This window comes from Bombina bombina, chromosome 6 (assembly GCF_027579735.1).
Source record: "Bombina bombina isolate aBomBom1 chromosome 6, aBomBom1.pri, whole genome shotgun sequence".
NCBI lineage: Eukaryota > Metazoa > Chordata > Amphibia > Anura > Bombinatoridae > Bombina > Bombina bombina.
In genome coordinates this window covers 193,643,682-193,786,675 of record NC_069504.1, presented here as the reverse complement: position 1 = coordinate 193,786,675, position 142,994 = coordinate 193,643,682, and the positions used below count along the sequence as shown (strand labels likewise).

At 38.3% G+C, this 142,994-nt stretch overlaps 1 protein-coding gene across 2 annotated transcripts; it reads left to right on the top strand.

The window, feature by feature from the left end:
- Nucleotides 1–37,230: 37,230 nt before the first annotated feature.
- On the top strand, nt 37,231–123,424 carry LSMEM1 (leucine rich single-pass membrane protein 1). 2 transcript variants are annotated; one of them, XM_053719775.1, is made up of 5 exons: nt 37,231–37,383; nt 55,765–55,893; nt 100,394–100,522; nt 101,584–101,724; nt 123,011–123,424. In XM_053719775.1, the coding sequence occupies exons 2-5, from the start codon at nt 55,878–55,880 to the stop codon at nt 123,121–123,123; spliced, it is 399 nt and encodes a 132-aa protein (XP_053575750.1). In that variant the 5' UTR covers nt 37,231–37,383; nt 55,765–55,877; the 3' UTR covers nt 123,124–123,424. The 2 variants fall into 2 exon arrangements, with proteins under 2 accessions (XP_053575750.1, XP_053575751.1); XM_053719776.1 differs by lacking the exon at nt 55,765–55,893.
- The last annotated feature ends 19,570 nt before the right edge of the window (nt 123,425–142,994 follow it).

Genomic DNA, 142,994 nt, shown 5'->3' with positions numbered 1-142,994 from the left:
TATTTTTTAAGTTATACTCCAGTCACCACTTCACCCTTGGCTTCTCCTTTCTCGTTGGTCCTTGGTCGAATGACTGGGAGTGACGTAGAGGGGAGGAGCTATATGCAGCTCTGCTGGGTGAATCCTCTTGCACTTCCTGTTGGGGAGGAGTAATATCCCAGAAGTAATGATGACCCGTGGACTGATCACACTACAGAAGAAAGGAATTTATCAGGTAAGCATAAATTATGTTTCTTTCATGTAATTAACAAGAGTCCATGAGCTAGTGACGTATGGGATATACATTCCTACCAGGAGTGGCAAAGTTTCCCAAACCTTAAAATGCCTATAAATACACCCCTCACCACACCCACAAATCAGTTTTACAAACTTTGCCTCCAAGGGAGGTGGTGAAGTAAGTTTGTGCTAGATTCTACGTTGATATGCGCTCCGCAGCAAGTTGGAGCCCGGTTTTCCTCTCAGCGTGCAGTGAATGTCAGAGGGATGTGAAGAGAGTATTGCCTATTGGATGCAGTGATCTCCTTCTACGGGGTCTATTTCATAAGGTTCTCTGTTATCGGTCGTAGAGATTCATCTCTTACCTCCCTTTTCAGATCGACGATATACTCTTATATTTACCATTACCTCTACTGATTCTCGTTTCAGTACTGGTTTGGCTTTCTACAAACATGTAGATGAGTGTCCTGGGGTAAGTAAGTCTTATTTTCTGTGACACTCTAAGCTATGGTTGGGCACTTTATTTATAAAGTTCTAAATATATGTATTCAAACATTTATTTGCCTTGACTCAGAATGTTCAACTTTCCTTATTTTCAGACAGTCAGTTTCATATTTGGGATTATGCATTGAATTATCATATTTTTCTTACCTCAAAAATTTGACTTTTTTCCCTGTGGGCTGTTAGGCTCGCGGGGGCTGAAAATGCTTCATTTTATTGCGTCATTCTTGGCGCGGACTTTTTGGGCGCAAAAATTCTTTTCCGTTTCCGGCGTCATACGTGTCGCCGGAAGTTGCGTCATTTTTTGACGTTATTTTGCACCAAAAATGTCGGCGTTCCGGATGTGGCGTCATTTTTGGCGCCAAAAGCATTTAGGCGCCAAATAATGTGGGCGTCTTATTTGGCACTAAAAAATATGGGCGTCGCTTTTGTCTCCACATTATTTCAGTCTCATTTTTCATTTGTTTCTGGTTGCTAGAAGCTTGATATTTGGCATTCTTTCCCATTCCTGAAACTGTCTTATAAGGAATTTGATCTATTTTGCTTTATATGTTGTTTTTTCTCTTACATATTGCAAGATGTCTCACGTTGCATCTGAGCCAGAAGATACTACAGGAAAATCACTGCCTGCTGGATCTACCAAAGCTAAGTGTATCTGCTGTAAACTTTTGGTAGCTATTCCTCCAGCTGTTGTTTGTAATAATTGTCATGACAAACTTGTTAAAGCAGATAATATTTCCTTTAGTAATGTACCATTGCCTGTTGCAGTTCCCTCAACATCTAAGGTGCAGAATGTTCCTGATAACATAAGAGATTTTGTTTCTGAATCCATAAAGAAGGCTTTGTCTGTTATTTCTCCTTCTAGTAAACGTAAAAAGTCTTTTAAATCTTCTCTCTCTACAGATGAATTTTTAAATGAACACCATCATTCTGATTCTTTGGACTCTTCTGGTTCAGAGGATTCTATCTCAGAGATTGATGCTGATAAATCTTCATATTTATTTAAGATGGAATTTATTCGCTCTTTACTTAAAGAAGTACTAATTGCTTTAGAAATAGAGGATTCTAGTCCTCTTGATACTAATTCTATACGTTTGGATAAGGTTTTTAAAGCTCCTGCGGTTATTCCAGAAGTTTTTCCTGTTCCTAATGCTATTTCTGCAGTAATTTCCAAAGAATGGGATAAATTGGGTAATTCATTTACTCCTTCTAAACGTTTTAAGCAATTATATCCTGTTCCGCCTGACAGGTTAGAATTTTGGGACAAAATCCCTAAAGTTGATGGGGCTATTTCTACCCTTGCTAAACGTACTACCATTCCTACGTCAGATGGTACCTCGTTTAAGGATCCTTTAGATAGAAAAATTGAATCTTTTCTAAGAAAAGCTTATCTGTGTTCAGGTAATCTTCTTAGACCTGCTATATCATTGGCTGATGTTGCTGCAGCTTCAACTTTTTGGTTGGAAACTCTAGCGCAACAAGTAACAAATCGTGATTCTCATGATATTATTATTCTTCTCCAGCATGCTAATAATTATATCTGTGATGCCATTTTTGATATTATTAGAGTTGATGTTAGGTTTATGTCTCTGGCTATCTTAGCCAGAAGAGCTTTATGGCTTAAGACTTGGAATGCTGATATGGCTTCTAAATCAACTCTACTTTCCATTTCTTTCCAGGGAAACAAATTATTTGGTTCTCAGTTGGATTCTATTATTTCAACTGTTACTGGTGGGAAAGGAACTTTTTTACCACAGGATAAAAGATCTAAAGGTAAAAACAGGGCTAACAATCGTTTTCGTTCCTTTCGTTTCAACAAAGAACAAAAGCCTGATCCTTCGTCCTCAGGAGCAGTTTCAGTTTGGAAACCATCTCCAGTCTGGAATAAATCCAAGCCTGCTAGAAAGGCAAAGCCTGCTTCTAAGTTCACATGAAGGTACGGCCCTCATTCCAGTTCAGCTGGTAGGGGGCAGGTTACGTTTTTTCAAAGAAATTTGGATCAATTCTGTTCACAATCTTTGGATTCAGAACATTGTTTCAGAAGGGTACAGAATTGGTTTCAAGATGAGACCTCCTGCAAAGAGATTTTTTCTTTCCCGTGTCCCAGTAAATCCAGTGAAAGCTCAAGCATTTCTGAATTGTGTTTCAGATCTAGAGTTGGCTGGAGTAATTATGCCAGTTCCAGTTCCGGAACAGGGGATGGGGTTTTATTCAAATCTCTTCATTGTACCAAAGAAGGAGAATTCCTTCAGACCAGTTCTGGATCTAAAATTATTGAATCGTTATGTAAGGATACCAACGTTCAAGATGGTAACTGTAAGGACTATATTGCCTTTTGTTCAGCAAGGGAATTATATGTCCACAATAGATTTACAGGATGCATATCTGCATATTCCGATTCATCCAGATCATTTTCAGTTCCTGAGATTCTCTTTTCTAGACAAGCATTACCAATTTGTGGCTCTACCGTTTGGCCTTGCTACAGCTCCAAGAATTTTCACAAAGATTCTCGGTGCCCTTCTGTCTGTAATCAGAGAACAGGGTATTGTGGTATTTCCTTATTTGGACGATATCTTGGTACTTGCTCAGTCTTTACATTTAGCAGAGTCTCATACGAATCGACTTGTGTTGTTTCTTCAAGATCATGGTTGGAGGATCAATTTACCAAAAAGTTCTTTGATTCCTCAAACAAGGGTAACCTTTCTGGGTTTCCAGATAGATTCAGTGTCCATGACTCTGTCTTTAACAGACAAGAGACGTCTAAAATTGATTACAGCTTGTCGAAACCTTCAGTCTCAATCATTCCCTTCGGTAGCCTTATGCATGGAAATTCTAGGTCTTATGACTGCTGCATCGGACGCGATCCCCTTTGCTCGTTTTCACATGCGACCTCTTCAGCTCTGTATGCTGAACCAATGGTGCAGGGATTACACGAAGATATATCAATTAATATCTTTAAAACCGATTGTTCGACACTCTCTAACGTGGTGGACAGATCACCATCGTTTAATTCAAGGGGCTTCTTTTGTTCTTCCGACCTGGACTGTAATTTCAACAGATGCAAGTCTCACAGGTTGGGGAGCTGTGTGGGGATCTCTGACGGCACAGGGAGTTTGGGAATCTCAGGAGGTGAGATTACCGATCAATATTTTGGAACTCCGTGCAATTTTCAGAGCTCTTCAGTTTTGGCCTCTTCTGAAGAGAGAATCGTTCATTTGTTTTCAGACAGACAATGTCACAACTGTGGCATACATCAATCATCAAGGAGGGACTCACAGTCCTCTGGCTATGAAAGAAGTATCTCGAATTTTGGTTTGGGCGGAATCCAGCTCCTGTCTAATCTCTGCGGTTCATATCCCAGGTGTAGACAATTGGGAAGCGGATTATCTCAGTCGCCAAACGTTGCATCCGGGCGAATGGTCTCTTCACCCAGAGGTATTTCTTCAGATTGTTCAAATGTGGGGGCTTCCAGAGATAGATCTGATGGCCTCTCATCTAAACAAGAAACTTCCCAGGTATCTGTCCAGATCCCGGGATCCTCAGGCGGAGGCAGTGGATGCATTATCACTTCCTTGGAAGTATCATCCTGCCTATATCTTTCCGCCTCTAGTTCTTCTTCCAAGAGTAATCTCCAAGATTCTAAGGGAATGCTCGTTTGTTCTGCTAATAGCTCCGGCATGGCCTCACAGGTTTTGGTATGCGGATCTTGTCCGGATGGCATCTTGCCAACCATGGACTCTTCCGTTAAGACCAGACCTTCTGTCACAAGGTCCTTTTTTCCATCCGGATCTAAAATCCTTAAATTTAAAGGTATGGAGATTGAACGCTTGATTCTTAGTCAAAGAGGTTTCTCTGACTCTGTGATTGATACTATGTTACAGGCTCGTAAATCTGTATCTAGAGAGATATATTATAGAGTCTGGAAGACTTATATTTCTTGGTGTCTTACTCATCATTTTTCTTGGTATTCTTTTAGAATTCCGAGAATATTACAATTTCTTCAGGATGGTTTAGATAAGGGTTTGTCCGCAAGTTCCTTGAAAGGACAAATCTCTGCTCTTTCTGTTCTTTTTCACAGAAAAATTGCTATTCTTCCTGATATTCATTGTTTTGTACAAGCTTTGGTTCGTATAAAACCTGTCATTAAGTCAATTTCTCCTCCATGGAGTTTGAATTTGGTTCTGGGAGCTCTTCAAGCTCCTCCGTTTGAACCTATGCATTCATTGGACATTAAATTGCTTTCTTGGAAAGTTTTGTTCCTTTTGGCCATCTCTTCTGCCAGAAGAGTTTCTGAATTATCTGCTCTTTCTTGTGAGTCTCCTTTTCTGATTTTTCATCAGGATAAGGCGGTGTTGCGAACTTCTTTTGAATTTTTACCTAAGGTTGTGAATTCCAACAACATTAGTAGAGAAATCGTGGTTCCTTCATTATGTCCTAATCCTAAGAATTCTAAGGAGAAATCGTTACATTCTTTGGATGTTGTTAGAGCTTTGAAATATTATGTTGAAGCTACTAAATCTTTCCGAAAGACTTCTAGTCTATTTGTCATCTTTTCTGGTTCTAGAAAAGGCCAGAAAGCTTCTGCCATTTCTTTGGCATCCTGGTTGAAATCTTTAATTCATCTTGCCTATGTTAAATCGGGTAAGACTCCGCCTCAGAGGATTACAGCTCATTCTACTAGGTCAGTTTCTACTTCCTGGGCGTTTAGGAATGAAGCTTCAGTTGATCAGATTTGCAAAGCAGCGACTTGGTCCTCTTTGCATACTTTTACTAAATTCTACCATTTTGATGTATTCTCTTCTTCTGAAGCAGTTTTTGGTAGAAAGGTACTTCAGGCAGTGGTTTCGGTTTGAATCTTCTGCTTATGTTTTTCTTTAAACTTTATTTTGGGTGTGGATTATTTTCAGCAGGAATTGGCTGTCTTTATTTTATCCCTCCCTCTCTAGTGACTCTTGTGTGGAAAGATCCACATCTTGGGTATTCATTATCCCATACGTCACTAGCTCATGGACTCTTGTTAATTACATGAAAGAAAACATAATTTATGTAAGAACTTACCTGATAAATTCATTTCTTTCATATTAACAAGAGTCCATGAGGCCCACCCTTTTTTGTGGTGGTTATGATTTTTTTGTATAAAGCACAATTATTCCAATTCCTTATTTTATATGCTTCGCACTTTTTTTCTTATCACCCCACTTCTTGGCTATTCGTTAAACTGATTTGTGGGTGTGGTGAGGGGTGTATTTATAGGCATTTTAAGGTTTGGGAAACTTTGCCCCTCCTGGTAGGAATGTATATCCCATACGTCACTAGCTCATGGACTCTTGTTAATATGAAAGAAATGAATTTATCAGGTAAGTTCTTACATAAATTATGTTTTTCTCATTTGAGGCCATGGCTTTAGTAAATACTGTTGGGAATATCACTCCTGGCCAGCAGGAGGAGGCAAAGAGCACTACAGTTGAACTGTCAAGTATTACTCACCCACAACTCAGTACAGATGTATATCTACGTGACAAATCAGCACTGATGTATATCAGTTGTCACGTAGATATACATCTGTACTGAGTTGTCACATAGATATTCATCAGTACTAAGTTGTCACGTATATATACATCAGTACTGAGTTGTCATGTAGATATACATCAGTACTGAGTTGTCACGTATATATACATCAGTACTGAGTTGTCACGTATATATACATCAGTACTGAGTTGTCATGTAGATATACATCAGTACTGAGTTGTCACGTATATATACATCAGTACTGAGTTGTCACGTAGATATACACCTGTACTTCTACGTGACAACTCAGTGCAGGTGTGTATCGCTAAGTGACAACTCAGTGCAGCAATTTAATACAGTAAATTTGTGATTCTAGATTGCATAGCACATCAGGAGTGGCTTTAAATGACATACCACGTCAGGAGTGGTTCTGGATGACACAGGAAATCAGCAGTGGCTTTAGATGACATACCTCATTAGAAGTGGTTCTGCATGACATAGTAAATCAATAGTCACTTTAATTTACATAGCTCGTCAGCAGTGGCTCTGCATGACACAGGACATCAGCAGTGGCTTTAGATGACATACCTCATTAGGAGTGGTTCTGCATGACATAATAAATCAATAGTCACTTTAATTTACATAGCTCGTCAGGAGTGGCTCTGCATGACACAGGACATCAGCAGTGGCTTTAGATGACATACCTCATCAGCAGTGGCTCTGCTTGACATAGCGCATCAGCAGTGGCTCTGCTTGACATAGCGCGTCAGCAGTGGCTCTGCTTGACATAGCGCTTCAGCAGTGGCTCTGCTTGACATAGCGCGTCAGCAGTGGCTCTGCTTGACATAGCGCGTCAGCAGTGGCTCTGCATGACATAGCGCGTCAGCAGTGGCTCTGCATGACATAGCAAATTAGTACAGTAGTGACTCTACATGAAATAGTAAACCAACACAGTAGTGACTACATGAAATAGTAAACCAACACAGTAGTGACTCTACATGAAATAGTAAACCAACACAGTAGTGACTACATGAAATAGTAAACCAACACAGTAGTGACTCTACATGAAATAGCAAACCAACACAGTAGTGACTCTACATGAAATAGTAAACCAACACAGTAGTGACTCTACATGAAATAGCAAACCAACACAGTAGTGACTCTACATGAAATAGCAAACCAACACAGTAGTGACTCTACATGAAATAGCAAACCAACATATAAATGAATGTGCGTGACATAGTAAATAAGTCGTTGTTCTGCAGGACATTGCAAATTAGTTCAATATTGGCTCTTCATAACACAGCTAATCAGTAATGGTTCTACATGACATAGCAAACCTGCACAGTAGTGTCTCTCTATGATACGGCACATCAGTAGTAGCTCTGCATAACAGCATATTAGTAGTGGCTCTGTATGATAGCAAATCGGTTCAATAGTGTCTCTCCTTGACACAGGAAATCAGTAAAGGCTCTGAATGATACAACAAATCAGTAAAACGTGTCTTTTCTTGAAATAGGAAATCAATAGTGGTTCTACATAACAGCACATCATTAGTAACTCTGCATGACATGGTATATTGGTAATGGCTCTACATAACATAGCACATCAGTAGTGACTGCGTGACATGTTATATTGGTAGTGGCTCTGCATGACATGGTATATTGGTAGTGACTCTACAAGACATAACACATCAATAGTGGCTCTGCAAGATATGATATATTGGTAGTGGCTCTACAGGACACAGAAAATCAGTAGTGGTTTTAAATGACATACCTCGTCAGGAGTGGTTCTGGATGACAGGAATTCAGTAGGAGCTCTTCATGACATAATAAATCATTAGTAGCTCTTCATGACATAGTAAATCAGCAGTGGCTCTTCATAACATTGTAAATCAGTAGAGGCTTTAAATGACATAGCTCGTCAGGAGTGGTTCTGGATGACTCAGGGAATCGGTAGTAGCTCTTCATGACATAGTAAATCAGTAGTGGCTCTTCATGACATAGTAAATAATTAGTAGCTCTTCATGAAATAGTAAATTAACAGTGGCTCTACATGGCATAGTAAATCAGTAGTGGGTCTGCATGAGATAGCAAATCAGTTTAGTGATTCTGCATGACATAATATATTAGTAGTGGTTCTTCATTACACAGCAAATCAGTGGTGACCTTCATCATATAGCAGTAGTGGCTCTCTGTGACACAGAAAATCACATTGGTATTGCATGACATAGCACATGAGTAGTCAATAGTTGCTGTACAATGACAGCAAATCAGTTTAGCAGTGGCTTTGTATGGCACATATATGATTCTTGGGTAGTGGCTCTGAGCACATCAGCAGTGGTTCTGTGTGACACAGCAAAACAGCAGTGGCTCTGCATGATATAGAAAATCATTACAGTAAAGTCTCTGCACAACAAAGCAAATCCTTAGTGACTCTGCATGACACAGCAAATCAGTATTGGTTCTGAATTACAAAGTAAATTAGAAGTGTATCTCCATAACATAGAACATCAGCACAGTTGTGTATCTCTGTGACACAGAAAATCAGTACAGTAGTTGCTCTGAGTGACAAAGGAAATCAATACAGTAGTGACTCTGCATGACATAGCGCATTAGTAGTGTCTCTAAATTAAATACCTCATCAGCAGTGAATCCCCATGATACAGGAATTTAGTAGCGGCTCTGCATGAGATAGCAAATCAGTACAGATATTGCTTTGTATGAGATAGCAAATAATTTTTGACTCCACATGAGATGGCAAATCAATACAGCAGTGACTGCATAATATAGAAAACCAGTAGAGGCTCTGGTGTAGATTTACTAAATGTCGAGCAGACATAATTCGCTGTAGCATATGCTGTCTGCATTTAGCATTGCACAAGCATTTCTGTTGAAATGCTTGTGCAATGCCGCCCCTGTCTCACTGGCGGTCAATTAGACGCTAGCAGGGCAGTCGATCATCCCGATCAGATTGAATCAGCATGATTTCAATTGTGCCGGGCAGGTTAAGGAGCATCAGTCTTATGACCACTGCTTCTTAACTTCCGTTTCAGGCAAAAACCTGAAATGATGGGCCTCCGAAGCAGCATCCGCTGCTTAATAAATAGAGCCCATTGTTTCTATTACTGCCTGACAGCAAATGAGTGTGTCTCTTATAACATTTCAAATCAGTAGTGACTCTGCATGACATAACAAATTGTACCCTTGTGGCTCACATAACATATCAAATCAATATAGCAGTGATTCTTAATGAGACAACAAATCAGCAGTGGCTCTGTATGACATAGCACATGAGTAGCAAATCAGTCTGTCTCTTCATAACATAACAAATCAGCAGTGGCTCTGTATGACATAGCACATGAGTAGCAAATCAGTCTGTCTCTTCATAACATAACAAATCAGCAGTGGCTCTGTATGACATAGCACATGAGTAGCAAATCAGTCTGTCTCTTCATAACATAACAAATCAGCAGTGGCTCTGTATGACATAGCACATGAGTAGCAAATCAGTCTGTCTCTTCATAACATAACAAATCAGCAGTGGCTCTGTATGACATAGCACATGAGTAGCAAATCAGTCTGTCTCTTCATAACATAACAAATCAGCTGTGGCTCTGTATGACATAGCACATGAGTAGCAAATCAGTCTGTCTCTTCATAACATAACAAATCAGCAGTGGCTCTGTATGACATAGCACATGAGTAGCAAATCAGTCTGTCTCTTCAGAACAATTCAGTAGTGGCTCTGTATGAAGTAACACATTAGTAGCAAATCAATCTGTCTCTTCATAACATAACAAATCAGCTGTGGCTCTGTATGACATAGCACATTAGTAGCAAATCAGTCTGTCTCTTCATAACATAACAAATCAGCAGTGGCTCTGTATGACATAGCACATGAGTAGCAAATCAGTCTGTCTCTTCATAACATAACAAATCAGCAGTGGCTCTGTATGACATAGCACATGAGTAGCAAATCAGTCTGTCTCTTCATAACATAACAAATCAGCTGTGGCTCTGTATGACATAGCACATGAGTAGCAAATCAGTCTGTCTCTTCATAACATAACAAATCAGCAGTGGCTCTGTATGACATAGCACATGAGTAGCAAATCAGTCTGTCTCTTCAGAACAATTCAGTAGTGGCTCTGTATGAAGTAACACATTAGTAGCAAATCAATCTGTCTCTTCATAACATAACAAATCAGCTGTGGCTCTGTATGACATAGCACATTAGTAGCAAATCAGTCTGTCTCTTCATAACATAACAAATCAGCAGTGGCTCTGTATGACATAGCACATGAGTAGCAAATCAGTCTGTCTCTTCATAACATAACAAATCAGCAGTGGCTCTGTATGACATAGCACATGAGTAGCAAATCAGTCTGTCTCTTCATAACATAACAAATCAGCTGTGGCTCTGTATGACATAGCACATGAGTAGCAAATCATTCTGTCTCTTCATAACATAACAAATCAGCAGTGGCTCTGTATGACATAGCACATGAGTAGCAAATCAGTCTGTCTCTTCATAACAAATCAGTAGTGGCTCTGTATGAAGTAACACATTAGTAGCAAATCAATCTGTCTCTTCATAACATAACAAATCAGCAGTGGCTCTGTATGACATAGCACATTAGTAGCAAATCAGTCTGTCTCTTCATAACAAATCAGTAGTGGCTCTGTATGAAGTAACACATTAGTAGCAAATCAATCTGTCTCTTCATAACATAACAAATCAGCAGTGGCTCTGTATGAAGTAACACATTAGTAGCAAATCAGTCTGTCTCTTCATAACATAACAAATCAGCAGTGGCTCTGTATGACATAGCACATTAGTAGCAAATCAGTCTGTCTCTTCATAACATAACAAATCAGCAGTGGCTCTGTATGACATAGCACATGAGTAGCAAATCAGTCTGTCTCTTCATAACATAACAAATCAGCAGTGGCTCTGTATGACATAGCACATGAGTAGCAAATCAGTCTGTCTCTTCATAACATAACAAATCAGCAGTGGCTCTGTATGACATAGCACATGAGTAGCAAATCAGTCTGTCTCTTCATAACAAATCAGTAGTGGCTCTGTATGAAGTAACACATTAGTAGCAAATCAATCTGTCTCTTCATAACATAACAAATCAGCAGTGGCTCTGTATGAAGTAACACATTAGTAGCAAATCAGTCTGTTTCTTCATAACATAACAAATCAGCAGTGGCTCTGTATGACATAGCACATTAGTAGCAAATCAGTCTGTCTCTTCATAACATAACAAATCAGCAGTGGCTCTGTATGACATAGCACATGAGTAGCAAATCAGTCTGTCTCTTCATAACATAACAAATCAGCAGTGGCTCTGTATGACATAGCACATGAGTAGCAAATCAGTCTGTCTCTTCATAACATAACAAATCAGCTGTGGCTCTCTATGACATAGCACATGAGTAGCAAATCAGTCTGTCTCTTCATAACATAACAAATCAGCAGTGGCTCTGTATGACATAGCACATGAGTAGCAAATCAGTCTGTCTCTTCAGAACAATTCAGTAGTGGCTCTGTATGAAGTAACACATTAGTAGCAAATCAATCTGTCTCTTCATAACATAACAAATCAGCTGTGGCTCTGTATGACATAGCACATTAGTAGCAAATCAGTCTGTCTCTTCATAACATAACAAATCAGCAGTGGCTCTGTATGACATAGCACATGAGTAGCAAATCAGTCTGTCTCTTCATAACATAACAAATCAGCAGTGGCTCTGTATGACATAGCACATGAGTAGCAAATCAGTCTGTCTCTTCATAACATAACAAATCAGCTGTGGCTCTGTATGACATAGCACATGAGTAGCAAATCATTCTGTCTCTTCATAACATAACAAATCAGCAGTGGCTCTGTATGACATAGCACATGAGTAGCAAATCAGTCTGTCTCTTCATAACAAATCAGTAGTGGCTCTGTATGAAGTAACACATTAGTAGCAAATCAATCTGTCTCTTCATAACATAACAAATCAGCAGTGGCTCTGTATGACATAGCACATTAGTAGCAAATCAGTCTGTCTCTTCATAACAAATCAGTAGTGGCTCTGTATGAAGTAACACATTAGTAGCAAATCAATCTGTCTCTTCATAACATAACAAATCAGCAGTGGCTCTGTATGAAGTAACACATTAGTAGCAAATCAGTCTGTCTCTTCATAACATAACAAATCAGCAGTGGCTCTGTATGACATAGCACATTAGTAGCAAATCAGTCTGTCTCTTCATAACATAACAAATCAGCAGTGGCTCTGTATGACATAGCACATGAGTAGCAAATCAGTCTGTCTCTTCATAACATAACAAATCAGCAGTGGCTCTGTATGACATAGCACATGAGTAGCAAATCAGTCTGTCTCTTCATAACATAACAAATCAGCAGTGGCTCTGTATGACATAGCACATGAGTAGCAAATCAGTCTGTCTCTTCATAACAAATCAGTAGTGGCTCTGTATGAAGTAACACATTAGTAGCAAATCAATCTGTCTCTTCATAACATAACAAATCAGCAGTGGCTCTGTATGAAGTAACACATTAGTAGCAAATCAGTCTGTTTCTTCATAACATAACAAATCAGCAGTGGCTCTGTATGACATAGCACATTAGTAGCAAATCAGTCTGTCTCTTCATAACATAACAAATCAGCAGTGGCTCTGTATGACATAGCACATGAGTAGCAAATCAGTCTGTCTCTTCATAACATAACAAATCAGCAGTGGCTCTGTATGACATAGCACATGAGTAGCAAATCAGTCTGTCTCTTCATAACATAACAAATCAGCTGTGGCTCTGTATGACATAGCACATGAGTAGCAAATCAGTCTGTCTCTTCATAACATAACAAATCAGCTGTGGCTCTGTATGAAGTAACACATTAGTAGCAAATCAGTCTGTCTCTTCATAACATAACAAATCAGCAGTGGCTCTGTATGACATAGCACATTAGTAGCAAATCAGTCTGTCTCTTCATAACATAACAAATCAGTAGTGGCTCTGTATGACATAGCACATTAGTAGCAAATCAGCAGTGGCTCTGTATGACATAACATATTAGTAGCAAATCAGTCTGTCTCTTCATAACATAACAAATCAGCAGTGGCTCTGTATGACATAGCACATTAGTAGCAAATCAGTCTGTCTCTTCATAACAACAAATCAGCAGTGGCTCTGTATGACATAGCACATTAGTAGCAAATCAGCAGTGGCTCTGTATGACATAACACATTAGTAGCAAATCAGTCTGTCTCTTCATAACATAACATATCAGCAGTGGCTCTGTATGACAGCACATTAGTAGCAAATCAGTCTGTCTCTTCATAACATAACAAATCAGCAGTGGCTCTGTATGACATAGCACATTAGTAGCAAATCAGTCTGTCTCTTCATAACATAACAAATCAGCAGTGGCTCTGTATGACATAGCACATTAGTAGCAAATCAGTCTGTCTCTTCATAACATAACAAATCAGCAGTGGCTCTGTATGACATAGCACATGAGTAGCAAATCAGTCTGTCTCTTCATAACATAACAAATCAGCAGTGGCTCTGTATGACATAGCACATTAGTAGCAAATCAGTCTGTCTCTTCATAACATAACAAATCAGCAGTGGCTCTGTATGACATAGCACATTAGTAGCAAAATCAGTCTGTCTCTTCATAACATAACAAATCAGCAGTGGCTCTGTATGAAGTAACACATTAGTAGCAAATCAGTCTGTCTCTTCATAACATAACAAATCAGCAGTGGCTCTGTATGACATAGCACATTAGTAGCAAATCAGTCTGTCTCTTCATAACAAATCAGTAGTGGCTCTGTATGACATAGCACATTAGTAGCAAATCAGCAGTGGCTCTGTATGACATAACATATTAGTAGCAAATCAGTCTGTCTCTTCATAACATAACAAATCAGCAGTGGCTCTGTATGACATAGCACATTAGTAGCAAATCAGTCTGTCTCTTCATAACAACAAATCAGCAGTGGCTCTGTATGACATAGCACATTAGTAGCAAATCAGCAGTGGCTCTGTATGACATAACACATTAGTAGCAAATCAGTCTGTCTCTTCATAACATAACATATCAGCAGTGGCTCTGTATGACAGCACATTAGTAGCAAATCAGTCTGTCTCTTCATAACATAACAAATCAGCAGTGGCTCTGTATGACATAGCACATTAGTAGCAAATCAGTCTGTCTCTTCATAACATAACAAATCAGCAGTGGCTCTGTATGACATAGCACATTAGTAGCAAATCAGTCTGTCTCTTCATAACATAACAAATCAGCAGTGGCTCTGTATGACATAGCACATGAGTAGCAAATCAGTCTGTCTCTTCATAACATAACAAATCAGCAGTGGCTCTGTATGACATAGCACATTAGTAGCAAATCAGTCTGTCTCTTCATAACATAACAAATCAGCAGTGGCTCTGTATGACATAGCACATTAGTAGCAAAATCAGTCTGTCTCTTCATAACATAACAAATCAGCAGTGGCTCTGTATGAAGTAACACATTAGTAGCAAATCAGTCTGTCTCTTCATAACATAACAAATCAGCAGTGGCTCTGTATGACATAGCACATTAGTAGCAAATCAGTCTGTCTCTTCATAACAAATCAGTAGTGGCTCTGTATGAAGTAACACATTAGTAGCAAATCAGTCTGTCTCTTCATAACATAACAAATCAGCAGTGGCTCTGTATGACATAGCACATTAGTAGCAAATCAGTCTGTCTCTTCATAACATAACAAATCAGCAGTGGCTCTGTATGACATAGCACATTAGTAGCAAATCAGTCTGTCTCTTCATAACATAACAAATCAGCAGTGGCTCTGTATGACATAGCACATTAGTAGCAAATCAGTCTGTCTCTTCATAACATAACAAATCAGTAGTGGCTTTGCTTGACAGCACATCAGTTCAAAGAAGTCCTGTGAAAACATAGAGCAGTATCGTCTGTAAAGAGTAAACACAAACCACAAGAGAAACCACGAATGGGTGGCTACTAACAAAAGTAGAGGCACAGAATGGTGCCAAACACAGCAGGCCGGAACCTCTAGTGTTGCCCGACAGACTCACTTCCGGAACATGGGACAAGTCACGTGATTGTATCTCGCCAATCCGACAAAAAAAGAAGCCTCAAGATGTACAAAGTGTCAACACCAATCCGCAAAGGCAGCAAGAGGTGTGTAGGACAGGAAAGTTTCTTCCGTATACTAGAGAAAATCTCCACAGGAAACAAAAGAAATATACTGCTCTGTGTTTCTGTGCTTTCCTAAGGAAGAGGAATGACCTGACTGCCTGTAAGCACAGAAACACAGAGCAGTATATTTCTTTTGTTTCCTGTGGAGATTGTCTCTAGTATACAGAAGAAAGTTTCCTGTCCTACACACCCCTTGCTGCCATTGCGGATTGGTGTTGACACTTAGTACGTCCTGAGGCTTCTTCTTTTTCGGATGGGCGAGATACCATCACGTGACTTGTCCCATGTTCCAGAAGTGAGTCTGTCGGGCGACGCTAGAGGTCCCGGCCTGCTGTGTTTGGCACCGTTCTGTGCCTCTACTTTTGTGAGTAGCCACCTGTTCTGGATTTCTCTTGTGATTTGTGTTTACTCTTTACAGACGATACTGCTCTATGTGGCACCTCTCCTTCTGTTTTCACAGGACTTCTTTGCTATCCATCAATTTGAGAGTGCTGCCGTCCCTCCTGGATATCTATATGCCTGCTAACATTGTACACTAGCGCACCTCCATAGAGCATCTTTGCTTTATAAACGTCACAGCACATAAGTTCAGTAGTGTCTCTATATGACACAGCAAATCATTACTGGATCTGTAAGACAAAGAAAATCAACAGTTGCTCTACATGACATAGCGCATCAGTGGTAGCTCTGCATGTTATAGCACACAAGTAGTAGCTGTGTATGACATGGGAAACCAGTAGATACTCTGCATGATAACAAATCACTACAGTAGTGACTGTCCATGACACAGCAAATCATTATTAGCTCTGCATTATATAGCACATTAGTAGTGGATCTCTATGACCTAGCATCAGTACAGTTGTGTATCTTTGTGACATAGAATATCAGAAGAATAGTGGCTCTGCATAACACAGTGTATCTGTAGTGGCTCTGAATGACATACCTCATCAATAGTGGTTCTGGGTGCCACAGGAAATTTGTAGTTACTCTGCATTACATAGCAAAACAGTAGAGTAGTGGTTCGGCATGACATGGTAACTAAATACAGTAATGGCTCTGTATGACATAGCAAATTAGTACAGACGTAACTCTACATGAAATAGCAAATCAATTTATTAGTGACTGTGCATGACATAGTAAATCAGTAGGTGTTCTGCAAGCAAATTAGTTCAATATTGGTTATTCATAACACAGCTAATCAGTAGTGGTTCTACATGACATAGCACCTGTACAGTAGTGTCTCTCCATGATAGGGCAAATCAGTAATGTCTCCATGATACGGCACATCAGTAGTAGTTCTGCATAACACAGCATATTAGTAGTGGCTTTGCATGACGTAGAAAATCAGTACAGTTGTGGCTCTGCATGACATAGCAAATCAATTGTAGTTCTGCAAGATATAGCAATTCAATACAGTAGTGACTCTGCATGACATAACAATTTGGTAGTGATTCTAGATGACAGCACATCAGTAGTGACTCTGCATGACATGGTATATTCGTAGTGACTCTACATGACACAGCAAATCAGTAGTGGCTTTAAATTACATACCTCATCAGGAGTGGTTCTGGATGACACAGGAAATCAGTAGTAGCTCTTCATGACATAGTAAATCAGTAGGAACTCTTCATGACATAGTAAATAAGTAGTAGCTCTTCATGACATAGTAAATCAGTAGTGGTTCTGCATGACATTATAAATCAGTAGTGGCTCTTCATGACATAGTAAATTAGTAGTAGATTTTCATGACATAGTAAATCAGCAGTGGTTCTGCATCACATAGCAGATCACTAGTGGCTTTAAATGACATAGCTCGTCAGGAGTGGTTCTGGATGGCACAGGAAATCAGTAGTAGCTCTTAATGACATAGTAAATCAGTAGTAGTTCTTCATGACATAGTAAAAAATTAGTAGCTCTTCATGACATAGTAAATCAGTAGTAGCTCTTCATGAAATAGTAAATCATTAGTGGCTTTGCATGACATAGTAAATCAGTAGTATCTCTTCATGACATAGTAAATCAGTAGTAGCTCTTCATGACATAGCAGATCAGTAATGGCTTTAAATGACATAGTAAATCAGTAGTATCTCTTCATGACATAGTAAATCAGTAGTAGCTTTTCATGACATAGCAGATCAGTAATGGCTTTAAATGACATAGCTCATCAGGAGTGGTTCTGGATGATGCAGGAAACTAGTAGTAGCTCTTCATGACATAGTAAATCAGTAGTAGTTCTTCATGACAGTAAAAAATTAGCTCTTCATGGCATAGTAAATCAGTAGTGGCTCTGCATGGCATAGTAAATAATTAGTAGCTCTTCATTAAATAGTAAATTAGCAGTGGCTCTGCATGACATAGTAAATCAGTAGTGGCTCTGCATGAGATAGCAAATCAGTACCGTAGTAACTCTGCATTACATAGCAAATCAATACAGTAGTGACTCTGCTTGAAACATCAAATCAATATAGTAGTAAATCTCCATGGCATAGTATATAAGTAATTGCTCTGCATGACATAGCTAACCTGTACAGTAGTGGCTCTCAATGAGATAGTAAATCAGTAAAAGAAGGATCTCCTTGAAGTAGCAAATCTGTAGTGGCTCTGCATTACATAGCAAATATGCACAGTAGTGGCCCTGCATGAGATAGCAAATCAGTATAGTTGTGATTCTGCATGACATAATATATTAGTTCTTCATTACATAGCAAATCAGTGGTGACCTTCATCATATTGCAATAGTGGCTCTCTGTGACACAGCATATCTCTGCGTGACATAACACTTGAGTAGCGGTTCTATATGACACAACAAATCAATAGTTGCTGTGCATGATAGAAAATCATTTTAGCAGTGGCTCGTAATGACATATCAAATCTGTAGGGTAGTGGCTCTGAGCACATCAGTAGTGGTTATGCGACACAGCAAAGAACGAGTGGCTCTGTACAACAAAGCAAATCATTAATGACTCTGCATGTCACAGAAAATCAGTATTGGTTCTAAATTACAATAGAAATAAGTAGTGGATCTGCATAACATAGAAATCAGCACAGTTGTGTATCTCTGTGACACAGAAAATCAGTACAGTAGATGCTCCGAAAGACAAAGGAAATCAATACAGTAGTGACTCTGCATGACATAGCGCATTAGTAGTGTCTCTAAATGAAATACCTCATCAGCAGTGGATCCCCATGATACAGGAAATTAGTAGTGGCTCTGCATGATAGCAGGGGGCAGAGGTAATCTAAATGCAAGTAATTGTGATTGATTACTTCTTTGTGGTCACTGATTGCTGTCCTCTCACTGGTCACTGGCTGTTTTCCTCTTACTGGTCACTTGCTGTTGTCCTCTCACTGGTCACTTGCTTTTGTCCTCTCACTGGTCACTTGCTGTTTTCCTCTTACTGGTCACTTGCTGTTTTCCTCTTACTGGTCACTTGCTGTTGTCCTCTCACTGGTCACTTGCTTTTGTCCTCTCACTGGTCACTTGCTGTTTTCCTCTCACTGGTCACTTGCTGTTTCCTCTCACTGGTCACTTGCTTTTGTCCTCTCACTGGTCACTTGCTGTTTTCCTCACTGGTCACTTGCTGTTTTTCTCTCAATGGTCACTTGCTGTTTCCTCTCACTGGAAATTGACTTTAGTATCTTCTGCTCTCAAGATCTTCTGGCTAATGATCTAAGAAAACAATGAACTACTGAAGCTATAAATTCAGAGCATTATTACATCACAAGACCCCGTTTGCATGACATAATACACACTACTGTGTGGTTGCTACAGAGCCTTTTCATTAACAAACACCCTTAAGGCAGCCAAAGTTCTTCATACATAATGATAATTAGAGAGTTTTTAATCATAAAGAAAAAAACAAAAAACTTTTAAATATATTAACAACATGTACTAAAAATATAAACAATTACAAAAAAACATTTTATTATTTCACCAGTCTTCATATGAGAATAAATAACAGAACGTGTACTAAATTCAGCAGCTCAACCACATACTATTGCAAACTAAACCTGAGAGTAACAGTAGATAATTTGATTAGTGAGACATTACTCATACATGTATGGACAAATTTAATTCCCCATAAGGGCAAACATATTACAGTTAGCATCACTCAGCATAGCAATAGTGCTTCCATTTTTGTGCTGAGAATGCAAATTTAGTTATATATTTTTTAGAGCTTGATCGTTAGACTAGGCTTGCTAACATCTGCATGCCTGATGGTGCAAGTGCGCTAAACCCTCACAAATTAGACTTCTATGGAGGCGTGCAGTAAAATGCAATGGTGCCCAAGTAGTTGATTTATTGATGTAGTTCTGTGCTAAACTATTTTAATGAAAGGGACACAAAAGTCAAAATTAAACACTTTTCCAATTTACTTCCATGATCAATTTCTTCTCAGTCTTTTTATATGCACTATTATGAGTCTATAATTGTCTGATAGCTGTCACATGATACAGTGAGCAGGGAAATTTCTTAGAAAAATCTACTAGTAATTTTAAGGGACACTGAACCCTATTTTTTTTCTTTCATGATTCAGATAGAGCATGCAATTTTAAGCAACTTTCTAATTTACTCCTATTATCAATTTTTCTTCATTCTCTTGCTATCTTTATTTGAAAAAGAAGGCATCTAAGCTTTTTTTTTTGGTTCAGACTCTGAATAGTACTTTTTTTATTGGTGGATGAATTTATTCACCAATCAGCAAGGACAACCCAGGTTGTTCACCAAAAATAGGACGACATCTAAACTTACTTTCTTGCATTTCAAATAAAGATACCAAGAGAATAAAGAAAATTTGATATTAGGAGTAAATTAGAAAATTGCTAATAATTTCATGGTCTATCTGAATGACGAAAGAAAAAATTTAGGTTCAGTGTCCCTTTAAAATTCTGAGTATGGGGCTAATTTATCATAGTGCGAGTTGACATTGATAAATGCCGAAACATACGCTGCCGGCATTTATCATTGCACAAGCATTTCTCGTGAAATGCTTGTGCAATGCTGCCACCTGCACATTCACGGCCAATCGGCCGCTTGCAAGGGGTGTCAATCAACCCGATCGTATCCGATCAGGCTGATTGCTGTCCGCCGCCTCAGAGGTGGCGGACGAGTTAAGGAACAGCGGTTTTAAGGGGGGGGGGGGTTACTGTTAGGGGGACTTTGTAATTTTTTATGGAAAAGAGCTGTTTAACTTAGGGCAATGCCCTACAAAAGTCCCTTTTAAGGGCTATTGGTAGTTTATTGTTAGATTAGGGGTGTTTTTATTTTGTGGTGGCTTTTTTGTTTTTATAGGGGTATTAGATTAGGTTTAATTTTTATGATTTTGGTAAATTTCGTTCATTATTTTTGTAATCTTAGATTTTTTTTATTTTTCATAATTTTATTGTTTTTTTTGTTAGGATTTTTTAATTTATTAACTTAGTTTTTTTACTTTTTGTTTATTTTAGTTTTTTAAAATAGTAATGTTAGGTAAATTCATAGTTTAAGCTTAGTTTTTTTTAATTTCATAGGTAAGTTTTTATTTATTTTAAGGCAGTTAGTATATTGTAACTTTAATTTAAATTTAGGGGGTGTAAGGTTTAAGGGTTAATAGTTTAATTTAGTGTGTCGTGATGTGGGAGGCCGGTGGTTTAGGGGTTAAAAGGTTTATTATAGTAATTACGATGTTGGGGGCCGGCGGTTTAGGGGTTAATAGGTTTATTAACACTCTCTGTTTACGAGGTGTACCAAGCACTTTCCAGGGTAGATGCACGCAAGGCTGCCGGTCCAGACAGTATTCCTGATCAGGTGCTAAGGACATGTGCTGGAGAATTAGCCAAGGTCTTTACTGACATTTTTTATCTGTTACTGGCTCAGGTGGTTGTTCCGGTGTGTTTTAAGATAGCAACTATTGTGCCGGTGCCAAAACTATCTGCTGCAGTGAGTCTGATTGACTACCGTCCCATCGCACTTACTCCAATCATCATAAAGTGTTTTGAAAGATTGGCCATGGCCCATCTTAAAGATTGTTTACCACGTACACTGGACCCTCATCAATATGCTTACCGCCAGAACAGGTCAACAGGAGATGCTATTTCTATGGCATTGCACTCTGCTTTGAGTCATCTGGACAATAACAATACTTATGTAAGGATGTTGTTTATTGATTTTAGTTCAGCATTCAACACTGTCATTCCTACAAAGCTGGTTGCGAAGCTTTATGATTTAGGTAGCAATACCTGGCTCTGTAATTGGACACTGGACTTCCTGACCAATAGACCTCAGTCTGTGAGGTTAGGTAATTTTACCAATTTTACCTTTGACCCTTACTACTGGAGTTCCACAAGGCTGTGCACTAAGTCCACTATTATACTCTCTTTTTACCCATGAATGCCTGCCTAAGTTAGTGTTGAATACCATCATTAAGTTTGCAGATGACACTACTGTGGTAGGCAGGGTCAGCAACAATGACGAGTCAGCTTATAGGGAGGAGGTAACGCACCTGGTAACATGGTGCACCGATAACAACTTGTCTCTTAATATTTAGAAGACCAAAGAGATTATTGTGGACTACAGGAAAATCAAACGCTGTACACACTTACCCATTTATATTAATGGGTCTGAGGTAGAATGGGTGACTAGTTTTAAATTTCTGGGAACCAACATCACTGAAAATCTGTCCTGGTCACTGAATACATCTATTTTAGTTAAAAAGGCTCAGCGGCGACTCTATTTTATAAGGAGGCTGAAGAAAGTACATCTGTCCTCTCAGATCTTGGTTAATTTCTATCGCTGCACCATTGAGAGCATTCTTATCAACTGCATTTCAGTGTGGTACGGTAACTGTACCAATCTTGACCGGAAAGCTCTACAATGGGTGGTGAAAACTGCCCAGTACATCATTGGTGTCCAGCTACCTTCTATTGAGGACCTCCAGCACAAGCGATGTCTGCAAAGGGCGCGCTGCATCATTGGAGATTCTTTCCATCCTAGCTATGGACTGTTTGTTCCCTTGCCATCTGGGAGGCGGTATAGGACTCTCAATAGCAAGAGAGTCAGGCTAAGGAAAAGTTTCTTACCAAGAGCTGTTGTTATGCTGAACACAAATAACTAATGCTGACTTTTTTAATTACATTTTTATCATATTCTCTTTTTAGATTATTCTCTTTTTAATTGCAGGCTATCTCGGATTATAATTGCTGTTATCACTCTCATTTATTAATCTGTCTTATTACCTGCACTTACTACACGGATTGCACTATGCACATATCTATATCACATTGATCATTTGTATTACATTCAGGTCTCATACATTGTTTTATACACTTGACTTGCTGTTTGATATTGATTTGCACCATGCACTTTTCTATATCACATTGACAATTTGTATTGCATTGTTACATTTTTTTTCCTGTGTCTTATACATTCTTTTTATACAACTGACTTGTTGTTTGATACTGATTTGCACCATGCACTTTTCACTATGTATTCATGGAACACTGTATATGTTATAATGTGTGTATTTAACATCTAAGTTATTCCATTTTACAATCATTTACAATTACTATTGTATTTTGCACCTTATACTATTTATTTGCAATGTCTGGGCTAGATGTTTTTTTTAATATATTTCGCTACCTTGTTTTTCCAACTTGTGCAATGACAATAAAAGGAATCTTATCTTATTATAGCAGTTGCGATGTGGGGGGTCATCGGTTTAGGGGTTAATAGCTTTATTTAGTGTTGGCAATGTGGGGGTCGGTGGTTTAGGGGTTAATAAGTTTAATAAAGTTTTTGCTATGCGAGGGGAATGGCGATTTAGGGGTTAATAGTGTAGTTTATGGGTGTTAGTGTACTTTGTAACATTATTGTTATGGGTTTTGGGAAACATTTTTGTTTTGCAAAATCCATAACTACTGGTCTCTGATCGCGCAATGAAAATTCCACACTCAAAAGCCATTTTTTTATTTCGGAATGGAGAGTTGCGGTACAGGCTAAAACGCCTGCAGTATAGCTGTACCGCTGCGACTTGTAATAGGGAGACCTGCCAAGGTTAGGGCGCAGTTGTACCCTGGTAGTACCTGCCAAAATCCAGTAATACATATACAATTTCATTTGGGTTTCATCCTGCAGGTGAATGCCTAACACACGTTTTGCCTAAGCTTTGTCAAAGGACCAAGCCGTCTGACACCAATAGGGTATTGGGATATAATAGGGTAGGGATATATATCTATCTTGTAACCAATCACAATGCTTCAAAGTAAGGTACATCTCATTAGTGGGTGGGTATTATTAACAAATATGTAAATAACGATATCTGGAGGTTTGGTCAGAGTCATTGGCATGTCTACATACGGCACGATACAAACCGATGCTTATTATTATTCCAAACTCTATAACATTATTTACTGATATTTATATGCACATGTGGTATACATATATATATATTTTTTGTGTCTGAGGAAGGGGGTGAAAGCCCAAAACGTTACACAATAAAGGTCCTGGAGAGTGTTTCCCTACATTTGTTTATTGTCTGAACCTTTTGGAAGCACCCTGGGCTGCTGTGCAGGGTGAAGGATTGTGAGTGCTGGCTTTCTCGGAATATGTTTATATCTATCTATCTATCTATCTATCTATCTATCTATCTATCTATCTATATATATATATATATATATATATATATATATATATATATATATTAACAATATTTGGACCAGCTAGCTCTGGATGTAATGGCTATGGTCAAGGACCCATAGTATTTCAATGCTAACGTGGGTACCAAGGTGCAAGGAGGTTTAGAGAATAATATATATCAAAAAAGTAAAAATAAAGTAAACCTTATCCAACAACTCCATATTAAGCCTTAATTAAAAATAGATATAAGAACCACCAATTTCTTAATTACACACAACCATGGATGCTTGATGAATAATACAGTCATTTATTGCTAAACTATACACTATGCAAAAAACAAACAAAATAAAAACCACACAATTGATGGTCTAAGATTATAGCATTGCAATTCATTCATTGTCCAAAAGTACATTCAGGGATCCACAAAAATCAAATTGGCCAGCAAGTCAACGAAATGTATGGAATATATCCAAAGTATAAGTCCTTAAATCTGGACTGCAGCTGCTAATGCAAATGCCAAACTGGTCGGTTCCTCCTGATATAAACCTTTATTCCCTATGTGGCAAAACACAATTTCTTCAAGTGGACTAGGTGATAACACTGCAAGGGACATTAGATGAATCCCATTCCACCCTGTGCTTCATCCTGTACACTCACTCAATAAATAAAGCAAGTTTGACATATGCCAAAGGTATACGTAAATCAGTCCAGCAGGGAATTGACACAAACGCTACTTATACAGCGATCTCCTCTGTGTCAAACAGGCTATAATCACACTACGCCTTCATATTCAATATCTCCTTAGTGTTACCTGTGTTCAGGATGTTGTGATGAAACAAACGCTTTCACCCCGTGTTACTCACATGCACTGGTCACCGGTATGTACTGGAAACGTCCTTGCTCACATAGGGAATTATCCAAAAAGGCTCCTGGGTGTAGAAACAATTAGAACACTGTAATGCCAAACAGCGTGGAAATCGGCATCAGCCGATACAACAACCGCTACACGTGTTTCACCCTACGTCACTTGGGGCTTCCTCAGGCACAAATCAATCGATGTCCACTACATGGATCCTTTTCTATTTACCTTGCTTCCCACAGGTGAATTGACACTTAATTGCTTATTTGCACATTGAAACAAAATTTTTTAAATAAAATTATACTTACTAACTAGAATTAATAATTAAATCAACCATGTATACATGATCAGCAGTTTCAGAAAAATATCAAATATACGCTCAAACTTTCACATATGTAATATCCTTAGAAATTCTGCATGATACATATAGGTCAGATTTGTTCTTATCACTAATGTCAGCATATATATCAAATATCTGTACATACATAAAAGACATCACTCAATAGTAGATGTATGCTTTATATACATACTGTATATTGTGTAGCAATCAATAAACAATTCTAATCGCCAGCTGTTCACAAAATGTAGTCACACCTCAGTGATCATCTTAATTTATTAGAAAGATGGCATACTTTAATACTTCATTTAACCCTTTTGGTTGAAGTGAATTCATATTATAAAGCCACTTGCATTCAGATTTAAGGAGAAGATTATCACAATCCCCCCCCCTTTTATCTATTTTTAATTAAGGCTTAATATGGAGTTGCTGGATAAGGTTTACTTTATGTTTTCATTTTTTATATATATTATATATATATATATATATATATATATACAGACATGCACACAAATACATACATATAATTATTTCCATTGTCATATACCTATCCCTTTAATTGTGCCACAAAACTTTTTTTTTTTATTAATATTCCGTTGTTTCATGTTAAATCTAAATGTGACTTAAAACAACACTTTCGGCTAGATTACGAGTTTTGTGGTACAGCTATACCGCTGAAAAATTGGCCATTGCACGTGGAATGGCCAGGAACGCATATTACGAGTCGCGGCGCTATAGCTATACCGCAAGCATTTTAGCCTGTAACACAACGTCCATTCCACACTCAAAAAAATGACGTTTGAGTGCAGGATTTTCATAGCGCCGGTATTACAGATTGTGCATTTAGGCTAAAATGCTTGAGTTACAGCCTATACTTTTAGAGTAGGAGTTTATGTTAGGGTGTTAGGTTTAAATGTAACTTTCTTTTCCCTATAGACATCGTTACGGTAATCGCCATTCCGCACTTCAGGTGTTAGTTTTTTTTCTAACACTTTCTCCCCATTGATGTCTATGGGGGAAAGCGTGCACAAACACGTAAACTCAGCCCTTGGCTTTTGTGCGGTATGGAGCTTAATGCACCATAACGCACAGCACAAGGAGGCTTTTCAGTAACTCGTAATGGCAGCGCTATGGAGAGTGAAATAACAAACATTTTTTGGCATTATTTTCACACCCTTTTTAGCGCAAAACTCGTAATCTAGGCGTATTAAAGGGACAGTCTAGTCAAAAATAAACTTTCATGATTCAGATAGGGAATGTAATTTTAAACAACTTTCCAATTCACTTTTATCACCAATTTTGCTTTGTTATCTTGGTATTCTTAGTTAAAAACTAAACCTAGGTAGAATCATATGCTAATTTCTAAGCCCTTGAAGGCCTCCTCTTACCTGAATGCATTTTGATTTTTTTTTCACTCCTAGAGGGCGTTAGTTCATGTATGCCATATAGATAAACATTATGCTCATGCCGTGGAGATACATGGGAGTCAGCACTGATTGGCTAAAATGCAAGTCTATCAAAAGAACTGAAATAAGGGGGCAGTCTGCAGAGGTAATAACAGAGGTAAAAAGTGTTTTAAAATAACAGTCGGCTAGATTACGAGTTTTGCGGTAAGAGGGGTGCGTTGCTAACTTGCACGTTATTGTCACCACTCACTTACCTACAGCACTGGTATTACAGGTTTTCAGAAACCCGGCGTTAACAGGCAAGAAGTGAGCGTAGAGCAAAATGGTGCTCCATACCGCACCCCAATACCAGCGCTGCTTAAGTCAGCAGTAAGCTGGTTGTATGTGCTCGTGCACGATTTCCCCATAGACATCAATGGGGAGAGCCGGCTGAAAAAAAGTCTAACACCTGCAAAAAAGCAGCGTAAAGCTCCGTAACGCAGCCCCATTGATTCCTATGGGGAAACACATTTTATGTTTACACCTAACACCAAACTTGAACCCCGAGTCTAAACACCCCTAATCTTACACTTATTAACCCCTAATCTGCCATCCCCGACATAGCTGACACCGACATTATATTTATTAACCCCTAATCTGCCGCTCAGGACATCGTCGCCACCTACATTATACTTATTAACCCCTAATCTGCTGCCCCCAACATCGCTGACACCTACATTATGTTTATTAACCCCTAACCTGCTGCCCACAACATCATCGCCATCTACCTACATTTATTAACCCCTAATCTGCCGCCCTCAACGTCACCGCCACTATACTATATTTATTAACCCCCTAAACCTAAGTCTAACCCTAACACCCCCTAACTTAAATATAATTAAAATAAATCTAAATAAAACCTATAATTATTACCTAAATTATTCCTATTTAAAACTAAATACTTACCTGTAAAATAAACCCTAAGCTAGCTACAATATAACTAATAATTACATTGTAGCTAGCTAAGGTTTTATTTTTATTTTACAGGCAAGTTTGTATTTATTTTAACTAGGTACAATAGTTACTAAATAGTTATTAACTATTTAATAACTACCTAGCTAAAATAAATACAAATTTACCTGTAAAATAAAACCTAACCTAAGTTACACTAACACCTAACACTACACTAAAATTAAATAAATTCCCCACACTATACCGTACTAGATTCCTGGCATGTTCCTTCCTAAGACTTAACCCCTTCAATCCTTTTAATGTTGTAGCCATATGACGCACCATGCTGAAAACAATGCTACCTCGATTTTTTTTTCAGCCGATAGATAAGTAGACCTGTTGTAGAGTTACTGACTCCCTAATTATTTCCACACCTACTAACTTTACACAAGGGTCTCATAAATGATGATACCTGTTGTCCTTTGTTATTGCTGTATTTCCCCACATGTATTCTCTACGTTTATTACCCTTTTAGATAAGAGATGTACACACAGAAAGCTGTTATATTATGATGCCTCACACAACTCTGGAGGAGCAGATTGCACCCTAGAAAACCGATACAAGCTAAGGACAAAGGAGACCAGCATAATGTGGGACATTGCCTATATGTAAACAGGCTATAAGCCTTCCAACACTGTTTAATATGTTTTAGTCATAACGTAGCCTAATCTTTAAATATATTTAAGGTATAGCTTACTACTTATTTAGAGTCCAATAGATGGTTTAATGTCATATTCTTATTCTGTTTATATTGGTACCAAGGCAGTGGGCTGTGCCTCTTACTTAAAGTGTCTACTGGTAGGTTCATTGGTTACTTGCCTAATACAATAGGTAATACATGATACTTGTAAGCAATTGGGCTTTTTCTCTATACTAATTTATATCACCTGCAAAGCTCAGATACACATTGCAGATTAGTATATTAGTTGGTTTCTGGTTATATACAGTATTCTAGGTTCTCTCAGAATCTAGTACATAATAATATGTGTGGCTTGGGAGGTACATATGTTACTAATGTTTGTTTAACTATTCTAGCATTCTTTATGCTTTTGATTACCCAGATGTATATATCCTTTTGAATGATATGGGGCCCAATAGTCAAACTTGTCTTTATATCATTACTACATATATCTTCGAGCTATCTGACATATTGGGTACACATAACTTGCTGCTTTATAAGACGTCAACGAGGGTTCTTTGTTACATACCAGAAGATAATAAACTCATTCAACAGTATGGGATGTAATCCCTAATGCAGCATGGGTTTGGCAGGCCTTTACATAGCTCTCTCAATGCTAGCTAGTAAATTTTTGAAACATCTTTATCTGCCCCTCCAGTTCACGGACCACTTTAAAGTGTATGTAGCCCTAACCAGAACACAGCTAATGACCTCTTTGTTGACACATATTGGTTTCTCCTATATTTATAACTGAAGAGGGAATATCTACCTTATGCCATACGTTCCTCTGCATCTTGTTATAAATACAGATCTATGCATGGAAGCAATCCTACACATTTTTACCTCTTGGAACAATGTATTTAACTGTTATAGAACCCCACAACTTCAAACTCTTATATAATGGTCGGGTAAGACTAGTCTGATATTTTTTTATTTTTCTGTAGGGGACTTGTTTTGTTGTAGTCTTTAATAGATGTTCATATGTAAGATATTCTCTTAATTACTTGCTTGTATATGTAAATAGGTTCCATATGCCTTATGATGATATACTATATGTAGGTTATACATGTTTCACTTTATCTCCCACAAATACTGATCCAGAGGAATGACTGTTAGCACCCCTCCACCACCAGTTAACCTTGTGACATCCATAGGTTCATATGGTATATGCTGAGTGTATTCACCCACTTTGGGATACCATATTGATATATTTCGGTATATATGTATTCTGCTCCCTTCCTCACATTGCTCTATTATTTTAGATGGTTCTGCCCCCCCTCCCCTCCCTTATTTTACATAGGGCGGCTCTGGCCCGCTGAATCCCCCCCCTTATATAATTATAAAACTGAAGTTCCACTATATTTTGTCCAAACTCTTAGTTTGAGGTTTCGTTCTTATGTTCCTTATTTCATAGTATAGATTTGCCTATCCTCACATCAATAATTATACTACATAACATTGCTTGAAAGTTTATGGGTATTGCTCCCTCATTGCTCTAGATACACATCTTTTAATTGCTTTGGCAACAACTACTTTTACATATCGTTCTTTAGGAGCACAGATTTGATGCCACGGATTCTAATCTGACTACTATTTTGTCATGTGAGAAGAGTGATATGTAATTTCTATGTGAATATTGTCAATGGACAAATCTCTGTTGTATCATTTACCTTAACTTCAATAAAAAATAGTTTTTAAAAAAAAAATAAAATAAATAAATTCCCTAATTTAAATATAATTAACTAAATTCAATAAAATTAGCTAAATTACAAAAACACTACATTACAGAAAATAAAAAACAAATTACAAGATATTTAAACTAATTACACCTAATCTAATAGCCCTGTTCCAATCAGCCAATAGAATGCGAGCTCAATCCAAATGGCTGATTGTATCAGCCAATAGGATTGAACTTCAATCCTATTGGCTGATTGCATCAGCCAATAGGATTTTTTCATCCTTAAATCCGATTGGCGATTTCTATCAGCCAATCGGAATCGAAGAGACGCCATCTTGGATGACGTCACTTAAAAGTACCTTCATTCGTTGGGTAGTCGTTGTTGGAAGAGGATGCTCCACGCTGGATGTCTTGAAGATGGGCCCACTCCGCGTCAGAAGGATGAAGATAGAAGATGCCGTCTGGATGAAGACTTCTGCCCGTCTGGAGGACCACTTCTGCCAGCTTCGTTGAGGATATCTTGCCACTTGGATGAAGACTTCTCCCAGTAAGTGGATCTTCGGGGGTTTTTGTTAGGATTTTTTAAGGGTGTATTGGGTGGGTTTTATTTTTAGGTTAGGGATTTGGGCCGCAATAGAGCTAAATTCCATTTTAAGGGCAATGCCCATCTAAATGCAATGGGGAGCTTAGGTTTTTATTAGTTAGGGTTTTATTTGGGGGGTTGGTTGTGTGGGTGGTGGGTTTTACTGTTGGGGGGGTTGTGTGTATTTTTTTTTCAGGTAAAAGAGCTGATTTCTTTGTGGCAATGCCCCGTAAAAGGCCCTTTTAAGGGCTATTGGTAGTTTTGTTTAGGCTAGGGTTTTTTTTTATTTTGGGTGGGCTTTTTTAATTTTGATAGGGCTATTAGATTAGGTGTAATTAGTTTAAATATCTTGTAATTTTTTTTATTTTCTGTAATTTAGTGTTTTTTTTGTAATTTAGCTAATTTTAATGAATTTAGTTAATTGTATTTAATTTAGGGAATTTATTTAATTGTAGTGTAGTGTTAGGTGCTAGTGTAACTTAGGTTAGGTTTTATTTTACAGGTAAATTTGTATTTATTTTAGCTAGGTAGTTATTAAATAGTTAATAACTATTTAGTAACTATTCTACCTAGGTAAAATAAATACAAAGTTGCCTGTAAAAAATAAATAAACCCTAAGCTAGCTACAATGTAACTATTAGTTATATTGTAGCTAGATTAGGGTTTATTTTATAGGTAAGTATTTAGTTTTATATAGGAATAATTTAGGTAATAATAGTAGGTTTTATTTAGATTTATTTTAATTATATTTAAGTTAGGGTTAGACTTAGGGTTAGGGGTTAACTAGTGACGGCGACGTTGGGGGCGACAGATTAGGGGTTAATAAATGTAGGTAGGTGGCGGCGATGTTAGGGATGGCAGATTAGGGGTTAATAATATTTAACTAATGTTTGCGAGGCAGGAGTGTGGCGGTTTAGGGGTTAATATGTTTATTCTAGTGGCGGCGATGTCTGGAGCGGCAGATTAGGGGTTAAAATTTTTATTATAGTGTTTGCGGTGCGGGAGGGCCTCGGTTTAGGGGTTAATAGGTAGTTTATGGGTGTTAGTGTACTTTTTAGCTTTTTAGTTATGCGTTTTATGTTACAGTTTTGTAGTGTAAAACTCATAACTACTAACTTTAAAATGCGTTACGAATCTTGCGGGATAGGCTGTACCGCTCACTTTTTGGCCTTCCAGGACAAGCTCGTAATACCGGCGCTATGGAAGTCCCATTGAAAATAGACTATACGCAAATTGCTTAAGTTGATTTGCGGGAAGGCCAAAAAAGTGTGCGGGACAGCTGTACCTACAAGACTCGTAATAGCAGCGGGCCTAAAAAAGCATCGTTAGGACCTGTTAACGCTGCTTTTTCACCTTACCACAAAACTCGTAATGTAGCCGAGTGTTAGTTATGCAATACTGGGGAATGGGTAATAAAGGGATTATCTATCTTTTTAAACAATACAAATTCTGGTGTAGACTGTCCCTTTAGGGGCGAGATTACATATGCGGTGCAGGCTTCAGCATAACTTCTGAAACCCGCGCCATACCCGTAATTTCACCTCGCACACCGGGGTATCACATATACGGCGCCGTCAGATGCTAGATTGACGTAAGTAGGACAAAGTGGCGATTTTCAGAAATGTGCGCAAATACACATTTCTGTCTTCTGCAAGTAACTTACACAAGTATTATGTCCGCCTAAAGTGTCAATAAAGAGAAGTTTTATGCAAATGAGGATAACACACATAAAAAACAAAACTGGAATTAAACTAAAAAAGCGACACGTAATTGCACTATTCAAAATCCCAATATAAACTCCTGCACAACCTCCATTTTCGTATGTGTGTTTGGATTGTTTGTTGAGTTACAACACACGGCCCAGGAGTGGAGGATTAGTGAGAGTAGACAGAGAAGCACAAACACAATAAATAGTTAGTTAGGTCGCATTGGTGGATTGAGTAAACTTGTACACTTACTTACACATATTCTGACATATTGCACACATTGCATACATACATATACACCACACTTTTTGTTCTAACAGCAAAAATGAGCACGGTTGGATGGCTTCAGTTGAGGACCCGGGAGTGATGCCACCAACATTGCCATATGACCCCTGGCAACATTCCTGTCCAGAGGAACATTCTCCCTTTGGTTTTGAGGGGGAGCCAACACAGACACAAAGGGTCCATGTATTTACACCCCCCACAACACAATCATAGCCTCATGTCAGTCATGGATATTACCCACAGACTATGTCACAGGATGTGCCTATTGTAGAGTGGTCACACACTGGTCATCAGTGGGAATACCAATCATATTCACTGGGACGAGCTCCACCATCCTCTTCCCTGGGACGAGCTCCACCATACTCTTCCCTGGGACGAGCTCCATCATCCTCTTCCCTGGGATGAGCTCCAGAATAGACCAATTAATATATGTACATCCACCAATTAACAGCTCTTGAGCCTAACTAGATATCCTTTTCAACAAAGGATACATAGAGCTCAAACCAAATTAGATAATAAAAGTAAATTGGAAAGTTGCATAAAATCACATGCTCTGAGGCCGAATTATCAAGCCGTCAACTGTGCTGCATTCGCCGGCACCAATACGCTCGCCTAACATCGCATACGATCTCCATATTTATAAAAAAAAGCCGCGCACCAAGTATGGGGCGATGAGCAGCGGACTGTTATTAACTAACAGTCATCGATCTCGCTGCTATTCGGCTTTTTCCCAACTTTATTTATATCCTGTCACTAAACACCGCCACTATACTAAAATGTTTAACCCCTATCCCGCCGCTCCCAGACCCCGCCGCAACTTTAATAAAGTTATTAACCCCTATCCTGCCTCTCCCGGACCCCGCTGCAACTAAATAAATGTATTAACCCCTTAACCGCCGCTCCCGGACACCACCGCCACTAAATAAATGTATTAACCCCTAAACCGCTACTCCCGGACCCCACCGCCATTAAATAAATGTATTAACCCCTAAACTGCCGCTCTCGGACCCCACCGCCACTAAATAAATGTATTAACCCCTTAACCGCCGCTCCCGGACCCCACCGCCACTAAATAAATGTATTAACCCCTAAACCGCTACTCCCGGACCCCACCGCCATTAAATAAATGTATTAACCCCTAAACTGCCGCTCTCGGACCCCACCGCCACTAAATAAATGTATTAACCCCTAAACCCCTGGCCTCCCACATCACTACCACTAATTAAACCTATTAACCTCTAAACCGCCAGCCCCCCACATCGCCATAAACTAAATTAAGCTATTAACCCCTAAACCTAACAACCCGCTAACTTTACATTAAATATTAACTCATCCCTATCTTATAATAAATAAACTTACCTTTAGAATTAAAATAAACTATATTAAACTATTAATTAACCTAGTACATACAAACGGATAGCAGGCACTACAAAGCAGACCAAAAATGAAAAAAAAAATGAAAAAAAATCCTTTATTGATGCAAATATAAAAATGCAGACAGACAGGCAGGACAAGGACGGACAGTCTGAAGCGTTTCGCGCCCCCTAGTGGCGCTTACTCATAGACTCTGCATCAATAAAGGATTTTTTTCATTTTTTTTAATTTTTGGTCTGCTTTGTAGTGCCTGATATCCGTTTGTATGTACCAGTGTCTTGTGGCCCCATCCACCGCTTTTTTTGCTACGGCACTCCGTATATACAGGGGTCCTTTTTTTGTTTACCCTCACTGAGGGGTCTACTTCCGGGTTACGTGGACGGACGTTTGAGCTGCGGATGCACTCTTCTCTACACATTAATTAACCTACCCTAACTATTATACTAAAATTATATTAAACTATATTAAACTATTAATTAACCTACCCTACCTATTATACTAAAATTACATTAACCTAACAATTAAATTAACTATATTACATATTTAAAAACCTAACCCTACTCAAGTTATTTAAATCTACTATTAAAAATTACTAAATTACAAAAAAATAGCAACTAAGTTACAAAAAATAAAAAACCACAGTATCAAAAATAAAAAAGAATTACACCTAATCTAAGAGCCCTATCAAAATAAAAAAGACCCCCCAAAATAAAAAATAATATAATAATAATGATGTAAACATCGATCTGTGTCAGATTGAGACCGGCGGATCATATGTTACGTCACAAATTTCAACTTTTGCCGGTCTGTAGACTTTGATAACTAGGTCGAATCAGGCTCGCCACAATTACGCTGCGGAATTCCAGCGTATTTGTGGTTGACGGCTTGATAAATATCCCTCTCTATCTGAGTCATCAAAGTAAAAAATTGGGTTTCATGTCCCTTTAAACAATTTGTTTTAACAAGTGTTTAAGGATTGTAAAGGTTTTAAAAATTGACATGTAGGAATTATAGTTTTTAAGGTAAAAAAAAAAAGAAGTTGTGGCACTTCAATATGTTTAAAACACTTTGGATTTGGCACTGAACAATGTAATATTAAGATAAACAAAATACACCAATAGAACAAAGCACGTTTGATAACAGAAGTAAAACTGGAAAGTTGATTAAAATGTTACACTCTATCTGAATCATGACATTTTAATATTGACTTTATTGTCCCTTTAACTTTCCAAATGATTCCAGTTCTAAGAAGAAATAGGTGCTTTAATTAGTATTTTATCTATTTTCAAGGTGATAAACAAAGCATGCTGGGAATTTGCCACAAATCTCACAGATGACTTATTCACAGGCTCACATGGAGACAGGACTGCTTCCAAACAACCCAGCTCTGGAACAACAGTGTCAGATATGTCATTATTTTACATTAGTCACTATTGTTCTTGCTCTGGGTGAGCATGAAAATGTAGCATTAAAGGGGTGGAAGAAAGATAGGTGGCTCTTCTGCTGCTGCTCGGAGCTTCCTCAGATATGTCCAACTATTGATCTTCTCCACTGATCAGCATGTCTGCACTGCATCCCGGTGGATATACTTCTCCCTCCAAGTTTACAGGTTCTTCTTTTTTTATTGATTCCCATAGTGTATCCAACATATACTATGGAACTGTTGTCTACTAGGTCACACAAGTGAACTCCTTCTTTAGCTTCCTGACAGGTATGATAGCGTTAGGGTCTGTATAAAACTTGCTGCTAGGTAAAGCCTCATGTTTTTCCAGAAACCAATCCAATTTTATTGACCAGGTGAGTAGGGGAATATAACCTGGCCCAGCCTGGCATTAGCTTGGCTGACATTTTTAGTGTCTTCCAATAGTTGAGTATTGTCATTATATGCAATATTGTCATACATTCCTTTCTTCTTAGTATGCATTTCAACACAATCTTATCCTCAGAAGACAATGAAGTGCTTTCTTTCTGTTCCTAGATCATCTCCATCTCCAATGAGAAGTTGTATTGTGCAACTCTATCTTTTTATAGACAGTGCTGGTGTAGCTCCGCCCTCAGAGGTTAGCTTGCCTTCACACTGAGGTAGAAGTACTCAGGAAACTTGCAGCAGAGCTTGGTTAGGCTAGCTAGCCTGCTATGGCCTTCAGATGGGAGAGCTTTCCCCACCAGTACATGAAGGACATGTGCTATGCACCACATACCAAAAGGTCACCATCTTTTAGTACTTTCTCCATGTTTGCTGCCCCATTTGTCACCATAGACCCCATTTCAATAGGTGTGTATGCTGTCCAACCTGCTGTGGCATGATAATATTAAGTGCTTCCAAAATGGAAAGGGAGGTGTGCTGCTGATCACCTCAACATTTCCATTTCCAGCCCTCGCCTCACATGATGTGCTAGCAGAAGCACCTCCCTCTTTTCGCTTTGGGTTGCCAACAGTATACTGTCTTATACATAAAGGCATGACAATGTGCTAGGGGCATGCCATATGTCAAAAGCAAATGTGGATAGATCTTTCTTCACAGTAGGCTAGATATCGCAGAGCTATGAGATTTAGATTAATGTGATCCCATTACTCCAAGCTTAGTAGACAGCCTCAAAAACATTGCTCAAAACTGAGAGCGCCCAATATACTGTAACAACTAAGTGACATGCTGTCATTGCCTAACAAGTAGCCAGCTGTTAAACAGCAGGCAGCGCAAAAGCAGCGGAGCTGAGAAAATGGAGTGACCTAGTGATCAATTTCCCCATATTGTACATATTAAGTACATCATTTTGGCCATATTTCATGCACTTTGAGTTCATTTAGCCACCCACTTATTTAATTAATTTTGCTCACTTTTCTGTAATTTACCTGAATTTATTTTTATTGCTGCCCCAGTGAGTATAGAAAAGATTCTACAGGATTTAGAACACTGATCCTACAACATTCTACTATTGGTCATATAACTGGAGATAATATAAATATACTAATTTTATACCCATGTTGCTAATCAAAAAAAAGTCATCTTTAAAATGATTTATATGCATATAATTTTGCATGTGTTTAAAGGGATATTAATTTTCTTTCATGATTCAGATAGAGCATGCAATATAAAACACATTTTTTTCCCTTTTGGTTATTATTTTATACAAAATCAGCCAGCAATTGCTTATTAAAAATAATGCCCCTGTATGATTACTGTTTGTAACCCGAGTCCTAGCTGCTGGCTAACTAAATATAGCTTTTGAGGCACACAGGGTTTCAGACTGCTTATTTGTTGAGAACTTGAAGCTAGAATAGGGAGAAAAATTAACATTAAAGTAATAGTTCTATCATTGTATTAACAACAAATCTTCACTAGACCTTTACTGCCTTATATTGGATCATTGTTAAAGGTTTACCAGAAATCTGGTGAGTATTTTTAAAGAGTTTTTTTCATTTGATTTGCATACTGCTAAAATACATACAGACGGAAAAAGAAATTTTAATTCTCTGTATTCAGTTTTGGTTTGCCTTGTTTGTGTGCAAAAATATCTTTTTATTTTATAGTCTAATTTTAGCACATATACTTGTTATAAAAATATAACAAATGTCTTTATTAAATAAGAAGCAGCATAATAACAGTTAAAGAGACATTAAACTGCTGAGCACAAATACAAAAGAATATTAACTAATCACCATTTTATTGTATTTCCTCTTGTTCCTGCAGCTCTTTTCAAATCAGTTCTCCTTTTTTAATAGCTTAAAGAGACATAAAACCCCCAAAAATTATTTCATTATTTAGGTAGAATGTTCAATTTTAAACAATTTTCCAATTTACTTCAAGTTTGCTTCATTCACTTGGTCTCATTTGTTGAAGGAGCAGCAATGCACTACTGGTTTCTAACTGAACACATGAGTGAGCCAATGACAATTGGTATACAGTATATATGCAGCCACCAATCAGCAGCTAGAACTTAGGTTCTTTACTGCTCCTGATCTTACCTAGATAAACTTTTCAGCAAAGGATAACAAGAGAAGGAAGCAAATTAAATAATAGAAGTAAAATGGAAAGTTGTTTAAAATTGTATGCTCTGTCTGAATCATGAATGTCTAATTATGACTTTACTGTCCCTTTAAAAATGCCAGATACTGAAGCTCCGCCTCTTTGTATTGGAGCTTAGGTGTTCTCACAGCCTGTGACAGAGGCACACTCACAGGTCGGTGATATTAGCTGCTTTTTGACGCAAGTATCATTTGCTTGGGGTTAGTGTGAGCTTTACATTTTTGCTTTTTTTACACAGTTTTACAGTTACAGTTAATATACTTATACAATCCCTGCTGCAAAAATGTAAAACTCCTGCTCTGCATCAAGCACACTAACCTGAAGCACATTATATTGTTGCCAAAACGTTGGCAACCTCTTTGTAAAGTTGCCACCTTGGCTATATTTTCTTGGACAGTTAGGAGTTGCACATATTGCTGGTTGTGCAGAGAGGAACATGCATTGTAGACGGAAGAAGGCAACCACTAGAAGCCTTCAGCTCTGAAAAGAGCTGGATATATTCTTGTGAAAGTGCAACACACTAAGATTTGGATTTGCACAGATCTTAGGGTGTTGCACTTTCACAAGAATAAATTTTGCTCCGAAAATAGCTGAAAACTGCTGGCGGCTGCCTTCTTCTGCATTTGTCAGCTAACAAACCTACTACAGCATTGTATCTCTGGACAGCACTATTCATGTCCCTGCATGCAAACCCTGTAAGTAGTAATTATCCAGGTACACATGGCTGAGGTGGCAACCCTACCTCATTGATCTGTAAATACACACTGCTTCTGTCACATTATGTGTATACCAATATGGCAGCCCCCATTACAACTTTTCAGGTGTTAAAACAGGAACATGGTTTTGAAGACAACTGTAGCAACAAGAGGAAAACCAATAGCATAGTGACAGTAACCATTATAAAGTACTTGTGCCCAGCAATTTAATGTCCCTTTAAAGAGAAATTGAGGAAGAAAAAATGTTCTGATTGTTTACATCAGCATCGGATTAAAGAGAAAATACCCTCAAAATGTAATTCCTTATAAAATACTTAATTATTCATAATGATAACAACTCTATAACACATTTGTATTATATATTTATTTTACCTGCTTCTTCTGTAATTTAAATCTGAAAATTGTATCTTTTCTACTGCCCCCAGAGATGCTGCAGTGTATTCTGGAATTTTGACTCTCTTACGATTGGTTGATATGTGCAGGATCTTATTTGTTTAATCTTTTATTTATATCAAAGTATTCATTACAACAAAACAATTTTCCAACAGTAATTATACTCCAATGGTCATGACATATTATATGATAGGTTCCTTAACAATCTCACAGGGTCCGAGTTCTGAAAGTCCACATGAAAAATTGTTTGTTCACATGAAGTGGTCATGTAATGGATAAGACCTGATTTTTTCTACGGCAAAAACATATTTCAACAGCATGTCCAACAGTATTTAAACTCTAACAGTCACAGTAAATTACATAAAAAGTTCTTTAGCAGGCTTGCAGGATTCATTTGATCAAAGTACACATAGAGAGATCTGTTCCCACATATCAATACCGCAATAGCAACAACCTGTATATTTCTCCTGTCCTGTCGCAGATCATGAGTTTAAGTAGGTCAGTCAAGTGGTTATGTCTGAGATGCACAGTTGGTAAGGGGTCTGTGTTAGTTTGGGTCCAGTACAATCTGCCACCCATGTTCAATGTCTCTTCAGTTCCGACTATAGCTTGTATGACTAGAGGGGTATATGTAACATCTGACAGACGAGAGTAATAATTGTCCCTATGTGTTGGGAAGTTGGGTGGTGTGTTTCGACTTGCTTGAGGGGAGCTCTCCATATATAACCCTGCAGTCTGTCAAAGTAAAAGAGTGCCGTACAGGGGGCCTAGCTCTACTTAGTATAATAATAGGATTCCCAAAAGTATAGCATTTCAGCATAAAATTCCAATCTGCCCGTTTTATAGTGAAAAAATCTCTCCAGGGATAGGTTCGTCTCCATTTGTGTTTTCCACATTAATAGAGTTGGTGTGGACTCAGATTTCCACAGCCTAGGGATTATTTGTTTGGCACTACATATGACTAACTGAAATAGGGATGTGTGCTGCTTAAACTGGAATTTAGGTAGGATATGAAATAAATATATCAAAGGATCTAAAGCGATATCGTGATTTAGTAACCTGCTCATTTCTTGGTTAATGTCTATCCAAAATTTTAAAATCTTAGGGCATTCCAACCAAATATGGTAAGGTGTACCTTCTCCTGAACACTTCCTCCAGCATCTGTCTGATGCTTCTGGGAATATATATTTTAATCTATGAGGGGTGAGATACCACCGAAGCAAGAATTTATAATTAGTTTCTAGTAAAGTGGCTGAATGTGCAGATTTACTGGTATATCGAAAGATGTCAAGCCACTCTTCCTCAGAGAGTGTGTATGGAAGTTCCTTGTGCCAAGATACTATTGTGGAGGTTTGTTTGAGATCAGAGGGCGTGAGTAGGATTTGGTATAAAGTGGATATAGCATGCATTGGAGGTGATCTGAGGCAGGATCTTATTTATATCGGTCCCAGATTGGCCACAAGAAAATAAATTAGAAACATAAAGAAGTGTTTCAATAGGTGTATTCCTGGTCTGCATGACAATGAAAACTTTGCTAAAAATATGACAGTTTTAAATGTTTTAAATTATGTAATTTATATATAGATATTTTGCAATCCAGTGGTTCATTATTATATATATATATATATATATATATATATATATATATATATATATATATATTTATTTATTTATTTACATACTTACATTAATACTTTAATGCCCCTTTTTTGTTTGAAGCATTTCTTTCCATAAGTTTAAACTATTTAGGGTTCTGTTATTCTTATGTATACTCCAATAAATATATAGCCAAAGATGATTGTAACAGCACCACCAAGTATGAAAAGTGATATATTTCATTTGGGGAACATATCTAAAAAGGCAATGTTTCAGACCTATGCGGTCCTTAATCATGCTAAGAGAAATCTTGTGAGGTTGTGAACTTTATGATATTACTAATTTTTAAAAAAAAATAATATGAAAAACAGTAGTAGATAATGATGACCTACACCAGCACTAACCTCCAACTTTGATACAGAGTTTAGGAAAACCATTTTTTAAGGTCTAGAATCAGCCCTGGTTATGTGATATAGACCTCTAGCATACTCCTGTGTGGGATATACCTAGCTTACCAGTAAAATATTTGGGTATAAAAGGGGACATCTGTTGCAATGTAATTCAGTATGTACTGTATGTGTGTATATATGTATGCATGTATGTGTGTATATATGTATGCACGTATGTGTGTATATATGTATGTATGTATATGTGTATATGTATGGGTGTATGTAATTACAGTATGTAGGCATGTATGTATGCATGTATGTATGCATGCCTGTGTGTATATATGCATGTATGTATGTGTATATATTTATGCTTGTGTGTATATATGTGTGTGTGTGTATATATGTATGTGTGTATGTATGCATGTGTGTGTGTATGTATGTATATGTATTTATGTATGTGTGTATATATGCATGTATGTATGTGTATATATTTATGCATGTGTGTATGTATGCATGTGTGTATGTATGTATGTATATATGTATGCATGTATGTGTTTATATATGCATGTATGTATGTGTATATATTTATGTATGTGTGTATATATGTATGCGTGTATATATGTATGTGTATATATATATATATATATATATATATATTTGTATGTTAGTTTGTGTATATGTATGGGTGTATATATGTGTGTATGTATGTATGTGCAGAACGCATCAGATATAATTTGTCTATCTGCCTGATACTTAAGCAACATTGCTGAATAAATTACTTGCATCCAAGCTTTTTGGCTCCGGTTTTTGCTTCTAGTTCTTTGGATTTACCTATATATACAGTGGATAGGAATACCGTTTTTCTGCATGACCAAAGCCTCAAGCCCAGCCCACAGCCGATTGGTGCATTCTACTTTTCTCTTCTGCCTACCCCATGTTCCGGCGCCTATCGTAGGCGTACACGCTTTGACATCAGAGCAAGTGGTAGTACACCGACAAGATGGACGAGTGAGTACATCGTGGACATTCCCTGCTGATGAGACCAGAGGGTTTTATTGCTCGACTGGAATCGCCAACAGAAGTTGCCCACTGCAGTTATCTACACGCACCAACCGGACATAGAGGGGATAAAATGGCTGAGATATACACGCTACTATTGCGTACTAACAGCATCCGTATCTAGCTGGAGGGATAAGATAAGTACCCATAGTACTAATATTTGAAATTTGCCTCCTTTTTAGTGACTCCTGGCTCTTGCATACTATGCATTAGATTCTTGCACATTACAAGACACATACTTATTGGCTTCAACTTATCACAAAAGACTTTCCTTGCATTGGGAACTGTATATACCTAAACCCAATTTCCATTGGCTCCACTGGAGGGGTAATACGCAAGTATTGGGGACTATATACAACAAGCATTATTACTCCCATTGGCCTAATAGGAGGCGCAGCACACAAGTGGATCTTGGAACTTTTCTTATCCTAGTCTAACTGCTATTTGTATTCCTTATTGTCCTAATATATGTATAAGTCTTTATACATCATGGTAATACTTCTTAGCAGTAATGATACAATTGTGACCAGAAACATATAAACTAGCCCTTTTACCATACTAGAATGATAATCTATAGTAACAATTAAATGGTGTTTTTAATATACAGTATAGAATAGTTTTTGATATGCAAATGTAAGATATTGGTGTTTATAGCAGACAAAGAGCTGCTAGGAGCTAGGTTATAAACCCAGTACATAAACTGGGAATTTTTAAATGAAGCGAATGATAATACTTATATTGTGGTTGCTTATGGTGAGAGTAACAAAATGAAAGTAACAGTATTACTGAGTATATCTTGGCAACCATTGCTGAATGTGGTCAAGGTAAAGGATGTGATCCAGAAGGTAAAGGCTAAACTGTAATACTGGATTATTCAATCAAGTGGCCTCTTCAGGGTTCTCCTAAGTTTTGATAGCTTCCCTCTCTATTGAATTTAGTTTTAAATTGTAGTTCACGGAGTCAGTAATAGAACCCTAGTTTAAGTAAGGTGTTTGAGAGTAGCAACCCAGTCCCATGACCAGTGTTCCCTCTAAGGACCGTTTTGTGTGCAACCCAGCAGTGAAACAGTTAACAAGAGAACCATACCTTGTCATCTGCATTGTGTAGTGTTTGCTAATTGCAGGGTGTGGTTACCTAATTAACTGTTTCACTGCTGGGCCGCACACAAAACTGGCCTTAGAGGGAACACTGCCCATGACCAAGCATCAAATAAAATAGTCACCCCCAAAACAGAAGAGCTGATTGATACACTGGGATAGTCCGTATGCATGGTTTTAAATGTAAACAGAGTTCTAAATAATGTAGTTACTTATGTTAAGTCATAAATGAAAGAGTCCCAGTTTGTACTTGGTGTTGAAAACAAGTAGTTAAGTCCCCCACTAAGATATCAGATTAGAGAGTCATCATTGCAATATGGAGAACTGCTTGTCGCAATTAGATCAGACATAGTGCTGGGTTTAGTGTTGTATGCCAGAGTGAAACTACCCCAATTCTATCCGAGCGTTGATTGTCCCTCTGCCAGCATGACAAGAACATAGAACGGAGCATAGGGTAAAAGGAAGCTGTCGGGAGTACATCCCTAGTTTAACTGGAGCTGCCCGAGGCCATAATTGAAAGTGAGTACAGTTAGTCAAAACTGCGTCTGTTCCTACAGAGAATGGCCACACAGGGAAATTTAGGTTACCGGTCGTCACCAGAGAGAAGGATATCTGTACACAGTGGGGCGGGTGACCGGCTGCATCCACCCGCACTAGTTTGAGCTTCCCCTCAGTTGTTCTCCCAATCCTGGGAGCGATGGGAACAGATGTTAGGCCCAATTCTGCAGATCTCTGGCGGCTTGAGACAAATTCCTGTTGCTTCATGTACAGGTCCTCCCGTAGAACCGGAGTGTACTGGGTGATCTCTGCTTCTCTGAGATAAGGCTGAGAGCTGTTATATTGCATATCTGGAGCCACTGTGGTCTCTCTTTGTAGCTCCTTGGTCAGCGGTTTTTGAGGGTGGGCTTTTGTGAGAGCCATAAGGTGAGCAAACTTGTCGTCCATTTTCTGTGCTAGGGCAACCAGGAGAGCTTGGATCTCTTGATAGGATGTCTCATCCATCTTTACTAGTGTCTTCACCTCCTAAGAATAATAGTCAGGCAGACCTGTTCTCACCCGGCGAACCGGGGGGTATACTGTTTAAAAAGAAAAGACTGCTGCCACGCCTGTTCAGATGTCTTGTGTAGTTATTCCTTAAATGTGATCTCCTCAAGATGGATATCATTGGGTTCAGTAATGCTTCATAAAACTAGTTCCATAGGTTAAGACTCTGGTTTTTAGAATGGGTACAGTATAATCCGTAGAATAAGCTTATGGAATCAGGAGCTCTTAGATTGTGCATCTGAACATGTCGGCTGTTAGGACACGCCCCCGTATGTGTATATATTTATGCATGTGTATATATACAGTATGTATGTATGTGTGTGTATATATATATATATATATATATATATGTGTGTGTGTGTGTGTTTATGTATATTTATGGGTGTGTATATGTATTGGTGTATATGTGTGTTTGTTTGTATGTATGTGTGTGTGGGGGTATATATATATATATATATATATATATATGTATACATGTATGTGTGTATATATGTGTGTATGCATTATTATTATTGGTTATTTGTAGAGCGCCAACAGATTCCGCAGCGTCTATATATGTGTGCATGTATGTATGTATTTATGTATCTGTATGTATATACATATGCATGTATGTGTGTATATATGCATGTGTATCTGTATATATTTATATTTATGCATGTGTGTATATATGTATGTGTATGTACATATATGTGTATGCATGCATGAATGTTTACGTAATAAACAACAAATCGCTGGGCCCCGCTTACTAAATTCTCTTACTAAAATATTACAAGTTTAGCAAAGTAGGTGACAATAGTAATAGAGTGATATGACCAAACTTAAAAAAACTGAAGATAAGTAAATAGGAGCGCCAAAGGCTCAAGTATGCATTCAGGGATGATTATGACACTGATTTACAGAGTTATAGATACGAAATTGGTAAGAGTAAACACATTTATTAAAACATAAAAATTCTGATTGGTAATTCTATCAGATAAAAAACAATGGGCTGTAGATATTGAACAATAAAATCAAATCATAAACAATAGATCATGAACAATAAAATCATGAAAAATAAAATCAATGAACAATGTATTAGCCAAGTACTATGTATAGCTAGCCTGGCTAATAATATAGATAGTGGATGTGATCACATACAAAAGAAATGAAAAAAATGGAAAAAAAATGAAAAAATAAAAAAGGGATATAACTAAATACCCTTTATATTTCCAGTACACCACTCCTCCTTATGTCTTGAAAAAGACCCTTTTACGGGTCGAAACGCATTGACTGTAATCAGGAGGCTTGTACTCTTCCCTAGGAATTGTCCACTACATTTGGTGAATTTATTTGCAATTGTATCTCACCTACCAGACGATTCTGCATATTTTGTTTCTTTTATATATTTTTTAGTCACACTTAGATCGTCACTGACCTTCCCCTATAACACGTGTTCCCACACTTGCTTCATCCATTAACCAGGATTGTTGTGACTCTCCCAGGACATCACTGGAAATGATTTTCTTTAATTCATATAACACAATCACAAGGATACATTTTGGATAATTTCTATACATTTTTTATTATTTTTGCACTTTTACATCATTTTTTCCCACTGATCCACGGGAGATTAAGGACACTTATTTGAGGACTTATACACGGATATTTAGTTATATCTCCTTTTTCATTTTTTTCAATTTTTTCAATTTTTTCCATTTTTTTTCCGTTTCTTTTGTATGTGATCACATCCACTATCTATATCATTAGCCAGGCTAGCTATATGTAGTACTTGGCTAATACATTGTTCATTAATTTTATTTTTCATTATTTTATTGTTCATGATCAATTGTTTATGGTTTGATTTTATTGTTCAATATCTACAGCCCATTGTTTTTTATCTAATAGAATTACCAATCAGAATTTTTATGTTTTAATAAATGTGTTTACTCTTACCAATTTCGTATCTATAACTCTGTAAATCAGTGTCATAATCATCCCTGAATGCATACTTAAACCTTTGGCGCTTATGTTTACTTATCTTCTGTTGTATATCATTTGGGATCTTGTTAGGAGATCTACAAATAGTGAGCTTGTATGTTTAACTAGGTGCAGTCAACTACATCATTTTTGCTTTAAACGTGAAAACTAAACTCTGTATCAAAAATCCTAAATTAGTAACCTACAATGCAAAATAAACAACTTTATATTGAAAGACAAACTAAGAGGTACTTTACATGCTCAGTGCATAACAAATAATGTTTAAAGGGCCACTAAACCCAAAATCTTTCTTTCATGATTCAGATAGAGAATAGAAATTTAAACAACATTACAATTTACTTCTATTATTTATTTTGCTTCATTTTTTTAGATATCCTTAGTTGAAGAAAAAGCAATGCACATGGTGAGCCAATCACATGAGACTTCTATGTGCAGCAACCAATCAGCAGCTACTGAGCATATCTAGATATGCTTTTCACCAAAGAATATCAAGAGAATAAAACAAATTAGATAATATAAGTAAATTAGAAAGATGTTTAAAATTGCATTCTCTTTCTAAATCATGAAAGAAAAAATGTGGGTTTCATGTCCCTTTAAGTAAATTTAGTCACGTAATCCAGATGAATGCTATACTGGTCTATGTAAATGAGGAAAATCTATTGCACATAACACAGCAAGAATACTGGAATTTAAATCCAGCAAAGCTGGAGTAACAAAACAGGGACAGAATAGGTATAGACATAACTAATAATACAGACAAGAGAGTGGAAGGTACATTGTCAAACAGGCAAGGTCAGAACAGCTCAGGGAGATACAATATAAATCCAAACTGTCAGTGTAAAGTCTCAAGTCGAACAAAGAGACAAATCCAAACCCAAGTAAATAAATATGTTTGTAGTAAATAAAATAATAAAAAGAAGGGAAGGAGATAAAATATGTTACAATTTGGCTAGAGTGTGAGGATGGCTTCTCAGGCTGCAAAATATGTCCTAGACAAAGGGAGAGAGATGCTAATAATATAATTAATAGAGATAACAGCAGTGGGGGATTTGGTATCTCTTAGTGCTAACAGCTATGAGGCAGGGTTGCTTTTATAGTTAAGGGCTGGGCAATGGGACAGGGGGTTCTCTTTAGGAGAATCAAGGGGTATATGTTTCCAATCAAGGATAACAGCAGTGGTCCATGGTCATACTTAGAGAGCAGGACACAGTCTTGTTTAGGATTAATAACTGTCTGGGAGCTGGATAGCCAGTGGTTTGCTCACACTTAAAGGGACAGTCATCTCCAAAATGTTTATTGTTTAAAAGATAGATAATCCCTTTATTACCCATTCCCCAGTTTTGCATACCCAACACAGCTATATTAATATACTTTTTACTTCTGTGACTAACTTGTATCTAAGCCTCTTCTGACAGCCCCCTGATCACATGACTTTTTATTTATTACCTATTGGCTTGCATTTTTTTGCACAATTAGTGCTGTGTTGTGCACAACGTCACGGGCGTAAGCACAATCACCTAGATTACGAGTTTTGCGTTAAAAAGGGTGCAAAACTAATGGCAAAATGTTTGCGTTATTGCACTTTCCATAGCGCTGCCATTACGAGTTACTGAAAAGCCTCCTTGTGTTATGCATTATGATGTGTTAAGCTTCATACCGCACAAAAGCCAAGGACTGAGTTTACGTGTTCGTGCACACTTTCCCCCATAGAATAGCGATCGCCGTAACGCAACCCCATTAAAGTCTATGGGGAAAAGAAAGTTACATTTAAACCTAACACCCTAACATAAACCCCTAGTCTAAACACCCCTAATCCGCCGCTCACTGACATCGCCGACACTAAATAAAGTTATTAACCCCTAATCTGCCGCCCCGACATCGCCAACACTAATAAAAGTTATTAACCCCTAATCCGCCGCTCCCCGACATCGCCAACACTAATAAAAGTTATTAACCCCTATTCTGCCGCTCCCCGACATTGTCAAAACTAATAAAAGTTATTAACCCCTATTCCGCCGCTCCCTGACACCTAAATAAACCTATTAACCCCTAAACCGCCGCCCCCACATCGCAAAACACTAAATTAAACTATTAACCTCTAAACCTAACACCCTCCTAACTTTAAATTAAAATTAAAATATAGCTATCTTAAAATAAATAAAAACTTAAGTTTAAACTATAAATTACCCTAACATAACAAATTAAAAAAAAACAATTAAAAAATCTAAATTACAAATTTAAAAAACCTAACACCACGAAAAAATTTACTAAATTACGAAAAATAAGAAACTCTAAGATTACAAAAAAAAATATGAAATTATCAAAAATAAAAACAATTGCAACTAATCTAATAGCCCTATAAAAATAAAAAAAACCCCAAATAAAAACACCCCCTAGCCTTCAATAAACTACCAATAGCCCTTAAAAGTACCTTTTGTAGGGCATTGCCCTAAGTTAAACAGCTCTTTTACCTGTAAAAAAATAAAATTTCCCCCTAACAGTAAAACCCACCACCCAACCAACCCCCCAAAATAAAAAACCTAACTCTAAAAAAAAACTAAGCTACCCATTACCCCTTAAGGGGCATTTGTATGGGCAATGCCCTTAAAAGGGCATTCAGCTCTTTTTCACTGACCTTAAAAGGGCATTCAGCTCTTTTACACTTTGCCCAAAGCCCTAATCTTAAAAAACCCACCCCAAAAAATCAGGATCAGACACCAGATAGGAGGACCCCAATAACTTGGGAAGTGGTATACGTATCACAAAAATAACAAAGAAGGTACTTGCCTCCAGTTACAGGATGAGTGTAGCAACGGTAAGTCCAGCTTCTGCAATCATAATAGTACACACAATAATATTAATGTGAGCTTGATTCTGTAACAGGATTGGCAAACACAATTTACAGCAGAATAGGGGTAATCCAAAATCAGAGTCCAGTAAACAAGCCAAGGTTGGTGCAGGCAGCAAGATTTTGAATCAGTTAAACAGGCAAAAGGTCAGGGCAGGCAGCAAAGGTTCACAATTGGTTAATGAGGCAAAGGGTCGAGGCAGGCAGCAAAGGTTCACAAGTGGTTAATCAGGCAATGGGTCAAAATCAGGATACAGAGCAACCAAAAGTAGAGTACTGTTCACAAGAAAACTCACTCAATAACTGAGTACTGAGTAGTGTGTAAGGCAGTGCTTTATAGGGGGATGATAATGACTGACATTTGGCAGGAGGTGTGTGCATATACTTCTCCCTTACTGAATATGCAGACTGACAGCTGACAGGGAGTGTTTTACTGAAGGGGGCGTGGTCATGTAATGTTGTGATGACCTCACGATCACGCCCACAACCATTGTAACAGTTGGGAAGCATGGCAGCTGCCATGTTGAGGGAGTCACACAGACCTCTGTGTGATCTTCTCCCTGAGAAATCCTTCTGCAGCGGAGTGATAGCGGTAAGACCAGTCACATCATTACAGTGCCCTCTCCTAAGGTGAGCCCTCAAGGGGCTATATAAACCAGGTTTCTCTAGGTATTTCCAATGAAAGGATCGGACACATATGGAAGCGTGAACATCATCTGCAGCCACGAAAGATCTCTCCTCAGGACCATATCCACTCCAATGAATGATATATTCTAGGCGGCCTCTGCATAGGCAAGAGTCTAGTATATCCTGTACTTCAAATTCTTCAATTCAATGCCATCAATCATGATAGGATCAGGAGGAGCTGGAGTTCTGGAAGTAAAGAAATCTGATATTGCTGTTTTCAGTAAAGAAGTATGAAATACTGGGTGTATTTTGTAACTATTTGGAAGATGTAGCTTAACAGCATTAGGTGAGATGATTCTGATTATTTCAAAAGGTCCAATGAATCAAGGGCAGAGTTGCTTAGAAGGGCATTGCATCTTTAGGTTTACAGTTGATAGCCATACCTTGTCACCTATTTTATATATAGGAGCAGGATTACGGTGACAATCTGCATAATGTTTAAAACTCTCTTGAGATTTAAGTAAAGTTTTTCTCATAACCTTGAAATTTGTGATCAGAGAATCAATTTGTTTATCAGCCTCAGGAACAGGAGTGATTAGGGGAATCCAGGTAACATCACAGGATGATATCCATAATTAGCATAGAATGGAGAAGTAGCGATGGAAGAGTGTCTGATTGTTGTAGGCAAACATTGTGTTGAAACAAAACATCGTAAATACCGCTCTAAAGTTTGATTTGTACGTTCTGTTTGTCCGTTTGTAATACTTGGCAGAATGAGGTCCAAAACCTGGAGGTAAATTGCGTACCTCTATCTGAGACAATGGATTCTGGCATCCCATGCAGTCGGAAGATTTCATTGATGAATAAAGTAGCAGTTTGACTAGCTGTAGGAAGTCCTTTAGTGGCAATTAAATGTGCCATTTTGCTAAACCGATCTACAATGATGATAATGGTATTATATCCTTGTGCCTTAGGAAGTTCTATTATAAAATCCATGGATATATCGTCCCAGGGTTTACTAGGAACAGGCAATGGTCCCCATCAGTCACTTGACTAGTTAATAAGGTGTCTTGATAGTTGTGGGAGGGGGTTTTCCACTCAGCATTTAATAATATAATTAATTCAACCCCTCACCTCCTGACTGTTTGTTAAGAATTAGTAATATGTAGATGATAATGTCTAAGCTAACACAAACCAAGAGAGGTTAGAGTAAGGTGTTATTATTATATTTATATTTTTTCACTGCTCCTCCAGGTTTGGTGCTCCCTCAATACGCAAACAGCATATGGATACGGGCTGTTGGATTGCTTGCTAGGGTCACAATGCTGTTATCATGCTAAATTGTGTAACAGTGAGCGTAGACGTGAGAAGTCCCTTCTGGTTCCAGACGGGTGATTGCTGAAGTCAGTCGGACATGCATGTATTCAATATCTAAAATGTACATAGTGTACCCCTGGCTACTTTTCATGTGATAAGATCTATATTCCATGAATACTGAATACATTGTTTTGAGCTGCTAGTTCTGAAAAATTCCCATTGGTCATACTAGAAAGGGTGTGTGAACCCGGTGTCCAATGGGGAGAGGGGTTGATAGTTTTATAGAGCACATTGTACAATTTTAACCTAGGTTAAGAGTAAGGCTATATGCTGAAATGCGTCTAACTGTCTGTTTTTAGCCCGTAAGACATATCTGTATCTTAACCCCGGGGTGTTTATCCCCTCCATGCTGTGTCTATTTTTCACTCGTGCAAATTTTTTTCACTCAGTTTGCGCTACGGCGCTACTCTGTAAATAAACATTTTACTTGCATTATAACCCTGTCTGTGCTCCTCCACTTTTGTTTGTATCAATGGTCTTAGAAGTCCTGAAGGTTTTTTGTGGGGACTCTTAGCTCTGGCACATATAGGGCAGGCAGATACATAGGAGATTACATCCTTGGGAAGTGTAGGCCACCAGAACTTACGACAAACAAGGTCTTTGGTCTTCTTGATGGTCATGATGGTATTGTAGAACGTTTAGGATAGCTTTTGGAAGAACGTATATATCTTATCCTTATAATGGTAAAGACCATGTTGTAACCACAGAGGAGGAATAGTATTTGGTTACATAGTTGTTATCATTATAGCACTTGTTTTTCTCCATAAATTAGTAGAGGTTGTAAAAAGCATTCTTTCTGTAAGATAGGTTTAGAGATTTCTGTGTTCTTGAGACTATTATCAATCATACGGGATAGTGCATCAGCCTTACCATTGTGTGAACCAGGTCTGTAAGTTATGATTAGAGAAAAATGACTAAAGAACAAAGCCTACCTTGCTTCCCTGGGTTTTAATCTTCGTGCAGACTGTAAATATTCCAGATTCCTATGATCAGTATAAATGGTTACTTGATGACTGGTACCTTCCAAAATATGTCTCCATTCTTCTAGCACCAATTTTATTGCCAATAATTCTCTATCTCCAACATCATAACTTCTTTCTGCTGAAGATAAGGAGTGAGAGAAATAAGTAGGATGTATTAAATTCTTTGGACCAGCATTTATTGCAATATTGCTCCAACAGCTGTTTCTGAAGCATCAACATCCTGGAAATAGGGTTTAATGACCATGGGTAAAATTAGTATAGGGGCAGAGGTGAATAACTTCTTTAATTCTTCAAATGCCCTTTGTGCCTGTGGTAAGCAGAAGAATTTGGTGTCTTTGTTGGTTAATACTGTAATGGGCTGAACTAATTTTGAAAAATCTCGTATGAATTTCCGGTAAAAATGACAGAAGCCTAGAAAGCACTGTACACCCTTTTTTTGTTGAAGGAACAGGCCAGGTTATTATGGCTTTAATTTTAACGGGATCTATCTCCAATTTACCAAGGGATAATACATAACCCAAGAACTTGACAGTGGTAACCTGAATAGTGCATTTTTCTAGCTTTACATATAGGCGATGTTTTTTCGGAGGAGTGACAATACTGTACGTACATGTTCTTCATGTTTGTCTGATGATGTGGAATAAATTAAAATGTTATCTAAATAAACAACAACAAAAATGGCCATAATGTCTTGTAGAATGTCATTAACAAATCTTTGGAATGTGGCAGGGGAATTGCATAACCCATAGGGCATCACAAGGTATTCAAAATGTCCATACCTGGAACAAAAGACTGTCTTCCACTCATCATCTGTCTGGACTCTGACTAGGTTATATGCCCCACATAGGTCCTAGTTTGCTAAATACAGTTGCTTTGTGTAGTCTTTCCAATAACTTAGGGATCAGAGGTAATGGGTATCTGTTTTTTTATAGTGATATCATTTAATGCTCTATAATCAACACAGGGATCTGCTCCAGCAGGAGAGGTTGATGGACGGATAAAGGCTTTAGCTAGATTTTCTTCTATATATTCCTTTAATATTTTAGATTCTGGTTCTGATAAGAGATATATGCGCCCAAAAGGTACTGTAGATCCAGGTAATACATCAATGGAACAGTCATATTCTCTATGAGGGAGCAATACATCTGCTCCTTTTTTTCTGGAATACATCATAGAAATCTTTATATGATGGAGGAATGATCGTTTGTTCTTTATCTATGTTGTTTTTTTCTAAGGTGGAATGGATAAATGAATCAGGGATGCAGTGTGACCAACAAAAGGAGGAAATAAAACTTAATTTGCCAGTCTCCCAGTCTATGGTAGGATTATGTCTCTTTAGCTAGTTTAACCTCAATACAAGAGGAAATATAGGGGAGTGTACCAAATCAAAGGACATTTTTTATTTATGTTTGTCTCCAATTAATATAGTTAATGAAACAGTCTCTTCTATTATAGAGCCATCGATGAGTTGGATATAAGTGAGTATGGATTTTTGTGTTGTACGGATAGATAAAGTTCTGGCTAGGGTGATGTCTATGTAGCATCCACTGGCTCCAGAATCCACCATGGCAGCAAGAATCATCGGTTGACTTTAATGAAACAGTCTCTTCTATTATAGAGCCATCGATGAGTTGGATATAAGTGAGTATGGATTTTTGTGTTGTACGGATAGATAAAGTTCTGGCTAGGGTGATGTCTATGTAGCATCCACTGGCTCCAGAATCCACCATGGCAGCAAGAATCATCGGTTTATTATTCAGCTGTATAGAGAGGGAGATAGACAGATGAGAGGCAGAACTATGAAACATGTTTTTACTGCTGAGAAGAGGGGAACGTTCCTTTCCTCCCAAAGATTTAGGTTTAACCTTGCATTCTCGGACCTAGCGTCCTGACTTTCTACAATACAAACATAAACCTTGGGAGCGTCTCTGAGCTTTTTCTGTCTAAATTTTATTAGAATAGTAATGTTAGGTTAATTTATAGTTTAATGTTAGGTTTATTTTTATTTCACAGGTAAGTTTTTATGCGATGTGTGGGGCCAGAGGTTTAGGGGTTAATAGGTTTATTTAGTGTGGGTGATGTTGGGTAGTGGCAGTTTAGGGTTAATAGGTTTAAGATAGTGTTTGCGATGCGGGAGGGTGGTGGTTTAAGGGTTAATAGGTAGTTTATGGGTGTTAGTGTACTTTGTAACATTTTAGTTATGAGTTTTGTGAAACTTTTTTTGTTACACAAAATCCATAACTACTGGTCTTAGATGGTGGTATGGATCGTGTCGGTATTGACTGTAACGCAAACTTTTTAACTTGAATGCACAAAACGTCATATTTTTGAGTGCGGAATGGACGTTGAGTTACAGGCTAAAATGCTTGCAGTATAGCTATACTGACGTGACTCGTAATATGCATTCCTGGCCATTCCAGCGTAATGGCCAATTTTTCAGAGTTAAAAGTTGTACTGCAAAACTTGTAATCTAGCCGAATGTTATATATATAGCCCACATGAACTAGCAGTCTCCTGTTATGAAAAGCTAATAAAAAAGCATGTGATAAGAGGCTGTATGTAGTGGCTTAGAAACAGGCAGAAATCTAGAGGTTTAAATATGATATGTTAATATAACAATGTTTGTAATGCAAAGCTGGGGAATGGGTAGTAAAGGCATTATATATCTTTTTAAACAATAAAAAATTTGGTGTTGACTGTCCCTTTTGGCTAATAGCAGTATGAGAGTCAAATTAGTGGAGGTTAGGGTTAATTGAGGCAGTAGAATGCTTAGTGTATATAGGATGCAGAGGTTGGCAGGAGGTTGCATTAACAAATATAGCAAACATATAGTATTAGTAAAAGTTCTACTACTTACCTCCTGAGTTCAGGCACATCATTTGTGGAAGTGGATAACCAGATTAAAAGCGTCTAGGGTTAAAAGCTACTAGCCCAGAGGGAAAAAATTACTAGTCAATGTTAAAGATAGGTAAAATTCAAATTCCTAAATTGTCTGCTACAATTTCTAAGTCCGTCTGGATCACTGAAAATTTCAAGCCCTGTAAGAATTTACAGGTACAGTATATATATATATATATATTACGTCTAGTTTAACCGAATTTTAGTAACAACCATCAGATAACCCTGTGACACACAATATATATATATATATATATATATATATATATATATATATATATATATATATATATATTATGTCTAGTTTAACAGAATTTTAGTAACAACCATCAGATAACCTTGTCACTTTTCACTATTTATTTTAGTATGAAAGTCACTCAAGCACAAGGTTTTTTAAATTGCTTTCGATCAAAAATCAATGTGTGGCTATACATCACATATATTTTAAGGCAATTTTCCCAAATTATATTTATATATAAAAAAAAAAATGATTACGCCATCATTGTAAATAAAAAATAATAATTCAGCTTTAAATAAAATGTGTAGTCGCATTATGTGGTGCGCTCATATTTATGATTAATACAGTGTTATTGTGCAGAAGGATATACCATTTACATTTAATTTTTTTGTAGGCTAGCAATATATTATGGAGGCTGTCATTTGCACACATTGCTATATAGCAAAATAAATAACGATTATTGCCATTATCTCAACGCTCATTTTTCTTTTTGCATGACATTTAGATCTATTCATCAATCAAGCAAATTTCTATCCTACTTCAAAACTGTACTCACAGCTCCCAGGAAAAGCCAATACTTTAATTTATCATCAGTGTGTACACTTCACTGTTTTCAGCATGAGCTGTAGAGCAGGTTCGTTTAAATACAATTATTTCAAAGAAAGAAAATGTATTACTACATTTGTAAAAAAAAAAAAAAAAAAAAATCTACTAGATAGAACTTTGCATTTACTTAAAGGGATTGGAAAGTCAAAATTAAATTTGCGTGATTCAGATAGAGCATGTCATTTTAAGACATTTTTAAATTCACTTCTATTTCCAAATGTGCTTCATTCTCCTGGTATCCCTAGTTGAAAAAGAATATGCACATAACCTACACTAGTGGGAGCTAGCTGCTGATTGGTGCCAGAACATATTTGTCTCTTGTGATTGGCTAACTAGATGTACTCAGCTAGCTGTCAGTAGTGCAAAGCTGTTAGGTCAGCAAAGGTTAACAAGATAATGAAGAAAATATGATAATAGAGGTAAATTGGAAAGTATGTTCTATCCAAATCACAAAAGAAAATGTTGGGGTTTCCTGTCTCTGTTAAAGGAACACTGTGCTATACAATTTGTTTCCCCTTAATGGGCCAGATTACAAGTGGCGCACTAAATACGGATGCACGGGGATACCACTACCACTCTAATTTCTTCTCCCCATAGACTTCTATGGGGTATGCTGTTTAAAAAAAACTATCTGTTAAAGAATGAGGGTAGGATGTCTGCCCTCCTATTGGTGTCGCTCAGACAGACATTGGAAGATAATGTGCCTTCCCTCAAGGAGATGGGAATCTCTTGAGTGTGGATAATGTGCTTATTACAAGTTATTACAAGTTGAAAGTAAAAACTTAGCGTGCAAGCGAAACTCGATGATCGCTAACTTCAGGACTTAGGATATTGCGACTGCGCTATCTTTTTCTCCCCATAGACTTCAATGGAGCGCGCTTTAAAAACCAACATTGCTCATGTGCTAACCCAAAACCGTGTTATACTAGTTAGAAATACTATACATTTCAAGAAAATGGTTCTTTTTATTTTAAAATATATATGTGATTATTTTTTTTCTAATATATTTCTCACTCCAGAACAGAGCTCCATAAGATTCTATTGGCGCTATATTGATGACGTCTTCTTGGTGTGGAGGGGTGGTATGGAATCACTCATGTCATGGTTTAACGATTTAAATAGCTTAAACTCCACCGTTAGATTTAAGATTGAAACTAGTATATAGAGGATACACTTTCTTGATTTAGAAATATAAAAAAAAACAACGGAGTGTGGTTTAAGATTAAACACTACATTGTATAATAAACCTACCAATAAAAACTCTACACTACACTACAACAGCTACCATCCAAATTATCAAAAATCTGGAGTCAGTTCCTCTCAGCTCCTACGTGTGGTCAGAAATAACACAGAGGAGGCTCACAAGAAGAGACAACTGGAAGAGATGGCCCAAAAATTCACTGACAGAGGCTACCCTGAACATCTTATTGAGGGACAATGTGAGAAAGCACAAGCACTTAACCAGCACTCACTAAGCAATAAACTACCTAAACAAGTGGATAAATGACTCAATTTCATTACCACATTTACACCGGCATCCCACAAGGTGAAAAAAGTAATTGAACAACACTGGCCTCTGGTTTCTACGGATTCCACCCTGCCATTTGATGGGTTACCACCACCTAGAATGGTGTACAAGAGGGCACGGCACCTGCGGGACTTGCTGGTTCGGACTGATCCGGTACAGAGCTATCAGAAAGACACATGGCTACCAAGGAAGAAGAATGGTTGTTACAGATGTGGGAACTGTGTTACCTGTAACGGGATGATTGTGGGTAATAAATTCCACCACCCTCATACCAACAAATTGTTCTCTATACAACACAGGCTAACCTGTACTTCAGACCATGTGATATATGTGATTATTTGCCCCTGTTCTTTATATTATGTGGGCAAAACTATCACCACCTTTAGAGAAAGGCTAGCCAACCATAAAGCAGCTATTAGGATGGCCATTGATAAAGGGTCTTCCGACCAACCGGTTGCGCGCCATTTCCAACAGGCATGACATACGATTTCCTCAATGAGGACAATTCTGATTGATCACGTTCCGAAACCCAGACGTGGCGGTGACAGGGCGAATGCCCTTTTACAGTTGGAGTTGCGCTGGATACATCGCTTAGGGACTTTGACACCTAAAGGATTAAATATGACAATCGACTTCAGCTGCTTCCACAAATGACTGTGAGCTTCCTCTCATCATACATAATGTACATAATGTACATATGTTTCTCTACCTACTCCTTGTAGCACTTGGTGTGAATATTTTTATATATATATATATATATATATACACATACAGTTGTGCTCAAAAGTTTTCATACCCTTGGAGAATTGGTAATATATGTAACATTTTTAAAGAAAACATGAGTGAGCAGGCAAAACACATTTCTTTTATTTCCTATGAGATTAATATTCAACCATAGGTCATAACAGAATGGCACAATCATAAAACAAAATGTGGCAACAAATACAAAAATGAAATGACCCCTGTTCAAAAGTCTGCATATCCTTAGCTTTTAATACTGTGTATTGCTCCCTTTAGCATCAATGACAGTGTGCATTTTTTTGTAATAGTTGTCTATGAGGCCCCAAATTCTTGTAGGTGGTATAGCTGCCCATTCGTCTTGGCAAAATGCCTTGAGGTCATGCAAAGTATTTGGTTGACTTGCATGGACCCGCAGGTTTGAGATCTCCCCAGAGTGGCTTGATGATGTTAAGGTCAGGAGACTGTGATGACCACTCCAGAACCTTCACCTTTTTCTGCTGTAACCACTGACGGGTCAACTTGACCTTTTGCTTAGGATCATTGTCATGCTGTCCAAGTCAAAGAGCGTCCCATGCGCAGATTTTGTGCAGAAGAATGCAAGTTGTCTGCCAGTATTTTCTGATAACATGCTGCATTCATCTTGCCATCAATTTTCACAAGATTTCCCGTGCCTTTAGAGCTCACCCCCCAAAAAAAAACATCAGTGAGCCACCACCATACTTCACAGTGGGGATGGTATTCTTTTCGCTATAGGCCTTGTTGACCCCTCTCTAAACATAGCGCTTATGTTTGTGACCATAAAGCTCTATTTTGGTCTCGTCACTCCAAATTACAGTGTGCTAGAAGCTGTGAGGCATGTCAAGGTGTTGTCGGACATATTGAAAGCAGACTTTTTTTGTGGCATTGGCGCAGTAAATGCTTCTTTCTGGCAACTTGACCATGCAGCTTATTTTTGTTCAAGTATCATCGTATTGTGCTCCTTGAAACAACCACACAGCCTGTATTTCTCCTGAGGTTACCTGTGGGTTTTTCTTTGTATCCCGAACTATTCCTTTGGCAGTTGTTGCTAAAATCTTTCTTGGTCTACCTGACCTTGGCTTGGTATCAAGAGATCCCTGAAATGTTCCACTTCTTAATAAGTGATTGAACAGTACTGACTGGCATTGTCAAGGCTTTGAATATCTTTTTATATCCTTTTCCATCTTTATAAAGTTTCATTACCTTGTTCCGCAGGTCTTTTGACAGTTCTTTTCTGCTCCCCATGGCTCAGTATCTAGCCTGCTCAGGGCATCCACAGGAGAGCTAACCAACTCATTGACAATTTATACACAGACACTAATTGCTATTTAAAAAGCTACAGATGTGGGAAATTAACCTTTAATTGACATTTTAACCTGTGTGTGTCACCTTGTGTGTCTGTAACAAGGCCAAACATTTAAGGGTATGTAAATTTTTAATCAGGGCCATTTGGGGGATTTCTGTTATCATTATGATTTTAAAAGAATCCAAACAACTATGTTATCACTATTCTTAAATAAAAGACAGTTTTTTGGCATAATCAGTCATATTTTAAAAATCTAAATTTCACAATTTCTGCCAGGATATGCAAACTTTTGAGCACAACTGTATGTATATATATATATATATATATATATACACTGTATATATTGTTTGGCTTCCATGTGAACAAGTCATCAGGTTGGGGCCGAAACGTTATGGATTTTGAGCATTTGGATATGCATTAAAGGTGTTGATATACTACTCTGAGCGCCTACATTTATTTGGAAATCATATGGGATTGGAACCGGGTCCTGATTTTCAGATGCTTCATATTACTATTTCATAGTAGGGCACCGAGGTGTTGACTTAGTATTGTGTGTCCTGATTATTCTGGACTGTTTTATATATATATATATATATATATATATATATATATATATATATATATATATATATATATATATATATATATATAATATATATATATATATATACATATACAAGGAAAGATTATGAATGGAGCAATACATTTTCATCACTCATGAGAGCTAACTGCGCTCAAGGTAAAATATTAGCGCTCCCAGGTTAGCGCTGGTATTGCAAGTTAAAAGTAAAAGGTTTGCGCATGAGCAAAAGACTCGTTAACTTCAGCACTTCAGATATCGCATGCTAACTCTCTCTCTCAATAGACTTCTCATGGGAACCCTAAATAAAGCCTTTTTATTTTGTCACTCATGTGCTAGCCTAAATCTGCTCTAGGCCAATATAAAGTACGTTTTTTTTAATGAAAAATGTATTTATCTGAGTGTAATACTTTATTTCAATGTGTTTTACATAAGTTTTGTGAAACTTTTTTTTACAAACCCTTTAACTTCAAGTCTCAGGTCACGCTCAGGTTCTCTTTTGCTGTGCTAGAAATCATATATTTGTTAATGGAAGGGGCGTCCTACTAATGACCCCCATAACCTCTTGTTTTAAATCCCAGAAGCACCTCTTGAAAATAAAGTATACGCTGTCGGCATTTATCATTGCACAAGCAGTTCACCAGAACTGCTTGTCCAATACCGCCCCCTGCAGATTTGCAGGTGTCAATCAACCCGATAGTATTTGATCGAGTTGATTTCTTTCCGCCGCCTCAAAGCAGGTAGACAAGTTATGGAGCAGCGGTCTTTAGACCGCTGCTTCATAACTTCTGTTTCCGGCGAGCCTTCAGGTCTTCAGAGCTTGATAATTCGGCCCCTAAAGGTAAATTGGAATGTTGTTTAAAATTACATTCTCTGTCTGAATCATGAAGGAAATATTATGGGTTTTATATACCTTTAAATAACTTTTGACTGCATATGTGAAATTTGCTATGCAAATGTTTCAATGTGTCATTGTTGGAGCCCTTTTCCTGCTTTCATGAAATCTGTCAGATGTTTTCCAATTTTGGCTGTGCGTTAGGTTATCCAAACAGTGGCGTCACTAGGGTTGGTGTCACCCCCCCCCCCCCAGAAAGCAGACACACACAAACACAAAAACACAGACACACACACATACAAACACTCAGACACACTTAAAAACACACTCAGATGCACACACAAACACTCGGAAACACACTCAGACACACATACAAAAACACACACACAAAAACACTCTGACACACACACAAAAACACTCAGACACACACAAAAACATTTAGATACACACACACAAACACTCAGGCACACACACAGAAACACTCAGGCACACACACAGAAACACTCAGTCACACACACAAAACACTCAGAAACACACACATACAAAACACTCAGACACACACAAAAACACACACACACATACAAAATATGTAAACTGTGACGCCACTGTATCCAAACCAGCTCAGTAGTCCAAGATATATTTAGCTTGCAGTGATCTTATATCTCTGTACCCTAAAATGGATAATTCATAACCTACAGCTCAGTATCATTTTCTTATCAACATTATAATTTATCTAAAGGACTCGTATCATAAAGATATGTTTTAAAGTAATTTAAAGGGATGGTAAATTTAACAAATCATAAAGCCAAATTCATAATATGTGTAGTATTTTATGTATAATGCTCAATAATAGCAAATGCCTTACATTCCCTACAATATTTTTATTCCTTAACCCCACTCCCTCAGTCCACTAAATTCAAAGTTGATGTTTTTTCCTGAAGTGACATTTTCACCTCTCATCCAAGAAGCTTGCTAGCCACACGGCATTAAGAGAAAAAAAAAAAAAAAGACGTTGCAGAGCTGCTGTGTGGCTAGTGAGCTGATTGGATGGGAGGTGAAAATGTCCCCTCAGGAAAAAATATATAAATAGAGTGGAAATGCGGAGGGGGATTAGGAAATTCACCATCACATTAACACTGTCATTTTGCTAACACATTTGACAAGGTTTTGCAGATAAACAGCAGATCAGGGATACATATTTTGAAAAGCTTGGTAGAATGCTCCTGGTCTAATTTACTTTGGCAAATTATAGATATATATTAGCTTGTGCTGATCAATCACTGTACTCTTTGTGGGATGCTTAGGTAAATGTTACCATAATTAAACCTAGATGTTTTCTTGTATGATTCAGGTAGAGCAGGCAATTTTAAGCAACTTTCTAATTTACTCCTATTATCAATTTTTTCTTTGTATCTTTATTTGAAAAGCAGGAATTACATTTTTGGAGCTGGCCCATTTTTGGTTCAGCACCTGGGTAGTGCTTGCTGATTGGTGGCGAAATGATTCAGATAGAGCATGCAATTGGAAAAAAAAACCTTTCAAATTGACTTTCATTATGAAATTAAGCACAGTCTCTATTTGCATTCTTTCTGGGGAACCATATCCAACTAAGCATTTTAGGGAAAACTCATAAGGGATTAAATGCCATATCCTCCTCTGTGGGAAGAATTATCATAACTTAACTATTTACATCCTAAAGTTTAATGTAAACTTTTAACTTCATTTCTAACATATAAATAAACACACAAACAACTTCTTGGTTATAAAACCTGCAGGTCACGTTTATTGTGGCAACACAGGAACCAAACAACCAGCACGAATAAACATGGACCAGAAAGGCGGTAATCAGGTACTAGCTAATGCATAGTAACCCATGCTAACAAGATGGGCAGTACCAGGGCGCAGGAGAGAAAGCAGAGCGTAGCTCAATACTGGAATGGCTTAGGGAGTTCTTGGCTTCAAATCACAAGGGCAGAGAACACCCCACACACGCGTCTGATCACTTCACCCCTGGCCGGAAGTAGCCGTCACTCTACCTCGATCACATCCTGCCCCCGGACACTGTCCACCCACCAGCGCAGGGTGCAAACCCACCACTCCGTACCATTAGGAGCAGGGTCAATAAGGTGCCAACCACATTGAGCACCTGGGGAGCTGAAATTTAACGTCCTTGGACTTGTAGAAATAGGCTGGCTAGCCCTCATCATGCTTTGGACACCCCTAATTCTAGGCACCACCATAGGGATGAATCCCTCTAATGATTGCCACCTAAAATAATACATAAGGAAGGGACAGAGTGGGGAAAACGTTGAAGAAACCAGCAGAAAGAGGACTTGTACTTCCTGTACAGGTCTTAAAAAGGTAACCCCTCTTCTCTATCTGCAACATTATTTCACACACAAACCAGAACACTCCCACTCCTCTGGCTTGGCCTTAACCCTTATGTGGATTCCAGGCAATTTACCTTACATTTCCTTAAGGGATTAAATGCCATTTCCTCCTCTGTGGGAAGAATTATCATAACTTAACTATTTATATCCTAAAGTTTAATGTAAACTTTTAACTTCATTTCTAACATAGAAATAAACACACAAACAACTTCTTGGTTATAAAACCCGCAGGTCACGTTTATTGTGGCAACACAGGAACCAAACGACCAGCACGAATAAACATGGACCAGGGGGGCGGCAATCAGGTACTAGCTAATGCGTAGTAACCCATGCTAACAAGATGGACAGCACCAGAGAGCAGGAGAGGAAGCAGAGCGAAGCTCAATACTGGAATAGCTTAGGGAGTTCTCGGCTTTGAATCACATGGGCAGGGAACACCCCAGACACGCATCTGAGAACTTCACCCCTGGCTGGAAGTAGCCACCACTCTACCTCGATCATATCCTGCCCCCGAACACTGTCCACCCGCCATGAGATCACCCACATATTCAGGGCTACTCTTGCCACCACCCAAAACTCACACAAATAGGAGTAGGGACTGTCTTAGGTCTTCAATAAACAGGTCCATGCCATGGTCCGAAAGATGTACCCCATGGCGGTAGAGGCTCTGGTCAACTGCCGTAATGGTTTTGTGCTCCACAACAAAGCCCCTAAGCTCAAACATCAATTTCCTCACGTCCCTGTTGAGCTTTGAAGGTGCGCAGGTCCGACTGGATCACCGCACTCAAATCCCATCTGGGAATTGAGCTAAGATCGTTTCCACCTAAGTGGAGGATCAAAACGTGGGGTTTCTCCCAATGTTTCATGGCATCTTGCAGCAATCCAGGAAGATCTGCCCAGCAAAGGCCTCTCCTTCCTAACCACCTAATAACCACCCTAGATGATGAGAACCCCAGTTGCTGTCCTCCAGGTTGAGTAGAAGCTCGGATGGCTGCCCAGTGCACGAATGAGTGCCCCACAATCCAGACACAGAGCGGACCACTGCTAGGCCCTGCAAAAGAAACAAGTGTTAGGTCCATACCATAACAATGAAAACATCACAACAAACAAACACTGTAATACTTAGCAGTGGTATAAAATGGGTTTCACATATAACTGATATCTCCTAGATTTCCACCTCCCCAATGCTATGATATGGTCAGCAGACCAACCTAAAGCCGCCGCTGTCATAGCAACTCCAACCTTAAATGAGTGAGGAGCTATGGTATTGGGATTTAGCCCTGCCTTTTCTGCAGCCCATCCCAGGACCTCTGGTGAATTAAAAACCTGTGCAAACCTACTGGACGCACGTCCGAGAAGGCCTTCAACAGGATGTAAGGGCAACTGGTGGAACCCTGATTCACAGGGAGCGACAGCCAAGCACCCCTACTCTCCTGATCCACTTTGGATCTGGGAATAAATAGTAATACCCCATTGTCGGCGAATCAAACGTGTTTGGACAACACACCTCCCACTTTCACCATCTCAGACTGCGGTACCAATTCCCCAACTTGAAGGGCACCATGAAATGCCATGGCAAACGCAGTGGAAACAGTTGAACCTCATATTCCGAGGAACAGACGTCAGGTAGAACCTGAAGCAAAAGGAGTAACCGACCAGCAATTATGGGTTCCCGAATGTCGGGTCGTGGCACTTCAAACATCCCCCAGCCCTGAAGAATTTGGCGAACCAAAAACATCTTGGAAGAGTCCGTCATAGTGAACAATTTACAGAAAAAGACCAGAATCCTAAGATATCTAACCACTGCTGGGGATGAAGATGAGAGTCCATTGATGGCAAAGACCACACTCATATTGTCCGTTCAAAAAAACCATGGAACTGTTCTTAAGTTCATCTCCCCAGATCTCCAATGCCACCAGAATGGGGAAAAGCTCCAGGAGGCACATGTTCCTGGTAAGACCCTTAATGGTCCATTCGACCGACCAAGGCTCAGCGCTCCACCTACCAACTAGGTAAGCTCCGTAGCCAAAGGACCCCGCAGCATCCGTAAAAAGGTGAATGGACTGCGCGCACGTCTGAGGTTTGCGCCAAATGCAAACCCCATTAAATTCCCTAAGGAACTGATCCCAAACCTGGAGATTGTCCCTCATGTCTTTGTTAACCTTAATTCTTGCCTTAGGGGAGGTCACCCCCGGCAACAATCGCTCCATTCTTTTCAGAAAATTGATGACTCGTCCTGCAAATCTGAGCAGACCCAAAAGGGTTTGCAGCTCTTTTAATGTGCAAAAAACGCCGAAGCCAGTCTTCTCACTTCCTCAAGCATCTTCCGGACTTTATCTGCCGGGAGTCTGCATTCCTTGGCTACAGAGTCAATTTTTATCCCTAAGAATGTAAGACATGTACAAGGGCCCTCAGTTTTGTCCTCTGCCAAGGGAACACCGAATTTAGTCATTAACAGTCTCATGGTGTGCAGAAGCAACTCACATTCCCTGGAGCCCTGTCTGCCTACCAATAAAAAAATCATCTAGATAGTGAGCAATTCTAGCCTCCCCTGCCACCTCAGCAACAGCTCAATATAAGAAGGAGCTGAAAGCCTCAAAATAAGCGCAGGAAATTGAACACCCCATGGGTAAACAACAATCGACAAAGTATGATCCGTTGAAAAAACAGCCCATTAGATAAAAAGAAGATGGGTGCATCTGCAGCAGCCGGAAGGCAGGCTCTATATAAAGTTTTGCCAGCAAGGCACCTTGACCCGACCTCCAAACCACCCATAGGGCATCATCAAAGGACTGATAATGAACTGTGCTCAATTCCTGCGGGATGGCATCATTGACTGACCTGCCTTTTGAGTAGGAAAGGTGTTGAATCATCCTTAACTTCCCTGAGTCTATCTTTGGCACGACCCCTAAAGGAAAAATAACCAATCCCGGTATAGGCTTTACCCTAAATGGTCCGGACATCCTACCCAGCGATACTTCCTTACCCAATTTCTCCTTTAATGCATCTGTAAACTGGTAAGATGATTTCAATTTCCTGTGGCCCTCAGAACCTTTAACCTTACCTTGTACCAGAATAATGAAACCTTCCTGAAGACCCAACCCCAGCAAGGCAGCTGCATCCCTATCAGGGTAAGCACGAGCCAAGGTCTAATTGTGGCCACCCTCAGCGGGGTGTCCACTCTTACCAACAGCAGGGCCTCGTGATCCAGCCCTATCCTGTTTCTTGCTTTTCTTGTTGCAATCTGTGGCTGGGGGAGGTCCCCGCAGTTGCGGCAGGTGTGCCGAAAGGAACACACAGTTCCCAGCGCACAGTGCTTATCTTGAAATTTTCAACAGACCCCAGCGGGGCGTCTGCGAAACCTACTAGCAGAATGGCCCAGGTGTGATCCCACTGGAAGAGCAGAAGTCCCCGGGACTTTCTCAGGACCCAGCCGGGCCCAAAGCTGCATCTCCACACATCCAAAGTCAAGAAGAGGTTTACCTACCATCTTCCTGCGGAATTCTTCATCATATACCCGCCAGGGTCCATCACAATAATTTTCCGCAATGATTTCCATATTCTCTATATATTTTAATATGGCTAAACACTGATCGTGCCACTTCTCCAAAAAGCAAGAAGAGTATATCCTGAAACAACGTCGCCACTTGTGGAACGTGTCAGGGCGCTGGTATTTCTTCGGCCCGGTCCCATCTTCAGCTCTTTCCTTCTGCCTCAAGGCTTCCACAGAGAGCTCAAAGATATTGACATACTTCCCCTCCTGAATGCGCCGAACTGTCTTAGTTTTAAGATGTTCGTGCAGATCATAAGATGACCAGGATCGTGTTTCACCGTGGAGTGCCACCTTGCGGTTAGCAGGTCGACGCGCCTCACTGACTCTGGATCTGGATTGGGATACCCTATCAGACTTCTCAGAGGTAACAGGTTCTGAAGATCTTTGCAACCCCTTCCTAGCAGCCTTTCTTTCCTCAGTCAACCACCTAAGCATTTTGTACATTCGCTTATGACCCTTAGCATTTAAACCCAACTCCTTGTCATTCTCTGACCCAGAATCATTCGAGGATGATGTGAAACCCCTGAACCCCACTGAAACTGAGGACTCACTCGTTTGCAACCCTGTCCTAGGCGGTATCGACACCACGCCCGAAGTCGAGGGACGCTCATCCTCCGACACCATGCAATTTGCACCACTCTATGTTCCTCTCTCCATGCCACTTCCGGAATTGCCAGTAGTTGCCGTGTCGCTATCCTGAAAAACAGAATGCAAGAGAGGAGTACCACACAGGGGAAGTTCAGCTCTCCCCTTCCCCCTGCTCGCATACTGCTCCCCCCCCAGACACTCTGGGACCACATGGGCGATTACCACGCCCCTCTCCAACATGAACACTCTGCTCTTCCTCAGAAAAATCCTCAATATCCTCACTAAAGTGTACTGTCTTAGGGGCCTGGGAAGGGGCCTTCTTGCGACTTCTAGTTGGCGCTAATTCCATATCTAGACTATGAAATTGTGTTGGGGTACCCTGCCTAGCAGCCGACCTAGTAACTACCTTCCTAGCTGTGGGCGGAACTGCGGCTGCACACTGAGGCCTACTATGCCTATCATCACATTCCATCCCATCCATGCTGCCGTCATCCGTGCCAATCACCATGCCCGTGGAATCAGAATCCATGTTATCACCTTACATCCTACTCATACTGGGCCTAATAGGTGTCGCAGCACCTTTATTTTTGCCCACTGAGGCCTTTGCCCCTGACCGCGCGCTAGCAGTTTTATTAGCCCCCTTATCCTGATCCCCTGAACCAAGTTCGGTTCCATATTGCCTCTTATAACTTGCATATTGCCCCTCTGCAGCTCCATTGCCCCATTTTCCAACTGCCTTATGCCCCCGAGCACTCTGAGCACCTTTAGCCCCCATCGCCCCTGTAGGCCTAACCCTCGGAGCCAAAGTTCCCCCCTGTGGCACTCCTTAGTTACCTGCAGAGCCACATGGGGAACTCGATGCACTCCTCTTCACGGCCAGGCGTCAAATGGAGGAACCGGAAGTGACGTCACTGGAAGTACCACCACTGGAGGACCCGAGACCAGAAGTCGACGTGCAGAAGGCCGAAGCCACCGGAGGAGCCTGCGCAACACCGATCACCAAACTATGGACCAGGTGGGACCCACCCAGAGCCCCGGACATCGCTGACGCCAACATTTGGAAGAGGGACACTGCCACCGCAATGGATTCATGGGACAAGGCCACGGAAGGCCCAGGTAAAGCCACGGCACTCCCACTATACCCACCAACTATAGAGGGGACATTACAGAGCCACGAGGGACCGGGAGTGACCTGGGGAGGACCGGGAAAAACTAAGGACAGACCGGGAGGGACACTGGAGGGACCAGAGGCTAAATTAGAAGGGCCGGCCACAGCATCGCCACAAGAAGGCCCGGCATAATCCACATGGCCCACAGGCTCAGACGCCACATCTGAGGGGCCTACATTGACTCCCCATCCACCCTCCTGGTTAATGGCCTCTAACAGGGCCTGATCAGAGATCTCAGGCACAGTCGTAGCACTACCACCCTCACTAGGCTCACCCTGGGGAGGGACATGGGAAGGAGAAAATAAAGAGTTGACCCACCATTTCAGGGGATGGTGCGATCAATTCCTCAGCTTCATCACTCTCCCTTACGACTTCTCTCTCTGTAGGTTCCTCCCTAGCCTCCATGATTTATTTTGGAGGTACCTCAGATCTCCTTGAACGCTTCATGTGAAAACTTTGAAGAAACCAGCAGAAAGAGGACTTGTACTTCCTGTACAGGGCTTAAAAAGGTAAGCTAGAACCCCTCCTCTCTATCTGCAACATTGTTTCACACACACAAACCAGAGCACTCCCACTCCTCTGACTTGGCCTTAACCCTTATGTGCATTCCAGGCAATTTGCCTTACATTTCCTGTGTTACTTGTTATGAATAGACATCAACCGCACAGTGGCGAAACTACAGGGGGTGCAGAGTCCGCAATCGCGACTGGGCCCCCAAGGGGGTGGGGGCCCAGCTTCAAAAAAAAAAAAATTACAATAAAAAACATTGACCTGCCACTGCCTGCACTGATATCATCATCACTAGTGTCTGTGACTACAGGGGTTAGTGTTTCTGTTTTACCCATTGGTGTTTATGTGTGTGTGTGTGTGTATTTATGCATGTATGTGTGTGTGTGTGTATGTATATGACTGTGTGTGTATTTATGCATGTATGTGTGTGTGTGTGTATGTTTGTGGAACCAGCAAATTACAGACCTTGTTAGTATGTATCAAATTCACTTCTTTTTTTTTGGGGGGGGGGGGTCAGGGGGTTGGGGGGCCCTTCTTAGATTCTTGCACCTGGGCCCTGTGTTTTCTAGTTACGCCGCTGCAACCGCATATTTAAAAATTAATAAATTATTATATACTAAAAATGAACTTACTTTTTTGTAAAGGAACGTTACTAAATGATACTTTTCCAACCCCCCTAAGCCGCACCTTACATGGGACTTGTTACACCTAGTTAGTTCAGCCCACAGAAATTTTGTTTCATGCCTCCATTTCCTCCCACTGTGCATGCTCTGTAATAGGCATGCATCTCATCAATACCTATGCATAGGTCGCTTCCTAAGTTTAGCGCTGCGAGCGTGAGAGGTTGCACATGAACATTACATCCATAATATGAAAACAGACAGTGTGTATAAGAAATAAAATGACACATTAAAACGTTAAACTTTAATAAGTAATATTAAAAATTGGGCACACTTAAAAACCCTAGAGAACTAGTAGTTGTGGCAGGTCAATTCGTCTTCAATAATAACAGGCAAAGCTAAATGGTATGTACAGTTGTCAGATATATCTTTATGAATTCACAAAAAGTATTAGGTGTAAAATATCTTTATGTATAGAAAAGTCTCAATTGATTAAACAGTGTTTGGTGCACACAATAAGAGCAAATTTGCTTATATTTGGTACCTATTAGTAATTAGTGTAAATCACCTTTCTGATATATTCATGCCAACTAGGGTTAAAAGTAAAATACCTTGAGAACCCTGTTGTGAGACATTGGAAGATGTTCTCCTAAATTATTATCATGGTAGTTCCTTGATAATTTGGATATCCAATAGCTTTATTGTACTCCTATAGTTGCATATAATAGGGGTTGTCACTGTACCGTCAACAAAGTAATATGTATGTGGCAATAATTATTGTGCTTATATCACAAATAGTATCACTGAATGGTGTATTACCCAACAGTATAAATGTTTATATCAATAATGTTGCCATTAAGTATTATAGTTTTGAGCTAAATGCTACGATTAAAGATTATAAAAATTATATAGTCAGATTTTTTTTTTTTTTTAAGTTTTTATTGAGGTTTCAGTAGTCAATACAAGGAAATAAAATGTAGGGTCAAGATACATAAGTGATTATATCACACAAAGTTTACATGCCGCTGGTTGATAAACTAATAATAAAGACAGGCCTATTAAAGATACAAACTTTTGTATAACATACAAGAAACTAAAACAAAGCAGATCGCAGGTGCACCAATAAGACAATATTTGATAAAACTTTATCAGTGGTATATATAACTAAATAAAACAAACATAAGTGACCCAAAGAAACTGCAAACCTCTAATTAAATGTATATGGTACTTACACCTCCTTATTACAACAAGTCACTCATGGACTTTCAACTGGTTATATGATAGATAGCGGAGGTGGGTATCTGATGAAATGGGGCCACTTTTGGACCCTCTAGGGAAGGAATATGTGTAATTGTAATATTAATGATAAGAAAAAGAAAAAAAGGGGGAACTAAGGAGACTGTGGGGATTGGAGGTAAACTGAACAGGCTAATGCCAACTTGCTTCCGGCTTATCCAATATAAATACAAGCCTGTAGGCTATTGGTCAGAGATGTCCATCTAGGGATGAATACTTTGACCCCCAATTAAAAATAAGAATTTATGGACCTGTAAGATTTGGGTTTTACTAGTGGGGGAGAATTAAAGGACTGGGAAAGGCCTCTATGGGAAATAAAATATAGCATTTACCTATTATTTAACCTTTATTGTACCTAAGAATACTTGTGGCATGCCAAATAACATACGGAGTAATGCAGTGACAAACTGCTCAATATTCCTTTTCCATACTAGGAATAGTGGACCCTAGCCCCACGGCCGCTAGCACCAAGGTCACCAATAAGCAAACTTAAGTTGCACATTAATGTATTCAGGATTAAAAAGGAAATACAGTCACATTATCATTACATTTGAGCATGAGCATACTACAGGTTACATACTGTTTTCAAGGTTAATAAAATATAGGCCAAGGAATAGATCAACATATATTAAGAGCAGAGATGTCCTTTCTTAACCCAATAGATCCTTGGGTAATATAGAGCTGGAACTAACTGGCAAGGGCTAAGACCTATAAAAGAATATGTACCCTATATGGGAAGGTGGTGTAACTGGTAGGAATATAAACTTAACTTTAAGCCCCCATCTCTTACTATAGTAAGGCCAGAGGTAGGATAAGGCCAGGGGTAAAATAAAATATGGAAATTCAATTATATCTATAACAAAACACGGAAAATTATTTGTCACTATTGTTAGAGAGATAAGTCACAGAGTCACCAGAGATTCTAGCCCACTCCCATCCTCAGGCTTTGTAAGGGTATATGGCTGCCAGTAAAGGTGCAATATAGGAGATGCAGAGAGATGTAGCAGGGCAACTGCCACCGTATACTTAAGTCAAGAGTCAAAACTATCTGCAATTGCCAAAATCCAATTTTCACTATTTGTTTGTTGGGAGCAGTAAAGGCCATACTAAAAAAGCCAACAGTGTAAGCTCCCTGCAGGAACCCATCTCCGGGAGGCGGCATCAGCAAAATCAAGTCCGCCACTGCTTGGAGCTGTGGGTTGCAACTCTCAATGGCCTCCACAGCTGACTCGGTGAGCAACCCGGCTTGACAGTGCTCTGGTATGTCGGATCCTATCTGGAAAGGCCTTTCCTCACTTTCTGCAGTACAGATGGAGTCCACTTTGCCTTCTCCTTCTGTGGTAAGCTGAGCAGCAGGGCTGCGCCCCATCTCAGCCCCTGTAAGCAAAATGTGTGTAACATTCCTAGGGTTAGTTACATCAACTATGTGCCGGTGAGGGTCAATGGTAGTGGTCTGATCTAGTAGCGTTTTCGTCACAGGCCCTCGTTCAGGAGGTAAGTCCCAGACAGTTGAGGCTGTAGTTGGTGATTGCGGCTTCCGACTGATGTGGCCACATTCCGCTCTAAGAGCGTTCCAGCTATCTTGGAATATTACTGTGAGACTTTCAAAGTGCGCAGCAAGCAGCGTCTCCACCTCCTGTAACAATAGACTAGCAGACTCCATTTTGTTAAAGCAGCGTATAGTTGCCGTAGATTAGTGTACTCCTTTCTGTAAGTCTGGCAAACTAGTGAGTCCAAGCAGTCACCCCTATGTGTTCGTAGAAAAATCTTGGATTGTGTCCCCACAGTTCCTATTTGTACAGTTACCAGAACTGCTCTACCCGGATAACCGGGGGGGGGGGGTGTCAGAGAGAGAGTAGTATGGCTGCCGCCTTCCCTCTAACAGTCCAGACTTGGGCTTCTGAAGAGGCAAATCTGTAAAAAATGATATTGATCAAAACTGTAATGTGTCCTAAGTCTGAATTTGCAGGTTGTTTCAGCAGTTAGGTCAAATAGCCTCCGATAATCGGCGGATTATACTGATGATAAGCAGAGCTCCAAGTATTGCAGCCATTCATGGCTGCCGCCCGGACACGCCCCCCATAGTCAGATGTTTTATTTACTGCCTCTTAATACGCTGAGGCAAAAAGTGAAGCGGTAAAGGAATAATAATATCTGGATTCCTAATTGTTAATGCTTCAATTGTTGTTTATCTGATAAGATCATAAGGATAGAGTATGATCATTATAACTAAATACTTAATGACTTATATACAAAGTAGTGATGGTATCACAGTAAAAGATTACCGCTTCCGTTATTTCCCATTAACTATGGATATTGTTATTAAGTTAAGGTGCATGTCAGAAATAAGCAATCCTTGTTACTATATAAAGATACTATAACAGCTCAATAGCGTCTTGAAAATAAGCAATCCTTGTTACTGTATCAGGATACTATAACAGCTCAGTAGCGTCTTAAAAGTAAGCAATCTTTGTTACTGTATAAGGATACTATAACAGCTCAGTAGCGTCTTAGTCAGTGCTATGGTGTATAATTTTGCACTGCAGTATGGACGGTCTAAATGTATCATTAATTATTACCGTAAGATCAAATAACTAAAGAGCTTATTGGAGCATAACAGTCATAGCATTATTTACTTATCATATAAAGATAACCTTATAGTTATTTAATATACATATATCAACTTAGTTATCCACTAATAGTTGCCTTAGGTCTGTATGGGTAACAACCCAAATATTTAGTCAAGCGTTGTGCTTAATAGTGGATTGCCAGGTTAATGTGCTTAAATAGTAGATGCAGGAATAGTAACGTGTACAGCTTAACACTATATTACTCCTCAGTCCTGCAAAAATTAGAGGAATATTAAATAAAGCTACAAAGTGGTTATACAAATGTCTCCGTAGCCCTGAAGCGGATACAATTTATCAACTATTGTGAGACATTAGTCTCAAGTATTGTAACAGAGGACTTCTCCCAGGTGAATTCAGCTATCTGACTAATCTGAGTATACATTCATCGTCAGCTCAGATATCAATTTTAAACAACTTAGCTAGTTCTACTAGATTAAAACTGAGGGGTCCCAATTTCCCCTGCTCCTGACATGTTTCGCCGGACACACCGGCTTTTTCAAGGTATTTTACTTATAACCCTAGTTGGCATGAATATATCAGAAAGGTGATTTACACTAACACTTACATCACTGTTCTGTTTAATCAATTGAGACTTTTCTATACATAAATATATATTACACCTAATACTTTGGGTGAATTCATAAAGATATATCTGACAACTGTACATACCATTTAGCTTCGCCTGTTATTATTGCAGACGAATTGACCTGCCACAACTACTAGTTCTCTAGGGTTTTTAAGTGTGCCCAATTTTTAATATTACTTATTAAAGTTTAACGTTTTAATGTGTCATTTTTTCTTATACACACACCACGCCATACGTACAAATATTTCTTGGGGGTGTGAGTGCTATTATTGTGTACACTTCTTGTGTAACATTCGATCCGCCGGTCTCAGTCCAACACAGATCGATGCTTACGTCACTACAGATTTTCCGAATGCAAATTCGGCACTATCTGACTACTTTTGCTACTTATCAAATAACTACCAGGTACGCTCGCCACTATTCCGGCCAAGCATACCTGGTTTTCAATCCACCGCCCTGGATTGGATCAGCCAATAGGATGAAAGCTCAATCCTATTGGCTGATTGCAACAGTCAATAAGATTTTTTCAACCTTAATTCCGATTGGTTGATAGAATTCTATCAGCCCATCGGAATCTAAGGGACACCATCTTGGATGACGTCATTTAAAGGAACCTTCATTTGTCGGTAGTCGTCGGAAGGAAGAGGATGCTCTGCGTCGGATGTCTTGAAGATGGAGCCGCTCCGTGCCGGATGGATGAAGATAGAAGATGCCGTCTGGGTGAAGACTTCTGCGGGCTTGGATGAAGACTTTGGTCGCTTCGTTGAGGACTTCTCCCGGCTTCTTGGAGGATGGATGTCGGATCTTCAAAACTGTAAGTAAATCTTCTGGGGTTAGTGTTAGGATTTTTTTAAGGGTTTATTGGGTGGGTTTTAGTTTTAGATTAGGACTTGGGCCTGCAATAGAGCTAAATGCCCTTTTAAGGGCAATGCCCATCCAAATGCCCTTTCCAGGGCAACGGGGAGCTTAGGTTTTTTTAGATAGTATTTTATTTGGGGGGTTTTTACTGTTGGGGGGGCATTTGTATTTTTTTTTTTACAGGTAAAAGAGCTGATTACTTTGGGGCAATGCCCTGCAAAAGTCCCTTTTAAGGGCTATTTGTAGTTTATTGTAGGCTAGGGGCTTTTTTATTTTAGGGGGGCTTTTTTATTTTCATAGTGCCCTTAGGTTAGGTGTAATTAGTTTAAAGCTTTGATAATTTATTTTTTCTTTTTTTGTAACTTAGTGTTTATTTTTTTGTGTAACTTAGTTAGTTTTTTTGTAACTTTGTAATTTTTTAGTGTAGAATTAAATTATTTGAGTAGGGTTAGGTGTTAATGTTTAAATATATAATATAGTTATTTTAATTTGTAATTTTAGGTAATTTTAGTATAAAAGTTAGGGTAGGTTAATTATTAATTTAATATAGTTTAATGTAATTTTATTATAATAGAATAGGTTAATTATCAGTTTAATATAGTTTAATATTTAATGTACAGTTAGTGGGTTGTTAGGTTTAGGGATTAATAGGTTAATTTAGTTTATGGCGATGTGGGGGGCTGGCGGTTTAGGGGTTAATACATTTATTTAGTTGCGGTGGTCTCCGGGAGCGGCAGGATAGGGGTTAATAACTTTATGTAAGTGGTAGCAGTATAGGGGGTGGCAGATTAGGGGTTAATTAGTATAATGTAGGTGGCGGCGGAGTAGGGGGCGACAGATTAGGGGTTAATAAGTATAATGTAGGTGGCGGTGAGCTCCGGGAGCTGCGGTTTAAGAGTTAATAACTTTATTTAGTTGCGGAGGGGTCCAGGAGCGGCGGTATAGGGGTTAAACAGTTGAGTATAGTGTGGGTGTTTAGTTACAGTATACAAATAAAACTGGGAAAAAGCCGAATAGCAGCGAGATCGATGACTGTTAGTTATCAACAGTCCGCTGCTCATCGCCCCGTTTTTGTCAGTTTTTCTGTTAAATATGGAAAACGTATTCAGGTCCGCGGCAGCGATGTTAGGCGAGCGTATTGGTGCCATTGAATGCAGCACAGTTGATGGCTTGATAAATAGGCCCCTAAGTGTTGTGGGGCAAAATTATTTTGTAGAAACATTAAAGGTACATTTTATTCCAGAATTTGTATTGTTTAAAAAGAGAGAGAATCCCTTTATTACCCATTCCCTAGTTTTGCATAACCAGCACTGTTATATTAATATTTTTTTTACCTCTGTGATTACCTTGTATCTAAGGCTCTGCAGACTGTCCCCTCATCTCAGTATTTTGATAGACATGCAATTTAGCCAATCAGTGCAGTCTCTTAAATAACACCACAGGAGTGAGAATAATGTTATCTATATGGCACACGTGAACTAGCTCTGACTAACTGTGAAAAACTGTTAAAGTTTAAAAATGTATGCCCTATCAGAATCATGAAAGTTTAATTTTAACCAGACTGTCCCTTTAAAATATTTTTTATGTTAAATAAGCTATTTCAATATTTCTCTGATCACATTTCTTGAGATGGATTGTCAGGTAGATAGACACATGAAATAAACAGAAAGCTTATATCTAAATGTGTGCTATTGTGCATTATAAATACATATTAATGAAAATTGTATTTATTTATTTAAAGGGACGTAAATGACAATGGCATGCTGGAATAATAGAGCTTTTGTACTTGGTGCTTATACTCTTGTGCATAAGCTTCTAAGCATGTGCATAGTACATACATGTCAATCGTGTCCTGGAAGATCAGTGCCAGGCACTTGCTCAAGAGACAATCTTGCAATATTAGGATTTTTCTCTTTCTCACACAATGTGGTTAATTCCAATCCCTTAGAAAAACATACCCATTGATTATGCAGAAAATCACAATTTAAAAGGGACATTCAAGTCAAAATTAAACACTCATGATTCAGATAAAGCATGCAATTTTAAACAACTTTATAATTTACTTTCATTAACAAAATGTGCACAGTCTTTTTATATTTACACTTTTTGAGTCACCAGCTCCTACTGAGCATGTGCAAGAATTCACAGAATAAATCTGTATGCATTTGTGATTGGATGATGGCTGTCACATGGTACCTGTATGCATTTGTGATTGGCTGATGGCTGTCACATGGTACAAGGCAAGTGGAAATAGAGATAACTTTAAAAATTGTCAGTAAAAAATGTCTGCTCGCACTATAATAAATATATCCCTAAGTGTCTTGTTATCTTGCATTTGTTGAGTATGTAAATCTACTGTGTTGACGGGTCCTTTAAGTCTATGGTGTGTTTGTGTGTGTTTGTAGATAAACTAGTTAATAAGTTTCCCTAAAGAATTGTAATCAACCCCAATATTACAAAGTGACTTATATACCTGTTTAAAGGGACAGTGAAGTCAAAATTAAACTTTCTTGAGTCAGATGGAGAATGGAATTTAAAACAATTTTCCAATTTACTTCTGTTGTATAATTTGCTTTGTTCTTTGGTATCTTTTCCTTGGAAAGCATACCTAGGTAAGCTCGGGAGCAGCAATGCATTACTGGGAGCTAGCTGCAAACATATATCCTTGTCATTGGCTCACCTAATGTGTTCAGCTAACTCCCAGTGCATTGCGGATCCTTCAGCAAATGATATCAAAAGAGCAAAGCAAATTTGATAAAATAACTTAATTGTAAAGTTGTTTAAAGTTGTATATTCTATCTGAATCATGAAAAAAAATGTTTTGGGTTTAACTTTAAATGCTCCGTTATTCTTTGCTGTAATAAGCACCTATTCCTTCTCTGACAACCCATGGAGTGATAAGTGGATATTCTGAGCCATGTTTGTGTAGCCCTAGCAGAAGTGATGAGGTTTTGAGCAGGTGTTTATGTGAGAAGTGAGGTGTTTATATGATTTACAATGCAGCACCACTGATCAATAAACCAGCTGTGCAGCATCTCAGTGTTAACTAAAGGAAGGCTTTAAATTAACACAGTGAAAGTCTGTAGATTGTATGGTGACCAGAGTACCTTGCTCTATGTGTGTTTATGTGTGACAATCAGTTTATGTGTGTTTGTATATCAGTTTGCATACATGTGTATGTATTTACAGTATATGGTAATCTGTACACTTGCTTGTGAGTATAGTAATCAGAGTATATGCAAGTCTAATGTTATTAGGTGTGCACATCATGATGTGAATATCTGTGGCAATCACTGTGTGAGCATGTTTGAAGAGCAGTGTGTTTGTCTGTATGTGCATGTGAGTAGTAATCAGTGTACCTACTTGGGTTGCCCCTCTCTAAAACGGATTACTTGCGTATTACTAATAGCTTTTTAATAGCAGTTCAAAATCTTGTGGGGGTTTTTTATCCACAAAACTAACGGCTAGATTTAGAGTTCTGCGGCCAAAGGGGTGCATTAGCTACGTGTGTATTTTTCCCCCCGCACCTTTTAAACAACCCTGGTATTTAGAGTTCACAGAAGGGCTGCGTTAGGCTCCAAAAAGGGAGCGTATAGCATAATTTACTGCCACTGCAACTCTCAATACCAGCGGTGCTTATGGACGCGGCCAGCTTCAAAAACATGCTCGTGCACGATTCCCTCATAGGAAACAATGGGGCAGTTTGAGCTGAAAAAAAACCTAACACCTGCAAAAAAGCAGCGTTCAGCTCCTAACGCAGCCCCATTGTTTCCTATGGGGAAACACTTCCTAAGTCTGCACCTAACACCCTAACATGTACCCCGAGTCTAAACACCCCTAACCTTACACTTATTAACCCTTAATCTGCCGCCCCCGCTATCGCTGACACCTGCATTATACAATTAACCCCTAATCTGCCGCTCCGTACATCGCCGCAACCTACGTTATCCCTATGAACCCCTAATCTGCTGCCCCTAACCCCCGCCGACCCCTATATTATATTTATTAACCCCTAATCTGCCTCCCCCCAACGTCGCCACTACCTACCTACAATTATTAACCCCTAATCTGCCGACCGGACCTCACCACTACTCTAATAAATGTATTAACCCCTAAAGCTAAGTCTAACTCTAACACTAACACCCCCCCTAAGTTAAATATAATTTTATTCTAACAAAATAAAATAATTCCTATTAAATAAATTATTCCTATTTAAAGCTAAATACTTACCTGTAAAATAAACCCTAATATAGCTACAATATAACGAATAATTATATTGTAGCTATTTTAGGATTTATAATTATTTTACAGGCAACTTTGTATTTATTTTAACCAGGTACAATAGCTATTAAATAGTTAATAACTATTTAATAGCTACCTAGTTAAAATAATTACCAAATTACCTGTAAAATAAATCCTAACCTAAGTTACACTACACTATCAATAAATTAATTAAATAAATTACCTACAATTATCTACAATTAAATCAACTAAACTAAATTACAAAAACAAACAAACACTAAATTACAAAAACAAACAAACACTAAATTACAAAAAAATAAAAAAGATTACAAGAATTTTAAACTAATTACACCTACTCTAAGCCTCCTAAAAAAATAACAAAGCCCCCCAAAATAAAAAAATGCCCTACCCTATTCTACAATAAAAATTGTAAAGCTCTTTTACCTTACCAGCCCTTAAAAGGGCCTTTTGCGGGGCATGCCCCAATGAATTCTGCTCTTTTGCCTGTAAAAAAACCCCATACAATACCCCCCCAACATTACAACACACCACCCTCATACCCCTAATCTAACCCAACCCCCCCTTAAATAAACCTAACACTAAGCCCCTGAAGATCTCCCTACCTTGTCTTCACCACGCCGGGTATCACTGATCCGTCCAGAAGAGGGTCCGAAGTCTTCATTCAATCCGGGCGATGTCTTCATCCAAGCGGGGGCTGAAGAGGTCCATCATCCAGCTGAAGTCTTCATCCAAGCGGGGGCTGAAGTCTTCTATCAAGCGGCATCTTCAATCTTCTTTCTTCCGGCTCCATCTTCATCCCGCCGATGTGGAACATCCTTCCTCCACGACGAACTCCCGACGAATGAAGGTTCCTTTAAGGGACATCATCCAAGATGGCGTCCCTCGAATTCCGATTGGCTGATAGGATTCTATCAGCCAATCGGAATTAAGGTAGGAAAATTCTGATTGGCTGATTGAATCAGCCAATCAGATTCAAGTTCAATCCGATTGGCTGATTGGATCAGCCAATCAGATTGAGCTCGCATTCTATTGGCTGATCAGAACAGCCAATAGAATGCAAGCTCAATCTGATTGGCTGATTGGATCAGCCAATCGGATTGAACTTGAATCTGATTGGCTGATTCCATCAGCCAATCAGATTATTCCTACCTTAATTCCGATTGGCTGATAGAATCCTGTTCCGATCAGCCAATAGAATGTGAGCTCAATCTGATTGGCTGAGAATCCTATCAGCCAATCGGAATTCGAGTTACGCCATCTTGGAGGACGTGCCTTAAAGGAACCTTCATTCGTCAGGAGTTCGTCGTGGAGGAAGGATGTTCCGCGTCGGCGGGATGAAGATGGAGCCGGAAGAAAGAAGATTGAAGATGCCGCTTGATAGAAGACTTCAGCCGGATGATGGACCTCTTCAGCCCCCGCTTGGATGAAGACTTGAGCTGGATGATGGACCTCTTCAGCCCCCGCTTGGATGAAGACATCGCCGGATTGGATGAAGACTTCGGACCCTCTTCTGGACGGATTGGTGATACCCGGCGTGGTGAAGACAAGGTAGGGAGATCTTCAGGGGCTTAGTTTTAGGTTTATTTAAGGGGGGTTTGGGTTAGATTATGGGTATGTGGGTGGTGGGTTGTAATGTTGGGGGGGGGTATTGTATGTTTTTTTTACAGGCAAAAGAGCAGAATTCTTTGGGGCATGCCCCGCAAAAGGCCCTTTTAAGGGCTGGTAAGGTAAAAGCTTTACAATTTTTATTGTAGAATAGGGTAGGGCATTTTTTTTATTTTGGGGGGCTTTGTTATTTTATTAGGGGCTTAGAGTAGGTGTAATTAGCTTAAAATTGTAATATTTTTATAATGTTTGTAAATTATTTTTTTATTTTTTGTAACTTAGTTCTTTTTTTATTTTTTGTACTTTAGTTAGTGTATTTATTTGTATTTATTTGTAGGTATTTGTATTTAATTTATTGATAGTGTAGTGTTAGGTTTAATTGTAACTTAGGTTAGGATTTATTTTACTGGTAATTTCTTTTAGCCAGGTAGTTATTACATAGTTAATTACTATTTAATTGCTATTGTACCTTGTTAAAATAAATACAAAGTTGCCTGTAAAATAAATATTAATCCTAAAATAGCTACAATATAATTATTATTTATATTGTAGCTATATTTGGGTTTATTTTACAGGTAAGTATTTAGCTTTAAATAGGAATAATTTATTTAATAAGATTTATTTTATTTCGATAGATAAAAATTATATTTAACTTAGGGGGTTGTTAGGGTTAGACTTCGTTTCAGGGGTTAATACATTTATTATAGTAGCGGTGAGGTCCGGTCGGCAGATTAGGGGTTAATAATTGTAGGTAGGTAGCGGCGACGTTGGGGGGGCAGATTAGGGGTTAATAAATATTATGTAGGTGTCTGCGGTGTTAGGGGCAGCAGATTAGGGGTACATAGGGATAATGTAGGTGGCGGCGGTGTGCGGTCGGCAGATTGGGGTTAAAAAAATTTAATAGAGTGGCGGCGATGTGGGGGGACCTCGATTTAGGGGTACATAGGTAGTTTATGGGTGTTAGTGTACTTTAGAGCACAGTAGTTAAGAGCTTTATGAACCAGTGTTAGCCCAGAAAGCTCTTAACTCCTGGCTTTTCTCTGCGGCTGGAGTCTTGTCGCTAGATTTCTAACGCTCACTTCAGCCAAGACTCTAAATACCGGCGTTAGAAAGATCCCATTGAAAAGATAGGATACGCAATTGGCGTAGGGGGATCAGCGGTATGGAAAGTCGCAGCTGGAAAGTGAGCGTTAGACCCTTACCTACAAGACTCTAAATACCAGCGGTAGGACAAAACCAGCGTTAGGACCCCCTAATGCTGGTTTTGACGGCTAATTCAGAACTCTAAATCTAGGTGTCAGATTTTGTTTAAGGATAAAATGTATGATACGCTTTTTAAATGCAATAGAATCTACACATTTGAGATTCACCCATGAAGCTTGCAAATTAGTTAATTATTTTAGTGTGTAAGACAGTGGACATAGTTTTTATGATTTCTTTCCACTGTCTCCAACCTCAGAAGCCTCTCCATATTTACTAGTTCTTATATTATTCTATTCAGTCAGTCCACTGATCTCTCATTTATTTTAAGTAAATTAGCTACAAAACAACAGAAGAACTGGCGGAACTGGAGAAGCTTATGAGTCAGGTGATGCTGGAGAACGATACATCTACTTTTACTCAAGGATCCACCAGTTTTTACTTCTGCAGTGATGTAAAAAGTTATCTAGATCAATTTGATATAATTGTGTTTAAAGACAGGGGGGACACCAATGGCACTACTTCAAATAATAATTGACCACTAAAACCCCCCTATGTATCCCCAAAATATATATCAACTATATGAAATTCAATTGGGGGTATGCAGGTGCTATGTAGTGGGTTAAAGTCACAGAAATATTCAAGAGAGGTAAAGAAACAAACTTTTGAAAAACTACATGTGTAGCACTCAAGGGGTTAATAGAGGGTATCAGCTTCACTAACTACAAAGTAAAGCCATTAACTATCTAAGATAGACATACGGGAGCGCAATAAACCTAAAGTGCAGGGTTTAGCTCAAGAAATTAAAATATAACTTTTATTAAGTCAAATACACACAATAAAATAGGAAAAGCGCCAAGTTAAAAACACTCTTAGGAGCCTATCATTTAGTCAGAAAAACAAGTGCTGATTGAAATAGCTTGATATAGCTGCTGTAACCTTTGTGGCAATAGTTGAAGAGCAACTGCAGATTTAGTAACTCTGATTAACTTATATCAGAGGTATCAGAGCAACAATACAGGCTAAATGGAACAACTCCCACCTTGGTTAAATCGTTAAATGTCACTATTCAAGGTGATTATAAGCCTATATTGTGATAAATGTCCGCACCAGTGTGTGCCAAATGAAAAAAATTAGGGAACAAATTTGATTCAGTTGTCAACTAATGGTATGTGTGGTGTGACAGGCTTACACACTATGGCACAGAAAGCAATTAGATTGGATAAGCACAACTCACTAAATTAAAAATTATATTTTTGCAGCCAATGTTTTAACTTAGTGGCATATGATTGTTAGGTGTACCAGTGAATATTAGTAACAATGGTGTGTAATTAGGTCAGTTTGTTACTCAAAGTGTGAATCATGTGATAATAGATACACACAGTATCCAAGAGTAAAAGTTACATGTGACCGCTCATTGACACTGCGTTCAAACACCTTAGCAAATGATGTCTGCAATAAACTGCTAAGTCTAGGAGTGAGTATTGTGAAGAATTGTGCAAAGTTCAAATCAGTTTGTTGCTCATAGTGTGATCCGTGTTGCGGTAACTACACACAGCACGCCAGAAATATAAGCTACATATGACCGCTCGTTGGCACAATAAATATTATGATCCGTAACAAAGATTATCAAAGTATGTGGCAACAAACAGATAATTACAGTTACATATGACCGCAGATGAGATATCGGTTATTGTATTCAATGTGGCATTATTGTGGCTGACAATAAATATTATGATCCGTAACAAGGATTATCAAAGTATGTGGCAACAAACAGATAATTACAGTTACATATGACCGCAGCTGAGATATCGGTTATTGTATTCAATGTGGCATTATTGTGGCTTTTTCAAAGGGTGAGCGCGCCGCTCACAGATCGGCTTTTTATAGCGTGTTTAAGCACGCCCCCTGTGATGATGTCGCAAATGGTAAGCCAATTCAATGGATATCTACGCCATTTACTTTCAATAATTGTTTTTACCTGCAGATAAGAGGTACCGCAACGGGTACAGCATGTGCTACCTCCTATGCCAATTTATTTCTAGGCTGGTGGGAGCACAAATACGTATTTTCTGATGCCAACTCACATTTTCTAAATAAAATTCCCCTCTGGATGCGTTATATAGATGATGTGCTATTCCTTTGTGAAGGCACAAAAACTGAACTTGATCTTTTTCTTCTAAACCTAAATTTTAACAATCTCAATATTAAATTTACTTATGATGCCAGCCTAGTTGCCGTAAATTTCCTGGATTTGGAAATCAGCAAAACCAGTGTAGGTACACTATCTATGAATGTACACAGAAAACCAACAGCCACTAACAGTGTACTTCACAGCTTGATTGGATTGGAACAGCCAATAGGCTGAGAGCTCAATCCTATTGGCTGATTGGAACAGCCAATAGGATTTTAGCAGCTCTTATCTTATTGGCTGATTGGATTTTTTCAGCTAATAGGAATGCAAGGGACGCCATCTTGGATATGAAGTGGATGCTCCACGCCGGGTGTCTTCAGGATGGACCTGCTCCGTGACGGATGAAGATAAAAGATGCCGTCTGGATGAAGACTTCTTGCCGCCTGGATGAGGACTTTGCCGGCTGGATGAAGATAGAGGAGGCCGCCTGGATGAAGACTTCTTGCTGGATGGATGATAACTTCGCTGGCTGGATGAAGATAGAAAAGGCCGTCTGGATAAAGACTTCTTCATGGATGATGACTTCGCCGATTGGATGGATCCTTCGAGCGGGACTTACAGAACTGTAAGTGGATCGTCAGGGGTTAGTGTTTTTGGGTAGGTTTTATTTTTAGTTTAGGGTCTGGGCATGTAAAATAGCTAAATGCCCTTTTAAGGGAAATGCCCATACAAATGCCCTTTTTAGGGCAATGGTTAGCTTAGGTTTTTTTTTCTAATTTTTTTTTATTTATATCCAACAATGTATACAGTTATACAAATTACGTGTCTGTGTGCCACGCAGGGCAGAGCATTATATAGCATGCTAAAAAGAACTGTTATCTTTGGGGCAATGCCCCACAAAAGGCCCTTTTAAGGGCCATTGGTAGTTTATTGTAGGCTAGGTTTTTTTTTTATTTGGGGGGGGGCTTTTTTATTTTGATAGGGCTATTAGATTAGATGTAATTCTTTTTTATTTTTTGATAATTTGTTTCTTATTTTTTATAATTTAGTGTTTGATTTTTTATGTAATTTAGTTATTTTTAGTAATTTTAGTGTTTATTTTTTTTGTAATGTTAGGTTTTAGTGTAAGGCAGGTTAGGTTTTATTTCACAGGTAAGTTTGTATTTATTTTAACTAAGTTAGTAAATAGTTAATAACTATTTACTAACTAGTCTACCTATTTAAAATAAATACAATTTTACCTGTGAAATAAAAATAAAACCTAAGCTAGCTACAATATAACTAATAGTTATATTGTAGCTAGCTTAGGTTTTATTTTACAGGCAAGTTTGTATTTAGTTTAAAATAGTTATTATTTAGTTAATAATTGTAACTTTAGTTTAGCTGTATGTTAATTATGTTAAAGTTAGGGGGTGTTAGGCTTAGGGTTATGTTAGGGTTAGGGTTACGTTAGAGTTACGTTAGGGTTAGGTTTAGGAGTTAATGAATTTATTTAGTGGTAGTAATGTGGGAGGCCAGAGGTTTAGGGGTTAATAACTTTAGTATAGTGGTGGCGACATCGGGAGCAGCAGATTAGGGGTTAATAATTTTATGTAGGTGGCGGCGATTTTGGGGGTGGCAAATTAGGGGTTAATAACTGTATGTAGGTGGCGGCGATGTTGGGGTCGGCAGATTAGGGGTTAATAACTGAAAATAGGTGGCGGCGATGTTGGGGGTGGCAGATTAGGGGTGTTTAGACTCAGGTTTATGTTAGGGTGTTTAAACATAACTTTTATTTCCCCATAGACATCAATGGGGCTGCGTTACGGAGCTTTTCATTCTGCGATCGCAGGTGTTAGGCTTTTTTTTTGCCAGCTCTCCCCATTGATATCTATGGGGAAATCTTGCACGAGCACGTCAAAGCAACACTTGTTCTCGTTACGGTATGGAGCTCAACGCAACCATTTCGCCCGCACAAGCCTGCTTTTTTAAAACTCGTAATACCAGCGCTATAGGGAGGTGAAATAACGCCACTTTTGTAGGGGTCGTTAAATTCCCTATAGCATTCAAAACTCGTAATCTAGCTGAAAGTGATTTAAAGTGCTATGGTGCACAAAAGGTTACGTTTGGAATCAGAGGAGGTGATTTAGAAAAAACCTTGCTTAAAGCTGAAAGCAAATGGATCTTCTTACTGAATACAGTTAATCCATTTGGTCTAAATGAACACAATTATTTTTCTCCTTTTCTTTAATGAATCGCAAAGTAGCCATTTTAGGCAGATATCAATGTCAAAGGCATTCTCTGTACTTTTTAACACAGAATATTTACATAACTGTTATGACTCCTATGGATAGTGTTAATACAATATATGAGTTTTAAGATACAACTCAAAATACAGGTTCGATCCCCGGCGAGGTCCACTCAGCCTTTCAGCCTTTCATCCTTCCGAGGTTGATAAAAATGAGCAGCGCCTTGAGACCCTAACGGGTGATTAGCCGTGCTTTACAAGTACCCAATACATACATACATACATACATACAACTCAGGGCTAAGGTTAAAAACCTTATTATTACAATAGGGGTTATTTCACTCTTTACTAATTCATTCAACATAAATATCAATTCATATGTTTTGAGTTGTTGTCTTTTTATAAACACTGTATTTAACACTTTATATGATCATTAGCAAGATCATCATTTGGAACCGTTTTTCTGCACTTGGTTCATGTTTAAATATATAGGTTTACAGCCTATAACAATTATTTATCTATTGAACACTTTCACTTCCTTTTATTATTTCTCAAACTAACACTTTTCAGGGTCACTTTAAAATAAGTAATCACTTCTTGTTTGTCTTCAATATCTTAGCCATAATTAAATATGTTCCTGATAAAAAGAAATACAAACGTTAACTTGTTTAAGATCTACATATGAGTTTCTCTTAGCTACAAATATGCTACTTTCACAAGATTTAGCAATTGTATATCACTGATTTGCTGTAAAGACATAAATGTCAATATCCATCTTTTACTTCATATTAGTTTTAGATGTTTAATAGCATTTTCAAGACTCCATTTGTAACAATATATGATGAATAAATTACTTAAAAGTACATTAATCCATGTTACACTATATGAGAATCATATTTCTTAGGATGGCGTAGATATCTAATGGATTGGCTTACCATTTGTGACATCATCACAGGGGGCGTACTTTAACACACTATAAAAAGCCGGTCTGTGAGCGGCACGCTCACCCTTTGAAAAAGCCGTTAATGCGAAACATGTTAGGGACGTTAGGGTACTGGTGAGGAGTCCTAGGAGCTCCTGTGATTTTAGCAAGCTTTAGGCTACCTATCAGAGTTATTTACTTGATAATTGTTCGAAATATTACCTTAAGCTGCATGTATCCACTGCTTAAAGGGACACTCAATCAAAATTAAACTTTCATTCAGATAGAACATGCCATTTTAAACAACTTTCCATTTTACTTCCATTAGCTAAATGTGCACAGTCTTTTTATATTTAAACTTTTTGAATCACCAGCTCCTACTGAGCATGTGCAAAAATAAGTGTGTATGCATTTGTGAATGGCTGATGGCTGTCATATGGTACATGTATGCATTTGTGATTGGCTGATGCCTGTCACATGGTACAGGGGGAGTGGAAAAAGTCATAACTTTTAAAATTGTCAGAAAAAAATCTACTACTCATTTCAAGTTCAGACTAAGTGCTATTGCATTGTCTCGTTATCTTGCATTTGTTGATTATGCAAATCTACTGTGTTGACTGGTCCTTTAAATTCCTTACTACTTGAGCAACTTTCAGCCACAATAATGCCACATTGAATACAATAACGATATCTCAGCTGCGGTCATATGTAACTGTAATTATCTGTTTGTTGCCACATACTTTGATAATCCTAGTTACAGATCATAATATTTATTGTGCCAACAAGCGGTCATATGCAGTTTATATTTCTGGCGTGCTGTGTGTAGTTACCGCCACACGGATCACACTATGAGCAACAAACTGATTTGAACTTTGCACAATTCTTCACAATACTCACTCCTAGACTTAGCAGTTTATTGCAGACATAATTTGCTAAGGTGTTTAAACGCAGTGTCAATGAGCGGTCACATGTAACTTTTACTCTTGGATACTATGTGTATCTATTATCACATGATTCACACTTTGAGTAACAAACTGACCTAATTACACACCATTGTTACTAATATTCACTGGTACACCTAACAATCATATGCCACTAAGTTAAAACATTGGCGGCAAAAATATAATTTCTAATTTAGTGAGTTCTGCTTATCCAATCTAATTGCTTTCTGTGCCATAGTGTGTAAGCGTGTCACACCACACATACCATTAGTTGACAGCTGTAAAAAATGTGTTCCCAAATTTTTTTCATTTGGCACACACTGGTGTGGACATTTATCACAATATAGGCTTATAATCACCATGAATAGTGACATTTAACGATTTAACAAAGGTGGGAGTTGTTCCATTTAGCCTGTATTGTTGCTCTGATACCTCTGATATAAGTTAATCAGAGTTACTAAATCCGCAGTTGCTCTTCAACTATTACCACGAAGGTTACAGCAGCTATATCAAGCTATTTCAATCAGAACTTGTTTTTCTGACTAAATGATATGCTCCTAAGAGTGTTTTTAACTTGGCACTTTTCCTATTTTATTGTGTGTATTTGACTTAATAAAAGTTATATTTTAATTTCTTGTGCTAAACCCTTCCCTTTAGGTTTAATGCAATCACGTATGTCTATCTTAGCTTCACTGGCTACAAAGTAAAGCCATTAACTATCTAATACCCTCTAATACCCTCTATTAACCCATTGAGTGCTACACATGTAGTCTTTTTTTCAAAAGTTGGTTTCTTTACCTCTCTTGAATATTCCTGTCAATTTAAAATAATGTTGCTGTTGTAAAATCATACTCAATGTTTCTCTTGTAAGTTGACACTCTAGAAGTTCACATTTCACAGATATGCTATGGTCATTGGCATTCTAATAAAACTGCTAAAAACAGACAGAGTAATAAATTGTGACTAAAGATCTTTTTGTACTAGATATTATAACTATTTTACACTCCTGTATTAAAGCTGTTCTTTGTCATGGGTACTCATTTCATTTTGGCATTTCTACTCTTTGATACCAACACATACAATCATATTTTTTTTTCAGAAGACCAATTAGTTGTAGGAGAAAACATAATCTTAAAAAAAAATACCAAAGTATGGGGATATATGGTACACATCAGCATAAGTGTTATGTCCTATATATTTTAAATAGACTTTTAGATTTTCATTTAGCTTTTATACACCTTCAAAAAACACCAAACTTGGCAAACTCCTTACATTAATAGCTCTGAAGATCTAGGCATTACAACCTTTGATTAGTGCTGGATTATGCTTTCATAACATTTCTTTGAAGTTGTATTTATAAACAAAATCATACCTCAAAATCATAAGTTACTTCTTGAAGGAATCTCCATCTACATACCAATTGGGGAGATCCTTCCTACTCACCTACTGTAACCCAGCCATTATGTTAAAGGGACAGTCAACACTAAAATTGTTATTGTTTAAAAAGATAGACAACACCTATACTACCCATTCCATAGCTTTGCACAACCAACATTGTTATATTAATATACTTTATAATATTTAAACCTCTAAATTTCTGCCTGTTTCTAAGCCACTACAGACAGCCTCTTATCACATGTTTTTTTATTAGCTTTTCACAACAAGAGACTGCTAATTCATGTGCGCCATATAGATAACATTGTGTTCATGCCCATGGAGTTATTTAAGAGTAAGCAAAACACAGCACTAATTGGCTAAAATGCAAGTCAATAGCTAATAAATAAAAAGGAATGTGATCAGGGGGCTGTCAGAAGATTCTTAGATACAAGGCAATCACAGAGGTAAAAAGTGTATTAATATAAAATTTGTTGGTTATGCAAAAATGGGTAATAAATGGATTATCTATTTTTAAAAACAATAACAATTCTGGTGTAAGAATACGAGGATTTGTTACGGCTACAGGGCTTCAAACCTACTTAGTCCAAATACCAAAATAGGGGACAGTACAAGAAAAGGTAAAAGTAAAAAGGCTTTATTCGGTACACTTAAAAACAGAAAGAGCCGTAGCTCTAAATAAAGGCATACACTGACAAAAAGGGGTAACAGTGCAGCACAGCAGACATGTTTCGTGTGTCTTCAGCACACTTGTTCACTGCTATATTCAACAAGTGTGCTGAAGACAAACGAAACATGTCTGCTGTGCTGCACTGTTACCCCTTTTTGTCAGTGTATGCCTTTATTTAGAGCTACGGCTCTTTCTGTTTTTAAGTGTACCGAATAAAGCCTTTTAACTTTTACCTTTTCTTGTACTGTAGCTATTTTGGTATTTGGACTAAGTAGGTTTGAAGCCCTGTAGCCGCAACAAATCCTCGTATTCTTTGATCTCTACTGCGCCCTTGACAGAGGCATGTCGGCTGGGCTCCCTACTTCCGGAATCAACATTACTGGCTGCATGGAGGAGCGGAACGGACGCCACACACAGACACGCTGAAGCGACGCTGCTCAGAGAACGGACCACAACCCCCGCAGGAATGGTAAGCGCCACACAAGTGTATCTTCCAACAATTCTGGTGTAGACTGTTCCTTTAAGATGGTGTCCGCCATGACTATCCTTCTGCAAGAGACGCAAAATAATCTGCATCTCCATCATGATCGGCTCTTGCAACAATTACATGAGTGTTTTGTAGGGTCATACAGTCCTTGGTTAATGCACCTGGGTCAATATCTATGATACCGGAAACTGCAGAGCACAATTTACATTCCCTAATTGCACCTGTTTGCACTGACTCTTTTGAGATGTCTTTTTTTCCACAGGGGGATGCCAGTGGGAAATGTAGTGGACTTCCGATCCAGGGGCAAAGAATGCTGATGGTGAGGGGAGTGTTCACTCCTATACAACAGAATTTGCTAAGCATTAGATAACCTGGAAGCTGTGGGAGCTTTGACTGGTGGGAGCATCAACAAATCCCTCATCCATGCTAGACACTCTCTGGTTACATGCAAACGTAGATATACCTGACATGACAATGCCATTCCCCAGGCTCCCATCACTTAATACCTTTGAAGGCACTTAAGTGGTACTGGCTCCCTGATGGCCTCTCTGACCAGACTATGGAACTGGGACTATTCCTGAGGTGCCCCACCAGAACTTGAAGTTGATCACTGCACAGAAAAGCACTAAGCTCTTTATTCAATGTTCCTACTAATAACCTTCTTCTAAAGTGAGATCAGGTGTGGGGTAAATGGCCTGAGACTTTATATTCCCAAAGATATTACTGTTGAGGTTTCCTGAAGACATGCTTTCAGTGCCACATTAGTTTTAATTTTTTTAATTTTTTTTATTTTACAACTTTTATTTAAAGTTTTAACAAATCAGCAAATATATGTATCACAATTAACAGATAATTGCATTTAAACAGAGCCAAGGAAGTTTTTAACAATTGTCTTCTACATAACCAGTGGGAGGGTGTGGTACACAGCCGTTAAAAGAACCTGTCACAATATCAGTCCTATGTTGAAGCGGTATAAATATCCTCATGTTGTAGTCCATTAATCTGGCTCTAATATTATTGCGACAGGTAGTAACACAAAACTTTTGTGAATATATAAAACTACCATGTAAGGAAATTAGAAGAAAGGAGGAAAGAGCAAACAATGAGGAGAAAAGAAAGAAAAAAGAGAGAAGAGGAATATGTGAATATACATGGCTACTATAGTTCACCTGGTTAAACGATTTAGAACTGGATGTGGTGTGTTCCTTAAAGTGAAAGTAAATTTTACTATATACGAATTCTCCTATAGTTTAATTTACTATCAACCATTGTAGTCCCTAATGTTTTTATTTTTTTATTTTTAAGCATTTTGAAATATTTATATAATTACGATCTTAGTCTTCTGTTGCTTCCTCTGCCCCCTCGCTTTCTTCCGGCTTTTTGGTTCTTTCCGAGATCTGCAGTCTCACCCCCCGTATGCATATTGAAGCGTGCGTGTTCTAGAGGGCTTAATTTATGCACATGATCAATATTACAATCTCCGCTGAGATACATAATAACAATGCACCACTACATTCATTGTTTATATTCGCCTAGATTTAGAGTTTGGCGGTAGCCGTTAAAACCAGCGTTAGAGGCTCCTAATGCTGGTTTTTACCGCCCGCTGGTATTTGGAGTCAGTCATTAAAGGGTCTAATGCTCACTTTGCAGCCGCGACTTTTCCATACCGCAGATCCCCCTACGCCATTTGCATATCCTATCTTTTCAATGGGATCTTTCTAACGCCGGTATTTAGAGTCTTGGCTGAAGTGAGCGTTAGAAATCTAACGACAAAACTCCAGCCGCAGAGAAAAGCCCGGAGTTAAGAGCTTTCTAGGCTAACACCGGTTCATAAAGCTCTTAACTACTGTGCTCTAAAGTACACTAACACCCATAAACTACCTATGTACCCCTAAACCGAGGCCCCCCCCACATCGCCGCCACTCGATTACATTTTTTTAACCCCTAATCTGCCGACCGCACACCGCCGCCAGCTACGTTATACTTATGTACCCCTAATCTGCTGCCCCTAACACCGCAGACCCCTATATTATATTTATTAACCCCTAATCTGCCCCCCTCAATGTCGCCGACACCTACCTACACTTATTAACCCCTATTCTGCTGACCGGACCTCGTCGCTACTATAATAAAGTTATTAACCCCTAATCCGCCTCACTCCCGCCTCAATAACCCTATAATAAATAGTATTAACCCCAAATCTGCCCTCCCTAACCTCACCGACACCTAACTTCAAGTAATAACCCCTAATCTGCCGATTGGACCTCACCGCTACTATAATAAATGTATTAACCCCTAAAGCTAAGTCTAACCCTAACACTAACACCCCCCTAAGTTAAATATAATTTAAATCTAACGAAATAAATTAACTCTTATTAAATAAATTATTCCTATTTAAAGCTAAATACTTACCTGTAAAATAAACCCTAATATAGCTACAATATAAATTATAATTATATTGTAGCTATTTTAGTATTTATATTTATTTTACAGGCAACTTTGTATTTATTTTAACCAGGTACAATAGCTATTAAATAGTTAATAACTATTTAATAGCTACCTAGTTAAAATAATTACAAAATTACCTGTAAAATAAATCCTAACCTAAGTTACAATTAAACCTAACACTACACTAGCAATAAATTAATTAAATAAAATACCTACAATTATCTACAATTAAACCTAACACTACACTATCAATAAATTAATTAAATAAAATACATACAATTAAATAAACTAACTAAAGTACAAAAAATAAAAAAGAACTAAGTTACAAAAAAAATAAATATTTACAAACATTAGAAAAATATTACAACAATTTTAAACTAATTACACCTACTCTAAGCCCCCTAATAAAATAACAAAGCCCCCAAAATAAAAAAATGCCCTACCCTATTCTAAAATTAAAATAGAAAAGCTCTTTTACCTTACCAGCCCTTAAAAGGGCCATTTGCGGGGCATGCCCCAAAGAATTCAGCTCTTTTGCCTGTAAAAAAACCCCATACAATACCCCCCCCAACATTACAACCCACCACCCACATACCCCTAATCTAACCCAACCCCCCCTTAAATAAACCTAACACTAAGCCCCTGAAGATCTTCCTACCTTATCTTCACCACACCGGGTATCAGCGATCCGTCCAGGCTCCGATGTCTTGATCCAAGCCCAAGCGGGGGGCTGAAGACATCCATCCTCCGGGTGAAGTCTCGATCCAAGCGGGCAGAATAGGACATCCGGACCGGCAAACATCTTCATCCAGGAGGCATCTTCTATGTTCTTCCATCCGATGATGAGCGGCTGATCTTCAAGACCTCCAGCGCAGATCCATCCTCTTCTTCCGACAACTAGACGACGAATGAAGGTTCCTTTAAGGGACGTCATCCAAGATGGCGTCCCTCGAATTCAGGATTCTCAGCCAATCAGATTGAGCTTGCATTCTATTGGCTGATCGGAACAGCCAATAGAATGCAAGCTCAATCTGATTGGCTGATTGGATCAGCCAATCGGATTGAACTTGAATCTGATTGGCTGATTCCATCAGCCAATCAGAATTTTCCTACCTTAATTCCAATTGGCTGATAGAATCCTATCAGCCAATCGGAATTCTAGGGACGCCATCTTGGATGACGTCCCTTAAAGGAACCTTCATTCGTCGTCTAGTCGTCGGAAGAAGAGGATGGATCCGCGCTGGAGGTCTTGAAGATCATCGGATGGAAGAACATAGAAGATGCCTCCTGGATGAAGATGTTTGCCGATCCGGATGTCCTCTTCTGCCCGCTTGGATCAAGACTTCAGTCGGAGGATGGATGTCTTCAGCCCCCAGCTTGGGCTTGGATCAAGACATCGGAGCCTGGACGGATCGCTGATACCCGGTGTGGTGAAGATAAGGTAGGAAGATCTTCAGGGGCTTAGAAAAATATTACAAGAATTTTAAACTAATTACACCTACTCTAAGCCCCCTAATAAAATAACAAAGCCCCCAAAATAAAAAAATGCCCTACCCTATTCTAAAATTAAAATAGAAAAGCTCTTTTACCTTACCAGCCCTTAAAAGGGCCATTTGCGGGGCATGCCCCAAAGAATTCAGCTCTTTTGCCTGTAAAAAAAAAACATACAATACCCCCCCAACATTACAACCCACCACCCACATACCCCTAATCTAACCCAACCCCCCTTAAATAAACCTAACACTAAGCCCCTGAAGATCTTCCTACCTTATCTTCACCACACCGGGTATCAGCGATCCGTCCAGGCTCCGATGTCTTGATCCAAGCCCAAGCGGGGGGCTGAAGACATCCATCCTCCGGGTGAAGTCTCGATCCAAGCGGGCAGAAGAGGACATCCGGACCGGCAAACATCTTCATCCAGGAGGCATCTTCTATGTTCTTCCATCCGATGATGAGCGGCTGATCTTCAAGACCTCCAGCGCAGATCCATCCTCTTCTTCCGACGACTAGAAGACGAATGAAGGTTCCTTTAAGGGACGTCATCCAAGATGGCGTCCCTCGAATTCCGATTGGCTGATAGGATTCTCAGCCAATCAGATTGAGCTCGCATTCTATTGGCTGATCGGAACAGCCAATAGAATGCAAGCTCAATCTGATTGGCTGATTGGATCAGCCAATCGGATTGAATTTGAATCTGATTGGCTGATTCCATCAGCCAATCAGAATTTTCCTACCTTAATTCCGATTGGCTGATAGAATCCTATCAGCCAATCAGAATTCTAGGGACGCCATCTTGGATGACGTCCCTTAAAGGAACCTTCATTCGTCGTCTAGTCGTCGGAAGAAGAGGATGGATCCGCACTGGAGGTCTTGAAGATCAGCCGCTCGTCATCGGATGGAAGAACATAGAAGATGCCTCCTGGATGAAGATGTTTGCCGATCCGGATGTCCTCTTCTGCCCGCTTGGATCAAGACTTCAGTCGGAGGATGGATGTCTTCAGCCCCCAGCTTGGGCTTGGATCAAGACATCGGAGCCTGGACGGATCGCTGATACACGGTGTGGTGAAGATAAGGTAGGAAGATCTTCAGGGGCTTAGTGTTAGGTTTATTTAAGGGGGGTTTGGGTTAGATTAGGGGTATGTGGGTGGTGGGTTGTAATGTTGGGGGGGTATTGTATGTTTTTTTTTACAGGTAAAAGAGCTGAATTCTTTGGGGCATGCCCCGCAAATGGCCCTTTTAAGGGCTGGTAAGGTAAAAGAGCTTTTCTATTTTAATTTTAGAATAGGGTAGGGCATTTTTTTATTTTGGGAGGCTTTGTTATTTTATTAGGGGGCTTAGAGTAGGTGTAAGTAGTTTAAAATTGTTGTAATATTTTTCTAATGTTTGTAAATATTTTTTTATTTTTTGCAACTTAGTTCTTTTTATTTTTTGTACTTTAGTTAGTTTATTTAATTGTATTTAATTGTAGGTATTTTATTTAATTTATTTAATGATAGTGTAGTGTTAGGTTTAATTGTAGATAATTGTAGGTATTTTATTTAATTAATTTATTGCTAGTGTAGTGTTAGGTTTAATTGTAAAGGATTTATTTTACAGGTAATTTTGTAATTATTTTAACTAGGTAGCTATTAAATAGTTATTAACTATTTAATAGCTATTGTACCTGGTTAAAATAAATACAAAGTTGCCTGTAAAATAAATATAAATCCTAAAATAGCTACAATATAATTTTAATTTATATTGCAGCTATATTAGGGTTTATTTTACAGGTAAGTATTTAGCTTTAAATAGGAATAATTTATTTAATAAGAGTTAATTTATTTCGTTAGAATAAAATTATATTTTATTTAGGGGGTGTTAGTGTTAGGGTTAGACTTAGCTTTAGGGGTTAATACATTTATTAGAGTGGCGGCGAGGTCCGGTCGGCAGATTAGGGTTTAATAATTGAAGTTAGGTATCGGCGATGTTAGGGAGGGCAGATTAGGGGTTAATACTATTTCTTATAGGGTTAGTGATGCGGATTAGGGGTTAATAACTTTATTATAGTAGCGGTGAGGTCCGGTCGGCAGATTAGGGGTTAATAATTGTAGGTATCTGGCGGTGACGTTGTGGGGGGCAGATTAGGGGTTAATAAATATAATATAGGGGTCGGCGGTGTTAGGGGCAGCAGATTAGAGGTACATAGCTATAATGTAGGTTGTGGCAGTGTACGGAGCGGCAGATTAGGGGTTAAAAATAATATGCAGGGGTCAGCGATAGCGGGGGCGGCAGATTAGGGGTTAATAAGTGTAAGGTTAGGGGTGTTTAGACTCGGGGTACATGTTAGGGTGTTAGGTGCAGACTTAGGAAGTGTTTCCCCATAGGAAGCAATGGGGCTGCGTTAAGAGCTCAACGCTGCTTTTTTGCAGGTGTTAGTTTTTTTTCAGCTCAAACAGCCCCATTGTTTCCTATGGGGGAATCGTGCACAAGCACGTTTTTGAAGCTGGCCGCGTCCGTAAGCACCGCTGGTATTGAGAGTTGCAGTAGCGGTAAATTATGCTCTACGCTCCCTTTTTGGATCCTAACGCACTGAAAACGCAGCCATTCTGTGAACTCTAAATACCAGCGGTATTTAAAAGGTGCGGGGAAAAAAAAGCATGCGTTAGCTACGCGGGTCGTTATTGACAAAACTCTAAATCTAGCCGTATGTTAGCGGAGATCATCCTAACAGCGTCTCGGCATTGAGTGATTCCTCATAGACTAAAACGAGCAAAAATTATATGGTAAGTATATTTTACTTACTATATATACTGTTCTCTTATGTAAAAAAAATTATTACTAATAAAAGCACAATAACGATTTGAAAAGAAGAATCAACATATGTCATTGACAATCAATATTGAACATAGTGCCTAAAAATAAATATTATATTTAATAGGTACATCCAATTTGAATATATATATATATATATATATATATATATATATGTGTTATAAATCATTACTTTCTTTCTAGCTCCTATTTAGTTTTTATTTTATCTATATGTAAAAATATTTAATATTTTTAGACCGATATATATTCCCAATTTAGACTGTGAATATACACAAAATAGTTAATAGTGTTGCCTTCAGTTTTTTCTTAGCTAGACTACACTGCTAGCTAGACTGCTCCGTGTAAGTGATCTGACGATAGTAGGGGATTCCCTTTTTTAATGCACATGCTGCTTTCATGAACGCGCTTTGAGAGACAAAGAGAGTTCGGATTTAGCGGCATCCACATTACAAGCCGTGGACCGTTATCCTAGATATTTAGAAGCCAAAGGGGGAACCAATCCCTTAGATATGGCTGAATTGGTCACAGTAAAAAAAAAAAATTTTTATTGCATGTGGAGGAACGCCAATAGACTTGGGGAAACTAAATTGGCAAAAAAAAATATTTTCCAAAACAATCTCAACAAAAGAATGCCTTAAACTTACCTTTATATTCTATATAAATTTCATTTCTTAATAATGATTACGCTGACTTTACTTTCACTTTAAAGGGACATTAAACACTTTCATTTGGTAATATAAAACGATAAACTGTATAAATATATAAAAAAATTGCAGTACACTTTCATTATTTATTTTTTCCCCTGTAATTCCATTCTGGAATAGTGAGCTTTTCAGTTCCTGTTAGAAATGGAAGTGCAAAACACTCTTATATTCCACACAGTCATTGGCTACACACTCTAGTGACCTATTTATAATTGTCCCTAATTGGCCAGAAGTTAGAACATGGCCTATTGTTTTATAGACACTAAAACATTACACTTATTTTGTCACTATTTAAGCAACTAATAAACTTTAAAAAAAAACACATCTACATGTTATTCTTAGACTAATCTTTTCTTTTGAATTCATCATTATACAGTATCTAGCATGTATTTAGTGTTTAATGTGTAATGAAACTAGTAAATAAACATGACTTTCTGTGGGGATTGGGGATTTTAAAAACTTGTTACTTGCATAAGTGAGACCAATTGTGGTGACATAGCTCCCAATATCTAAAGTGATTAAGTATTGAGTAGTATGAAGTACTGAAGTTTCTCTCCTCATTTTTTCTTAAAAGATCATCTATTGGTGTAGTGGATGTATACCTTAGATCTCTGTCTCCTGATAGAACGCCTGAGGAATATTACCATCTAGCCTAGGTACAGATTCCCAGTAAAAGTATCTCTCTAAATGCAAATTACGATTCATCTGTAAAATACTGTTTTCATTTTTTACTCTAGAATTTGTCCCCCATTTAATGGACCTTTAAATATAGAAATGCATAATCAATATGTTCGAAATAAAAACACAATGCAATAGCACTTTCTCAAAAATTTAAGGTCCAGATTACGAGTGGAGCGCAAAATATCGCTTAAGCGAGCGTGCTATTTGTGCTCCACTCAGTAATACTAGCACACGCAAATATGCGCTGGTATTACAAGTTAGGTGCAATGCACAGAAGCTTTGCGCACTTCCATAGGTTCCAATGGGATGGCATGAGAACCTAGCGCAGTGAAGAGGGTAAGTCGAGCAGTGATAGGCAGCAAATTTAAATATATATGTATATAAGCATATACATATATATTTACTGGGAACACACGGTTCCTATAGAACGCAATGTAACTTTTCAGTGAGGTTTTTTTTTCTAACACCCCACAGATGCCAACTTTAACCCATAAAAACTGCTTTGTGCATTTTTTTTTTATTAAACAAAAAATGCTACATTTTTTAAAAATAAAAAACTACAATATACTTTATTTTTGGGGCAATTGGGAGATATTTTGAAAATTAACCAGAGATCTAATCTCTGGTTAATTTTCGGAGCACTGGTTATTTATCACGCGTCCATAAACTTCCGGGATATTCAGCGTGCAGGGCAATTCCTTGACAAATGCAGTTTAGTATCATAACTTTAGATATATAAGAGGTATATGGATGTCGGTACATAGGTGTTGCTTCGTCCAATGTAGACAGGAACCCTTGATTACTCGATTACTTGATTACACTGCCTATGTGTTAGCCGCCACTCTAGGCCTTTATCGTCCAATGCCGCGCTCAAACTTCAAAAATACAGTGCAATCTTCCAAGAAATAGAAAGCTGCTAGGCAGTATGATCTTATAGAAAATAAGAGATATTCTTGCGCTGTGGGATTTCTCTTATAGCCAGCGGATTATTCAGATTTCAGTAGGAGCTCAGGAAAAGTGCGACCATGTTAGGTCACGGTTCGGACACTTCTCCTTGTTATATTTTTTTTATGTATTTCCCAATAGTAACCTCATGTTGTTCCTGGCAGGTTTGTTAATTTATTTAAGAGTTACCTATGTTATTTGTTTGTCTTAGAGGTCCCCTTCTCCCCATGTTTCTCAGAAGGACTAGAGGTCCTCATAGATATTTAAAGTGGATTTTGCTTATGAGATATTGCTTCATTAGGACAAGCTGATACTAGAGAATATAATAATGCTTTACACTGACGCCAGTAATAAAGACACAATTTCTGTTTTATTTATTTTTTACAGATGCAATGAATTCTTCTGTCAAAATTGATTTCCTGGAATTTAATGAAAACAGAAAACTTTATGCAGCCGATTCTCTTAACAACTTAAACAAGTTAAACCTCTGTACCAATGAAAGAGATAATATATTTAGTAAGTCTGCACAATGTTGGAATGAAGTATGCAAAGTACTAGTTATTATTATTTGTATTATTGTTGTTGCTATTATTATTATTTGTATTATTATTATATTTTAGCAGATATTAAAGGAGTACATTACTTATATGAGACAATGACCTCAGTGGTGTTTCTAGGGGATGCTAGACACCTCCAATCATAGCACCTCCAATTCTCAAAGGTGTCAGCAACCATGCATTTGCAAGGCATTCACTTTTTTCATGTCCTTTGCTCTAGAAGGGCAAAAAGAGTAAAAGTATATAGCACCACAATGGGAGTTTAAATCAGAAAAGCAGTGTTTTTCAACCAGTGTGCCGTGAGAGATCCTCAGGTGTGCCACGGCAGACTGACAACAGTGTGACATATTTTTTAAACTTTGCTTGTTTTTTACTCCCAGTGCAGGGGTAGTTTGTAGGAGGCATGGCATAACAGCACAATACATACAGTATGTGTGTGTTTGTGTGTATGTGTATATATATATATATGCTGTATTAGGCTACAATGTGCGATTTTTTTTAACATTTTGGGATGGTGGTGTGCCACAGGACTTTTTAATGTAACAAAAGTGTGCCACGGCTAAAAAAAGGTTAAAAATCACTGAGAAAAGCAGGAATTAGTATAAATTGATGATGCTCTGGGCAGTACGACTCCAACCTTGACCAGTAGCTGTGTGGGAACCTTTCTAAGCTCCTTTAATTTTTAAGGTCTAGAACCATCCCTGGAAGTCCCCTGCATTTGAGTGAAAATCACAATCTTTTTGGAGCACGACCCTCCTCCATTTATATTTTATTTGTTTTATTAAGTTTGTTTTATAAATCGTTATTACTCTTTTTTTTCTGAGAATCAATGTCATTTTGTACCCAGTGCTGCGCAATTTGGGAACTCTTATAAATGTTAGTAGTAATAATAATAATAGTAAGTAGTAAGTGCACTTTTATACAAAGGACTCTACAGGTAGAAAGGCATAATTAGCCAGTGATCTCTTCTATTCTGTTTCGTATGTTACGTTGAAACCTATGATGCTCTCTGTCTTGTAGAGGAATATGATGAAAACAGTTCAGATGTGCATGTACCGGACTCATGGACTAACAGAAGAAGCCAGTCTATTTTCTTCAGTCTTCTCGTCATAGCAGTCATAGCTACACTCATAGTTGCATTCTGTTCAATATTATTATTAGGTAAGTATAAAAGGATAAGGGGTGAAAACATGTATCTTCAATACTATTATCATAAAAACATGTGCAGATGTCACAGAGAAAAAGTATAATAATTGACTAAAATATATAACTCATAATATTATACACTATGGGCAAGATTACGAGTGGAACGCAAACTATAGCTTACACGGGTGCAATATTTGCACTCCACTCAGTAATAACAGCGCACGCAAATGTGTGTTGGTATTACAAATTGAGCACAATGCAAACGCACCCTCGCGTTAGTTTGCAGGGAAGATTTGTGCTTACGAGAGCGTGCTTCCATAGACTCCAATGGGAGCCTCGTATATATATATACATATATATTTATAGAGAACACACAGTCCCCATAGACCATAATGTAAAGGCACTTTCAGTACTTTTTTTCCTAACACCCCACATCTGCTCAATTTAAGCCCTAAAAACTGCTTTGTGTATTTTAAAAAAAATAATAATAAAAAAATGCTTATTTTTTAATTTAAAAAACACACACTATAATTTTAGGGGGCAATTGGGGGACATTTTGAAAATTAACCAGAGATCTGATCTCTGGTTAATTTTTGGAGCGCTAATTGCTACTGTGAGCTCGCGGTAGCAATAACCAGCTACTTGTTATGGCTGGTTATTTATCATGCACCTGTAAATGGGCAAATAATACATTAGATCTTCACTTGTAATCTAGCCCTATATGGCCAAAAGTATATGGACACCTTACTCTCCCCCTATATGAGCTTGTTGGGCATCCCATTCCAAAACAAGGGCATTAATATGGAGTTGCCTCACCACCAACTTTGCAGCAATAACAGCTGTTACTCTTCTGGGAAGGCTTTCCACAACATTTTGGAATATGTCTGTGGGAATTTGTGCCCATTCAGGCAAAAAAGCATTTGTTAGGTCAGACACTTAGGTTGGACAAGAAAGTCTAGCTCAAATTGACATTTCAATTCATCCCAAAGGTGTTCAATCGGCTTGAGGCCAGGGCTTTGTGCAGACCTCTCAAATTCCTCTGCACCAAAATTGTCAAACTATGTCTTCATGGACCTTGGTTTGTGCAGAGGGGCAAAGTCATGCTGGAACAAAAACAGCCTTCCCCAAACTGTTGCCATAAAGTTAGAGGTACCCAGTTGTCTAAAATGCCTAGCCCAAACCCTTAAAAACAGCACCAGATCATTATCCCTCTTCCACCAAACTTTAGGCGCTATGTATTCAAGTAGGTAGCTTTCTCCTGGCATCTGTGACACCCAGATTCTTCCATCAGACTGCCAGATAGTGAAGTATAATTCATCACTCCAGAGAACATGTTTCCACTGTTTTAGAGTCCAATGGCAGCGTGCTTTACACTACTAGAGATGAAGCTCCTGACACATAGTTATTGTGCTGATGTTGCTTCCAAAGGAAGTTTAGAACTCTATAGTGAGTGATGCAATAATGATTGGCTTTTTTTACGTGCTTCAGCACTCGGCAGCCCCACTCTGTGAGTTTGCGTGGTCTGCCACTTCGTGGCTAGGGTCTTTTTTCTCCTAGATGCTACCAATTCACAATAATAACACTTACAATTGACTGGGACAGTAGCAGGGCAGACATTTCACAAACTAATTTGTGTCAAAGGTGGTATTCTATGACAATGTCTCATTTAAAGTCACTAATCTCTTAAGTACGAGCCATTGTACTGCCAATGTCTAAGGAGATTTCATGGTTATGTGCTGGGTTTTATGCACCTATGAGCAATGTGACTGAAACAGCTGAACGCACTAATTAGTAGAGATGTCCACATACTTTTGGCTATATAGTTTATAAAAGTATTTATATTTGTTTATCTAATCACAACTTTCATACCTGGATATTTCCAAAATAATGTCTTATTTTCATAGAAGTGATTTGATTGATGCATAGGAACAGTTACAGTTCATGAAGACATATTTCACATTAATATGCAACATTATTAAATGCCAGTGCTTTTTAGGGAAACATACCATTGAGAATTGAATAGAATCCATGTAACACACAGCATATTTATCAGAATAATCAAATAACAAACAAATGTACATTTACTATACAGTTTTTTCAAGTTATAAAAACTGTTCCAAGTAAGATTTCAACCTGTAATTCAAAGAGAAAGAAAGAGGCGCCTCATGGGACAGTATCGAAACAACTAGATAAGGCAAACAATGAGACAGCCCGTGATGGGATATACTCACAAGGATAGCTGCATATGAGGATGCCTAGTAGAGCGGGACGGGACTTTAGGTCGCCCGACAGACAAACACAACAGTGCGTGGAGACGTCAGGTCACAGGGTACGTTCAGCCAATCAGCGGCCGCAGAGAGTCAGCATCGGACGTCAAAACTGTTCCGAGAGTAGCCAATGCCAGGCTTCACGTTTGAACAGGCAGGTCAGCAGACCAATCAGAATGATAGATCAGGATAATGAAGAGCAAGAAGTGATATGGATAAAAACTCGTGTTTATTGAGTTGATTAAAAACAAATGGCAAACAGCAACGCGTTTCTCGACCTACGGGTCGTTTCATCAGGCTGATAATGCCTATCTCACAACTTGCTCTACTTATAGTGTTTAATAACCTATCAAATGCTGACCTCACTCACACACCCCTATAGGAAGCCAATCAGAGAGCCAAACACGAATTGGTTCATGGCCATTCACATTCGTCCTATAGAATGGGTGTGTGTGTGACGTGAGCCACATCGGCTTTCAGATATATTTAAAATTTAAACATTATATAGTATTAAAACATATACATATCACAACTCAGATAAAAATAATAAAATATGTGCACAATTGATCAAGATATTAGACAACTTCATTGGTCCTGGATGTAACAACTTGGGATAAAAATAACATTCTACATGTGTATATGAAAGCGTCAGTACAACCAGGAACTGAAGAATTGAATGATTTCATATGAGCATTCCTATACAATAAATGTCCTTTCTGGCTAGACATATGTTCTAGTCTCACAGATAAGACAGACCAATACATCCTAACATACAAGCATATATATTATAAAAAGCATACATATTATATATATATAAAATAGTCTCAGATAAAAGATCTCAGACGTGACAAAAGTCACCACCAAACCATAACTAATTAATAAGCTATAGTAACAACATAGTACGTTATAAATAAATGTGGCTAGTAGGGATGTATATCCTGTATAGTGCTGTCCTATAATCAAGGCTCATATGTTAAGAAAGACTTTTATATGGCCCTTTTTTAACATATATATATCCCAAGTGCAGGTGTATAGCTACAACAGAGTGAGATTAACCCAATAATTGATGATAGCATGGTAATGCACACATGACCTGTCGATTTCGGTCCCATGGACCAAGGCTCATTGATGGAGAGGGAGACCTAAAGGAGCCAGTTACTGAAAGGCGGCCAAATCAATACATAGATTCAGGCCGTCAGGGTGCATACTCTTCAGTACATGAATCCAGTAGGTCTCCCTCTGCCTGAGTCTAAAAAAACGATTATATAAATGAGACTTTGATATATGTTCGATGGGGTTGATAGAAAAGCATTTGAGGTCACCATTATGAGCATTATTACAGTGTCTGGAGACACTGTGAAGTCTATAGTTATTTTTCATATTGCGTTGGTGCTCAGCCCACCTAGTTCTAAGGCGCCTACAGGTGCGCCCCACATACTGCATTCCACAAATGCATGTCAACAAATAAACAACATAATTGGATGCACAGGACACATGCCCGGTGTCCTGTGCATCCAATTATGTTGTTTATTTGTTGACATGCATGAGTATATCCCATCACGGGCTGTCTCATTGTTTGCCTTATCTGGTTGTTTCGATACTGTCCCATGAGGCGCCTCTTTCTTTCTCTTTGAATTACAGGCACCTACCTTCACTATTCAAGAGTGCTGCCTGCTGCTTCTTCGGAAGACTTTGGGAACATTCACCTACTGAACGCCTTTTTGAACTTTGCGCACCTCACATAGGCCTAGATTTGGAGTTCGGCGGTAGCCGTCAAAACCAGCGTTAGAGGCTCCTAACGCTGGTTTTGGCCGCCCGCTGGTATTTGGAGTCAGTGATTAAAGGGTCTAACGCTCACTTTTCAGCCGCGACTTTTCCATACCGCAGATCCCCCTACGCCATTTGCGTATCCTATCTTTTCAATGGGATCTTTCTAACGCTGGTATTTAGAGTCGTTTCTGAAGTGAGCGTTAGAGCTCTAACGACAAAATTCCAGCCGCCTGAAAATAGCAGGAGTTAAGAGCTTTCTGGCTAACGCCGGTTTATAAAGCTCTTAACTACTGTACCCTAAAGTACACTAACACCCATAAACTACCTATGTACCCCTAAACCGAGGTCCCCCCACATCGCCGCCACTCTATTTAAATTTTTAACCCCTAATCTGCCGACCGCCACCTACGTTATACTTATGTACCCCTAATCTGCTGCCCCTAACCCCGCCGACCCCTATATTATATTTCTTAACCCCTAACTTGCCCCCCACAACGTCGCCGCAAGCTACTTAAAATAATTAACCCCTAATCTTCCGACCGCAAATCGCCGCCACCTACGTTATCCCTATGTACCCCTAATCTGCTACCCCTAACATCGCCGACCCCTATATTATATTTATTAACCCCTAATCTGCCCCCCTCAACGTCGCCGACACCTGCCTACACTTATTAACCCCTAATCTGCCGAGCGGACCTGAGCGCTACTATAATAAAGTTATTAACCCCTAACCCGCCTCACTAACCCTATCATAAATAGTATTAACCCCTAATCTGCCCTCTCTAACATCGCCGACACCTAACTTCAATTATTAACCCCTAATCTGCCGACCGGAGCTCACCGCTATTCTATTAAATGTATTAACCCCTAAAGCTAAGTCTAACCCTAACACTAACACCCCCCTAAGTTAAATATAATTTTTATCTAACGAAATAAATTAACTCTTATTAAATAAATTATTCCTATTTAAAGCTAAATACTTACCTGTAAAATAAATCCTAATATAGCTACAATATAAATTATAATTATATTATAGCTATTTTAGGATTAATATTTATTTTACAGGCAACTTTGTAATTATTTTAACCAGGTACAATAGCTATTAAATAGTTAAGAACTATTTAATAGTTACCTAGTTAAAATAATAACAAATTTACCTGTAAAATAAATCCTAACCTAAGTTATAATTAAAACTAACACTACCCTATCAATAAAATAATTAAATAAACTACCTACAATTAACCTAACACTACACTATCAATAAATTAATTAAACACAATTCCTACAAATAAATACAATTAAATAAACTAGCTAAAGTACAAAAAATAAAAAAGAACTAAGTTACAGAAAATAAAAAAATATTTACAAACATAAGAAAAATATTACAACAATTTTAAACTAATTACACCTACTCTAAGCCCCCTAATAAAATAACAAAGCCCCCCAAAATAAAAAATTCCCTACCCTATTCTAAATTAAAAAAGTTACAAGCTCTTTTACCTTACCAGCCCTGAACAGGGCCCTTTGCGGGGCATGCCCCAAGAATTTCAGCTCTTTTGCCTGTAAAAAAAAACATACAATACCCCCCCCCCAACATTACAACCCACCACCCACATACCCCTAATCTAACCCAAACCCCCTTAAAGAAACCTAACACTAAGCCCCTGAAGATCTTCCTACCTTGTCTTCACCATACCAGGTTCACCGATCCGTCCTGGCTCCAACATCTTCATCCAACCCAAGCGGGGGTTGGCGATCCATAATCCGGTCCAGAAGAGGCTCCAAAGTCTTCCTCCTATCCGGCAAGAAGAGGACATCCGGACCGGCAAACATCTTCTCCAAGCGGCATCTTCGATCTTCTTCCATCCGGAGCGAAGCGGCAGGATCCTGAAGACATCCAGCGCGGAACATCCATCCGGACCGACGACTGAACGACGAATGACTGTTCCTTTAAGGGACGTCATCCAAGATGGCGTCCCTCGAATTCCGATTGGCTGATAGGATTCTATCAGCCAATCGGAATTAAGGTAGGAATTTTCTGATTGGCTGATGGAATCAGCCAATCAGAATCAAGTTCAATCCGATTGGCTGATCCAATCAGCCAATCAGATTGAGCTCGCATTCTATTGGCTGTTCCGATCAGCCAATAGAATGCGAGCTCAATCTGATTGGCTGATTGGATCGGCCAATCGGATTGAACTTGATTCTGATTGGCTGATTCCATCAGCCAATCAGAAAATTCCTACCTTAATTCCGATTGGCTGATAGAATCCTATCAGCCAATCGGAATTCGAGGGACGCCATCTTGGATGACGTCCCTTAAAGGAACAGTCATTCGTCGTTCAGTCGTCGGTCCGGATGGATGTTCCGCGCTGGATGTCTTCAGGATCCTGCCGCTTCGCTCCGGATGGAAGAAGATCGAAGATGCCGCTTGGAGAAGATGTTTGCCGGTCCGGATGTCCTCTTCTTGCCGGATAGGAGGAAGACTTTGGAGCCTCTTCTGGACCGGATTATGGATCGCCAACCCCCGCTTGGGTTGGATGAAGATGTTGGAGCCAGGACGGATCGGTGAACCTGGTATGGTGAAGACAAGGTAGGAAGATCTTCAGGGGCTTAGTGTTAGGTTTCTTTAAGGGGGTTTGGGTTAGATTAGGGGTATGTGGGTGGTGGGTTGTAATGTTGGGGGGGGGGGTATTGTATGTTTTTTTTACAGGCAAAAGAGCTGAAATTCTTGGGGCATGCCCCGCAAAGGGCCCTGTTCAGGGCTGGTAAGGTAAAAGAGCTTGTAACTTTTTTAATTTAGAATAGGGTAGGGAATTTTTTATTTTGGGGGGCTTTGTTATTTTATTAGGGGGCTTAGAGTAGGTGTAATTAGTTTAAAATTGTTGTAATATTTTTCTTATGTTTGTAAATATTTTTTTATTTTCTGTAACTTAGTTCTTTTTTATTTTTTGTACTTTAGCTAGTTTATTTAATTGTATTTATTTGTAGGAATTGTGTTTAATTAATTTTTTGATAGTGTAGTGTTAGGTTAATTGTAGGTAATTGTAGGTAGTTTATTTAATTATTTTATTGATAGGGTAGTGTTAGTTTTAATTATAACTTAGGTTAGGATTTATTTTACAGGTAAATTTGTAATTATTTTAACTAGGTAACTATTAAATAGTTCTTAACTATTTAATAGCTATTGTATCTGGTTAAAATAATTACAAAGTTGCCTGTAAAATAAATATTAATCCTAAAATAGCTATAATATAATTATAATTTATATTGTAGCTATATTAGGATTTATTTTACAGGTAAGTATTTAGCTTTAAATAGGAATAATTTATTTAATAAGAGTTAATTTATTTCGTTAGATTTAAATTATATTTAACTTAGGGGGGTGTTAGTGTTAGGGTTAGACTTAGCTTTAGGGGTTAATACATTTATTAGAATAGCGGTGAGCTCCGGTCGGCAGATTAGGGGTTAATAATTGAAGTTAGGTGTCGGCGATGTTAGGGAGGGCAGATTAGGGGTTAATACTATTTATGATAGGGTTAGTGAGGCAGATTAGGGGTTAATACATTTATTATAGTAGCGCTCAGGTCCGCTCGGCAGATTAGGGGTTAATAAGTGTAGGCAGGTGTCGGCGACGTTGTGGGGGGCAGGTTAGGGGTTAATAAATATAATATAGGGGTCGGCGGTGTTAGGGGTAGCAGATTAGGGGTACATAGGGATAACGTAGGTGGCGGCGGTTTACGGAGCGGCAGATTAGGGGTTTAAAAAAATATGCAGGGGTCAGCGATAGCGGGGGCGGCAGATTAGGGGTTAATAAGTGTAAGGCTAGGGGTGTTTAGACACGGGGTACATGTTAGAGTGTTAGGTGCAGACGTAGGAAGTGTTTCCCCATAGGAAACAATGGGGCTGCGTTAGGAGCTGAACGCTGCTTTTTTGCAGGTGTTAGGTTTTTTTTCAGCTCAAACAGCCCCATTGTTTCCTATGGGGGAATCGTGCACGAGCACGTTTTTGAGGCCGGCCGCGTCCGTAAGCAACTCTGGTATCGAGAGTTGCATTTGCGGTAAAAATGCTCTACGCTCCTTTTTTGGAGCCTAACGCAGCATTTGATTAAACTCTCGATACCAGAGTTAAATTTATGGTGCGGCCAGAAAAAAGCCCGCGGAGCGTTAGCAGCCCTTTTACCGCCGAACTCCAAATCTAGGCCATAGAGACTTGATTCACTCAAGATTTCAACCTGTGAAATTTAACATAACAACAAGGAACACTATGCTCTGAGCTATCTAGATTCCCAATAGTAATCCTTTCTGAGTACAAGAAATTGCAGAAAGCTAAACAAAAAAAAAGATTAAAAAAAGAATAAACCATCATCAGGCCAGATGTAAAATGTGTTGGTCCTTCACCAATAAAGATGGTCTCTTGTAAAAGGGATCAGGACCAGAAACCCAGAACCTCAAAACTCCTCCTACTCCTCATACAAAAGGGCAGAGTAAAAGTGGTGCACCAATTATATATTTTTTTTATTAATTTTTAATGTGTTTTGAAATTGAAAACATAATTTATGTAAGAACTTACCTGATAAATTCATTTCTTTCATATTAGCAAGAGTCCATGAGCTAGTGACGTATGGGATATACATTCCTACCAGGAGGGTCAAAGTTTCCCAAACCTCAAAATGCCTATAAATACACCCCTCACCACACCCACAAATCAGTTTAACGCATAGCCAAGAAGTGGGGTGATAAGACAAAAGTGCGAAAGCATAAAAAATAAGGAATTGGAATAATTGTGCTTTATACAAAAAAATCATAACCACCACAAAAAAGGGTGGGCCTCATGGACTCTTGCTAATATGAAAGAAATGAATTTATCAGGTAAGTTCTTACATAAATTATGTTTTCTTTCATGTAATTAGCAAGAGTCCATGAGCTAGTGACGTATGGGATAATGAATACCCAAGATGTGGATCTTCCACGCAAGAGTCACTAGAGAGGGAGGGATAAAACAAAGACAGCCAATTCCGCTGAAAATAATCCACACCCAAAATAAAGTTTAAATCTTATAATGAAAAAAACTGAAATTATAAGCAGGAGAATCAAACTGAAACAGCTGCCTGAAGTACTTTTCTACCAAAAACTGCTTCAGAAGAAGAAAATACATCAAAACGGTAGAATTTAGTAAAAGTATGCAAAGAAGACCAAGTTGCTGCTTTGCAAATCTGATCAACCGAAGCTTCATTCCTGAACGCCCAGGAAGTAGAAACTGACCTAGTAGAATGAGCTGTAATCCTTTGAGGCGGAGTTGTATCTGACTCAACATAAGCATGATGAATTAAAGATTTCAACCAAGATGCCAAAGAAATGTCAGAGGCCTTCTGACCTTTCCTAGAACCGGAAAAGATAACAAATAGACTAGAAGTCTTTCGGAAATTCTTAGTAGCTTCAACATAATATTTCAAAGCTCTAACTACATCCAAAGAATGCAAAGATCTCTCCTTAGAATTCTTAGGATTAGGACACAATGAAGGAACCACAATTTCTCTACTAATGTTGTTAGAATTCACAACCTTAGGTAAAAATTTAAAAGAAGTTCGCAACACCGCCTTATCCTGATGAAAAATCAGAAAAGGAGACTCACAAGAAAGAGCAGATAATTCAGAAACTCTTCTAGCAGAAGAGATGGCCAAAAGAAACAAAACTTTCCAAGAAAGTAGTTTAATGTCCAGTGAATGCATAGGTTCAAAAGGAGGAGCTTGAAGAGCCCCCAGAACCAAATTCAAACTCCAAGGAGGAGAAATTGACTTAATAACAGGCTTTATACGAACCAAAGCTTGTACAAAACAATGAATATCAGGAAGATTAGCAATCTTTCTGTGAAAAAGAACAGAAAGAGCAGAGATTTGTCCTTTCAAGGAACTTGCAGACAAACCTTTATCCAAACCATCCTGAAGAAACTGTAAAATTCTCGGAATTCTAAAAGAATGCCAGGAAAAATGATGAGAAAGACACCAAGAAATGTAAGTCTTCCAGACTCGATAATATATCTTCCTAGATACAGATTTACGAGCCTGTAACATAGTATTAATCACAGAGTCAGAGAAACCTCTTTGACTAAGAATCAAGCGTTCAATCTCCATACCTTCAAATTTAAGGATTTGAGATCCTGATGGAAAAAAGGACCTTGTGACAGAAGGTCTGGTCTTAACGGAAGAGTCCACGGTTGGCAAGAGGCCATTCGGACAAGATCCGCATACCAAAACCTGTGAGGCCATGCTGGAGCCACCAGCAGAACAAACGAGCATTCCTTCAGAATCTTGGAAATTACTCTTTGAAGAAGAACTAGAGGCGGAAAGATATAGGCAGGATGATACTTCCAAGGAAGTGACAATGCATCCACTGCTTCCGCCTGAGGATCCCTGGATCTGGACAGATACCTGGGAAGTTTCTTGTTTAGATGAGAAGCCATCAGATCTATTTCTGGAAGTCCCCACATTTGAACAATCTGAAGAAAAACCTCTGGGTGAAGAGACCATTCGCCCGGATGTAACGTTTGGCGACTGAGATAATCCGCTTCCCAATTGTCTATACCCCGGATATGAACCGCAGAAATTAGACAGGAGCTGGATTCTGCCCATACCAGTATTCGAGATACTTCTTTCATAGCCAGAGGACTGTGAGTCCCTCCTTGATGATTGATATATGCCACAGTTGTGACATTGTCTGTCTGAAAACAAATGAACGATTCTCTCTTTAGAAGAGGCCATGACTGAAGAGCTCTGAAAATTGCACGGAGTTCCAAAATATTGATTGGTAATCTCACCTCCTGCTGTCAGAGACCCCCAAACAGCTCCCCAACCTGTCAGACTTGCATCTGTTGAAATCACAGTCCAGGTCGGAAGAACAAAAGAAGCCCCCTGAACTAAACGATGGTGATCTGTCCACCACGTCAGAGAGTGTCGTACAATCGGTTTTAAAGATATCAATTGAGATATCTTTGTGTAATTCCTGCACCACTGGTTCAGCATACAAAGCTGAAGAGGTCGCATGGACACTGAATCTATATGGAAACCTAAAAAGGTTACCCTTGTCTGAGGAATCAACAAACTCTTTGGTAAATTGATCCTCCAACCATGTTCTCGAAGAAACGATACAAGTTGATTCGTATAAGATTCTGCTAAAAGTGAAGACTGAGCAAGTACCAAGATATCTTCCAAATAAGGAAATACCCTGTTCTCTGATTACAGACAGAAGGGCACCGAGAACCTTTGTAAAAATCCTTGGAGCTGTTGCTAGGCCAAACGGCAGAGCCACAAACTGGTAATGCTCGTCTAGGAAAGAGAATCTCAGAAACTGATAGTGATCTGGATGAATTGGAATATGCAGATATGCATCCTGTAAATCTATTGTGGACATATAATGCCCTTGCTGAACAAAAGGCAGGATAGTCCTTATAGTTACCATTTTGAATGCTGGTATCCTTACATAACGATTCAATATTTTTAAATCCAGAACTGGTCTGAAGGAATTCTCCTTCTTTGGTACAATGAAGAGATTTGAGTAAAACCCCAGCCCCTAATCCAGAACTGGAACTGGTAAAATTACTCCAGCCAACTCTAGATCTGAAACACATTTCAGAAATGCTTGAGCCTTCGCTGTATTTACTGGGACACGGGAAAGAAAAAATCTTCTTGCAGGAGGCCTTATCTTGAAGCCAATTCTGTACCCTTCTGAAACAATGTTCTGAATCCAAAGATTGTGAATTGAATTGATCCAAATTTCTTTGAAAAATCGTAATCTGCCCCCTACCAGCTGGGCTGGAAGGAGGGCCGCACCTTCATGTGGACTTGGGAGCTGGCTTTGGTTTTCTAAAAGGCTTGGATTTATTCCAGACTGGAGATGGTTTCCAAACTGATACCGCTCCTGAGGGTGAAGGATCAGGCTTTTGTTCCTTATTGTGACGAAAGGAATGAAAACGATTATTAGACCTAAATTTACCTTTAGATTTTTTATCCTGTGGTAAAAAAGTTCCATTTCCTCCAGTAACAGTTGAGATAATAGAATCCAACTGTGAACCAAATAATTTATTACCCTGGAAAGAAAGGGAAAGCAAAGTTGACTTAGAAGACATATCAGCATTCCAAGTTTTAAGCCATAAAGCTCTTCTAGCTAAAATAGCTAGAGACATATACCTGACATCAACCCTAATGATATCAAAGATGGCATCACAAATAAAATTATTAGCATGTTGAAGAAGATTAACAATGCTATGAGAATTATGATCTGTTACTTGTTGCGCTAAAGCTTCTAACCAAAAAGTTGAAGCTGCAGCAACATCCGCTAAAGATATAGCAGGTCTAAGAAGATTACCTGAACATAAGTAAGCTTTTCTTAGAAAGGATTCAATTTTCCTATCTAAAGGGTCCTTAAAGGAAGTACTATCTGCCGTAGGAATAGTAGTACGTTTAGCAAGAGTAGAGATAGCCCCATCAACTTTAGGGATTTTGTCCCAAAACTCTAATCTGTCAGATGGCACAGGACATAATTGCTTAAAACGTTTAGAAGGAGTAAATTAATTACCCAAATTATTCCATTCCCTGGAGATTACTTCAGAAATAGCATCAGGGACAGGAAAAACTTCTGGAATAACTACAGGAGATTTAAAAACCTTATTTAAACGTTTAGATTTAGTATCAAGAGGACCAGAATCCTCTATTTCTAATGCAATTAAGACCTCTTTAAGTAAAGAACGAATAAATTCCATTTTGAACAAATATGAAGATTTATCAGCATCAACCTCTGAAACAGAATCCTCTGAACCAGAGGAATCATTGTCAGAATCAGAATGATGATGTTCATTTAAAAATTCATCTGAAAAATGAGAAGTTTTAAAGGACCTTTTACCTTTACTAGAAGGAGGAATAACAGACATAGCCTTCTTAATGGATTTAGAAACAAAATCTCTTATGTTAACAGGAACACTCTGAGCATTTGATGTTGATGGAACAACAACAGGTAATGTAACATTACTAAAGGAAATATTATCTGCATTAACAAGTTTGTCATGACATTCATTACAAACAACAGCTGGAGGAACAGATACCACAAGTTTACAGCAAATACACTTAACTTTGGTAGATCCAGCACCAGGCAGCGATTTTCCAGTATCTTCTGACTCAGGGTCAATCTGGGACATCTTGCAATATGTAATAGAAAAAACAACATATAAAGCAAAATTGATCAAATTCCTTAAATGACAGTTTCAGGAATGGGAAAAAATGCCAGTGAACAAGCTTCTAGCAACCAGAAGCAATAAACAATGAGACTTAAATAATGTGGAGACAATAGTGACGCCCATAATTTTTAGCGCCAAAAAAGACGCCCACATTATTTGGCGCCTAAATGCTTTTGGCGCAAAAAATGACGCCACATCCGGTAACGCCGACACTTTTGGCGCAAAAAAACATCAAAAAATGACGCAACTTCCGGTGACACGTATGACGCCGGAAACAAAGAAAAAAATTTTTTGCGCCAAAAAAGTCAGCGCCAAGAATGACGCAATAAAATGAAGCATTTTCAGCCCCCGCGAGCCTAACAACCCACAGGGAAAAAAGTCAAATTTTAAGGTAAGAAAAAAATTGATTTATTCATATGCATTATCCCAAATATGAAACTGACTGTCTGAAATAAGGAACGTTGAACATCCTGAATCAAGGCAAATAAATGTTTAAACACATATATTTAGAACTTTATATAAAAGTGCCCAACCATAGCTTAGAGTGTCACAAAAATAAGACTTACTTACCCCAGGACACTCATCTACATGAAGTAGAAAGCCAAACCAGTACTGAAACGAGAATCAGCAGAGGTAATGGTATATATAAGAGTATATCGTCGATCTGAAAAGGGAGGTAAGAGATGAATCTCTACGACCGATAACAGAGAACCTATGAAATAGACCCCGTAGAAGGAGATCATTGAATTCAAATAGGCAATACTCTCTTCACATCCCTCTGACATTCACTGCACGCTGAGAGGAAAACCGGGATCCAACCTGCTGTGGAGCGCATATCAACGTAGAATCTAGCACAAACTTACTTCACCACCTCCATAGGAGGCAAAGTTTGTAAAACTGATTTGTGGGTGTGGTGAGGGGTGTATTTATAGGCATTTTGAGGTTTGGGAAACTTTGCCCCTCCTGGTAGGAATGTATATCCCATACGTCACTAGCTCATGGACTCTTGCTAATTACATGAAAGAAATACATTTTTCTATGGTCTTCATTTAGAATTTTTACTTTATTTTTACTGTATATATATACCTAAAAAGAGAAATTCCTAAAGGAAACACCTAATTGTCATGTAATTGTCTAATTAACTTATTAAGGAGAGATCTCAATACCATAACTGAGACCCCCTCTTCTGAATGCAGAAAATAAATCCTTTTCTCTAAGAGATATTCTCCCATCCAATCAAAAGAGGGGAATAGTAGATGTTTTTCTTATTACACAGATCACGTGCAAATTGTTTTCCATATGTTTTTTGCATATTGTAAATTGTGTTCTGTAAAAAAATATTACTATTAATGCCAAACAGTACACACTCTGTTTTATACAGGATATTATTGATTCCTGGCTATGGGAAAGCATTTCCAGTGTTTCAGTCGACTGGATAATGCAGTAAGCATCTCTCCACCACTGGAAGTGTGTTTGCCTTAAAAAATGTAGTATGAATAAACTGAATGTTATCAAATAAATTAAAACTTAATATAATTTGCAAAAATGTAGACATACCAATTTATTAAGTACAATATGATGAAACATCACTTAAAGGGATCCCCAAAAAATATTTCATAATTGAGATAGAGCAAACAATTTTAATAAACTTTCCAATTGCATTCTGTTATCTATTGTGCTTCATTCTCTTAGATATCCTTTATTGAAGATATAGCAATGCACTACTGGGAGATAGCTGACTTGGTTAGCCAACGAAAAGAGGTATGTGCAGCCATCAACCAGCAGCTAGCTCCCAGCTACTGAGCCTACCCGGGTATGCTTTTAAACAAAGGATACAAAGAGAGTGAATCAAATTAGACAATAGAAGTAAATTGCTAAAAATTGTATGCCCTATCTGAATTAAAATAACCTGCAAACTGCTTTATGTATCAATACTGTAAAACTAATATGTAGTAATTAATATTTGCCTAAATTCATATTAATTGTCACAATACCCATTTCTAAATAGACAATTTGCAATACCCATTCTGTGCTAGAGGGAAAGTAATTTATTGGAGGTGTCTTTGGTACAACTATTATATAGTTAATATCATTAATAATAATTTAATACATTTTATGCCTATACCTATAACCTGCGGCACTCAGTTTCTTGTACACATAGGCTAGCAGGTAAGAATATTTCAGCTATATATACCAGCTAATTAACATAGAGGCAGTAGGCTTGCTGTTTTGCTTTTTTCATACTAGGCAATAAGCCAGCTCTGTCTCATACTGCAGACATGATAAAATTAGAGCTTGCTATAAAGAGAGACATACATACATCTCATCCTGTCTGCTAACAATAATAGCTCACAGTTTAAACTGTAACTCAGTGTAGAAAAAATGAATTAACATAGGCTGAAAGTTCAAACTTAAATAATAGCTAAATTTCCAACACACCTTATCAGTGGAACACAGTGTTGCTCTGATACCTTAGTAATCCTACATTTAACCTTCAGCAGATAAGCACAGTCATTACAGAAGATAAGTATAGTTATTTAAATACTGTGTGGTTTTTACTTCACAGCTGACACTTGTAAAAGTAAATCACAAGTGAATTTAAATATGTACTCACAGCATAATCAAAGCATATTTAAAAATACATATATATATATTTCATTCAACAGGTTTAATACTGCATACACTACATTTCAAAATTATGTGGACACCCCTTTTAATTACAGAGTTTAGGTGTTTCAGTCACATTGCTAAGAGATGCATAAAATAAAGCACATGAAATCTCCATTGACACTGACAGTACAATGGGTCGTACTGAAGAGCTTAGTGACTTTAACGGGACATTAAACAAGTCGAGATATTAATATAAATTGTTTAATTACTTATAGTAAAACAACTTTGAAATATACTTTCATTATTTATTTTGTTCTCCTTTCCCGTAATCTAAATCTAAATATTGTGGGCTTTCCAGTTCATGTTAAACATGAATGTGCAGGCACAGCTATATTCCACCGAGTCATTGGTTGTACAATTTAGTAAGCCATTTGTAACCATTCCTAATTGGCCTCAGCAGAAAATGTAACCTAGGTTACAATATGGCAGCGCCAACTACTTTATGGACATCAGAATGTTACCCTTATTTTTAGATTATTTAAACAATTTATATGATTTTTAAAAATACAGGTTCAAATTATTTTAATTCTAATATTTGCTTTGAATACAACATTAAAGCAATGATTTATTTAGTCTTTAATGTTCCTTTAAATGGGACATTGTCATAGGATGCTACCTTTGACACAAATCCGTTTGTGAAAAGTCTGCCCTACCACTGTCCCAGTCAATTTACAGGAGTCGATTTATCAAGCTCCGTATGGCTGAAGGCTCGCCGGAAACAGAAATTATGAAGCAGCGGTCTAAAGACCGCTGTTCCATAACTTGTCCGCCTGCTCTGAGGCAGCAGACAGAAATCAACCTGATCAAATACGATCGGGTTGATAGACACCCTCTGCAAGCGGCTAATTGGCCGCAAATCTGCAGGGGGCGGCATTGCACCAGCAGTTCACAAGAACTGCTTGTGTAATGATAAATGCCGACAGCGTATGTCAGCATTTATTGATGCGCAGCAGACATGATACGCTACATTGTATCATGCCCGCTCGCACTATGATAAATCTACCCCTATGTGTTATTATTGTGAACTGGTAGCACTTAGGAGAAACAACAAACTAGCCATGAAATGGCTTAAGCACATACAAATGTTAATCCTCTGTTAGATCACTCACTACAAGAGTTCTAAACTTCCTCTGGAAACTAACATGACATTGTATGGCAACTTTGTCAGTTTGTGAAATTTCTGCCCTACTAAATCTGCCCCAGTCAACTATATATGTAGCTGCCAATCACCTGCCATGATCTACTGAGGAACAGCACCGGAGCCACTTGTTATCTCAATTGAATAGCTGTAAGAATTGCCATTTGAATTAGAAAACTCACTAAAGTTAGTAAATGACATAGAGGCTGATCAGGGCCATCTTTAATATTGACTGGACCCCGGGCAAACATTTTCTTGGGCCCCCCCTCCCATGCAATTTCGCTCTCCACCCCAACATCCCAAAAAACAACTAAATCAATTTTTTTTTTTTTTTTTAATTATTAGCCCAGCAGTGGATCATTGCAATATTTGAAACTGGACCTAAGCAGTACTAATAAGTAAATAAATATATAAATTCCTCCACTTTGGATTAATTTAATATGCTTTTGAATGTGATTCTGGTGTGAGGTTAGCTGGTTAAAGAGATTTAGAGCAGCCAACAGGAGCAAAGCAAGGTAAAGACTGAGGCGGAAGCATAGAGGTGCAGACAGATATAAGTTTACTGACTGGAACAGTAGAACTACTATGGGAAGCTGTAAAATCTGAAACAGAGAGAAATAAAAACTATAAAAATAAACCTTACCTTAATGTGTGAAGTATCAGCATGACACTATACATCAGCCACAGCAGCACATGTCACTACTTTGCTAGGAACAAGTTCCCTCTCATCCTGCACTAGACAATGCTGCATGGGGGAGGGGCATGTGTACACTCACTTATTCTTCCCACTGACACCTTTCTACAAAGCACTGTTTTCCTAACAAACTTCAGTTAGTTGACCTTAGAGCTACAGCAGAAAGAGCAGGGATAAGGGGACCAGCAGACTGCATGTTGTCTGCCCAAGGCTGCATGGATACAGACGAGTCACACAGCCTCAAGACTGAAGAGAGCAGTGTGTGCAGCTGCACAGATGCTCAAATCCTCACGTGCCTGACACTCCAGCTTTCGGCTGCATGCGCCTATAGTCAGCCCTACCCAGAAACAATCCCCACCACCAGAGCAGTTACCTGGTAACAGTGGTAACCCCAGCAGGACCTTTTCTGATGCAGTGGGATTGACTGGATGCCTAGTTAGGGCTTAGCATCCAGTGCTGCACAGTGCACATCTAAAACAGCACATGGCACTAGCTTGGAATGTCACATGACATTGGCACGGTCTGGCACCTTTTCTCACAAATAAATATAAGCAGAGAACGTTTGACTGTGACAATATTAGGACTGACTGTGTGTGTCCCCCATGTTACATGACATCAGCAGTCTGGCATGAACTTAAAAAAAAAAAGACTGGGCCCAGGGCAGCTGCCCCTTTTGCCCTGTTTTAAAGACGGTCCTGAGGCTGATCGCAATCCATTAGAAAAATGAATCTAATGATTTTCTACCAAAAATCACCGTTACCGTCTAGGGAGATTTTTTTATATAAATAATTTGATACATTTTTCTAAAATATTATGATCAACACCATAACTGGAAAATCTAATTTAAATATACAAAAACCATAAAAGACAAACATATTACAAACTATTTACACATGGGATCTCACATGCATTTTCTCAGACCTTGATGGATGCAAAAAAAAAAAAAGATACTTTACCAAAGCAGAAGCAAAAATTATTATAGATTAGATATATATTCTATGGATTATTTAGAATATCTTATTATCTATAATTTTAGTACAGCTATATATAATCTATAATAATTTTTAATAATTATTATTATTAATATTTTATAGCTAACGTTTCCATAATGTGCATTAAGGTAACTAATTTTTCATGTGCGCTAACCCAACACTGCATTAGATTTAAAACGTGAAACCCAAAGGGAGTTATGCAAATTTTACATTCCAATGTTTTATTAAAAAAAAAAAAATTATATATATATACAGTATATATATATATATATATATATACAGTATATGTGATAATTTTTATGTAAATATATATCTACACTTATATATCTATATGAATAGATAAATAGGTATATACAGATATACAGTATATATATATATATACACACAAATATTTATTTAAAATAAAAATAACATTTTCCTGTATGTGAAATATTAAAGGGACTTGAAAATATTTATAGTTTAATAAGATAGATAATCCGTTTATTACCCATTCCCAGTTCTGCATAATGAACACTATTATATTAATACACTTTTTACCTCTGCAGAGGTTTATACAAGGTCATCACAGACAGCGCCCTTATCTTAGTAGACATACTTGCATTTTGTCCAATCAGTGCTGATTTATAAATAACTCCACAGGAGTGAGCACAATGTTATCTATATGCCACACATGAACTAGCAGTGTCTAACGGTGAAATACTGCCAAAATGCACTGAGATAAGAGACGGTCTTTAAAAACTTAGAAATCAGTTTATGAGCCTACCTAGGTTTAGCTGTTAACAAAGAATACCAAGAGAACAAAGCAATTTTGATGATAAAAGTAAATTGTAAAGTTGTTTAAAATTGTTTTTCATATTTGAATCATGAAAGTTCAATTTTAACTTGACTGTCCCCACCTTTAATAACTCCTGTCCGGTTAGCGAGCAAGTGATAAGCGTTAGTTTTTCTTCTGTGCTCTCCATTAAAGAGAAAAAGTTATCAGAGGTCCTGAAATTAGCGATTGCCAATTGTCATCTAGCCCATGGTGAAAGGAGATAATGAAACTTATCCTTTATGGCATTCCATATAGTGGTTTTTGTCCCATATTTAGATTGCCCTACAAAGCTATTTTTAAAGTACAAAAAATCCTGTCTTATTATGTATGTATGTGTATATATATATATATATATATATATATATATATATATATATATATATATATATATATATATATATATTGGTTACTCATACCCCCCCCCCCCCCATAGAAATGTATATTTAAATTCAATGGGTGCAAATGACTGAAATCATTTTGCTACAGATATAAGAAATGCCTTATCAGGGAAGCGGTTATACTGTATATTCCCACTATGGTCATAGGAGCCACATGGAGGGTGCTATAAGTGTTATGTTAGGAAGTGACTGCTAGTTGGTCTGAATATTATGATTTTGATACATTGGCAAAACGAGGCACAGTATTAGAAGTGAACTGTTTTTATTTTAAATACCAGTTCTTTTTGGGGTCTGTAAGGTCAGGATATTTTATTCTAAAATGTTAGTTATGCAACTGGCTCTCTCTGTAGTATTTGGCTTAGTATAGTTTAAAGGGACAGGAAAGTAATAATTAAACATTCAGGATTTAGACAGAACATATAATTTTAAACAACTTTCCTATTTACTTCTTTTATTTAATTTGCTTCCTTCTCTTATTATCCTTTGCTGAAAGGTGCAACTAGGTAAGCTCAGAAGCAGCAAAGAACTTAGGTTCTAGCTGCTAATTGGTGGCTGTATATATATATATTGATTGTCATTAGCTCACCATGTTTTCAGTTAGAAACCAGTAGTGCATTGCTGTTCCTTCAACAAATGGTACAAAGAGAATGAAGCAAATTTGATAATAGAAGTAAACTCGAAAGTTGTTTAAAATTGTATGTTCTACCCAAATCATGAAAGAAAAAAATTGGGTTTCATGTCCCTTTAATGAAGGCTCTCAAATAGATAGACAGTACTTAAGGCACTAAATTGCACGCAGAGATATAACACTAGTTTCTTACTGTGTATTAAAATTGAAAATGACATTTATAGATTGTATAGGACACAAAAATAATAATATGCACACATCAAAATAAGTTTATGTTAAATAAAAATAAATAAATCTTCAGGACCATTAAATGCAGTAGAATTGCATAATCCCTAATTGCACAATGAAAAGACAATGCAATAGTACTTATTTTCAAACTATAAGTCGATTGCTTCCATTTCCATGCCCTCTGTGTCATGTGACAGCCATCAGCAAATGACAGACTCATATATGTATCCACTGTAAACTCTTGCACATGCTCAGTAGGATCTGGTGCCTCAGACAGTGTGCATATAAAAAGACTGAGCACAAAATGATAATGAAAGCTAATTTGAAGGTTGTTTAAAACCTCACACTCTAATCTGAATTATGAAGTTTATTTTTGACTTCCATTTTATTAGATACTATATGAACTCTTGTTAATGATGTGTACCATTTTTTCAGTCACATTGTTTTTTAAACTATTCTTTTATTTTCTTATAGTGCAAGCAAGTTCTACAACCCATGAAGTGTCTCAAAGGCTGGAAAAAGAAGCAAAAGACATCACAAAAATAAGCAAATTATTATTATACAATTTAAACCAAACAAGAATTTGATTGGAGTTTCACCCATTACAGACCCTGCAGTGATTGCGCTAGGACTATCATCCTTGGGAACTCAATATAGTGTATACAATTAAAACTTTTTTTTGTATTTACAAGCTACAGTTGTACAAAATGGGTTGCAGACTTTTTTTTTTGTTTATTATCTAAGATTTCTGTTTATTCTTTGCCTTTAGTTAAAGACACAAACTGTCGCTTTGTAACTTTGACAAAAGAACAACAATGAAGTCTGTGTTAGACAATGTACCAGTGATCCAATTTAAATCAAATTAAACATTAAAGTTATTGAATAATATTCAAATGCAAATGTGGGTGTTACTAGAGATTTAGAACTAAATAGCCATAACAATTTTATTTGAATTAATTTAAGTACCTCATTAGAATACTATTACTTCATTTTCATTTCCTGGTGCAGCAGAGGAGCACCAGGAAAGCAGAGCAGTAGAAGATCAACAGGGCATGCAGGACACCAGAGGGGCACCAGGAAAGCAGAGCAGTAGAAGATCAACAGGGCATGCAGGACAACAGTCAAGCACCAGGAAAGCAGAGCAGTAGACGATCAACAGGGAATGCAGGGCAGCAGAGGAGTATCAGGAAAGCAGATCAGAAGAAGATCAGGAGGACATGCAGGGCAGCAGAGGATTACCAGGAAAGCAGAGCAGTAGAAAATCAGCAGGGCATGCAGGGCAGCAGAGGAGCACCAGGAAAGCAGAGCAGTAGAAGATCAGCAGGGCATGCAGGGCAGCAGAGGAGCACCAGGAAAGCAGAGCAGTACAAGATCAGCAGGACATGCAGGGCAGCAGATGAGCACCAGGAAAATAGAGCAGTAGAAGATCAGCAGGGCATGCAGGGCAGCAGAGGAGCAGCAGGTAAGCAGAGCAGTAGAAGATCAGCAGGGCATGCAGGGCAGCAGAGGAGCAGCAGGTAAGCAGAGCAGTAGAAGATCAGCAGGGCATGCAGGGCAACAGACAAGCACCAGGAAAGCAGAGCAGTAGAAGATCAGCAGGACATGCAGGGCAGCAGATGAGCACCAGGAAAATAGAGCAATAGAAGATCAGCAGGACATGAAGAGCAACAGACAAGCATCAGGAAAGCAAAGCAGTAGAAGATCAGCAGGGCATGCAGGGCAGCAGATGAGCACCAGGAAAGCAGAGCAGAAGATCAGCAGGACATGCAGGGTAGCAGAGGAGCGGTAGGTAAGCAGAGCAGTAGAAGATCAGCAGGGCAGCAGAGAATCTGCTGGACATGCTGGAATATGACAATTAGTCACTGCAAGGTGTGAGCCTGGATACAGCATTAGAAATGCTCTTTACAATTGTCACAGGTTGGAGCAGCAGTGCAGTGTTTGTGTATAAATTAGTATGGTAGAAGAAATATTGCAGCTAGAAGTATAGATTGGCAGGTTGGCACAGGCACAATAGGAGCTGCTGGCTCCAGTTTTGGCACTTCGAGAGTGGAAAGTCTCACAAGGACATGGTCAGATATCATGTACAGTTAACCTGTGTAAAAAGTACTTAAAAATAAGATAGATAAGATAACAGCAGCTTGCCGTGATAGGACCGGCTGTGGTATTGTTGCTAGAGGGAGCTGCAGTGTTGGCAGTGGACACTGTACAGTCACAATACTAGGATAGTGGACACAGTAAGATAGGTTAGTCAGTTTAAACTTAAAAGGACATAAAACAGTATGAACTTACATAAGTTTCTAAATATATAATGCAGCCAAAGCTTACCTGCTAAATGGTTTCTGTTTTAACCTCCATAAACCTTTTTAATTCAGTCATAGTTTTGTTTGCAGGAAGCTCCCCCCTGGGTATGTCCATATATGGAAGGTGCTATCCAGGCCACAGCTTCTGCAGAATGCACTTGTGCACGTGCAGGGTAGGGGGCAAAGTCACATGGTACCTGACTAAAGCAGTGCACAGGATAATGCTGAAGCTTTCACAAAGCATGTGAAATTATACCCATGGAAACGAGCAAGCCTCTTGGCAACAAACCATCACCAAGGTTACAAGTTGTGCACTAAACCCGGTGTGTAAATAATGTTAAAAATTTAGCTGTACCACACTTTCCATAGCGCTGCCATTACAAGTTACACAAAAACCTTCTTGTGTTGTGCAATATGGTCTGTTAAGTTCCAAACCGCACAAAAGCCAAGGCCTAACTTGACGTGCCTGTGCACCTATTCCCCCATAGACATCAATGGACAGAAAGTGTTAGAAAAAAAATAACACCTGCGATCACGGAATGGCGATCGCTATAATGCAATCCCCATTGATGTCTATGGAGAAAAGAAGGTTATGTAAAAACCTAACCCCTAGTCTAAATACCCCTAATCTGCCGCCCCTTGACATCGTCGACACTAAATAAAGTGATTAACCCCTAAACCGCCATCCTGCATCGCTAACATCTTAATAAGCCTATTAACCCCTAAACCGCTATCCGCCCCACATTGCAACTACTATAGTAAATCTATTAACCTCTAAACCGGCACCCCCACATCGCAACTACTATAATAAAGCTATTAACCCCTAAACCACCAACCAATCACATTGCAACTACTATAATAAAGCTATTAACCCCTAAACCGCCGCCCCACATCGCAACTACTATTATAAATCTATTAACCCCTTTTAACCACCGCCCCCCACATAGCAACTACTAAATGAAACCTATTAACCCCTAAACCGCTGGCCCCCACATCGGGACACACTAAATTAAACTATTAACCCCTAAACTTAACACCCCCCTAAATTAAAGTTACAATGTAACTATCTTAAAATAAATAAAAAAACTTACCTGTGAAATAAAAAAACCTAAGCTTAAAGGGATACTAAACCCAATTTTTTTCTTTCATGATTCAGATAGAGCATGCAATTTTAAACAGCTTTCTAATTTACTTCTATTATCAATTTCTCTTCGTTCTCTTGCTATCTTTATTTGAAAAAGCAGGAAAAAAAGTTTGAAGCCTGCCCATTTTAGGTTGAGAAACTGGGTTGCGCTTGCTGATTGCATGGCTAAATGCAGGCACCAATCTGCAAGCCCTATCCAGGGTACTGAACAAAAAATAGGCCGGCTCCAAAGCTTTCATTCCTGCCTTTTCAAATAAAGATATCCAAGGAACATAGAGAAATTGATAATAGGAGTAAAGAAGAAAGTTGCTTAAAATTGCATGTTCTGTCTGAATCTTTAAAGAAAAAATTTGTGTTTACTATCCCTTTAAACTATAAATAAACCTAACATAAATAAATAAATCTAAGATTACAAAAAATAATAAAAACGAAATTATCCAAAATAATAAAAATTAAACCTAATCTAATACCCCTATAAAAACAAAAAAGCCACCCCAAAATATTTTAATGAGCAGCAAAAGAGCTGATTGCCCTTTTAAGGGCAATGTCCATACAAATGCCCCTTTAGGGGCAATGGGTAGCTTAGGTTTTTTTAGAGTTAGGGTTTTTTATTTTGGGGTAAATGCAAAAGAAGCGGGTCTCGAACGAAAGGTGAGATCAAAAAAGCACCTTTATTGTGAACAACATATGGAAAGTAAAATGATTAAGAACATAAAATAAACTACATGTAGGCAAAAACGTTCAGACGCGTTTCGGCTCACACCTTCATCTGTGACCTGTATGTTATACACTGCTAAGCATGTATATACCCTAAGGACAATTCTTATTGGTTAATTAGTAAATAGAACAATAAGCTGGCTGATGCTTGATATTTAACCCCTAGAGAAAGACATGTTACAAAAATGGTTAGACATCATAATTGTACATATGAGATTATAGATTAAATTGAATTAAAGCAAAACAAAACAAAAAAGTTAACACAGAACAAACAGGACGATAATAAACAGTACACTAATAATAAACTGTCTAATCTGACTGTTGTATCCCATATACCAAGTATTACTGAAATATGTTACAGGCTCTCAACATGAACACTTATAATAGTGAATGACAAAGATGCTTAATAAGAGAATTAGTTTCCCAGACCAATATCTATATTACTCCTCATGTAATTATAGCCATATTAATATTTATATACTTACCTTAGAAACAGTCATTATTACCAAATATCAGAGTTTATATCACTATTTTGTGGACATGGAGTTACTAAGTCCTCAGTGTTTTACCACATTGAGAACACAAAAGTAATAATAAATTACCATAATAAATATTTCTTGGCATTAATTACTTTAGGACACAATTTCGTACTACTTGTTATGTGATGATGATTACCTCTATATTAGCCCTCTTTAAAAAAGAAGAAGAGGTACAGATATTAAATTGCATCATATTGTTAATTCCAATCATCCCTGCTGATGGGAACCCTGATCATACAACTAAACTCCTGGGGGGGGAAAATAAGTTAAAAAAGAGGAACTTATTCCTATAGTGCTGACAGCACTAAAGAGGGTGCATGCACAAAACCAAAATTTGGAATCGCAAAGGCACCCCTTAATTTTTCCTTACCAAGACATAGAGATGGCCCAAATCCCAAAAGAGGAATGAAAATGAAAAAACAATAATAGTGAATGTTAACCATCTATATTATTGTTAACTTTATTGTGTATAACCCCATAAATACAGCTGTCATACTTTAGTATGGCCAACCCTGTATTATCTAGGTGATCTATGATCCTATGACCAGACATTAATAATGTCTGAATCAATATTAAAACTAGACGGTACTCTTGTTCTCAGAACGAAAATCCAAAATGCTTCTCTCTTGGAAAGAATCTCGTCCAGATTTCCCCCCCTTTGGGGATGACGAACTTGTTCAATCACAAGCCACTTGAATGTGTTCACCTTACAGTCATGTTTGACAATAAAGTTTTCTGCCAATGCTGAGCATGGGGAGATATTAGAAATATCATTAAGATGCTCCCTAATCCTCTCTCGGACTTCCCTTGTGGTCATGCCCACATATTGTAGATTACATGATTGACATCTGACTAAATAGACAACATATTTGTTCTTGCAATTTGAAAAATGTTCCAAATTGTAGATTCTTTGGGTGACACAAGATTGAAAGTGTTTAGTGACCTCAGCATGACCACAAGCTTTACAGTTGATCTTACCACATGGCTGTTCCGATCAGCCAATAGAATGCAAGCTCAATCTGATTGGCTCATTGGATCAGCCAATCGGATTAAACTTGAATCTGATTGGCTGATTCAATCAGCCAATCAGATTTTTCCTACCTTAATTCCGATTGGCTGATAGAATCCTATCAGCCAATCGGAATTCGAGGGACGCCATCTTGGATTACGTCACTTAAAGGAACCTTCATTCATCGGGAGTCGCCGGAAGAAGAGGATGGATCCGCGTCGGCTGCTTCAAGATGGTCCCGCTCCGCGCCGGATGGATGAAGATAGAAGAGCTGTTAACTTTTTATTTTAGAATAGGGTAGGGCATTTTTTTATTTTAGGGGGCTTTGTTATTTTTTTAGGGGGCTTAGAGTAGGTGTAATTAGTTTAAAATTCTGGTAATCTTTTTTTTATTTTTTGTAATTTAGTGTTTGTTTTTTTTGTAATTTAGTTTAGTTGATTTAATTGTAGATAATTGTAGATAGTTTAGTTAGTTAATTAATTTATTGATAGTGTAGTGTTAGGTTTAATTGTAACTTAGGTTAGGATTTATTTTACAGGTAATTATTTAATTATTTTAACTAGGTAGCTATTAAATAGTTATTAACTATTTAATAGCTATTGTACCTAGTTAAAATAAATACAAAGTTGCCTGTAAAATAAATATAAATGCTAAAATAGCTACAATATAATTATTTGTTATATTGTAGCTATATTAGGGTTTATTTTAAGTATTTAGTTTTAAATATGATTAATTTATTTAATAAGATTTAATTTATTTAGTTAGATTAAAATTATATTTAACTTAGGGGGGTGTTAGGGTTAGACTTAGCTTTAGGGGTTAATACATTTATTATAGTAGCGGCGAGGTCCGGTCGGCAGATTAGGGGTTAATAAGTGTAGGTAGTTAGCGGCGACGTTGGGGGGGCAGATTAGGGGTTAATAAATATAATATAGGGGTCGGCGATGTTAGGGGCAGCAGATTAGGGGTACATAGCTATAATGTAGGTTGCGGCGGTGTACGGAGCGGCAGATTAGGGGTTAATAATAATATGCAGGGGTCAGCGATAGCGGGGTCGGCAGATTAGGGGTTAATAAGTGTAAGGTTAGGGGTGTTTAGACTCGGGGTACATGTTAGGGTGTTAGGTGCAGACTTAGGAAGTGTTTCCCCATAGGAAACAATGGGGCTGCGTTAGGAGCTGAACGCTGCTTTTTTGCAGGTGTTAGGTTTTTTTTCAGCTCAAAATGCCCCATTGTTTCCTATGGGGATATTGTGCACAAGCACATTTTTTAAGCTGGCCGCATCTGTAAGCAATGCTGGTATTTAGAGTTGCAGTGGCGGTAAATTATGCTCTACGTTCCCTTTTTGGAGCATAAAGCAGCCCTTCAGAGAACTCTAAATACCAGCGTTGTTTAAAAGGTGCGGGGGAAAAAAAAACACGCATAGCTAACGCACCCCTTCTAACGAAAAACTCTAAATCTAGGTGAGTTTAAGTTAAGTTTTTTTTTTTATTTCACAGGTAAGTTTTTATTTATTTTAAAGTAGTTATATTGTAGCTTTAATTTAAAGTTAGGTTTAGGGGTTAATAGTTTAATTTAGTGTGTCACGAGCAGACTTTGCTCCCAGATACCAAATATTAAAGAGATTTTTTTAAATTGTGGCATCTAAAAAAGGTATTCTTCAAAGTATTATAGTTTTTCATGCAAAGTATATAAATAGTACTCTTTCATATCAACATTTTACTTTCAAATACACCTTAAACACTTTGAGATTGTAATATAAAGTGCCAGATTACGAATGGAGCTATATTTGCACTCCACTCGTAATACCAGCGCACGCATTGCATGGAAGCTTTGCGCTTGATAGAACACGCTTCCATAGGCTCCAATAGAAGCCTTGTTCTAATGCCCTGAGAACCTAGCGCAGCGGAGGGGGTAAGTCCCAGCAAAATGTATATATATATATATATATATATATATATATAAAATTACATATAGAAAAAGACTATCCTATCAGCACTTACTAATCCCAGTTAGTAATAAGTGGATTAAACCTCCTAGAGAAAAAGCAAATGACACAGCAATAGATACCAATAATATCAATCACAGAGAATATAGAAAAATGGGAAACAAAAATGCATTAATTTGATAACAGATGTTGTGGCTGCATCAACTTTTTGGTTGGATAGCTTAGCACAACAAGAAAAATATTCTGATTTGCACAGCATTGTTTGTTTGCTTCAACATGCTAATCATTTTAACTGTGATGCTATTTTTGATATCATCAAAGTTGCTGTTAAATCTATGTCTTTGGCTATTTTAGCTAGAATAGCTTTATGGCTCAAATCATGGAATGCTGACGGTATCTAAATCCAGGGTAATAATTTATTTGGTTCCCAGTTGTATTCTATTATTTCCACTATTACTGGGGGAATGGAGTTTTTTTGCCCCAAGATAAAAAGGCTAAGGGTAAATCTAAAGCTTCTAATCGGTTTTGTTCCTTTTGTCAGAATAGAGAACAGAAAACCACTCATTCCCCTAAGGACTCTGGCTCCAATTGGAAGCTATCTTCGAGTTGGAATAAATCCAAACCTTATAAGAAACCAAAGCCAGCCCCCAAGACTGCATGAAGGTGCGGCCCTAAATCCATTTCTACTGGTGGGGGGCAGATTGAAATTATTTCAAGATATTTGGGCAGGTTCCTTTCAGAATCATTGGATTCAGAATATTGTCTCTCAGGGGTATTGAATAGGTTTCAGAAAAGACCTCCTGTGAAAAGATTTTTTCTCTCTCACGTTCCAGCAAATCCTGTGAAAGCTCAGGCCTTACTGAAGTGTGTTTCAGATCTGGAGCTTTCAGGGGTAATTGTACCAGTTCCACTTCTGGAACAGGGTCTGGGTTTTTATTAAAATCTATTCATTGTCCCGAAGAAGGAAAATCTATTCAGACCAGTTCTGCATCTGAAGTTTTTGAATCAATTTGTAAGGGTCCCAACTTTCAAGATGGTGACTATAAGGACTATTCTGCCTTTTGTTCAGCAAGGTCATTATATGTCCTCAATAGACTTACAGGATGCATATCTTCACATTCTGATTCATCCAGACCACTATCGGTTTCTGAGATTCTCTTTTCTAGACAAGCGTTACCAGTTTGTTGCTCTTCCATTTGGCCTAGCGACAGCTCCAAGAATCTTTTAGAAGGTTCTCGGTGCCCTTCTATCTGTAATCAGAGAGCAGGGTATTGCAGTGTTTCCTTATTTGGACAATATCTTGATACTGGCTCAATCTTTTAATTTAGCAGAATCTCACACAAATCAACTTTTGTTGTTTCTTCAAAGACACGGTTGGAGGATCAATTTACCAAATAGTTTCTTGATTCCTCAGACCAGGGTCACCTTTTTAGGTTTCCAGATAGATTCAGTATCCATGACCCTGTCTTTAACAGACAAGAGACGTTTGAAGTTGGTTTCAACCTGTCTAAACCTTCAGTCTCGATCATTCCCTTCAGTGGCTATGTGCATGGAATTTTCAGGTCTCATGATTGCAGCATCGGACGCGATTCCCTTTGCTCGTTTTCATATAAGACCTCTGCAGCTTTGCATTCTGAATCCATGGTGCAGGGTTTATACTCGGATATCACAATTGATATTCTTAAATCCCAACACTCAACTCTCTCTGACTTGGTGGTTAGACCATCATTGGATTATTCAAGGGGCCTCAAGAGGCGAGGTTGCCAATCAATATTTTAGAACTCCGTGCTATTTTCAGGACTCTTCAGGCTTGGCCTCTATTAAAGAGAGAATCAGTCATTCGTTTTCATACAGACAATATCACAACTGTGGCATATGTAAATCATCAGGGTGGGACTCGCAGTCCTTTAGCAATGAAAGAAGTATCTTGGATCCAACTCCTGTCTAATTTCTGCGATACATAACCCAGATGTAGACAATTGGGAAGCAGATTATCTCAGCCGTCAGTCTTTACATCCAGGGGAGTGGTCTCTCTATCCAGATGTATTTTGTCAGATTGTATAGATGTGGGGTCTTCCCGAAATAGATCTGATGGCTTCCCATCTAAACAAAAAGCTTCCCAGGTCCAGAGATCCTCAGGCGAAGATGGTGGATGCGTTAGCAGTTCCTTGGTTTTACCAACCTGCTTACTGTTCTTTTTCCAAGGGTGATCTCCAAGATCATAATGGAACAATTGAATGGGTTCCTGATAGCACCAGCATGGCCTCACAGGTTTTGGCATGCGGATCTTGACAGAATGTCCAGTTGTCAACCTTTGCTACTTCCTTTAAGGCCAGACCTTCTGTCTCAAGGGCCGTTTTTCCATCAGGATCTCAAATCACTAAATTTGAAGGTATGGGAATTCAATGCTTAGTGCTTAATCATAGAGACTTCTCTGACTCAGTAATTAATACTATGCTACAGGCTCGTAAGTCTGTTTCAAGGTAGATTTATTATCGGGTTTGGAAAGCCTATATTTCATGGTGTTCTTATAAAATCTCTTGGCATTCTTTTAGAATTCCTAGAATTTTACAGTTTCTTCAGGATGGTTTGGATAAAGGTTTGTCTGCAAGTACTTTGAAGGGACAAATCTCTGCTCTTTCTGTTTTATTACATAGAAAGATTGCTAAACTTCCTGATATTCACTGTTTTGTTCAGGCTTTGGTTCGTATCAAGCCTGTTTTTAAATCAATCTCTCCTCCTTGGAGTCTTAATTTTGAGCCTATGCATTCTTTGGATATTAAACTACTTTCTTGGAAAGTGTTGTTCCTTTTGGCTATCTCTTCTGCTAGAAGAGTTTCTGAATTGTCTGCTCTCTCTTGCGAGTCTCCTTTTCTGATTTTCCATCAGGATAAAGCTGTTTTGCAGACTTCATTTAAATATCTTCCTAAGGTTGTGAATTCTACCAACATTAGTAGGGAAATTGTTGTTCCTTCTTTGTGTCCTAATCCTAAGAATGCTCTTGAAAGATCTTTACATTCTTTAGATGTTGTAAGAGCTTTGAAATACCATATCGAAGCTACTAAGGATTTCAGAAAGACTTCTAGTCTATTTCTTGTTTTTTTCTGGTTCCAGGAAAGGTCAGAAAGCCTCTGCCATTTCTTTGGCATCTTGGTTAAAGCTTTTTATTCACAAGGCTTATTTGGAGGTGGGGCAGTCTTTTTTAAGAAAGACTTATTTTTTTGTTTGGAAATTTAATCTTCTCAGCGGAAATAGCTCATTTTATCCCTCCCTCTCTCGTGACTCTTCTGTGGACTTCCAAATCTTGGGTATTTCTATCCCATACATCACTAGCTCATGGACTCTTGCCAATTACATGAAAGAAAACTTAATTTATGTAAGAACTTACCTGATAAATTCATTTTTTTCATATTGGCAAGAGCCCTTTTTATGGTGGTTATGATTTTTTGTATAAAAGCACAATTATATTTCCAGTTCCTCTTTTTGTATGCTTATTTACTCCTTATTTTTATCACCTCACTTCTTGGCTATTTGTTAAACTGAATTGTGGGTGTGGAGGGAGGTGTATTTATAGGCATTTTGAGGTTTGGGAAACTTTGCTCCTCCTGGTAGGATTGTATATCCCATACGTCACTAGCTCATGGACTCTTGCCAATAAGAAATAAATGAATTTATCAGGTAAGTTCTTACATAAATTATGTTTTTTCTTTTTTTTTTCCAATTATTATTCTTTTATTTTCTAAAGGACTTTTTCAAATGAAATACGAAACAGAGACACAAGAGGAACATCTTGCAAAGGTGAAAATAGCATTGTCTGCCCATCACATGACACAATACCTCTCTACAGCAGAATGAGGTGACTCTTGATTCTCATGTCACATAAATAGAAAACAAAGAAGGGTAAACACACTGTAACAATAAAGGTCTCTCTTGGGCCTGAAACTAGACACCAGTTATGTGAGAAATGTAACGTTCCTATTTATTCTATAACCTCATTTGCCTTATTCTAGTTGTTATCCTTTTTTGAAGGAACAGCAGTGCACTACTGGGAGCCAGGTGAACTCATCTGATGGGCCTATCACAAGAGGTATATATGTGCATCCACCAATGAGCAGCTAGCTCCCAGTAGAGTATTGCTGGTCCTGTTTTTCAACAAAGGACACCAAGAGGTCAAAGCAATTAAATAATAGAAGTAGTTAGGAAAGTTGTTTATAAATACATGAGCTGTCTTAATCTTGAAAGTATAATTATAATTATGATTTCAATTTAAAGGGACAGTTTACTCAAAAATGTTATCCCCTTGAATTTGTTTCCAATGATCCACTTTAGCTGCTGGTGTGTATTAAATTGTTTACAGGTATTTCCATTAACCTTATAATGGCATTTGAAATAGTTTATGTAGCCTGTGGTATCTCCACCCATCCTGAAAGTTTTGGCCTCAAGGACAAGCTGTGTAAACACAGCCAGTAAAAGAAATTACACTGCCAGTGGGTTCTAGAAGAGATAAGATAATAAAATGTTAATTTTCCATTGTTCTCTCCAAGTACTGGTGATTGGTTTATTGACAAATATAAGATAAAGAAGCAGATATATGTACAAAATGTGATAAAGTAATGAGATCTGATTATACCTACAAGCTCAACCAATTTTTATTACATTGTGGCTTAAAAACACAAAATTAGCTAATTCATATACACAAATAAGCAAATCGCTTACATTTTATACTCTGCAGCTGGTAAAAAAAGTAGTTTGAAACACATTAAGGGAAAAAACTATTTTATGGTATACTTACTGTCCCTTTAAGGTGTATTATGGCTAACTTTACCATTTACCATATTATATAGCCAGTGAAAGGGACTACATATCTATTTCCCATTTGCCAATAGAGCTTGTGATACATGAATATAGAATATTTTTATTACTTTGTAAAAGTCCTACAGGATAATAAAAATAATTATTTTAATTTACTTGTATAAATTACTCCTTAAATAAAAACACATTCATTCTGAGCTGTCAAAAATAATAATTTAGTGATTAGATAATCACCTGTTTTGTACTGAATTTTGTACAAATTATTTTAGAAGCAATTTTAATTATTTATAAGTTATAATTGCTGTTTACATATAAAGCTGATTTGACTTTAGTTAAATGAAGTATCTCAAAATGATCAAATACATTTTCTGAGTTTTCATTCCTTTCTTTTGTTTTATAAATTTTTTTAGTTTTGTCCAACAACATAGCAAGCATAAACATTAAACACAATGCAGACCTAAAAGGGTTCCTATGATAATTTGATTATCACAGAATTATAAAAACAATGAATTATAAAAATGTCATTAAAGGGACAGTCTAGACTAGTCAAAATTAAACTTTCAAACCATCATTACATAACCTGACACAAAATGCACTCCAGATTCTGTATGGGCAGTAGAAAATCGACACTTGTTGAGTTAAGTTAAAGGAACATGAAACCCCAATTTTTTTTTATGATTTAGGTAGAGCATACAATTTTAAACAACTTTCCAGTTTACTTCCAATATCAAATTTGCTTAATTCTCTTGGTATCATTTGTTGAAGGAGCAGCAATGCTTTACTGAACACATGGGATGAGCCTATAACGTTAGGCATAACTATGCAGCCACCAATCAGCAGCTAGCACCCAAGTGCTTTACTTCTCCTGAGCTTGCCTAGATACACCCATCATCAAACTTAATTGGGAAGTAGTTTAAAATTGTATGCTCTGTCAGAATCAGGACTGTCTAGTTATGACTTTACCGTCCCTTTAATGGAAAAATAAATAACAATAATGTAAATTAGAAATAGCAATTTATTGTTACAGAATATGCAGGAAAACCAAATTCTGAAAGATATTACCAATCAGAAACCACTCCAGCTATTTTCCTGCAAAACCTTTGATCAAATCAATTTATAAGAATGGCTAGTGCATTAAATAAAAACAAAATTTAAAAATAAATTACATACATTTTCATGTATGCATGCCTAATACATAATATTAAAGGGACAGACAACTCAGACTTGAAATACACTTGACTAATTTTCATTTATTTTTAATTAAAGCACTTTATCAACGACCATGTATTATAAAAAAAAAATGCTTGCAGTAAAAGTTATCACTAAATTTGGTGATAGCTTTAACTCTGCAGGACTATCTGTTCATTTCACTTTTGAAGTTTATGTCCCTTTAATTTAACTTGCTAACTATTTATTATGGGTAAACTATCTGGACTCTGTAATATTTAACAGTAAATTAAGTAAATGTTAAAATGCAATGTCAATGTTTCAAGAGAAATGGGACATTAGTAGAGTTCAAAAGTAAATACTCTTTTACTCCACAAGGTGGCAGAAATTTGCTATAATCCTGTTTTTTTCTAGCGCCAATTCTAATTGTGAAGGAAAGCCTATATTAGCAAGACAAATAACAGTAATAATCTTCTATACTGTGGATAAAATTAGTTTTTCTTGTGCTGACAACTGAGAGGATCCTGGATTAAAAATTCTAAATATATTTGCTCAACACTGATTAGATTAAGATCTCTCAGCATTTTGCAAAAAGAAAAGAAGTATAATTTAACCTAAAGGGGTTCTCTCTATCATACCACTGAGGAACTATCATTTCAACCATTATACCAAAGCAATTTGGATTCAAACCCCTTTTACATTAATTTGTCACAGTTGGGTAGGCTTTTTGCTCAGACTTAATAAATGAGGCAGATTAGAACAGAGAGCTGTTTCCACCTGTTTCATTTTCAAAATGAAAATCCCTTAACTGCTAAAAAAGATGATTAAATACTAAACACGGCATATTATTTCCAAATAGAAACTTGTTGCCGCAGTAAATGTCTCAATAACACATTTTAAAGTAAAAATCTTCAGACAACATATCATGTTTATCCCTTTTACTATGGCTGAATTAATGCATTCAGTGATATATTATATTAGTATTTCATTACATTTCTCTTGCTTTGTGTTCATCTGTATTATAGGTCATTGTGATTATAGGTCTTAGCACTAAAGGGCGGTATATTCTACTATAATATACTATTTTGTACATATGTAAACTATTTTAAATGACCACGTATCCAGTATTAAAATGCACAAAAAGACACTTAAAGGGACTCCAATTTTCATATAACTGCATGTAACAGACACTATTATAAAGAAGAATATTCACAGGTAGTGATCTAAAAATCCAAGCTGTTGATGAGGTTAGGCTAGGACATCTACTGAAAGGGGGTGAGAAAGCAGGAAGAGCAGTCTATCCCCCCTCCCCGGAATTTGAAAAGGCCCATTACACAAACAGTAGATCTGGGTCTATATCTGATACGTTGGGGCTTGGTTAGGAGTCTGAAAATCAGCACAATGCTATTAAAAAAAATAAGCAAAACGATACATTGTTACAAAAACTCTCCTAGATGGGCTATATAAATGGATTGTGTACAAAATAGTTACGCAAAGAAAAATCTAGTACACAATGTCCCTTTCAATGGACAAGTAGCACCTTATAATTATGAGATAATTAGATTGTCTTGCTATAGAATAACAAATTTAAACATTTTTGAAACAAACTAGTATGCTGTAACTGCATTATTTTTTAGTTGTTCTCTATTTAAGCCAATTAGGCAAATATATGTATCAGGATTAGCCTTGAAAAGTCTGTAGTGCACATTTTCAATTCAGAAAATTATAAAATCTACAATTTTCAAACCTAAATGACATCAAAGAGGTCAAAATAAAATAGTAAGGTTTATTGCAAAGTTGTTTTATTATGAATAACTGATCAAAGAGATTTACTGTCCCATTAAATTCTATTATGTAAAGTCTCCTGAGCGGCAGTTTTTAGAGGTTGGCAATCCTTTACAGATATGACAGCAGTGGAAGAATAAAGTTGCAGAACCAAAACATAGGTGACTGGCAGGGCCATTTCTAGGGGCGGGCAGACCGGGCAGTGGCCCGGAGCGCATTAGGGAGCACTTTAAAAAAATAAATATATATATATATATTTTTTTGTGATTGTGTTAAAGTGGCAGTGCTTGCTTGATAAACTACTGGTATAGCAAAGGTTAAAATACACAGATCACAAGCATATACATGAAATATATATATATATATATATATATATATATATATATATATATCCTATACTATAAAAGGCCAAGTGTGTTTGTCCGAAGCTGTCATGCGCAGTAGAGACAGCACAAGGACAAACACACCTGGCCTTAAATCCCTACCTGATCTGCCAACTGCCGCGAGCAGAAGTGGGCGTGGCCGAGTGTGCGCGGGGGGCATGGCCGACCGTGAAGGGTGTGTGGCCTAGCATGGAGGCCTGTGAAGGGGCGGAGCCTAGTGTGAAGGCCAGTGAAGGGGGCAGAGCTTAACTTGAAGGTGTGTGAAGGGGGCGGGGCCGTGAAAGGCCGTGGAGAGAGCTCAAACAGCTCAAAAGAGGGGAGAGAGGGGAGAGAGAGATCAAGGGGGGAGAAAGAGAGAGGGGGGAGAGAGAGAGAGGGGGGAGAGAGAGAGGGGAGAGAGAAAGAGGTGAGCTGTGGAGAGAGAGAGGGGAGAGAAAGAGGAAAGAGAGAGAGGGGAGAGAGAAAGAGAGAGGGGGAGATAGAGAGAGAGAGGGGAGAGAGAGAGAAAAGAGAGAGGGGAGAGAGAGAAGAGAGAGGAGAGAGAGAGAGGAGAGAGAGAGAGAGAGAGAGAGGGGAGAGAGAGAGAAGAGAGAGAGGGGAGAGAGAGAAGAGAGAGGAGAGAGAGAGAGGAGAGAGAGAGAGAGGGGGGAGAGAGAGGGGAGATGTGGAGAGAGAGAGAGAGAAGGGAGAGAAAGAGGGGAGAGAGAAAGAGAGAGGGGGAGGGAGATAGAGAGGGGAGAGAGAGAGAGAGAAGGGAGAGGGGAGAGAGAGAGAGAGAGGGGAGAGAGAGAGAGACACACAGAGGGGGGAGATAGGGAGAGAGAGAGAGAGGAGAGAGATGGGAGAGAGAGCGGGGGAGAAAGAGAGACAGAGGGGGGAGAGAGAGAGACAGAGGGGGGAGATAGAGAGAGAGAGAGAGGAGAGAGAGAGAGAGAAGAGAGACAGAGGAGAGAGAGAGAGATAGATAGATAGATAGATAGAGAGATAGAGAGAGGAGAGAGAGGAGAGAGAGATAGAGGGGAAGAGAGAGAGGGGGGAGATAGAGGGGGGAGATAGAAAGAGGGGAGAGAGAGAGAGAGAGGGGAGAGAGAGAGAGAGAGAGAGAGAGAGGGGAGAGAGAGAGAGAGAGAGAGAGAGAGAGGGGAGAGGGAGAGAGAGAGACATGAGAGAGAGAGGAGAGAGAGAGGGGAGAGAGAGGGGAGAGAGAGAGAGGGGAGAGGGGAGTGAGAGAGAGGGGAGTGAGAGAGAGGGGAGAGAGATAGAGGGGAGATAGAGAGAGAGAGAGAGGGGAGATATAGAGAGAGAGGGGGGGAGAGAGAGGGGGGGGAGAGAGAGGGGGGGAGAGAGAGAGGGGGGAGAGAGAGGGGAGATGGAGAGAGAGAGAGATGGGGAGAGAGAGAGAGAGAGGGGAGATGGAGAGAGAGAGGGAGGGGAGAGAGAGAAAGAGAGAAGGGAGAGAGAGAAAGAGAGAGGGGAGATAGAAAGAGAGGGGAGATAGAGAGGGAGAGAGAGAGCGCAAAAGAGGGGGGGAAAGAGAGAGCGCAAAAGAGAGGGGGGAGAGAGATTAAAAGAGAGGGGGGAGAGAGAGAAAGCAAAAGAGAGTGGGAGGGAGAGAACGCAAGGGGTGGGACCACTGTACTGCAAAAAATGGCCCGTGTGAACGGGCTTTAGGACTAGTATATATATATATATATTTGAAAGGAAGCTGTTATGTTAATTGGCTGCATTGGATGTCAATCATACTAATGGAGCAACAAGATCACAAAGGGGGCGTGTTAAGACCGGATAACTACTTAGAGCTGAAACTGAAAGTAAAAAGGAGAGGAATTACCCTGAGGAAAGCAGTCTCCTATCTCACTGATCGGTGTCACTAAAAAGGTGATGTTTTATGCATATGACAAATTATTCATGGTTGTTACATAATAATATGTACATATGTTTTAGTTTTACTGAGCTAATTAAAAAATGTGCTTTATAAAAATTGGGTTTCCACATACTAAGGAACAGGTTTTCTGTTAAGGACTGTTGAATTAAAAAAAAATATTTTTGACATTATGCCTTTTAAAAAAAAATGTATTTACTTATTGTTTACAAATGCTTAATAGTGATGGGTGTGTGTATGTGTCATTTACTCCATAATGACAAAGGCAAGTTTTCACAAAGTCACATGTGAGTGCTTGTGTCTGCTATTACTGCCTGAGAGTGAGTGTGTGTCTATCGATCTATCTATCTATCTATCTATCTATCTATCTATCTATCTATCTATCTATCTATCTATCTATCTATCTATCTATCTATCTATTTATCTATATAGCTATCTATCCCTGCCTGTATGTGTTTCTGCTATTACTGCCTGAGTGAGTGCATGCCTATCTATCCCTGCCTGTGTGTGTATCTGCCTATTACTGACAGTGTGTGTGTATGCCTATCTATCCTTGCCTGTGTGTGCATGTCTATTACTGCCTGTGAGTGCATATTTCTGTCTATTACTTTCTGTGAGTGCACGTCTCTGTCTATTACTGCCTGTGAGTGCATGTCTCTGTTTATTACTGTCTGTGAGTGCATGTCTCTGTCTATTACTGTCTGTGAGTGCATGTCTCTGTCTATTACTGCCTGTGAGTGCATATCTCTCTCTATTACTGTCTGTGAGTGCATGTCTGTCTATTACTGCATGTGAGTGCATGTCTCAGTCTATTACTCTCTGTGTGTGCATGTCTCAGTCTATTACTGTCTGTGTGTGCATGTCTCTGTCTATTACTGCCTGTGTGTATAGTATATTTGAAAAATAAACAGCTATTACAGTTCTTTATCAAATTATTTATGTGCAAAAATCTCATAGACTTTAATAGACTTGAATTTTGTAAAAAAAAAATTGTTATAACTTTTCTAAATAATTGTAATAGACCCCTAAATATGTTACAAATACACCCAGTGACATATTGCAATCCTTTAGAAAATCGTACCTAATGACTATTTTGCAAAGTTCAACTTTAAAGTCTATTGGAAGTTTTGTAGATACATTTTGGATAAGGGATTGATATGCATTAAACAAATAAATATGCATAGCTATAAGAAAAGTATAAATATAATGGCAATTAGTAAAAGATACAAAGATATTTTTAGATAATATCAATATATTTGGAAATAACATTGTAGTAGAAAAAGTACATATTTAAAGGGATAGGAAAGTCAAATTTAAACTTTCATAATTCAGGATACACCAACATTTTTTGAGACAATTCTATTATTCTTGTTCTCTTGGTATCCATTGTTAAAAAACATATGTACATATCCTTAGCAGCAACAATGCACTACTAGGAGCTAACTAGTGGTTGGTCGCAACACACAATTGTCTCCTGTCATTTGCTCACCAGATGTGTTCAGCTAGGTCCCAGTAATGCACTGCTGCTTTGGAGCTGACCTCTAAATGACAGAGTGACATGCAAGGTCTAGGAGGGGGACTTTAGAATCTGGGAGGGGGCGCATTTCGGAATTTTGCCCTGGGAGCCAGATTCTCTAGAAATGGCCCTGGTGACTGGTGAGAAGAGGGAAAACTATTTTTTTGTATTAACAGCCAGTGAGGAAAATCATTTTTACTGGTAGCAAAGAAGTCTATAGTAGAACTTAAGGAATAGTTGTGGAAATTGTCAGTGCATGACCCCATCAAGCAATATTCTAAATATTCAATAGTTGTCAGCTATTTCAACCTGTTGTCGAGAAGGGGATAAATTAATTAGTGGGTGCAATAGGTTATTTCTACTGTTGCTCAGCAGTTGAGATCTATTGTTCATGTGCTATTAGCACAGAGGCACTAGGTACAGTAAACACTTGGTTTTTCTAAGACATTTTTGTTTTTTACTATAAAATAAGATACCAGCGAAGTCTAAACATTTTTAAAACCAATTAACATTTTGTTTGCTGTAATTGTTTTTTTTTGCCAAACTCCATCCACCACTTTTGCTATTTGCAGGAACCAATCTGGGGCTAGATTACATATGCGGCGTTGAACGCAAAACCCGGCATTGCTAATTATTTGTCGAATATAGCGATCACATATACGGCGCAGCATAAAAGTTACGCACGTATATTTTACCTGTCGCCCGCATTTTTTACTCCTATAAACTAACATAGAACCGGCGTCACAAGTCCGTATCACATATTCAGCTCAAGGACTTGACCTCGCCACACATAGGCTGGCGCAGCAAGCCTTGCACTAACTATGAAAGTACCATAACTCCCTGGAAGCCTTAACAAACATCTAACGCATGCGCAATATCAACCTCTTAACTGCCACCCCCCACATTGCAATAACTAATATAATTATTAGCCCCTAATCCGCCAACCCCCACATTGCAAACTACTAATAAAAGTAATTAACCCTTAATCCGCTGCCCCCACAAAACAATCCACTATATAAACATATTAACCTCTAAACCGCCAACCCCACATTGCATTCTACCAAATTACACTATTAACCCCTAAACCGCCAACCCCCCACAACACAAAGTATTAATCTAATAACTAATCCCCCTAACCTAACACCCACTAAGTTAACCCTAATTCAATTACATAAAATAAAAAAAACAATACATTAAAAACTATTAACAAATTACTAAAAATAAAAAAAACCTTAATTACTTAAATAAAAACCTAAC

What these genes read in the sequence shown, in the direction of transcription:
- LSMEM1 (XM_053719775.1), top strand. An exon ending in TGAAAGAGATAATATATTTA is followed by an intron (nt 100,523 to 101,583) that starts GTAAGTCTGCAC and finishes TCTGTCTTGTAG; the next exon opens with AGGAATATGATGAAAACAGT. An exon ending in CTGTTCAATATTATTATTAG is followed by an intron (nt 101,725 to 123,010) that starts GTAAGTATAAAA and finishes ATTTTCTTATAG; the next exon opens with TGCAAGCAAGTTCTACAACC.